Below are 137,172 nucleotides of genomic sequence, written 5' to 3'. Positions count from 1 at the left end.
TTTTCTTTCTAGTCCTCTGACCGTGTGAAAGTGGGGCGTGACTTTTCTAAAGCCCTGCTTTGACACTCTTTTTTTCTTCCTGGGGATGCAGGGTTCTCAACCAATTGTGATCATACAGCCAAGTGCCTGGACAGAAGAGAATGGCTGCCCTGGTAAAGTGTCTCTGTGTACTGTGCACTCATGTCCTCTGAGGTCCTGTTGGGTGGGTTTGATTCACTAGTTACCTGGTGCTTACTTGACTAATACAGTTAGTTCTCAGGTGCTTTTTCTTTTCTTTTTTTCTTTGTTTGTTTGTTTGTTGTTGTTGTTTGGTTTTGTTTTGAGGCATGGTCTCACTGTAGCCCTGCCTGGCCTGGAACCCACTATATCTTGGAACTCAATGAGTTCTACCTGCCTGTGCCTCCCAAGTGCTGGGATTAAAGGTGTTGGCAGCCTTCGTGGCCTGTTCTTTTTGTTTTGTTTTTTGTTTTTTCCGGTTGACCTGCTTTGTAATGCAGCCTGGTCTCGAATACTTGGCCGTCCCTCTGCCTCAGCCTCCTAAGTGCTTTTACACACATACTTCTAAGTGTGTGTGTGTGGAGGTTGTAGGATAACTTAAAGAAGTTGCTTTTCTCTGCCCACCATGTGTGTCCTGGGGTTCAAACTCAGAATGTTAGACTCTGCAACAAGTGCCTTTGCCCCCTGAGCCATCCTTTTGGTGTCCTTGTTGTTTTGTGCTGTAAAAGTAATATATGAGGCCCAAGGTGTTGGCAAACACCTTTAATCTCAGCATTTGGGTGTCAGAGGCAGTTCAGTCTCTTGAGTTCAAGTATATGGTCTGTGTGTCAAGTTCAAGGCCAGCCAGAACTGTACAGTGATACCCTGTCTTTAAAAAACAAAGTGCATGTATGTGCATGTACATGTACACACGGGTGATCATGCTTATGGTGTTGCTCTTTAGTGGCTTCTCTTTAGTATCGGGTTGAAGCTCGTGTTATTTCAGTTTCCAGCGGCCCTGAAGTGCTGCCTCAGAACACCAGTTTCTTCCCCACCTGATTAACCCTAAGGTTCATGTGATCAGATCTCAGAGTGGATTGATTAGTCTGGTCTGCAAGAATGACTTGACACCTATCTCTACTTGTGTTCTGTCAGCAGAGATTGGGCAGCTGTGTGAGGCACATCTGGTGATGTGGGACTGGGTGTTGGACAGTATATCCGTCTACCGATGTCAGGATTTGGATGCCTACCTGGTACAGAATATCACCCATGGCCATGACTGTAGCGAGCCACAAGACCCCAATGATTAGTTTAAGAAGTGACCTTTCCATGCCCAGGGAGGATCTCACTCCTGGGTGCTTCCATATCCTACGTACTAAGTATTTTATAAGCATCAGCCTGGGGGTAGGGGGAGGCATCTCCCTATGTGAGGGTCCCTTAAAGGTTTTCTGATTTAAGTCTCCCTTTGAAATCTGTCTTGAGCATAAAAAGTGTTTCACGTGAGAAGAATTTAAGTCTATTTAAACCCCACCACTTGAACAAGATGCTAATTCGTGGTATATTGTTCTTGGAGAGACAGGGTAGAGTGGCTGGTCTGCCCTTGGCATGAAGAGACAGGGGTATCATGAGTCCAAGGCCAGTGTGGGCTATACAATACCCTGACTCAAGAGTGATAGCTAGTAGTCCTAATTTGTTTCTTATAAAATCTCATGTTCAGAAAGACCGAGAGTCAAGTCTCTCAGGGAAATTGCTTGAGGTCTGTGATTTGACTTAAAATCAGTGCTCAAGGCTCCATACCCAGCACCAAACAACACCCATATTTCCCTACCCCACCCCCCCACCCCACCCCTACCCCCACCCCCACCCAGCGGCCGCCAAGAAAACCAGAACAGCCCTTGGACAAGTCTTGGGTGTCAGTGGACACTGAGGAAGTCCAGAGACAGATGATGTATTCTGTATGAATATGAAGTTTTTCAAGTGTCCAGCAGAGCCTTCTAATGCCCCATAACTGAAGAACAAAGTGTTGGCTATAACTCTGCGAAGTAACACATTCCTCCTGACACCCAAGATCTCTGATATGAATATTTCATGTCTGTAAACGATGGATCCCACCAGGAAAGGAGCTGTTGCCTGCTTTGAAGTAATTTTTCCCTTTTGCTCCCTATTGCTGAACCATATACTGCTTCATAAATAATTTTGTTTGCTGAAGGAAGAGGACGTATTTTTCATAAGCTCATTATCTTGGACTGTTTATAGCTGTTGGAGGGACTAGGTCTTCCCTGGCCCCCCAGTGTGCAAGGGCAGGGGAGACCTGATTGTACAAAGTATGTTATATAAATGTTGTGCTGTTAATACTGCAAATAAACTGAATAGCAAACACTTTCACTGAGAATGATTGTTTGGGGGGCCTGGCAAGATGATTCAGTGGGTCAGGTGCTGCTGCCACACCTGACAGCCAGTGTTCAAGCCCCAGGACCCACATAAGAGAAAGAGAGCTGACTCCTGCAAGTTGTCCTCTGACCTCCACACATACACATGCCATGGCCTGTGTATGCACATGAAAACTAACTGAATAAGTAAATGTCAAAAAATCAAAGTTAAAAAATTGTAAATTAAGTTCCTTAAATTATTTTTAAAGGTCTGAGCTGGAGCAGTGGCTCCTCAGTTAAGAGCACTTGTTGCTGGTTTTTCTCTTTGGGTCTCCATTACGTAGTCTTGACTGTCCTGGAACCCAGACTGTAGACCAAGTTGGCCATGAACTCAGATATCATGGCTATCATTCCTACTCCCTTCAAGCTCCCAGCTTCTGACTGTGTTTTCAGCTGTCAGGAATGATGGTGCAGCTGGGCTGGAGATGTAGCTCAGCTGATAGAGTGCTTGCCCAGCATGTACGAAGCTCCGAGTTCGATTCCCAGCACCACATAAAACCTGACATAGTAGCTCACACCTGTAATACCTGTATTTGGGAGGTGGAAGCTAGAGGATCAGTTCTGGTCAGCCAGGGCTGCGTGAGACCCTGTCTCAAAAAAAAAAAAAAAAAAAAAAAAAAAAAAAAAAAACAACAACAACAAAAACCAAGGGTCTGGAGAGATGGTCAATGGTCAGAAGTACCTACTGCTCTTGCATAGATAGGATCTGGTTCCCAGCACTCGGTGGTAGCTCACAATTCTAAAGTCACTTCCTGGAGACCCAGTGGTCTCTGCAGGCACTGCACACGTGGTGCACATGAACTCACAGGCAGACCACAGACAAAAGATAAATCTTTAAGAAGAAAAGCTTTCCAATTCAGCCTTCCCAACGCAAGACCTCCCGGTTCTGTCTCCTCCCTGAGTACTCATCAGGGGATTGATGTGTCTCGTCGTCAGTGAAGGCAGGTAAGAAATAAGCAGGCGTGTGCGTCTCCTAAATGGGTCTTTTCCCGGGACCAGCTGTGACCTGAGGCAGACTTCAACCTACTGTCCCACAACACTGGAGTTAATAGAAAGAACACCCCAGCCTCTCGGGGGACCCTGGGTGAGAGCAGATTTAACTGAAATACATTAAGTCACATAATTGTCTCTGTGTCTGACACGTGTACACCCTGTCTGATCGGAGCTCTGTATGACGCTTGGCCTAGATTAAGAGTTCTATCTGATGATGGAGTAAATCTTGTTCCTTTGACCTCTGCCTTCCCGCTTTCTCATCCTGCAATCTCTAGCCCTCTCTGAGCAGAGCAGCATTTGAGAACTGGTTCCTATATTGACTTTTATCTCATTCCGAAAAGAAGCCGGAAGGGGAAGAGGATTATCGGGCAGGCATGGGGAGGGAGCCTAGAGGAGCACTCCGGCTGATTATCTCCCTCCTCAAAAATGTAACCAGAATCCACAAAGTATCAGCACAAAAACATGCAAGAGAAAAAGAAAGGAATCAGTGTTGGGATGGTTGGGGCGGAAGGAGCCAAGATGCCCAGAATGTATCCTGTGAAGGCTGCTAGGAGCAGATAAGGACAGCATCCAAGTGGACGGCATAGAAAAAAGGGCAGAGTGAGGGGACTGCAGATGTGCCCAAGGAAACCGCACAGAAGGCCGGCTGCCCAAAGGACATGGGGCTCGCTCACCATGGCTTCAACTGGCTGAACGAGTAGCCTCTGCACCCCGCTTCAGAGATGCCCACTGCCCGCAAACAACCTAAAAATCTGCTAAAAACAAGGGAACATTAAAGAGATGCTCCTGGCAGGCTAAGAGTTCAAGAAAACTAGAAACAGCTAGTTTCTCCAAAGAGCATGCGTGGCTTGAGGAACCTGGAAGGTAGTCCTCACCTGGCAAGGTGATGCACACCCATTTATTTGCACTTGGGCAACTGAGGCAAAAGACTCTGCGTAAGCTGGGAGTGGTAGCCCACAACCTGTAAAAAAAAAAAAAAAAAAAACAAGAAACAGCTGGTGAAATGACTGAGCGGGTTAACATTTGCCTCCCAGACCTGTGACCTGATTTCAATCCCAGGAACCCACATGGTGGAAGGTGAGACCTGACTCAAACAAGTTGTCTTGATCACATGAGCCCTGTGGCACACTTGTGTGCACAGACAGACACAAAGCAAATAAAATGGGATGCAAATTTGAAAAACCCCAAGAAGCTGGTGCCGAATGAAAACCTAAGTGACGGTCCCTAACTGGCTGAAGGGCACGAACTTTGAACACCTGATTTCAGAGACCTAAATGACATGGTAACATGCACCTTAGTCAAGTGGTTTCAAAACATTCCCCCTTGATGGAGGCCTTGGGGTGGGGCAAGCGCATCACCTAAGAACTTAGACATGCAGATTCCCAGCCCTGCCCTAGACCCACTGAACCAGCAACTGTGGCGGGTAGGGCCTCCCCAGTGACTGGGACTGCAACAGACTCAAGTCCAAGAACCACAAGCTGAGATAAGGGGAATAAGATCCTAAATCTTGGGTTCTGTAAAGAATAAATAAGGTTGGTGGGCTTGTAAATGGTTCTTATCTCCACAGTTGCAGCAGCTGGCTTCCGTTAACTCTACAATGGCCCTTTAAGAATAAACAAAGCCAAGGACAAAGATTATATTATATTAGCCACCTAGGAGCAGAAGGGCCAGACTAGTTTTTTAAAAAAAAAAAAAAAAAAAAATACAGCTAGAGGTTTAGGAGGTTTTATTAATATTTAAATTGCAGTGAAACCACAGCTGCAGCCTTTGACTCGAACAGGGAGATATGCAAATGTGGCTTTCAAAAGCAAGGCAATTTCACACAGCCCTCAAGGTAACAAGAACAAATAAAACAAATGATTTTGTAATTTATCTTTATTGACTGATGGAGTGCAAGGCATGGACGGCCCTGAGAGAGTCAGCAACTACTTGCTCTCTGACAGGAGCAGAGAAAGCCTGCCTGGAGGGAGGAATGCAAGCAGCCCCATAGACTTGTGACGGAAAAGACCCAAGGAGACCAGGAAGCTGCTGGAAGAAGATGACTCCATTAACATGGAGCGTTTCAGAGACCCAGTCCGAGGTTCTGTGACCCATCTGATCCTGCCAACTCACGGGAGCCACAGCAATAATAACCATCAATTACTACCATTTACCATACCCCTGGGGGCCGTGCGTTATTTCCTTCGTACAAATAAAGAAAATGAGGTTTTGAGAGGTCAAGTGACTGACCATAAGTCACACTATGGAAAAAAGTGACAAAGCCCAGATTCAAAGACTTGTCAGGCTGAACAGCCCACACTTTTCCCAGTGCATTTCACTAGGTACCAGCTGGCAGTGAGCAGTAAGATTAGTGACTGAAGCCAGGTGTGGTGCACTCGGGAGGCAGGGACGGGCAGACTCCGAGTTCGAGCCCAGCCTGGTCTCTCAGTGAGCTCCAGGACAGCCAGGGCTGTTACACAGAGACCCCTGTATCGAAAAAATAAAGTAACTAGTGATTGAGGGGAGTCTGTGCCCCGTTCTTTGGTAGCTTACGTGTGTGTGTTGAGTATGTGTCTGATTGTGAACGAGGTAACAGGTCCGTTCTGGCCTTCTGGTGCTTACTATACAGTGGAGACAAGCCATAAAGAGTTCTAGTTCAGAGGTTCTTTGGGAATGAAGTGGTGGTGCCAGGACTTCTAGAAGAGAAATCCCACCTTGGGATTTAGGCACCATTTGGTCAGGTGAAAAGGAGGCCGAGAGTTTCTGGAAGGACCAAGTGAAACCCTCAGACTCTGGAATTAGAGCTGGAAGCTCTTAAGTAGAGAAGAGGTGACAGGAAAGTCTGGCCATTTCCCAGTCTCCTGAGTTCTCGAATCTTAAACCCAACCTTTTAATATGTCATCCGGTGATCCCTTGGAGGTGCTCTGGCTACCACAGATTTTGCTCAAGCTGTATTGAGTACTGCTCTGCCATCTCTGCAAGGCCCAAATCTTGCTCAACCCCTGTCCTTCACAAAGCCTCTCCCTGGCTTCCCAGACCAGAATCCCTTCCCCACTTAGAATACACATTTTGAGGCTGGAGAAATGACTCAGTGGTTAAGAGCAGCGGCTGCTCTTCTAAAGGACCCAGGTTCAATTCCCAGCACCCCACATGGCAGCTATCAACTGTCTGCAACTCTAGTTCCGAGGATCTGATGCTCTCTTTTGACCTCTGCTGCATACACATGGTGCACAGAAGACATGTGTGCAAGCAAAACACACACATGACTTTTTAAAAAGGGAGTTTAGAATATCCATTCTGCTTCACTTTTATTTGATTTTGTTATACAACCCTTGGTGGCCTGGAACTCACTATATAGATCAGATTGGCTTAGATTAAATTCAGAGATCCGCCTGCCTCTGCCTCCTGAGTGCTGGGATTGAAGGCTGAGCCACCACCGCCCAGCTATTTTGTTATTGTTGTTTTAATGTAGTTGAGGCCTCTGATCCTTTCAAGTGGGAATTACAGACAGTTGTGAGCTGCTGGACCTCAGTGCTGGGAACTGTGCTTGGCCTCTACAAGAGCAGGGCCACTCTTCCACTGAGCCAGCTCTCCAGCCCAGTTTGTGTTTTGTTTGTTTTGGCAACAGGATTTCATGTAACCCAGGTTGGTGTCAAAACTCACTGAGACCAAGGATGATGACCTTGAATTCCTGAGCCTGCTCTTCTACCTCCCAAGTACCCGAGGGCGTGCACCACCAATGTACCGGGTAGTAACATCTTCAGTCAGTCACTTGTGTCTACCTCCTGTCTTCTCTGTTTGCCTAGAAGATGCCATCCCCCCTAGGGGTAGGTTAGTACGTTTTTTCACAGTTATTGCTACCCAGTTTGCCCTGGCAGATGCCTGGCTAGGCACCTAATGAGTATCTGCTAAAGGAGTTACATGGGACCCATGAACTGAAGAGCTTATCCAGCCGATAGCCCCACCTTTAAGAACACTGGAAAGCAAGCCACAGACTGCCCCGAAACATGCTAATCCCCCATCCCCATTTTTGTGATTTACTCCACAGTCTAAGGCATCTATGTGTCTGAGCCCACTCCCAGAGACTTCCTCTTTGATTCTCTTTTGCCCATCACGAAGCCTGCCCCGTTGTGAGTAGTCAGAACAGCACCTACCCACCAGCCTGCCCTGCTCATCAGCAGCCTTTGCCAGAGAGCCTGCTGCGGCCATGACGGAGGAAATAATTACGATGTTCTGAGGAATGCCTTTGCCAGTTCAAAGCTCTAGCCCCAACATTATCTCTCCTCGCCAGGGCAACAGTTGCTTCCTAGATGATAAAACTGAAGTCCAGGCACTGGTCAAAGGTCACTTTATGAGTCGGTGGCAGAACTGGGCCTAACCAGCCCAGGAGTCCCTATTCATTAGGGCACAGATAGCAATGCCTTCATTAAGTTGTCTGGTCCATGTCTGGGGAAGGGAAGCTTTGAGTGGAATTTGGAGGCTGGGGAAGGTCCACAAGAGTTTGCAACTGTAACTAAAGGCTTTTCCCTCCTGGAAGCTAGCATCAATTAGTTCAGAAGAGCTTCTGTCGGGGAAAGGTATGTGTTTCTGTGTGTACTGGGTATGTGGAGGCCAGAAGTCTTCACATGGCCTTTCTCAGAAGCCAAACACCTTGGCTTTTTGGCTTGGTTTGGTTGGCTGGTTTGGATAGGGCTTCACTACCACCATGTAGCCTTGGCTGGCCTGACACCCATCGTATAGACCAGGCTGGCTTTGAATTGGCACAGCTCCACCTCCCTCTGCCCGCCAAGTCCTGGGACTAAAGGAGTATATCACCATACCTGACAAACACCCTGGTTTTTGGTGACAAGGTCTCTCACTTGGGACCTTTAGCCAGATTTGCCTGTAGACCCTAGGATTCCTCTTGTACCACCTCCTGTACCACCATGCCCGGCTTTTTTCATGACTACTGGGGATCAAACCCAGGGCCTCGAGTTTGCCTTCGAGTCCTTAACCAACTGAGCTGCCTCCACAGCGCCTTCCCTTTCTTTAAAGCATTCCGAGGTCCTGGGAAGGAAAGGGTGGGGGTAAATGTACCAAGGTGGCGTGCAGGTTAGCAGGTGTCTTGCCATTTCCCTTGAAAACTGCATAAATCCAAATGACACTCTCAGCAAGTGGCACTCACACCTTAAGGGCCCTCTCAGCTCATAGGCTATAGGACTCTAGGGTAAAATAGTCTGTGTGTACCCAGTTAGAAAATCTTGCCTTGTTAGGTGGTAGTGGCACACGCCTTTAATCCCAGCACTTGGGAGGCAGAGGCAGGTGGATCTCTTAGTTCACAGCCAACCTGGTCTACGGAGTGAGCCAGGACACCCAGGGCTAGACAGAGAGACCCTGTCTCGGAAAAAAAAAAAAAAAAAAGAGAAAGAAAGAAAGAAAAGAGATAGAAAGAATATCTTTCCTTAGCAAGCCTTGACCCTGGAACTTAGTGAGGGGAGGGCTTTCCAGAAACAAAGGGTTTGTGGGGACTGTCTTTGGAGTCTCCCATAGCTTCTAAGCTTGCTGATAGGATCACTCCAAACATGTAAAGGTTCAGAAAACCGTGAAACCAAGATCGGTGCTGGAGCCAACTCTGGTTCCTCACCAAATGCCAAAAAATCAAGAGGAACTGTGTGGGCCCAGGCACTCTCCCACCAGCGGCCAAGCACAGGACTAGCCCTTCGGCTCCAGACCAACACCAGCCTCCACAACTCCTCCACTGTGCCGTGTCCCCTCCCCAACGGCTGTGGTCGATGGGCGGGCAGGGCGACATAGAACCTAAGACCGGAGAGGTGTTCCTTACACCCGCTTGGGAATGCGCTAAACACCATAGAACTGTATGTACACTCTGCAACGGGAAATTGTATGTGACAGGAATTTCACGTACACCCCACTCAAACAAAACAGCCACGTTGTGGGCAGGGAGGAGCCTGCTCTGAGGCTTTGAAAGGGTCAGGGCTCCTTGCAGGGAGTGGCAAGGCCAGACAATGTGGGGGCTAGGCTGGGCCTCCCCCTCCTCCTCCACCAGATGGGAACTGGGACTCGGGAGAAAGGCCCAACTGGGGCACGGAGGACTTGAGCAGAAGAGAGGCGCTCAGTGAATGCGCGGGCCGCAGCCGTCGGCTCATTTGCATCATAAGCGATTGGCCTTCCCTGCTCGTCCCTCATTAGGACACAATGGACAGTTGTTTGCGGGCGCAGCAGATCATTTACCAAGGGGAGAGGGGACAGAGCACAAGTGACTGATAGGCCATAGTCTTGGGGGTGCGCAGCAACCCTCCACCCCTGCGTTCCACCAGCCACGGGAACTTTTGTCTTCACGCGGAGAGCGGACCTTACAGCGCCAGCCAATCCCCTCCTTTGGCAGCGGTGCCGAGAAAATGGGGGACTTGAGTCCAACAGCTAGAGCTGCGGCTTCCGGTACCAGGAGTCGACTCCGCATTGTTCCGGACCTCAGCACACTTCAGCCCTGCAAGGCCGTCAATTCTCCCTTCCTCTTCTCATCGGAGTTCTAGATCTCCGGCTGCCGTTCTGGGCTTGGTTTCCACTGTGCTGTTCCTCTTGCCTCTTCTACCTCTGATTAGCCCTTGCCAGACAAGGGTAGACCTGTGACCGAGGTAGTGATGTGGAGACCGTCTCGGTGTTTTGGAGATAGGCCAGGACAGAACAAATACATGCCCTGGGGTTGGTTTTGTTTTTCCTGTTTTCCCTAGTGTTTGGGACCCTCTAACTTCTGAGTGCTGGGATTACAGGCATGCACTACCGAGCCTGGCTGGAGGCCTATTATAAATCAGGCACGAAGACGACTATATGACACATTTTATTTCTTTCCATCTTTCAAGGTAGAGTGGAGCTCAGAGAGGTTGAGTAACGAGGGCAAGGACACCCAGCTGGCAAGTGATAGCTGTTTGATTTTTAAAAAAAAACAAAAACAAAAACAAAAACCTTCCCCGACTGGATGTGGTGGCACATGATTTTAATCCCAGCACTCTGGTGGCAGAGGCAGACAAATCTCTGAGTTCTAGGCCAGCCTAGTCTACAGACTGAGCGCCAGGACTTACACAGAGAAGTCTCGAAGAACAAAAAAATAAAAATTCTTAAATTCTTTTAAAAACCTTCCCGGGTGTGGTGGTGCACACCTTTAATTCCAGCATTTGGGAGGCAGAGGCAATTGAACCTCTGTGAGCTCAAAACTAGCCTGGTCTCCATAGCAAGTTCCAGGACAGCCAGGGCTGTCTCAACAAACAAAACAGCAAATGAAAATCTGTTTTTCCACCAGACGTCCCCTCACAGAGTCTAACAATGCACACCCTCACAGAAGGCAGCCAGCCACTGCGGTTCTCCAGCGACAGCCCCTTCAGCATGCATCTCCGACTCCCGCCTCTCTCAGGCCCCTTTTGCAGGATGGGGAAACTGCACAGATGCAGGGCGTTTACCACCCCCCTGGGGGTGATAGGAGGCAGTGATCCAGACCAAGCAACCTGGCAAACCAGACCATGGGGGTCTCTCTCCTGCTAACACCCTTGCCTGTTCCCATCTGCCCCTCCCTTTTGTGGGTCAAGGCTGCCAGCTTCTGAATCTGCTTCATTATGCTCTGGGGGAAGGGAGAGTCAGGGTGACGGGGTGTCTATGTGCATGAACATAAGGCCTCCGGGTTCATTCTGACACTGAATGAAAAACTCGCCAATTATTCGTCCAATCTCATTAATATGCAGACAGACATCTGTTATTTAGGAGTCAACAGCAGAGGCATTTTCTTGGGGGAAGGGGTACTTATGTACATCTCTCATCTCTAGCTATTGTGGGATAGCTGCTTGGGGCTCACCCCATCCCCCAGAATCTGGAGCACCCCCTCTTTCTGACCTCACAGCAGCCTTGAGGAAGGGGAGTAGGTAGGTAGAGGTGGAGGGCGACCTGGAACTCAGCTGAAAGGAGGGAAGCAGAGAGGAGCCAAAATGATAGAGGGGACTGCTAAGACAAAGAGCTGAGCCTCTTCTTGGGGAGGAGTGTGGAGCCGCGGAGAGAGCCACACTAGGATGGCCTGCCAGGATCCTGATGTCCACTGGGAAATTAAAGCCACGACTACTTGCCCTCCTCTTCAGGCCATTGGACAAATCCGAGTGGATCTGGGTGGGTTGCTCTAGCAACATGGGGTCCTTAGCAACTCCAGAAAGCTGAGCATGGTAGCATATGCCTGTAATGCCAGTACTGCTGTGGTTGTTGAGGCAGGAGGATTGCAAGTTGAAGGCCAGTCTGAGTTACAGTAAGACCCTGCCTGAAGAACAAAAACAGCTGGGCATTGTGGTGCAAGCCTCCACCCCTCAAAAGAACCCTTTTCTGAGGCTTGTAGGAGCTGGGCCACCCAGTGGTATAGACTGAGACAGGAGACGTATATAGAGATATGAGTATTCATATCTATATATACAGAAAAAATTAAAAATTACCCAAGTGCAGTGGCACATACCTGTAATCTTTGTATTTGGGAGACAGAGGTAAGGTATACATACATAAATGAGTTCCAGGTCAGGCCAGCCAGGACTACATGATGAGACCCTGTCTCAGGATTTAAAAAAACAAAACCAAACTATGTGGCTGTGAGGGCCAAATGACAGGGTGAACTGGACTAGGAACTTTGGCGTGAGCAAACAAATCCAGATTCTGTTGCTCAAGCTCCACCCGCTATGGTGGTATTCGGATCCCCATGTGTACACTTGAGTGTGTGTGTGTGTGCATGCGTTCGTGCACTCATGCGTTCGTGTGGCACACAAGCGGAAGTCTGAGAACAAACTCAGATGTTAGTCCTTGCATAAGGGCTCTTTCCATGACTGACCCTCCCTCCGGAGAGGGCTGGAGTCACTGTTGGGGTTGGGGGCCTTCATAGGTTGCAGTGTTTGAGAAATTAACCCAGGAGTCTCCTACCCTCCCCTGGCTGATTGCTGAGGTTAAAATACACTGACAGCATCCCAGCATGATTGGTTGTTTACTTCATTAAATGATTAACAAGGCAACATTGGTGTCTAATTTGTGGGGGAAACAGCCACAGAGGAGGAAGCTGAGTCTAACTCTTGCATGTGGGGTAGGGGGTGGTTGTAAGGTTCCCTCCAGCCTGCAAGGACCTTTTTGAACCTAGGGACAGCCCCATTTCCTCTTCCCACCCATTGGACTCCTAGGTCCTGAGACCCATCTTCTTCCCTAGAAATAGGTCTGGCAACACAGCCCTGCAGAGGGAACTGAATTCCCTTCCCACTGATTTTGGAAATATATTAAACTTTGGGGGTTCCTCCAACTGATTTATCTTCCTAATTATGTTGGCTTTAGGCTGATATTGAAATGCGTTTGCATTCTCTAAGCATAAATGGCCCCGGAGGAAGATTGGGGGAATCAAGAGGTGCAAACATTCTGTACTGTGGTGGCCACAGGCTTGAGCCTGCTTTGTATTGGGTAGTCCAAGAGGGGTGCCCTGCCAAAAATTTCAAGCCAATTTTTTTTTCTTTTTGGTTTTTCAAGAGAGGATTTCTCTATGTAGCCCTGGCTGTCCTGGAACCTGCTCTGTGGACCAGGCTAGCCTCCAACTCACAGAGATCTGCCTGCCTCCGCCTCCTGAGCGCTGGAATTAAAAGTGTGTGCCATCACTGCCCAGCTCAAGTCAATTTTTTTTTAGGATGGGGAGAATCTCATTTTGTAGCTTATGCTTGCCTTGAACTCTCAGCAATCCTCCTGCCTCGAACTCTCAGCAATCCTCCTGCCTCAACCTCCTTTCTGTGATTAACGGCACTAACCACCTTACAAGTTCATTTTTATAGCAAGTCCCTGGTGCGGAAAAAAAAATCAGTCTTCTGGGAGAGACAGAGCCCCAGCCCTCTCCAGCATCTCTTGGTTCAGGACTTAGGGCCCTTGAGGAAGGTCTTAAGAGTCATCCCCTAGTCAGGCGGATCTCTGTGAGTTCGAGGCCAGCCTGGGCTAGAGTGAGTTCCAGGACAGGCACCAAAACTACACAGAGAAACCCTGTCTCAAAAAACAAAAACAAAACAAAACAAAAAACAAACAAACAAACAAAAACTCATCCTCTAACCAGCTGAGGGGATGGGTTGTCTAGTATCTAGACTCCCTTAGATTGGGGGAGATGGCTTGGGATAGGAGTCTCACAGGAGGCGGTGGGAAGGCGGGCAGGCAATTCAGTAAGCCAGAAAATGGGGAAGAAGTTCCTGCCCAGAGACTGGGGTCTGGCAGATATTTTCTGTCATATCTCATGGAGCCCAATCCTTTGATCTCCAGCACCTCATCCATCCAAAAACACCAAATCTGAACACTTCTGTCTGAAAACCCTGGTGGCTCCTCACAGAGAAGTACTGACTCCCTTGTGGGCTCTTGCGTGGCCTCGAAGGACCTTTCCAGCCTTGCTGTCCCTCCCTACTGGGGAGCCCTGCTCTGCCACACTCACTCTCTCCTCTGTATGTCTGCATCTTCCGCACCTATGCCAAGGGTACCCCCACGCTAATTCCCTCATGACTTATCGACTCAGGGAGCCCCACAGCAGCCAAGGTACCTCTCTTTCCTCCTGGGCCACTCTCCAGAAGCTCAGAGACTATCTTCGTCTCTCAATCCGGTGTGTGGCACCGTTGGCACAGTGCACGCTTGGTGAGTGTGTACGGGGAGGGGTGGAGTGTGTAGGGGGGGTCCCACCAGATGGGAGGGTAGGCCTGCCTCCATTCTCTCCCGGCCCAACGTGTCTGGGAGAACTGGATGGGATGGAGTTGGGGGAAGGGAAGAGCCACGGATGGTTCCTAGGGGAGAATGTCACCAAAAAGAGGCCAGTGGGACCAGAGCCAGGGAGGGAATACAGGACAATCTGAAACCAGACTCCCAAGAAAACAGACCAGCACTGTCCTTGCTGACAAGTGCTCCGGCCATCCCCTCCACCAGCTTTCATTCGCGAGGGGCTGGGGTGCGGATGACTCTCGATTACAGATGATGCTCCCCCACCAATCATTAAGGAGCTCAAGGTAGACCTGAGGGGGAGCCCATGTTTGGGTCCTTGTAGACTTAGTCCCCTTAGTCAACTTCACCTTATTCAGGGTTCAGATTCAGTGATGTGGGAGCTTTCAATGCCCTTCCTATCTTCATAATCCCTAGGGCATCAGCAGGCTGCAAGCCAGGGGTAGAGATGGTGAACAAGGGGCTTGTACCACTTTTAACAGGCCCTCTGCCATGTTAGCAGGACACCCAGCCAGGCTGAGTAGTGCTGTACATCAGTTCACTCCAAGACATCCCCCTGCCTCAGCCCCAGCCCACATCAACTAGAATGAAAAGTCCCAAGGTATTTCACTCTCCCACCCCTGGCTTCTAAATTTCAGATTCTTCAGTACATGGCTTTTTCCCTGTGTTTTCTCTGTGGCAAGGATGCTGTGGATTGGGAGTCTATGAATAAAAGCAACAGGACTAAGGCCATAGCTGTTTTCCATGGTCATGGACTTTATTTGCGGACTCCTGGGGAAGGGGGAAGCGAGCGCTGGTTGCTGGGTTGATGGTAGGAAAGGACTTCTTGCTTTAAAATTTAGTGCGTGTTGCCTGAAGGTTAGAATGTGTGAGAACAGATGTAGAAGTGAGGGGCGGGAAGGGGAGAAGGGCGTCCAGTGGACACTTTAGGGAAGGCAGACAGGATATGGGATCTGGGGTAAGGAGGGAAGATACACTTTATAGAGAAGACTCACCCAACGCCATTGCTGGACGCTGGCTTCCCGAACACCCCCTGCCCCATCAAGTTCATGCCCCAGCCGCCGCCTACCCTGTTAGCCCTCTCAGCTACTGGCAGGAAGGGGGATGAGGGTGTGGAGAATGGAGACACCCTTCTGTCCTCTAGCTCCTCCAACCAGAATTGCTCCTCTGCCTGCCCTGCCCTTCCAGCCAGGGTCAGGAGGTCAAAAAGTCCAGGAGCAGGCAGGGGAACAATTGCGCCTCTCACCCTCTTCTTTCTCGGGCCCGCTGCAGCCCTCACATAAGGTTGCAGCTCTTGGCTCGATCCTTGTGCATCTCGCCCTCACTGCCCCGGTCTGGCCTTCCCGACAGCTGAGTGGATCTCTGCAGTCCCCGGCGAGAGTCAGTGCGGCGCAGCTGCCTGTGGCCACGGCCAAGAGAAGCCACCGTGGCCACATGGAAGACATCCCTGACGCTGCGCTCAGAAGATCGGGAGGAGCACTCGACGTAGGACACAGCCCCCACCTGCTTGGCCAGCACAGTGCCCTGGAAAAGAAAGGGATGGGGGCGGGGGTTGTGGGGCTCAGCCTATGCTTCAGAGAGGAGCGTGAAGGCTGTGGGCTAGGGGTGCAGGCCAGAGCTGGGAAAGAATCAAGGGCTAGGGTCAGAGGTTACAGCAAAAGGATGAACCATGTAGGATGTCTTTAAATCAGAGCCCAGCATGGGTGAGAGGTCCAGGCTGGGATTAAGTCGCAGGTTATAGGCCTCACCTGCTCATGTGTAACAGGGATAAGTCTCTGCTTGGATAGCTCCCTCAGTGTGGCCAGGTCAGTCCTCATGTCCAGTTTACAGCCAACCAGCACCACCTTGGCATTGGGGCAAAATTCCTGAGTCTCTCCTTGCCACTAGTTGGGGGGTGGAAAATAAGAGTTATGGAGGGGTGGAGGGAGACACAGGGTAAAGCCTGCGCCACGCATGCAGAAGTCACTTGGACTCTCCTAGGTGAGGCGAAAGCTCTCCTTGGGTTGAGACCAGGACAGTGTGGAAGACGGAGACAGTGAAAGGCTTCGATGAAGACTCCAGGGTTGTCTGTCAGCCTGGAACCTCCCCTGTCTCACTCCTCTTTACTATACTTTGTCCCGAGAACAGACCAACCACACCCTCCCAGCCCTGCCTGGGAACTACGGATGCCCGAACTCACTTCTGTACTGTCCCACACAGGCTTTTCTTAGGGAAACGATGGCCTGGACAGAGGCCACAGGGCTTTCCAAAGCCCCAGGACTGGCATTCCCAACCCTTCCATCCAGGGCTTCCACAGCCAAGGAGATAGGGAAGGCAGATAGGCAGCCCGAGTCTCATCTCCCCAGATGCCATTTCCAGCTCCCAGGACTGATTTGCAGATGGAGTAGAGGGATGCCAGCTCTAGCCATGAGCCATCCGAGGGACACGCCATGATTCCCTCCTCCTGGGTCATGTGCCCAGTCCCCTCACTAGTTTCCCTGTGTCCCCAGGCTCCCACCTTCTTGAGGACACTGTCCAGGGTTTCTGGCCGGCTAATGTCAAAGCAGATAAGCACAGCATCAGAGTCCGGGTAGGCCAGGGGCCGGACATTGTCATAGTAAGAAGAACCTGAGGGAAGAAAGAGAGTAAGCTGATAAGGTACCTGAGTGGGCGGGAGGCCTGGAAGGGAATGAGGGACCGAACTGACAGTGGGCAAGAAGAGAATGGAAGGGTGGCTTTAATACCCATCACGGAGCATGTTTTGAGACTGGCAGAGGGGAGCAGAGAGTGGGAAACAGCTCGCCGCTCCCTTATGAGTTCCTCTAACAGTAATAATCTGTAACCTTTTGGAGTTTGGAAATGCTTTAAGGATCTCAGAAAGGCCAGACTGTGGTGGCACACACCTTTAATCCCCGCAGTCGGGAGGCAGAGATAGGCAGATCTCTGTGAGTTCAAGGCCAGCCTGGTCTACAGAGGGAGATCCAGGACAGGCACCAGAACTACACGGAGAAACCCTGAAAGAATCTCAGAAAATCTACCAATATTCCAACAAATCTTGTGCGTGCTTTCTGGGCTTTGACGACACATGCTCTAAAGTCCTCCAGGGAACCTCGTCAAAATAAAAACCCTTCCCATGGGGTTGGAACAGGGACAGGGAAAGAGTGTTCCTGTCCTCTTGGGACTCTAGTTCAGTCTAGGGAAAAAAAAAAAAACGACTTTCCACCACTGCCCTCCCCCCACCCCGAAATTCTAAATAGCTCTCCTAAACCCGTTCCCATTCCCTAAGAAACATGTTCCAAAATAAGTCATTTCTTCCCAAGCTCCTTGGGTACACAGAACCCAGCTGCTAGGCTCAGATATTAGGCTTTTTACTTCAGAACATGGTTTCTGTCAGGCATTAGAAACTCTGCCTCAGTTTCCCTGGCTCAAAACAGAAATTGATGGTCTAAAATTGGATGGATGTCTGAGCTAACCTGGAATCTACGGGTCTAGCTAAGGGAGAGGCTAGGGTAAGGGACCTTGGCAGTCAGGGTGACCCCGAGGGACTCAGCTACCTGAAGTATCCCACATGTTGAGCTCAATGCGGCGCTTGTCGATCTCGAAGCTCGCGGTGTAGTTCTCAAACACGGTGGGGACATAACTCTGCAAACACGGATGGGTCAAAATGAGAGCTTCTCTCCAGTCCTCACCCTGACAACTGCCCTCCTCCCTCGACACCCGGTCCTGCTCGATCCCTAGACAGAAGTTGGTCTGAGGCTGGGTTAAGGGAAGATCCGGGGAGCTCCTGCCTCCACCTCCACGCAATCCTAAGGTAGACTCTCAGACCCCCTCGGGGTCCCTTTAGCCCTTAGTCCTTTCCCTCTCGGATGCCCAGGACCTCCGACATTCTCCCAGAGCGCCATCCCGGATCCTCTGATGCTCCCAAGCCCCATCCATCTCACCGCGTTCCTTGATTCCTTCCACTCCAGCCCTCTGCAGTCCTTTCAGAGCTCCCCAACGCCTCTTGACCCTCCTCAGAGCCTCTTTCTCTCGTCCCTGGTTACCCTGGTACCGGTTCCCAGCGGCCCCCGGAGCCCCCCGTCACCCACTCCCTGCAGCCTCGGTGCCCCTCTCTCCAGACGCCAGTTCCTCACCCCGGGGTAGGCGTCCTTGGCGAACACCTGCAGCAGCGCTGTCTTGCCGCACTCCGCGTCCCCGACCACTACGATCTTGCAGCGGCCGCTCTGCCCCTCCATCGTCCCGGCTACGCGCCGGCCCCCCACGCCGCCCCCCTCCCGGGCCCCGCCGCCGCCGCCTCTGCCGCCTCCTCCCCCGCCGCTGCAGCTGCAGCCTCTCGGGCCGCCGACACCGGCATCTCGCGGGCCCGCGCCGAGCCCCCGCCCGGGGCTGCGGGCCCCCTCTGCCCCGCCCCTAGCCCGCGGGCCGCGCCCCCGGCCCCGCCTCCTACCCGCACCGCTGAGGGGCGGGGCCCGGGATGGGGCGGAGCCTGGGAGGCGGTGGTGGAGGGGCAGAGTCTGACCCTAGCTGGCTGCTGTGACCCCAGGAGCGCCTGGGGGTGATTGAGGCCAGCGAGCCCCGCTAATGCGAGTTCCTCAGGAGTGGAGGCGGAGCCGACTTGGGGTGAAGTTCTTTCTGAAGGGTCTTGTGCGAAGCTACACACGCAAGCGCGAGGCTTGGGCCTTCTGTGTGCCCACGCGTGCACGCAGGTGTGCTAGTGCGGACACGCGCGGCGGCGGCAGCCATCTACTTCCTGAACACAGGGGGGCGTGAGGTATCAGGAAAGGGAGGGCTTTTGATTTTTGTCTCCCTCCTCCACTCTCGGGGCCAGGCAGGGTTTAGGGAAATGGAAGTACCGACCCTAAGCACTCCCACCCGACATTAGTGACATCATAGCTTTCCGTCTCCATAGCAACGGGTGGCCGGATCTGGGCCTCGCAGCAACTTAACTGTGGGCCTGGACCATCCTAGAAGCGTGGACTGAGTTCCTCTATCCAAGTACTGAGTGGAAAGTTTTAGGGGAGCGTTTGCGTCCTCTGGTGGACATTTTGGTGGAAAGAGAAAAGGAAGACTCCTAGAACCGGGTGACAGACAGCTCTGCTGGGGCCAGAACTAAGCCCCAGAAGCCAAATTCAGCCTCATCTTTTACTAACAATAATTAAACCGCCATTTGCATGGCATCTTTTGCCTTTTGAAAGCTCTTCCTCAGCTGGGCGTGGTGCTGCACGGCTTTAATCCCAGTACTTGGGAGGCAGAGGCAGACAGGTCTCTCTCAGTACCAGGCCAGCTGGGTCTATATAAATTCCAAGATAGCCAAGACTACACAGAGAGACCCTGCCTCAAAGAGAGAGAGAGAGAGAAGCAAGCTCTTCCTTAAGTAGAGGATGCTCATTTAAATTTTATCTCGTTTTGAATAACCCTGTAAAGATAACTAGAGCACACAACATCATTACTATTTCTCAGAAAGGAAGCAGACACACAGCACTGACAACCAAAACTGTTGAGTTTAAGCTAGAGATGTAGCTCATTGTCTAGCATTCATGAGGTTCTGGGTTCTATCTTCAATACCAACAAAAGGAAGAAAGTGAGAAAGAACAGGGAGAGTCATGGCGCATGCCTTTAACCACAACACTCAGGAGCAGAGACAGGTGGATCTCTGTGAGTTCAAAGCCAGCCTCCTCTACATAGCAGGTTCCAGGACAGCCAGGGCTACATAGTGAGATCCTGCCTTGGAGGCTCTCACATGTGTAAGGAAATTTATAAACTCACATGTGTAATTTGCCACTGAAAGACTACAGTGGCCGGGCAGTGGTGGTGCACGCCTTTAATCCCAGCCCGTGGGAGGCAGAGGCAGGTGGATCTTTGTGAATTCGAGGGCAGCCTGGGCTACAGAGCGAGATCCAGGAAAGGCGCAAAGCTACACATAGAAAGCCTGTCTCGAAAAAATCAAAAACAAAACAAACAAACAACAACAACAAAAAAAAAGACTACAGTGAATGAAGTCTGGTTACTACTAGTGGGCAGAGTCAGAATCTGAGGCACAATTTCATCGGGTTCTGATCCACAGGTGACTAGCTCCCCAAATCTAATTTAAACTCAGATTTTTGGATTATTCTTATCCATGACAGCTTTTAACCCGTATAAGTCTCCGTCTCTCCGTGCTCCAGAATCTCGTCACGCTTATCAGTCACACACACACACACCACCCACCCCCCTCCTCCTCCACCTCCCCTTCACGGGCATCGCTAGTCCTTCAGCGCTCTCTCCCAGCTCGGTCCGCAGAGGGCCGAGCCCTTTAAGTCGGCGCACGAAGCCCCACCCCCGGGCCAAGGCCCCGCCCCAGGGCCCCGCCCCACCCACTGGTGTCTGCAGCCTGCTCTCTTCCTGACGCGTGTCCCGCCCTCCCAAGCTGGGCACCCTTTCTGGACAGCTGGGAGCGCACGTCGGGAGTCTGTCTAGCCATGTCTGCCGAGAGGGAGGCAGCCGAGGCGGCCACTGCGGCGGCGGCGGCCGAGGCCGGGGCCGGGACCGGGGCAGGGGCCGGGGAGGATGCGTCTTCGCAGCCCCCGACCGTCGAGGTGTCGAGCGACCCGCAGCCGCCCCCGGCCCCCGAGGCGTCGGCCGCCGCCTCGGCCCCGCCGCTGCGCTGCTTGGTACTCACCGGTTTCGGTGGCTACGACAAGGTGAAGCTGCAGAGCCGACCGGCCGCGCCCCCGGCCCCGGGTCCCGGTCAGCTGACGCTGCGCGTGCGAGCCTGCGGGCTCAACTTCGCCGACCTCATGGCCCGCCAGGGGCTCTACGACCGGCTGCCTCCCCTGCCGGTCACCCCCGGCATGGAGGGCGCGGGGGTAGTGGTGGCCGTGGGCGAGGGTGTCGGCGACCGTAAGGTGAGCGGCGGCCAGGCGGGAGTGGGCGCGTGCCGGGGGTGTGGCTGGACGGGGCAGCCAGCAGGGACGCGCGGGTGGACTAACATGGGACGCCCGGGAAAAGCAATTTTATGTCTTGAGGCTTAGAGGACTTGCTGGGGGCCGGCGACAGCGTTATCGCCCCTTCCCCAACCATTTTTTAGTAGTGGCCGCCGCCCCAAGCGGAGTTATGGGGGGGGGGGGAAACAATAAGGCGGTCAGGCGCATGCGCAAGATGACCTGCTCGCCCCCTCCCCTAGTAAAACCACACCTGTGTACCCCTGCCCACTAAACACTCCCCGGGCAGTTGTGGTCCGTGGCTGGGTGGTGACTAGCTCCCGCTTTCCTTCCCGAGGGAGCTTGGAGAAGCTGTGTAGCCGGGGTTAGGCGGGGGCGCAGGAGGCTGTGCCAGAGCGCTGGTCACATGCAGCCCCGTGGTGTCTGGGGGTGTATGGCGGCCCCTCCCCGAGCTGGGCCGGAGGGGACACACCCATCATGGAGCAGAGAGAGCCTTGCTCCCCCCACCCCCACGGGACTTACACTACTACTCAGGTTTTTTGGCGTTAGGGGAGGCGGGATCGGGCTCCCATCTTTGTCTTGGGCTCGCTCTCGTGACTGCAACACCATCTCAGCTCCAGTGACTCAGCGGGCAGGCCACGACCCGGGGCTACCCTTGGGAATTTCCGGCCCTAACCATCTCTGCCTCCCTTTCGGAGGACCCCAGCCTCTGACACCCGGGGCGGGCGGAGCCCGTTTGGACCAGGGTAGAGAGGTATGGCACCTTGAGCAGGTTGGCCCAGCTTTGCCGGTCTGTTTCTCATTTATCATTAATCGCAGCCATAACCTCGGCCACATGAGACTTGACAGATGACCAGCTTTTTGAGAGATCTGGGGTGAGGCCTCTTCATAGCATGTGTTCAGGAGTTTCTTTTCAAATCCAGCACCTTCAGGAGAGGCCTCTCCACGGCAGACTTCAAATCTTGCCTTGGCTATCCTGCTGGGTTTGCTGGATTTGTTGAACACGCAAACAGCCCCTCCTTCAAGTCCTTCTCCATGAATCCAGCTGCGGTCCCACCATTGCCCTGACTTGGAAATAATCCTTTTCTTGGATGATGCTAAAAGGAATGGGAGGGGAGGGGTGAAAGGGGAAGTTAAGGGTTGGAGTTACTTCTGAAGGCCGCCCATCTATCCACTCCTCCCCACACTTTCCGCCTGGTAAATACAGGATATCCTGCCGAAGGCAAGAATCTGCTGTAATCCTGGATTCTGTGGGGAGGGCTTTCCCACCCTCCTGGTGGCTGTGTTGGGGAGGGGTCATGGCCCTGAGCTGGGAGGGCTAAAGGTTAGTTATGAGCCAGACCAAGTGACAGTTATTCGAGAGTACGTCTGGGGCTGGCCGTCAGTCTGGCTGGAAGTTATTCTGTTGCTAGCTCTCTTGGGTTGTTACTGTATCTACTCGACTTGAGTTTCCTTCCCCAGGCCTCACCCCCAGAACTCACAGAAAAAGGTGTCCCCTTCAGTGGAGTGTGGGGACTTGGCATGGGAAATGGCCTATGGAGGGGTCTTAATCTCCTACCCTGTGGACACTGAATTTCCTGGCAGGAGCTAAGATGGGCCCCAATTGTCTAGGACAGCCCCCACACTTCTTTCTCTCTGCACTCTTCAGGCTGACTGAGACCCCTCCCTCCTCCTGCCTAGTTGCTGGAAGGATTCCTCTGTCTATCCCCTTTCTTCCTGCAGAGAGACCCTCATGCAAGTGCCTGAGAATGAAAGACAACGCTTTTTCCTCGTGGCTGGGATGGGTTGCCTCTTCTTGAGCATCGACCCTTTTGTGCCATATCTGGGTGCATGTTTTTCTAGGGCTGCCACTGTTAGCTTAAATACAACTGCCCCTGGTTGGTCACACCCAACCATTTACCATTTACAACTCAGGTACATTTACCTGTATTGATGACTTCCCCTTCTTGCTGTTATTATTGTTATTATTGATAGCTAACATTGCTAATATTAACTGTATGATAGACAATGTGATAAGTGTTACTGAATGTTGGGGTTTTTTTCCTTGTTTAATTCTTACAATTCCCCTTATGCAGATAAGAAAACTGGTTAAATAATTTTTATTTGCTCCAGGCCACATTGTCATTAAAATGGTGGGACCCACTTTTGCAATCAAAGCAGTTTCATCTCTTTGACAATACTTAACTCTTGCCCTAACTGGAAGTTTCTTGCGTTCAGGGGCCTTACACAATAATGAAGTGTACGATCTGTTACGTGCAGATAAGGATGGCCCAAAGCTGATGTAAGGATGGATTGAGCGATTCCACATGAAGCACTAGACAAACACTCAGTAAATGACACTGCTACTGTTAACACTTCAGCCACTGCTGCTGCCCCCACCTACTCTGTGTCCAGTGGTCTGGGACATGATGAAGGCCAGTAAGTCACCTGGGGGTTAATGAATGAATAATCAAATGACACTCTTCCATTTTTTCAAGGCAGGGGACCGGGTGATGGTGTTGAACCGGTCGGGGATGTGGCAGGAGGAGGTCACCGTGCCATCGGCCCAGACTTTCCTGATGCCTGAGGCCATGACCTTTGAGGAAGCCGCTGCTTTGTTGGTCAATTATATCACGGCCTACATGGTTCTCTTTGACTTCGGCAACCTGAGGCCTGGCCACAGCGTCTTGGTACACATGGCTGCAGGTGACAGGTCCCTTCCTTTCTTACCCCACCCTCATTTCCCTTCCTGGGGCCCCTTCTGGACTCCGTCTGGTTTGTTGTCATGGTAACACCAGGCTGCCTGGCCTGTGGAGCCCAGAGGCCTCTGCATATAGTTGCCGTGGTAACATTTAGACACCAGGTCCAGCCTGCTGTCCTTAGCAACATGCCTACACCCCACACCTTTTCCTGTCCAACCTCCTTCTCTCCGGTTCTCAAATATGGAATTTAAACGTGGGCCCCCAAAGGAGTTAAGGCACAGTGAGCGTGACGGACTCACTGACTGGGTCTTGGTGGGGCTGGAGTGCAGAAGGGTAGCTGAGCGACTCTGTACCCACTTGGTGCTGCAGGTGGGGTGGGCATGGCAGCCCTGCAGTTGTGCCGCACCGTGGAGAATGTGACGGTGTTCGGAACAGCCTCAGCCAGCAAGCATGAGGTGCTGAAGGAGAATGGGGTCACACACGCCATCGACTACCACACAACTGACTACGTGGATGAGATCAAGAAGATCTCCCCCAAAGGTGGGGGCAGGGCCGGGGAGTGGGGAGGACGGCGCAGGACAGGGAGGGGGCGGTCTCCAGATCTGTGGATATTAATGTTTTTCACCCCTGGGTCTTACTCTGTGACAGGAGTAGACATCGTCATGGACCCCCTGGGTGGGTCAGACACTGCCAGGGCCTACCACCTCCTCAAACCTATGGGCAAAGTTGTCACTTACGGTGAGTCGTTAGTCCTCTCTCGGGGCAGGAGGGTGGGACTAATTAATAATTAAATCCCATTAATAGGGTGGGATACAGGGGCCTGAGCGTCAGGGTTTGGAAGGGTCCTGGATATTTGAATGAGGTTGCTGCCTCTGGGATTCTCTTTCACAACTTTTCCTGTGAATCATAGTAATTCTGCGTTCCCATTTGGGGATTACCTCTGATGCAGACCCAGCTGCTCCGCCTCCCTCCTGCAGCCCACCTGGGCTTCTTGGGCAAGCTGGACTTTCATTTTAAAACCTACTTTACACAAAAAGGCAGATATGAAAATGAGAGAGATTTTGGGGGAGAGCATGTGCTCTCTTTCTCTCTCTCTGCCGAGGGCTCCCCGCTCTTCTGTCTCCTGCCTGCATGTCCCCGGGGCTGGGTTATGGGAATGTGGTACCATTCCTGATGCAAACTAGTCTTTCCTCCTCCTCGCCTTTTTTCTTTTTCTTTGATACAAGATCTCATTAAGTAGCTCGGGCTAGCCTGGAACTCAGAGATCCACCTGCCTCGGCCTCCCCAGTGCTGGGATTAAAGGCCTGAGCCACCTCACCTGGCCCTTTTTTTCTTTTTTTTAAGTAAGGTTTCAGTATCCCAACTTGGCTTCAAACCCACTTTTTAGTCAAGGATGAACTTGAACTTCTCATCTTGCCTCTACTTCCTAAATGCTGAGATTAGTGCTTGTGCCACATACTTGACTTAGAGAGTACAGGGTAGGCAAACACTCTTCCAACTGAGCTGCATTCCCTTGTGTGTGGACATATGGGTGCCATGGTGCCCGTGAGGGACTCAGGACAGCTGGCAGGAGTCAGTGATCTTCCTCCACCATATGGGCCCCAAGGATGACACTCTGGTTGCCAAGCTTGGCACAGAGTCATCTTAAGGGCTCACTTTGTGTGTGTGTGTGTGTGTGTGTGTGTGTGTATGCATGGATGTGCACAACTGTGTGCGTACATGTATGTGCATGTGTAGGTGTGTATGCATGTGCATGTGTAGACAAATCTCAAGTAGCTGAGACTTGCCATGTAACTGAGAATGGCCTTGAACTCCTGCCTCCCTCCTGAGTAGTGGGATTATAGGCATGTGCCAGAGAAGAAGAGTTACTTTGTGCCTGGTCACCGGGATTGTCCTGGTGTTGAGTGTGCAAGGAGATTTAGGAGCTAGACAAGCCTGGATTCAGACACACAGGGATGTCCCTGGCAGATGGATCATACGCCATGTATGTCACTCTGTCCCTTAGGAATGGCCAACGTGCTGACTGGCCCCAAGCGGAACCTGATGGCCATGGCCCGCACTTGGTGGAACCAGTTCAGCGTGACGGCTCTGCAGCTGCTGCAGGCCAACCGAGCTGTGTGCGGTTTCCACCTGGGCTACCTGGAGGGAGAGGTGGAGCTCATCAGTAGGGTGGTCACCCACCTCCTGGCTCTGTACAACCAGGGCCACATCAAACCCCGAATTGACTCCGTCTGGCCCTTCGAGAAGGTGCGTGTGATGACTCCAGGAAGGGTCTGGGTTGGACTCAGAAAGTGCAGGGACTCGGGAGAGGGTCCTGGGAGCAGATGGGAACTGTCGTCTTGGGGCTGGCCCTCGGAGATGGGACAGATGGCATCAATAGTGATCTTTTCTTCCCGTCCAGGTGGCTGATGCCATGAAGCAGATGCAGGAGAAGAAAAATGTGGGCAAGGTCCTCCTGGTTCCCGGACCTGAGAAGGAGACCTAGGCGAGGGGCGAGGGGCCCTGGAGAGCCGGGAAGGGAGAAGATGGGAAGCCCTGTTGTGTTGCCCACCAGCCTCTCACATTTCATCCTCTGTCATGATGCTCTGCCCTCCCTCCCCAAAAGGTCACTGCTGATGGCCGCTTCCCTGCCCTGAGCTTGCCCTTTGCTCAGGGCTGCCCCTCCCCCTTCCTGCCCTCAGAAGAGGTTGGGAAGTGACCACTTGGATGTCTGGGCCCTGCCAAGGGGACAGGAAGGGTCAGCAGGAGGCTGGCTGCTTCCTGCCCCTCCACCCTCTCCCTGGGCCTGCCATGCTGCTTTTGTGCCAAGGTTAGCCAGTCCCTCCCTGTCCTGTCCCGTCCCGTGTGCTTCCACCCCTGCCTATCTCCCCTCCTGCCCCACCACCTCCCCAAAGAATCAAGTGTCAGCTCAGGATGTGGGGCTAATCTGTGTGAGTCCAGCATGTACCTGTACCTCCGTAGTGTCCACACCACCCAAGCCGAGTGCCCACTCCACCCAAGCCGAGTGCCCACCCCTAGACTTGATCAGTACCCAACCTTGTCTCCTGCCCCCAATCTCTCAAGCACAGTTGGATTTCTTCCACCTCCAATTTGCTGCCTTGAACCAAGGCTGCCTCCTCCAGCAAGGGCAGGAATCAGACCAACTCCCCAGCTCACCGCTCTGGGAGGGTACCCAGTCCCCTCCCTTCACTGAGGTCTCTGGATTTGTCTCAGTGCCTTAGCATTGGAAAACTTGTGCTTGGGGGGGAGGGGGGCAGCCCCGTCCCCGGCTCCTTTCTCGTCTCCCCAGTGCCTTCCCTAGCCTGGCGGAGCAGAGGCCTTACTCCTCCCCAGTCCTATAACACTGCCAAAAATCTGTGTACGTGCCAGGGGTGGGAGGGGCTAGCGCCAGCCTCTGGGGCTCAGTTGCTTTTACTGTGGTCTGCGCCCTGTGCCGTCGTCCTGTCTGTCGGTGGTGGAGAAGAAAGAGGCAGGAAGGTGGACCGGCCAGAGTTCTGAGAGATACTGCTGGGCCTTAGTCGGGGACCAAAGCGAGAATCCGAGCACATTACCTTTGCTGACAAGGGAGGTCGCTGCCTTCCCGGAGCCTAGAGGCAGCTGTGAGGTTCAGCCCCAAACTTTGTTTACACTGGTGGGGGAGGAGGAGCGCGGGCAGGGAGCAGCGAATGGGGTAGTTAAAAGGGCCTGGGCTACTGGAGCCAAAGCGGGGACCTTTAAGGCTGGGCAGGGGTAATCCCTCTGCTTCTGAGCTTGGGTTAGGGAGAGCTGTTACCCCAGCCGTGATCAGTGGGAGGTAGGGGGAGGGGCCCAGCCACTCTGTTGTCTAAATGAGGCCTCCATGTAGGAAGTGCGATTTCTGCTTTTGTGCCCCCCCACCCCATTACCACAGCTGCCTTTGTGTTGTGTCAATAAAAAGCCAAACCCCTAATTCTGACCAGATGTTGCCTTTAAGAGTGGTGGGGCCTGGTGGCAGCGGCACACGCCCTTAATCCCAGCACTCAGGAGGCAGAACCAGGTGGATCTCTGTGAGTTCGAGGCCAGCCTGGGCTACAGAGTGAGTTCCAGAACTGCCAGGGCAACCGTGTCCCTCAAGGTAAAAAAAGTGGTGGAGAAGCCGGGCGGTGGTGGCGCATGCCTTTAATCCCAGCTCGGGAGGCAGAGCCAGGCGGATCTCTGTGAGTTCGAGGCCAGCCTGGGCTACCAAGTGAGTTCCAGGAAAAGGCGCAAAGCTACACAGAGAAACCCTGTCTCGAAAAGCCAAAAAAAAAAAAAAAAAAAAAAAGTGGTGGAGAAAGTGAATCAGTGGAAGGCCACTGTGTCCAGGTCTGGGTTCCGCCCTCTCCCGTGGCCTCCCTTCCACTTAGAGTCCCCCATCCTGAAATGAGGAAGATCATCACATCACACTGGGTTAGTACTTTCATTGTTCTCGGTAGCATTAGGCAGTGATCCCAGTCCCTAGCAGGTGGACATGCAGACCTAGCTTGATGCGGAAGTGAAGACAGCCAAGCGCTGCTCCCCTGAGGGCACAACTGCCAGGGCCTCCACCTCCCCGCCCCCACGGGTGGGCTTCTGGAAGTGGATCTCCAGGATGTCATGCAGTTCTTGGGCATCCAGGACATCAGGAATATTCGTCACCAGCACTGAGTGAAGTGCTGGCTGGTATTTGATCTAGAAAAAGACAGGAAACAAGGACTCATTGGAATACAGGGCCGTGGGGGGCAGAGGTTGGAATGAGGAGTACCTCATGAAAACATGGGATGGGTCTGGAAGGCCAGGAAGGCTGCTGGGTAGGCCATTAAGGTTTGGGGGCCCTGAGCCCTCCCCAGGCAGGTGTTGGGCAGGTAGACGCTTCCCTGGCCTCACCCACCACTTACCTCCGCTCTCTGGATCTTCCCGCTCACATAGGGAGAGACTCTCAGAGGGACCTGCTGTCGGCCCAGTGACACTGTGAACTGGCCAATCTGGCACAGGTGCTGGGCCACTGTGAGGAACAGGGAGGGGTGGGTGGCCTTTGTCATTAAGGCCTTTCCTCTCCCAGTCTCGTGCACCCTGACCCCCAGCCTCCCCGGCAGGACCCATACCTTGTTCATCAGCAAAACCTAGCATGACGGTCCCTTGTAGCATCTCCCGGGCCTCCACATCCCCGCCTCCGTTCTTGGCCTTGCCAAAGAAGATCTCCAACTTGTCGAGCAGCTCCTCCTCACTCAGCTTCAGTCCAGCAGGAAAGCCACTGACCAGCACCCTGTGGTTATCCGGCTGGCTGGACACCTAGCAGGAGACAGCGGATGACCCACTCATCCATATAACCCAGCTGCTGAATCCCACCCACCCATAGCACGGGAAAGGACCCTGCCGTTCGGTCACCTGGATGTTGGTCACCACAGGCAGCTCCAGGGGCTGGATCTGCACCCGCATCCGGCAGTCCTCGATGTCAATTTTATGTTCCTTGTGTTGTAGCAACTGATCAGCCACTGGAGGGCGGGCGGGGGAGGGAGCGAGGGCAGGGTCAGTACTGAGATACCTTCTGACCTCCCTGCTAACCCCTCCCACCCAAGGCTAACCTTTGGGGTCATCAAAGGTGACCAGAGCAGAACCTCCAGGCAGAGGGCAGCAGATCTTCAAGTTAGAAACCAGAAACTTGGACACTTGCCTGCCCTGCTGAGTGCGGCCTTGGAATACCAGGGGGACCTCGGGCACCGGGAATGGGATCTGGAGGTTGGGAGAGGGAAGCAAGTAATAACCTTCGAGAGTAGGAGAGGTCCCCACCCTTCCCTTCTGAGCAAAACGTCTCCCCCAGTTCTGTTCGATGCTCGGTGCAGAGTGAATGCCTTCACTGAAGAGCTGGGCTGTGTGGTGACGACCGCAGGTCACACCAGACACTTGAGCTTCCTTTCTTTCTCAGGCTGTCCTGGAGCTCGCTCTGTAGACCAGGCTGGCCTCAGACTCACAGAGATCCTCCTGCCTCTGCCTCCCGAATGATGAATGACGGGATTAAAGGCTTGTGCCACCACGCCCAGCTCACACCAGCCGCTTTTCATACAAGCTTTTGGTTTGTCCTCACACAAGCCTGGAATGTAGGTAACTTGACCTCACAGATGAGAAAACTGAGATTCATAGAGCTCAAGCAACACTCGAGGTCACACAGCAAGGAATAGTAGTCACACGGGTGCACGTGTGTCTGTGTGTGTCCAGATACCCATGAAGACCAGAAGAGGGCGTTGTATCCCCCCCGCATCTGGAGTTCTAGGCAATTAGGAGCTGCTCTGATGGGTGCCAGGAACTGAACCTATATCCTCTGCAAGAGCATCCAAGTGCTCTTACCCACGGAGCCATCTCTCCAGTCCCTGGCCAGCCCTTTTCTACCAGGAAAACCTCATTTCCCACCTAACCTTGTCTCTGGGAGAGTCCACCAGCTCCCTTTTCAGCTTCTGCAGCTCCTGCAGCTTCATCCTGAGCCTTACTTGCTCCTCCTGAAGACTGATGAGGACCTGTTGGAGCAGAGGTGGGTGAGAAGGCAGCCATTTAATCCCAGCACCCAGGAGGCAGAGGCAGGCAGAACTCTAGGTTCGAGGCCAGCCTGGTCTGCAGAGTGAGATCCAGTTCTACAGAGAAACCCTGTCTTCGGGGAGAAAAGAAAAAAGGAAGAGGAGGAGGCGGCAGCCATCAGCCTTTCTTGAGAACAAGTCAGCCTTGGGGAGGGAGGTCAGGTCTGGCCTCTCCAGATGCAGAGATGATGCCCAAGTCTCTGACCCCCTTTCCCGGGACTGGCCTGGTCCTGATCCAGTCCACCTCAGGACCCCGAAGCAGCTACAGCTGATTCACGAGCCTAGGTCCAGACTCTAACAAACACTGGTCTAGCTCTGGCTACAAGGCCTTGAGCCCTGCCAGGGAAGAGTCCCGCTGGCCCTCGGTCCTGTACCAAACTCACCCAAGTTCTGTGGCTGACTGGGAAGAGCAGCAGGAGTTTAGAGGAAGGAAAATCCCAACATAAAGGTGAAAGCAACCGAGTCCTCCAGCAGGAGCCTTGGCTAGGGATGGCAAAACGTCACTCCACTGTTTGCTAACTTCTGGTTGTTCTGGGGTTTGAACCCTGGTCTGTGGGCATTCAAGGTGCACACTCTCACTGAACTACACTCCGGCCTGTTTGTTAATATTTACTGAGCTAAACCTGCTTGCTTGCTGTCTACATTTATCTGTGTGAGTGCGCATGTTGGAGGCCTGAGGGCAAGTTTGTGGAGCTAGTTCTTCCTCCCTCCCCGTGGGGTTCTGAGGATTAAACTTGAGTTGCCAGGCTCACCCAGCAAGCACCTTTACCCCTTTTTCTTCTTTCCCCACCTCCTCTCCTCCTCCTTTTTTTTTTTTTTTTTTTTTTTTTTTTTTTTTTTTTTTTTTTGGTTTTTTCGAGACAGGGTTTCTCTGTGTAGCTTTGCGCCTTTCCTGGAACTCACTTGGTAGCCCAGGCTGGCCTCGAACTCACAAAGATCCACCTGGCTCTGCCTCCCGAGTGCTGGGATTAAAGGCGTGCGCCATCACCGCCCGGCCTCCTCCTTTTTTTTTAGACAAGGTTTCTCTGTGTAGCCCTGGCTGTCCAGGAACTCACTTTGTAGACCAGACTGGCCTCAGACTCACAGAGATCCACCTGCCTCTGCCTCCCAGGTGTTGGGATTAAAGGCGTGTGCCACCACACCTGGTGTAGCCTCACACTCTTTTTTTTTTTTTTTTTTTTTTTTGGTTTTTCGAGACAGGGTTTCTCTGTGTAGCTTTGCACCTTTCCTGGATCTCGCTCTGTAGACCAGGCTGGCCTCGAACTCACAGAGATCCGCCTGGCTCTGCCTCCCGAGTGCCAGGGACTCAAGCATTCTCCTCCATCTCCAGTCCCTCCTCCAGTTGTCTTGAGGCAGAGTAGTAGTATGTAGTATGTAGTCACGACGGGACTACTACCCCCCACGCAGTTCAGGCAGGAGTAAACACTCCTCCAGAGTTCGAGGATTACAGGCATGAGCTACCCCACCCATAAGCTAAACCTTTCAAATTGACTATGTCAATCAGTTCTGTCACAACACTGTGGGGATGCCCTCTTGACCTTACTTTATAGAGGAGGAGACTGAAAAGGGTTAGAGGATTTGTTGGAAGTCGTTCGGCCAGGCAGACTGAGTCCAGAGGGCTCTGCCACCCAGTGCTTCCCAGTGAAGAAACGAAGTCCTGAGTGGAGAAGTGATTTGCACATCTCCTAGCCTGTCCTCTTTCCACATACCAAGCAGCCTTCTTTCCAGGTTGGTGTGAGTTGGAGAGAGTCCAAAGAGAACAGCGACAGAATAGACAGGGAACAGCACGAGGAGTCTGAATGAATGCACCTTTGTTTGTGGGAAAGGCCGACAGTGGCTGGCAGCGCTCAGGTGCTCGTCAGGAAACCCGATAAGACTGGCCCAGGGAAGGGTGTCCTTGCTTGCTTGCTTGGAATGAGCCAGCCCTGCCTAGATCCCATCTGTATCCCTAATGTCTAGAAAAGTCTCTGGAACGAAACAGGTTTAGTAGACGTGTGATAAATGAGTGAAGTTGAGTACCAGGAGAGAGCACGTTAGGTGAGGTGCTGAAGACATTCCGTGTGAGTGTGTTCTGTTTCAAGCAGAGGAAAGCTAGAGCTTGACCACATTACGCTGGCTTAGGAATGGTGGGAAAGGTCCCTGTTTACATTTGTGAATCAGAGGTTACAAACTCAGTGTAGCTGAGGGCCAGTGACATCAGCAAGTCAAGACCCATGTGGGGTGACAAGGAGTGGCTGAGGTTGGCTTCCCCATGGAGATGTGGTTCCAATATCCTGTGTATTCCTGTTCTTTTTTGTTTGTGGTTGTTTTTTGAGATAGGATTTCTCTGTATAGCTCTGGCTGTTCTGGAACTCACTATGTAGACCAGGCTGGCCTCAAACTCAGAGAACCGCCTGCCTCTGCTTCCCCAGTGCTGGGACTATAGGCATGTACCACCGGCTTATCTCCCTATTTTTAAAAGAAATTAGGACTCTAGATTTTTATTTGAAAAAGGAAGCTCAAGCAAAAACATACTTGAACAACTTGCCAGGTGGTGGAGATGGCGGTGCATGCCTTTATTCTCAGCAATTGTGAGGCAGAGGCAGGAGGATCTCTGAGTTTGAGGCCAGCCTGGTGTATAGAGCGAGTTCCAGGACAGCCAGGGCTACACAGAGAAACCCTGTCTTTTTTTTTTTTGGGTGTGTGGGGGGGAGAGGGTTGAGACAGATTTTCTCTGTGTAGCTTTGGAGCCTTTCCTGGAACTCACTCTGTAGCCCAGGCTGGCCTCAAACTCACAGAGATCCGCCTGGCTCTGCCTCCCAAGTGCTGGGATTAAAGGCGTGCGCCACCACCGCCTGGCTTGAGAAACCCTGTCTTGAAAAACAAAACAAAGAAAGATTACCCAAGTGCAGTGGCACATACCTGTAATCTTTGTATTTGGGAGACAGAGGTAAGGTATACATACGTAAATGAGTTCCAGGTCAGGCCTGCCAGGGCTAATTGATGAGACCCTGTCTCAGGATTTAAAAAAAAAAAAACAAAAAAAAAAACTCTGTGTGGCTGTGAGGGCCAAATGACAGGGTGAACTGGACTAGGAACTTTGGCGTGAGCAAACACATCCAGATTCTGTTGCTCAAGCTCCACCCGCTATGGTGGTATTCCGATTCCCTTGTGCATGTGTATGCACTTGAGTGTGTGTGTGTGTGTGTGTGTGTGTGTGTGTGTGTGTGTGTGTGTGTATGTGTGTGCACATGTGGCACACAAGCAGAAGTCTGAGAACAAACGCAGATGTTAGTCCTTGCCTTCTATCATGTTTGAGACAGGGTCTCTCACGTGTTGCCACTGTATGTAGCAGGCTAGCCCTGGACTTCTGGGGACTCTTTTGTCTCTGTCTACCATCTTGCCACAGAAGCACTGGGATTATGGATGCAAGACGCCAAATGCCCAGCTTTGCTGGTTCCTGGTTTCCTGGGATTCCAGCTCAGGCCCTGATGCCAGCACAGCAGGGACCTTGCCCTCTCACCCGGTCCCCTACTGTGTAATGTCCTTTGTCATATGTTTTTAAACCTAATCTATTGGGGCTGCAGAGATGGCTCATGGGCTAAGAGCACTGACTGCTCTTCCAGAGGACCCGGGTTCAATTCCCAGCACCCACATGGCAGCTCACAGCTATCTGTAACTCCAGTTCCAAAGGACCCAACACCTTCACCCAGACATACATGAAGGCAAAACACCAATGCACATAAAATAAAAACGAATTTAAAAAAAAGCTAATCTATTATGGGACACATACATTTTCATTTTTCTTTTGTTTTCATTTTGGACACAGGTCTCTCTTTAACCCAGCATACCCTAACTCAAGGCAATCCTCCTGCCTTAGCCTCCAGAGTACAGGAATTACAGGAAAGCACCATGCTCTCGCCCTTTTATTCTTGTTACAAACGATCTACAATACTAACCTTCTCCTAGATGCCCTCTGTTCACAGTGGGACAAGCCCTGTGAGATGAAAAAACTGTAAGTCAAATGCATTAACTTTTGGAGGTGACCCAAAACAGGAGCCGCAGCCACCTGCAGCTGAGGTGCTGCTCTAACCAGATGCTGCACAGCAACAAGGCCATTAAGAAGTGTGTCATGGGGCTGGAGAGATGGCTCAGAGGTTAAGAGCACTGGCTGCTCTTCCAGAGAGGTCCTGAGTTCAATTCCCAGCAACCACATGGCGGCTTATATCCATCTATAATGAGATCTTATGCCCCGTTCTGGCCTGCAAGCAGAACACTATGTATAAATAAATCTTAAAAAAAAAAAAAAAAGAAAAAAGAAAGAAAGAAAAGAAAAAAGGAGTATGTCATTTGGAACACAATGGAGACCACTGCCACCAGGGACATTTCTGAAGTGTCTTTGATGGTCACGTGCTTTCCAAATCCTATGCAAGGCTGCATGCATGGTTCCATTCATAGCAAGGTAGTCAGGAATCAAACTCCTGAAGCCCGGGAGGACTGACCCTCCCCCTCCTGATTTAGATTTGCCACCAAAGCCCATGTAAGGAGCTTGCTTCATAAGAAGGAAAGACCAAACATCTAAGGAAAAAAAGATGGAAATTATACTTTTTTTTTTTTTTTTTTGGTTTTTCGAGACAGGGTTTCTCTGCGTAGCTTTGCGCCTTTCCTGGAGCTCACTTGGTAGCCCAGGCTGGCCTCGAACTCACAGAGATCCGCCTGGCTCTGCCTCCCAAGTGCTGGGATTAAAGGCGGAAATTATACTTTTAAGAAATGCATTGAGCCAGGCCGTGGTGGTGCATACCTTTAGTCCCAACACTCCAGAGGCAGAGGCAGGCAGATCTGAGTTTGAGACCAACCTGGTGTATAGAGCAAGTTCCAGGACAGCCAGGGTTACAGAGAAACCCTGTTTCTGAAAGAGAGATAGAGAGAGAGACACACACACACAGAGAGAAACAGAGGGAGAAAAGAAATGCGTTGAATAAACCAGATGTGGTAGTGAAAGTCTATAGTCTCAGCACTAGGAAAGCTGTAACGGGAAGACAGAATTTGAGACCAGCTTGGGTTACATATCCAGACCCTGTCTCAATAAATAGGAAGTAAGAAGACAGAAACACGGAGGAGGAGAGTACTCTGTGTTCACTTGTCATGGTTTAGCATTGTAGGGTGTCAGAGGTCATCCGCATGACTCCTTGCCATAAGCAGAGATAACATCAGATCACAAATAGAAGAGATCAAAATTCAAAGAGCACTACCTGGCTAGGTGTGGTGGAGCATAACTTTAAGCCCAGTTTGGGAGAGGCAGAGAGGCAAGTGGATCTGTGAGTCTGAGGCCAGCCTGGTCTACATAGTGACTTCCAAGCCAGCCAATGCTGCTAGTGAGACCTTGCCTCAAAAGCAAAACAAAAGTAAACAAACAAAAATAAAAACAAAAGACACTTCTTACTGAATGTGGTCACTTTGACAGTATTGTAAGGCCAGACCGTTGTGAGTTGAGGACTTATCTGTATGTGAACTTCTGATCATTGTCTTTATGATAAGTATAACTGTTTTTAATTGCCTAATCCAAGTTGCCAAACTTCTGTGATCTGCCCTCCCCACCACAGTGATGGGGATAGAAACGGACTTGTAAATGTTAAACACATGCTCTATCCCAGAGCTACACTCCCAGCCTAGGAGGTGATTTTGTGATACTTGAATGATGGCATCCTCCCGCACCTGGCACTGAGCAGGTCCTCATTAGCCACTGATCTGTTTCCCCTGCCTTCTGGGTAAATGGTATTCCACTAAAATAGGGGGTGGGGGAACTGGTGAGATGGCTTAGTGATAACAACACTTGACACACAAGACTGATGACTTGAATTTGACCCCAGATCAATGGTGGGAGGAGAGAACTTCCTGAAAGTTATCCTGTGACTGCCATATGCTCACCATGGCAAGTGTGCTCACACGCACGCGCACACACACACACACACATGCACACGCACACGCACGCGCACGCGCACACACACACACACACAGTAAGAAAGATTATGTAGTGATTAAAAGATACATTACTGGCAGGGCTAGAGAGATGCCTCAGAGGTTAAGAGCTCTGGGCTGCTCTTCCAAAGGTTCTGAGTTCAATTCCCAGATTCTACATGGTGGCTCACAAACATCTGGCGCCCTCTTCTGGCCTGCAGGCATACACCCAGAACACTGTATACATAATAAATAAATCTTTAAAAAAAAAAATAAGTACTTGCTGTCTGGACTGTGGCGGCACACGCCTTTAGCACACTTGGGAGGCAGAGGCAATTAGATCTCTGTGAGTTTGAGGCCAGCCTTGTCTACAGAGCTTGTTCTAGGACAGCCAGGGCTACGGCTACACAGGGGGATCCTGTCTCAATAAACAAACAACAAGGGCTGGAGAGATGGCTCAGCAGTTAAGAGCACTGACTGCTCTTCCAGTTGGACCCAGGTTCAATTCCCAGCACCCACATGACAGCTCACAACTGTCTGTAATTCCAGTTCCAGGGGACCCGACACCCATGGCAAAACACATAAAATAAAAATAATTTAAAAATAAATAAATAAACAACAAAAAAGCACTTGCTGCTCTTGCAGAGGACTCGGGTTCAGTTCCCAGCACCCACGTGGTGGCTCCCAACTGTCCTTGATTCCCTGGAGGGGCGCCAACATCCTCTTTTGACCTCTGAGGGCACCAGTGACACACGTGGTACACACACACACACACACACACACACACACACACACACACACACGCTCGTAGAACATGCATACAAATAAACTAAGAAATAAATCTGGGGTTCGAGACATGGCTCAGCACTTCAGAGCACTGGCTCTTCTTATAGAGAACCCAGGTTCAATTTCCAGCATCCACATGGAGATTCACAACCAGCTGTAACTTCAGATCCAGGGAAACCAATCCCCTCTCCTGTCCTCCACAGGCACTAGGCATGCAAGTGGTATATAGACACACATGCAGGCAAGAAACCAATATAATGATAAAAGATAAAAATAAATCTTTCAGAAAAGATAAATTAATCTAAACCAATTTTTTAGAAAGATAATGGGACTGGAGAGGTGGCTTAGCGATTATGACCTAAACTTAGTTACCAGGATTTTTCTTTTTCATGTGTGTGGATATTTTGACTACACGTATGTCTGTGCACCATGTGCATGCCCTGTCCCAGGAGGCCAAAAGAGGTGCTGGATCCCCTAGAACTGGAGTTACAGAAGGTTGTGAGCATCCGTGTGAGTGCTAGGAAATCCTGGTCTTCTAGAAGGATAGTCAGAGCTCTTAACCACTGAGCCATCTCTCTAGTACAGTTCCCAGGATACATGCGTGTGTGTGTGTGTGTGTGTGTGTGTGTGTATGTGTGTGTGTGTGTGTGTACACGCGCGCACGTGTGCGCGCGCTCATATTTACATTTGTGGATGTTTTGCTTGCATGCATGTCAGTGTACCACATGCATGCCAGGTGCCTGGAGAGGCCAGAAGAGGGCACTGGATCCCCTGGAACTAGAGTTCCGGATGGTTGTGAACCCACATGCTGGTGGGAACTGAAGCCAGGCTCTCTCCCAGAGTAACACATACTCTTAACTGCTGAGCCATCTCTCCAGGCCTCTCCCTCACCTTTAAAGACAGGGTCTCTCACTGGTCTGGAGCTGTCCAGGAGGCCAGGGTGGCTCACCGACAGACCCCAGCGGTGTGCCTCTCTCTTCTGCTGGATCACAAGCACCTGTCACTGCACTCAGCTTTTAACCTGGGTTCTTAGGCCCGAATACCTTCTCATGCTTGAAGATAAGCAGTTTACAGACTGAGCTGTCTATCTCCCTAGCCTTCCCCATAGGTACCCTTGTGACGAAGTTTAACATCCCTATGTAGTAAGTGAGGAAATGGGGATTAGACTGTAAACTCCAGAAAGGCTAATGATTGGTCCAAGGCAACAATCTGAAGAAACCAGGATTTGAAACCAGGCAGATTTGCTCCGGGAGCCTGTGGTTCTCCTTATTATATCTGAGAAGCAAATGAAAGCTTCTCAAGCCAAAGAACTAAGGAGAGGGGGAGATTGGGAAAGCTGGGGAGGACTAGCTGCGCTGGATCCCTCCTCAGAGGTGGCTGCCCACTGCAGGACACCGTGGTTGCTCCTGTGGTCTCACTGGCTGCTGGCAGGACCACTTCACAGCTGGGCCTAGCTGGTCAGAGGCCACCGAGTCAGAGGAAAGTGAGCACCCAGAGAGGAGCAATAGGTTGATATGGAAATCTGAGGGGAGGACTCTGAGGCTGGGAGATACCCCAGGGCATCCCTATTTCCCATTAGAGCAGGTACAGAATAATTTAACTAATGCCAATTATCTACGAAACTTGAGACATGTATCCACACAGAATCAAGGTCCTGACCTGCGTGTGCTGAAAGTCCTGGTCTTTGAGGCCCTAGGTAAAATGACCAGCCACCACAGCCTGAGGTGACCCCAGTTCTCTACTTCTTTCCAGCCCTTCAGCGGGTGTGAGCTGAGCAGGTTCTCAGCCTAGAGCACTCTGTATTCCCCCTCACACACCCGAAACACTCCTGCTCCCTTACTTACATCTTGGAGAGTCACAGACATGACTCACACCTGGTTGGCAAAAGCAGAGGCTTCAGAGCAGGAGGGTCCTGGAGGACTAAAGTCTGGCTCGGGCCCTTAGAGGGGGCTTTGGCCTCCTCAGCCTCCAGCAGCGTCTGAAATAAACTCCAGCCACTTCTGCTTGCAAGTTTTGGTTCTACTTTCGTTTTCTGTGAATTCCCGCCTCCGAGTACACAGCCCCACCCTTGGGAGGAGCCTTCAACTGCAAAGACCCAGCGTGATGCCTGATTCAGGTGTATGTTCTAGGGGATTGCAAAGGGAGTGGGTACTGGCCCCGACCCATCTTCCCAGGCAGATGATTCAAGAATCCCTAGGATTTCCCTCTACCCCTTTCTTAGACAGACGATTAGCATGTAGCTTTAGCTGGCTTTGAACTCTATTGCGTTTGCTTCCAACATGCTGAAGATTAAAGACATGTGAAGGCACATCCAGCAGATTTTATTATTTTTTTTTTGGTTTTTCGAGACAGGGTTTCTCTGTGTAGCTTTGCGCCTTTCCTGGAACTCACTTGGTAGCCCAGGCTAGCCTCGAACTCACAGAGATCCGCCTGCCTCTGCCTCCCAAGTGCTGGGATAAAAGGCGTGCGCCACCACCGCCCGGCTGATTTTAAAATTACATTTATTGTGTGGGCAGGAGTGTCCACGTACTATTGTGAAGGCATGGGGGTAACGACTTTTATGGGTTAGTATCCTGTGGGTTCCAGGGAATTATTCATTAGACTTGCCAGCAGCTGCAGCCGCAGCCCTTACCCACCCTGCCATCCTGCCCCCTTTTTCAGGCTGGGTTTCATTGTGCAGTGCTGGCTGTCCTCCAACTCATGCACTTGCCTCTGCCTCACCCTCCCTTAACCTTTGTTTTTTCCGAGACAGGGTTTCTCAGTGTCGTTCTGGTACCTGTTCTGGAACTTACTATGTAGACCAGGCTAGCCTTGAACTCAGAGATCCACCTGCCTCTGCCTCCTTAGTGCTGAGATTGAAGGCGTGTACCACTGCTGCCCTCCCTTAATTCTTAAGAACTGTGTATGATGTAGGTGCTGGGAAACAGACTCTGGTCCTAAGAGAACCTTGTTCCTAACTGCTGGGCCATCCATCCAGTGTCAGGATCTCTTAAAGATCTTTCTCTAGGATGAACACTGCCAGGGCTGTACTAGCCAACACTGGATCTGCACTGAGACACCACCAGCTTTTTCTATTAGTACACAGCCACCTGGTTCCCCTCACAAACCTTTTTTTAAAATGCTGTCACTATGTAACATTGGCTGGCCTCAACCCAAGACCCACCTGCCTCTAGTGCTATATGCCTGCATTTATGTTTGGGAGGTTTTGTTTTTGAGACAGGGTTTCTCTGTGTAGGCCTGGCTGTCCTCTGCCTCCCAAGTAGTGGGATTAAAGGTGTGTGTCACTAAAGCACATTGGCTTCATTTCACAGCCCCCTTTCCAGCGTCTCTTATCCCAAGGTCTCCTTTTTCAATATACATGCAGCAGGCAGACACAAGCTTTTTTTTTTTTTTTTTTAATGATGGGAACAAAAATATATCTAAAAGCGAAGCTTCTGGAAAAACCATTTATTCTTCCCTGTCTTGTATCTAGAAAGGAAAAAAACAGAAAGATACATGAAAAATGGAACAGAAAAACAAATTGTTTCATGGGAAGTAGTAAAAGTGCATAGGATAGGACCTACTTACCTTTCCTCAAACTTGACCTTGGCCTCCCGCCTGGCCTTGCGTTTCAGGGCTGGGTCTCTAAAGACATCCTTGTTGACAACTGTTTTGTCCAAGGGGATGTCCACAGAGTACCTGGGGAAACGGAGCAGAGGCAGGATTAGCTAGGGACTTAATTTGGCCTAGTCCTCGAGGGACAGGGGGCGGTAGGATCCAATCCCTCAGTGAAATAGTGAGGAACATCTACTTAAGCTGGACACCTTCTCATTTTAGTTAATATCCACTTCCATGGTCCTAAACTCTGGGACATCTTACTTTAATTTCCAGAACTCCTTTTTACGAGTGAGATTTATCACACAAGACTTTAAGACTGCTCCCCAACGAGTCTTGAAGACAGCTACAGTTCAGGACCCTCAATTCCTGTCGTCCTTTACTATTCCTGTACTGAGATAGCGTGTGCTGGAAGACTGTGGCACTAAGGGCCCCTGCAGTTAAAGCAATGAAAACTGGCTTCTCACTATAAGCTCTGGCTGGCCCACAGCTCCCCTCGCTTCAGCTAGGATGGTAACTACACTACCACCAACTGGGCAGGAAAGAAACTCTTTCTGGGGATGCACCTGTAGACCTGGTTCAGTGGTCCAGAGCACTGACTGCGCTTCCAGAGAACCTAGGCTCAATTCTCAGCACCCACTCGATACACATACGCACAGACCAATCATCTATGATGATTCAGGACTAAGTCACCTCTCCAGTGTGGTCTAAACCAAGCACTTGTGCGGCCCTCTCCTCCTACCTCTGTACAAACTCCAGGGATTAACTTTGGTCACCAACAGCAAGCACGAAGCTGCCTCACAGCCCAAAGGAAATCATCTTGTAGAACAGTGAGAGACCTGTCTTGTCTGCCCTCGATGGGAGACAAATGCAGCCATCTTTACTTAATATAAAATCTCAATCCTACTCAGTCAAAATGGAGAACAGAAAGCAAGATGAGCTGTGATAGGGTGCTCCCATACAGAATACAGGGTCCAGGATTTGAGGGTACCCCTGCTAAAAAACAAAAAACCACCCCAGCACTTGGATGGGTGTGAATTCAAGGCCACACAAAGAAACCCTGTCTTGAAAAGCCCCCACCCCCACAATAGGAGGGATCCAGGAGACAAAAAGAGAGGCATTCTATTCTCCAAGATGGAGCAGAGTCAAATCAAGTTACTCCCCTCCCCCAATGGCACTGAGGCAGAACCCAGGGTCGTGCATCTGGTAGGCAGTGCTTAGCATTCCCAGGACTGAGGGAAGAGGATCATCCACAGGCAGGAGAGGGCAAGAAGGACATGAACGAAAGACGACCTTTTCTTGTACCACAGCACCCACAAAGCTGTCACTTCCTCAGGGGAGGAAGTGAAAATCCACACTTTCCCATTTTTTTTGGAAAGCTCACCTTGTGGGCATGAGGTGATTGTAGTTATAAACTTTCACAAAGGACTTGATCTTTGACCTCTTGGCAATTTTCTTCTTGCCCATGGCAGCTGTCACTTTTCGGGGATAGCGGTCAATTCCAGCCACCAGGGCATGGCTGTAAGGGCGGTCTGAGGTGCCGTCATCAATGTTCTAAGTGAGGAAGAAAAACACACACACTGATGTTACCGCTTGGACCCTTATCAGTAAAACTGTATGTTCATTAGACACACACCTCCACACTACTGTAGAGGATAACCACACCACTTGATGCTAAGCTCAAAGAGCCAACAGGACAGTAAGTGTGTGTTAGCCAGTGTTTATTCGCATCACAAGACTTTGCAAAAGCATTTGAGAGACAGGTTTAAAAGCTGCATCCAAATATTCACGCTGGGCTTGGTGGCGCACGATTTTAATGCCGGCAGTTCAAGTCCGGCGTGGGACAGAGCCACACTGCAAGACGCTGTCTCGGAAAAACAAACAAAAAAGTAGACACTCGGAGTGCTGGGTGCCATCTATCATCTTTCAACTTGCCCACGAGGCTAAGGTTAGAGCTGAGGCTCCAAGGCTGGCAGCGTGGCCACCGAGACCAGGCTCCAGACAAATGGCAGGAGCGGAAGCCAGTGTCCTCAACAGCGAAAGTCTAAAACACCCAGGGGATGTTGTAAGTAAAAGCAGATCTCCGATTCCACAGACCTCAGCTGCAGCTGGGATTACTTGGCCGTGACACAAGTTAACCCCTCTAGACTTTAGTCATTAAAGTAGGTTACTGCAGGAATTACACACTACACCTGTAAGAGGGTCAAGACACGACGGCCACTACTAAATGCTTAAAGCCTACTCGGTGGAGATCCCAGTGTGGGCCAGGACCCCAATTCCCCGCACGCTTGCTTCAGACCTCTCATGCATTTACCGCCCGCGGCCTGGCCGCCGGGTCCCGGGGCTACTGCTCGGAACGGGATCTTAAATTCCGATCCCGCCCGATGCCCCTGGTGCCGCCCAACTCCCCGCGTGCAGGCGACGCGCCCTGGCGGTCTGCTACCTTCACGATGACGGCTTTGCGTCCGGAGTAGCGTCCGGCCAGGACCAGCACCACTTTCCCGGGTTTCATGAACTTGCCCATGTCTGCAGAGAACAAAGACAAGGAGCCGCTCAGCAACTTGCGAGGCGCAAGGCCCCGGAACCGACTTCTCTAGATGCGAGCCCGGGTCCGCAGGCCCGCGACCCGCTGCCGACGAGGCCACGCCGCGCGCAGGTTCTGCTCGAGCGACGCGACTCGCCACGAAGCCGCCAGAGGCTCCGAGTCGGACCGCGCGCGGCCACCCGACCCCGGGGTCGCGATGGCGGCGGATGGCAAGACCCGCGCCAGGCCGCTACTCACCGACAGCAAGGAGCCGGGACCCAGCGGAAAAGAAGGAAGAGCACTTCCGCCAACCTTTCACCCTGCGGAGCGGCGGCCTCACTTCCGGTCCCGCCTTTCCGGCTCCGCTGCGCCGCTCTCGTTTGGTGGTCAAAGCTGCTGGCGGAAGTTGCTGGTTGAGGTCGCGTCGGGCGGGGCGTTTGTTTGAATCGAGCTTTATTAGCAGCGCTGGCAGCAAGACAGGAACAGAGTTCCGTCTCCGGCGTACGGAGGGCGGGGCAGAGAGGGCGCGTGAGTCTGCGCACTCGGCCCCGCCGCTTCCTTCGTTGTGGTCCCCTGCTCTGCCCCTAGGAGGGGGGCGCGGTCTGAAATTCACTGTTTCGCCGCAGAGGAAGGAGCCAGGTTTCTGCGGGGGCGCAAGCCTGTAACCCCAACATTCCGGGGGCTGAGACAGGATTTCCAGTTCCCGTGTAACCTAGGTTGCATACAGAGACCCTGTCTCCATTAAATGAATAAAAAAGTATGTCATAGGGAACCAAGTGGCCTGTGCACTGTTGGCTGAAAAACAGGGAAGATCAAATGTTCTTATCTCTAGGGTTCAGCCCAATGATGTCAACTGTTATCGACTAGACTAAGCATGTGGCACTCCTCGCTCTTTAAAAAATTATATATATATAATTGGGGGGCCGGATTTTGAGACAAGGTTTCTCTGTGTAACAGCTCTGGTTGTCTTGGAACTTTCTTTGTGACCAGGCTGGCCTCGAACGATCCGCCTTTCTCTGCATCCCAAATGTTGAGATTAAAGGTGTATGCCAGCACCGCCCGGCATTTTTTCTTTTTCTTTCTTTTTTTTTTTTAAATGTTCACTGGTGTTCTGCCTTCATGTATGTCTGTGTGAGGGTGCCAGATCCCCTGGACCAGGAGTTACAGACGCTTGTGAGCTGCCATGTGGGTGCTGGGAATTGAACCTGGGTCCTTTGGAAGAGCAGGCAGTGCTCTTAACCACTAAGCCATCAGTCCAGCCCCCTTATTTTTTTATTTATGAGTATTTTACCTGCATGTATGTATGTGCCTAGTGTCCAAGGAGGTCAGAGGAAGGTGTTGGATTCCCTGGAACTGGTGTAACAGATGACTGTATGTCACTATGTGGGTGCTGGGGATTGAACCTGGGTCCTTTCCAGGTCCTCTGCAAGAGCAGAAAGTGCTCTAAAACACTGGGCCATCTTTCCAGCCCCTATTTATGATTATTACTCCAAAATTTTCAATTTATTTTAAAGGATTTATTTTTAATTATGTGTATGTATCAACATGCGTGTGTATGTGTGAGTATGGATCTCCTGGAGTTGAAGTTACAGGCTGTTATGAACCATTTGATGTGGGTGCTAGGAATAGAACTCATGTCTTCTGTAAGAGCAGTAAGTGCTCTTCACCTCTAAGCCATCTCACCAGCCCTTCTTCTGAGACAGGGCTTACTCTGTAGCTAAGACTGGAACTCACATCATAGCTTAGGCTAGAATCCAACTTTCTCAGTCTCCTGAGTACTGGAATTACATTTGTGAACCACCACACCCAGCTTATATTTACATTTCTACATCCAATTAAATTGTGTATATATGTATACACACACACACACACACACACACACACACACACACACACACACACACACACACGCATGCCTGTGACTATAGGCATGGGCCACCATGCCTGGCTGCAATTAAAATATTTTCTGAAGCAGGAGGAAACATTTCCTAAGGTTATGAACAGACCAGGCTCCCCCACCTGCCAATTTTAAAAAACATTTTTAATCGTTTTATTTTTTATTTTACGTGTGTTGTGTTTTGTCTAAATGTATACCCGTGCACCTCATCCCTGTCTGCATGAAAGCCAGAAGAGGGCATCAGATTCCCTGGAACTTCAGTTGACTATGGTTCTTTACCACCAACCACATGGGTGCTAGGAACTGAACCCAAGTATCTCTGGAAGAGCAGCCAATGCTCTTAATCACTGAGATGTCTCTCCAGCCTCCAGTTCTGAATGGAATCTTCATTAGGGAGCAGGTGACCACTTGGCTTGATGCCTGCACATTGGCTTCCCTACACATCTTGCCTTCAGTGATGCGGTGTGAGATCTCCTGAAGGCTGCCTCCTGACTGACAAGTGTGACCAGGCTCACTGCACTGGAGAACACAGAGTATGAAGCCCTGCAGAGACCCTGTGTACCTGCCTGGCGAGAATGAATGACAAAGGAGATACTTTGGAAAACTATTATGTGGCTCAACGGAAAGACCTGTGTCCAGAGTGGTGGCCCATGATTATAACCCCAACTCACAGGAGGTAGTAAACAGGGGATCAGAAGTTCAAGGTCATCCCCGGTTACATAATGAGTTCAAGACCAGCATGGGCTATAGGAGACTCTGCCTTGGTGGCACACGCCTGTTAGAGGCAGAGGCAGGAGTATCTCTAAGTTCAAGGTCAACCTGGGCCACATATCAAGGTCTAGGACAACATATAGAAACCCTGTCTCAAAACACCAAAACAAACACAAGAACAAAAACCCAAGAGGCTGGAGTGCTACAGTTAAGAGCACTCACTCTCTTCCAAAGGACCTGAGAGCACACCTTTAATTATATAGTACTCAGGCAGAGGCAGGTAGATCTCTGAGTTCAAGGCCAGTTTGGTTTACACAGTGAGATCTTGTTTTAAAACAAAACCACTTGTTTGGAGGGGATGGTAGCACACACTTCTTTTTTCTTTTTGTTTCTTAAGAGAGGGTTTTGCTTTAAAAGTTTTTGAAAGGACTTATTTATGAGTGCTCTGCCTGCATGTACACCTTTATGCCAGAAGAGGGCATCAGATCCCACTAGAGAAGGTTGTGAGCCACCACTGACCACTGAGCAATCTCTGCAGCCGGGGTAGCACACACTTGTAATCTCAGTACTAGGGGGTGGAGGCAGGAGGATCAGTTCATGTTCATGTTTAGTTACATAGCATGTTTGAGGCCAGCCTTGGCTACATGGGAGCCTTTCTCCCCCTGCTCCCCCAAAAAACCAAAGTATAGAATACTTTAGTAATCTGTTTTATGTTTGTTTGCTTTTGTCTCTCTGTGTAGCCCTGGCTGACCTAGAACTCACTATGTAGACCAGGCTGGCCTTGAACTCTGAGATAGATCTACCTGACTCAGCCTCCCTAGTCCTGGAATTAAAGGCATGTGCTGCCAGGTCCGGCCACTTTAGAAATCTTTAAGTATGCTATGCAGTACAGATTACCTTTCTTTCATTATGTATGTGTGTATATTATATACCCATGCTTTTTTGTTGTTGTTTCAAGACAGGGTCTCTCTATGTGGTCCTGGCTGTCCTGGAACTTGCTATGTAGAGCAGGCTGGTTGTTTTGTCTTTTGCGGTTGTTTTGAGACAGGCTTCATTACATAGTCTTGGCTGGCCTAGAGGTCACTATGTAGACAAGATAGCTTAAAACTTATGGCAATTCTCCTGCCTCTGCCTCCTCAGTGCTGGGACTCCATGCCTGGCCCTCCCCCTTTTTTAAAGTTACATTTGTGAGTTTGTATTTGCATATGGGTGGGCACACACCATGGCGACTGTGTGGAGGTCAGAAGACAACTTGCATGAATTGGTCTCTTTCCACCCTGTAGGTCCAGGATAGAACTCAAAGTCATCAGGCTTGGTTGGTGCCCATACCTGCTGAGCCATCTCACTGGCCTTTATTTTTCCTTTAAGTCTCATGTGTCCCAGGCTAGCCTCAAACTTGTGGCAATGCTCCTGTCTCTGCTCCCTCAGTGCTGGGATTCTAAGCATTAAACTACCACACCCTTTGCGGTGTTATTTTTGAAAGTGTACTGGCTCCAGAGAGCAGCACCTAGTCCTAATCCATCCTTTGTTTAACCACACCTTTTGTTTCTCTGATACCTTTTGTTTCTCTTCTTGTCCTATGTGAATCTTGTCTGAGTCTCCCAAGGATCAAAGGCCCATGCAAAAACTTGGTTCAGGAAACCCAGAAAACCTGGTACCTGAGAAATCTAGGAATTTGCACTTGGCACTGTATCTTTGGGAGCTCCTTTCAGGTTTCTTTGATGATATGGAAATGAACTGACTAAACTGTAAATAGAGAGAAAGTAAAAATGCCCTAGGTGAAGGGAAAGTGCTTCAGTCCTTTGAGGCTGGACCCGCCTGCAGCCATGTTAATTCTTTTTTTTTTTTTTTTTTTTTTTTTTTTTTTTTTTTTTTTTTTTTTGGTTTTTCGAGACAGGGTTTCTCTGTGTAGCTTTGCGCCTTTCCTGGAACTCACTTGGTAGCCCAGGCTGGCCTCGAACTCACAAAGATCCGCCTGCCTCTGCCTCCCGAGTGCTGGGATTAAAGGCGTGCGCCACCACCGCCCGGCTTGCCATGTTAATTCTTAAGATGCCTCTGAGTCTTCTTTCCACGGATCTGCATGAACCCACACATCCGTACCATGACAATCCATGGCATCCTCCCGTACAGAGCACTGGGATTATAGGCTGTGCCACCGTGCCCAGGTCCACTGCTCTTTTTCACTTCATTCTTGGATATCCTCAGACTTGATGTCACTCCTCTCCTCCCTTACTGGGCTGTAGTCCAAGCCAGGGACAGATTTATATTGTTATAGGCAGCGCCTTCCCTAGAGATGACTGCTGGGATGCTGGGGGTCTTTTGTGGGAACTCGTCTTTAGGCTTCATGAAGAACTTGGCAGAGCAATGCCTGTCTGCCTCACTGCCTTCAGCCTAGTACTTAGGCGGCTAGAATTTCTGGCAAGTATTTAGAAAATACTTAGTGCTCTCCAAAGTAAAGGTAAAATTAAAGGATGGAAACGGGAGAGATAAACGACTTAAACACAGAATGGCACAATGAAATACCATGGTGGAGCATAAAGATGAGAAGCTTTGGCTCTAGGCGAGTTCAAATCTCAAGTCTTTGAGTACCCTTCAGGTTCCACAGCTGTAAAGGGAAGAGGTAATAATGTCATGCCTTGTAAGGAGGGGGAGTGAAATTAGGACGGCACAACAGAAAAATACTTTCTATTCCGCTACCACAAAGTCTTCATGCAAACAAAGATGGCAAAACAAGACAGAACTCGAACGGTGGGTGGGTGCTTGCCACACAAGCCTGCTGGTGAGTTCAGCTGCTGGAACCCACTAATGACGGAAGAACTCCACAGCAGAGCCACAGAACTCCTGTCCCCCCGCCCCACACACACACCACACACGTAAGTGAAACGACAGTATGGGGCAAATCTATATACTAATACCAGTTCCCACTCACCCTAACACTGGCGGCGGCCTGAGGCGTGGACTCAACAAACAGTACCAGTTTCCAGAAGCAGCAGCCGTGACCACATCCACTGCAGTGTTGCTGCTGTAGCCCAGGCAAGACAACCACTACTGCCACCATATCCTGCCTTGATCCAGGGCAGGGAAGCAGGCAGTTCCTAAAGAAATACTGACCTAGGTTACATGGGCCCATAGCACTAGGGAGACTCGGAAAGCAGAGGAGAGTCAGGCGCTTTGCAGAGAAGCTACACAAAATACTGTAATTTTATTATCAATCACAGATATATCATTATTTATGATATTTTACAATTATCTTTTTTTTTCCCTGGGGTGGTGCTGAGGATAAAAACACGGTCTCAGACATGCCAGGCAAGCACTCCATCACTGAGCTGCATCCCACGCCCCGGAACACTACTGTGTTTCATAGGAAACTGCATGTATTTCCATTAAATGTCAATGACGCATCTTAAGTGACACGTCACTGAGATAAGTTAAAGTGTACTTCACAGGAACAAAATGCAAGTGGCAGTTTAGTTCACCCATCCTTGGTGAGTCTGGAGCATGTGCTCACTGCATGCTGAAAGACAAGGGAATCACTCTCACAGACGTGCAGGGCCTGGTCTGTATGGAGATCGGTAGTAATTCCTGGCCCTGCTGCTGGCCACACTGCAGGATCAAACCTTCCCCGTCAGCCATTCTTCAGATAAGTGGTGCCAGTGGGCCACAAGCCAAGAGGCTGTACCGCTCAGCACTGTGGGTACTGTGTGCTCTTGAGTGCAAGGATTTTTTTGAATGCTTTCACTTCCAAAGACTGTCAGCCCTGAGAGGTTCAGAGAGGAAAGTGACTTTCTAGAGATGGTACCTAACATCAGCTGTCATTCTTCGAGACCAGGACAGCACTGTCTGTGTGTGAGGATTACCTCAGCAGGGAGATTGCTGTTCTCATCTTAGACTCACATTAAAACTCCCTCAGAAAAAAGGGGAATCAGAATTCCTACCTGGAATTACAGTTCTGGCCCTCGGGCTCTCACAGATGCTTCTGATAAAGAAGACTGCTCCCAACTTAACTAGCAGGAGCCTAAAGTTCAGTGTCTTCCAGAACTCCCTCATACAGTGACTTGCTGCCACGAAGAGAATGGTGGGCACAACCTGAATTTTCTAAAAATCAGACATGCCACAGTGAGTAGGGCATTAGCTATGTGTGGTAACTCATTTTGTTAACAAGGTTCCTACCCAGTGGGACTGGTACACTGTGGTGGGCCAGGCATGGCTCTTTCTGCTTGCTTTTAACGTCCTCAGCCCTGGCTGTGTGCACGCTTTCCGCACACCACGCCACTGAGCGACACCTCTAGTCCTGACGCTGGGTTTAGATGATATTATTAAATTGACTTGTGTTTGGGCACCTGAGGCATGCACAGGCGCCACAGTTCGTGTGTGGAGGTAAGAGGACAATTTGTGAGAGGTCTGTTCTCTCCTTGTCCCAGGTGGGTCCCCAGGATCACTCAGATTGCCAGGGGTGATAGCAAGCCTCCTTACCTGGTGAACCATCTCTCAAGGCCCCTGACACTATTTCTGCTGAGAGTCTCTGGCACATCTTTTTAATATACTAAGAGAAAAACAGACTCTGCCTCCATCAGGCTGACCACCTGAAAAGCATTTGAGAAAATGTCTCTAACCCTTCCTTCCTCTAACTCCCGGCTTGTACTCTAGAACTCTAGGACATCTATCTCTTCAGAGCAAGGTGTGTGTGTGGGGGTGCTAAGGTCAGGCATTCTCATCAAAAGGCATCTTTGATGTTCTTGAGCTGGCGCACGGCCAAGTCTACAGGAAGACTGAACTTGAGGCTGCTGAGGCGGCTGAGCAAGTTGAGGGCGCTCTCGAAACCTGTGTGGGCCATGTAGCTCCAGGGCTGGTAATGGGGCTCGATGAGGGACCCTGACTTGCAGATGAGGTTTACCCAGGACACCAGGCGCTGCTCATTCAGCGCCATGCACACCAACGCCTTCAGCTCTGAGTCAGCACTGCGCTTGAAAGGGTCGTGCTCTGTCAGCACCAGGTGGATGGCCGTCAGAAGGCTTTGTTTGGGAGTCACAGCGGTGCCACCCATTACAGGAAGGGCGAAGGACTGCGAGAGCTTCCGGGCTGGGGATTCCACATACGCACGGCCATTCTTGGCATGATAGTACTTTACAAAGAGCTCCCAGGGGTGCATGGTCTCAGGGGCTGAGGAGAAGGCTGGCAGCAAACAAGCGATGGGGGCCATGACCAGGCTCATCCCAGAGGAGGAGGCGTACAGTCCATGCGCCAGCAGGTCCCTCACCGCCACCGTCAGCTCCTTCCGCACAGCCATGGTCAGCTCATCCTTGCCTCCTAGAGAGAGTTCCTGGAGGTTGGCCGAGGTGATGACATGGTCATGTGGCTGGTGTCTCAAGGCTAGCTGCTTCACTCTGTCTACTGACACTTCCAGCCTTTTCAGTAAGGGGGAGTAGTCTCTGTCGGCCTGGCCCCGCTGCCACAAGGTTTGAGGGATCTGGCCTGTGGCACAGCCCAACTGGCTAACAGCGAAGATCTGGAGCACAGCCAGCGCTCGACGCATCAGGTGTAGCCCCGTTTCCCGGACTCTCTTCACGTCTTCTGCCTTTGCTGCTTAGAAAGAGTGACCATTAGATAGAGGTCAAAATGACATAAAACATTCAACAGGTCACAAGCTGGAAGCACGTCTTGCCTCTAAGCCACAGTGCAAGTACCACATGAAGGCAAGGATGCAGCTGGCTGATGATTCTAACTGTAATTGAGGTACCGTGCAGACACCCACTTCTAGTATACAATTCAGGCTGCTGGTTTTTCACACAGGATCTTGCTATCATGGCAATCATCCCCTCTCAAGCCTCCCTATTGCTGGGATTTCAGGGAGGCACCATGTCTAGGCTGGCCTCAAACTCCATCTTCCTGCCTCAGTTTCTCAAGTGGTAAGATTACAGGTACATGCCACCATGCTCAGCTTCTTTTTTTTTGTTTGTTTTGTTTTTGTGAGAGAGGCTTTCTTTGTGTAGTTTTGGTGCCTGTCCTGGAACTCACTCTGTAGACCTGGCTGGCTTTGAACTCAGAGATCTACCGGGCTCTGCCTCCCGAGTGCTGGGATTAAAGGTGTGCGCCACCACTGCCTGGGAGGCTCAATTCATTTTGTTTTGTTTTCTGGTACTCGGGATTAAACCCAGGGCTCTAGGACTCCTTCACACTATACTAGCCATGTCTCCCAGATCTGGTGGTTTTTTAAAATTGTACATCATCATCACAATCCATATTAGAATGGTATCATGCCCCGAAGACACCTTGCACTATTATCATTTCCTCTCCCCCATTTCTTCCTAAGGCCCAAGCAGTAATTCATGAATCGTGTGTGGTGTGTGTGGTTCAATAAGGTCACAGGCCAACCAGAGGGAGTCAGTTCTCTCCTTCTCCCATGCAGCGCTGGGGATCCAACACAGGTCCCCAGGCTTGGCAGCAAGCACATCACCGCCTGAGACAATCTCACTGTCCTTTCTTTCAGCCACAGAGAATCTCCATACGTAGTCCAGACTGGCCTTGAACTTTCAATCCTCCTGCTTCCACCTCCCACTCTGCCTTTGTGGCCCTGCACTCGAGCTGTACTTACTTTTGCTGGCTCCTGGGGGCAGTGTGCTGCTGCCCGTTCTGGTGGAGCCGGTTCCTGTCTTCCCGCTGACCTTGCACTCACAGTGTCCACTTGTCTGCAAGGGGCTTCCCACTTCATCTATCATCAAAGGGCACAAAACCAAGACATTACTTATCCCCTTCACACAGAGTTTTAAAGGGAAAGGGAATGGTTAATAGTGCCTACTGTATGACCAGAGTTTTATAAATTATTGGGTTCCGATGGGTGAAAAGTGCCTGGTGCAGCATAGTTAGCTCAGTAAATATTTGCTTAGCAAATGAAGAATGAATCATCCCCAGTGAAGAGTGTAAGAGTGAAGAGGGAGGAATCTGCTCAAGGACATGAGGCCAGCGGTGCCCTTAAAGACAGGCTCTAGATAATGTTCTTGCCCAATCTACTGTGGCATACATAAGAGGTCTCATTATGTAGGGTAGCCTGGAACTCACTCTATGTGACAGGCTGGCCTATAACTCAGAGGTCTGCCAGGCCCGGCCTCTCCGCATTTGAGGACTAAAGGCACGGAACACCACATCCATTTCAAATCTCTCTCTCTTTTTCCCTTTTTTTGGTTTTTTGAAACAGGGTTTCTCTGTGTAGCTTTGTGCCTTTCCTGGAACTCACTTGGTAGCCCAGGCTGGCCTCGAACTCATGGAGATCCGCCTGGCTCTGCCTCCTGAGTGCTGGGATTAAAGGCGTGTGCCACAACTGCCCGGCCACTTCAAATCTCTTAAATTCTCTCTATATATATCTTTTTTTTTGTTTGTCTTTAAAAACAGGGTTTTTTTTTTTTTGTTTTTTTGTTTTTGGTTTTTCAAGACAGGGTTTCTCTGTGTAGCTTTGTGCCTTTTCCTGGAACTCACTTGGTAGTCCAGGCTGGCCTCGAACTCACAGAGATCCGCCTGGCTCTGCCTCCCGAGTGCTAAGATAAAGGTGTGCGGCCACCACGCCCGGCTCTCTTAAATTCTCTTAAATACAGCGAGAACTGGTCCCTTTAGATGAGTTCTCAGACCACAAAGAACTACCACACTGAATACGTTTCCTCTTCCCAGATGCTCCTCTGACCTTGGATGAAGCTGATGAACATCTCAAGATCTCGGATCTGGGTTTTCAGTTGTTCAACCAACTGTTCCTTCACTCGAGCTGGGTTGACAATCTGAGCCACTGCTGCATCCACACGCTGACGAAGCTCCTCGGTTGACAGGGAACTGATGTCCTCATTCAGATTCATGTCCAGTTTCTTTATTAACTCATCGATGATCACCTATCAAGAACACAGCGGTGAGTATACACTTTGCAGTTCTCAAGGAGGGTTGGGGAGGAGAATCTTAGAGAGGCTTCTATGCTCGAACACAATAAAACTACAGGGTCCTCTGACTTCAGGAGAAAATGATGTTGCTGCTGATTAAGATGAATGAGGACAGGGTCTAAGAGATGGCTCAGCAGATAAAAGCACTTGTTATACCAGCCTAGTGACCGCAGTTAGATCCTCAGAACTTGCACAGAGGTGGAGGGAGAGATGTGTGCTGTGGCATGTGTGCACCCACACTCATATAATAATTTGAAAAGAAAGATGAGGCGGGGCGTTGGTGGCCTATATAGCAAGTTAGAGGCCAGCCTAGGCTATATGAGAACTGTCTCAAAAAACAAACAAGCTGGGCAGTGGTGGCACACACCTTTAATCCCAGCACTCAGGAGGCAGAGGCAGGCAGATCTCTGTGAGTTCAAGGCCAGCCTGGTCTACAGAGTGAGTTCCATGACAGTCAGTCTACAAAGAGAAACCCTGTCTTGAAAAGCCAACAAATGAAAACAAACAAATGAACAAAACAAAACAAAAGTGTCATGAAATAATCCTTTTGCTACACTACAAAAATGTGTCTTTGCCAAGTTATCTTCTGACTGGTTTAATAAAAGAGCTGACTGGCCAGTAGCTAGGCAGGAGGTATAGGCAGGACAGTGAGACAGGATGCTGGGAGGAAGAAGGGTGGAGTCTCAAGAATCAGGGGGAGTTTTGAGCCAGACTCGGAAGAAGCAACATGGTAAGTTCACAGATGAGGTAAACAAGCCTCGGGGCAGCACATAGATGAATATAAATGGGTTAATTTACATTGTAAGAGCTGGCTGGAGAAAGGCCTAAGCTATCGGTCAAACATTTATAATTAATAATAAGTCTCTGAGTGGTTATTTGGGAAGTGGCTGCTAGGACACAGAGAAACTCTGCCCACACAAAAGGATACATAGTTCCTTTTGATCAGATATGGCGCCTCTCATGAACTGTGAACTTACCAGGCCAGTCAACTTTCATCCATTAGAACAGGATGAATGATCCAAAGTGGCTAAAGATCCAGTAGTCTCATATTTGGGCTGGAGAGATGGATCAGAGTACTGGCACTCTTCCAGAGGAGCAGGGTGGGGTTCCCAGCACCCACACTACAGCTCACAACCTCTGCAACTCCACTTTAGAGGGTCTGCCACCTTCTGGCTTCCACAGGCACTTCATGCACATGGTACAAAGTTGTATATGCAGGCAAAACACTCATATACATAAAATAAAGATAAATAAAGTCCCAAAGGCCTCATATTTACTTTCTCTAAAGGCTTCCAAGTGAATATATTTCTAATCCTTTTTTTTTTCTTCTTCTTTGAGACAGGGTTTCTTTGTGTAGCTTTGCGCCTTTCCTGGAACTCACTCTGTAGCCCAGGCTGGCTTCAAACTCACAGAGATCCACCTGCCTCTGCCTCCCAAGTGCTGGGATTAAAGGCATGTGCCATCACTGCCCGGCATTTCTAATCCTTTTTACTGATAAAAACAAATGATAAAGGAACTTTGGAAAGAAGGGAACAAGAAAGAGAGACTGGCTCCAGGTCCAGGAATTATCAACTTTCCCTTTGCTCTGGACCCAGGGTTCTTGGTAAGGCCATGGGAGAAGTGCTCTGTGGGGAGCCTATGTTGGAATACCGCCAGCAGGGATATATTAACCATAAGAAACGCTGGAGTCGTCTCTGAGGTCTGCTCACCCGCTGTCTTTCCAAGACCACGGACTGCGGCAGGGAGTCATAACTGCCCTCCTGATAGGCGAAGGTTTCCAGGTCATCAAGCTGGGTCTTGAGCTGCAGAATCAGTTCTTTCTGCTTCTCCCTCTGGGTTTCCAGACGCTCTCGTTTTTCCTGTTCACTCTAGGGAGGGAAAAACACTTGGGTCTATTTCATAGAAAAGAGAAGCCAAAGGGACTTCAAGAGCTCAGGCCAATCATGACCAGGAAAATATATAACACTTCCAAATGACTCAATGAGACCATTGACAAGGAAGGTTCAGCAGGAAGAATATACTTTACCAGGGCAATGGGCAGCCCCGGCTGTCCTGGAACTCACTCTGTAGACCAGGCTCAGAGACCCATCTGCCTCTGCTTCTTGAGTGCTGGGATTAAAGGCGTGAGCCATTATAGCCCTACACGTGTGTTTTCTTTAAGAAGCGATCATTTCTTCATTGGAAACAGGGTATTAACACAGTGAAGCCTTTTGTTAATAGACTTGTTTTTCAAAGGTCTAGTCAGGAGGTAAGATGGCCTCCTGGAGTTAAAGGTGTCATCTTCATGGCCAGTCAACACAGCCTCACTACTCTGTGCAAACAAATTTTGCAACAGTCTGGTGGAATGAACCTGGTATGGTAGCTTGTGAAGACTCAAGGATCAGAAGTTCAAGTCCAGCATGAGCTAGATAGCTAGTTTGAGGCTAGGCTGTGCTACATGAGACCCCATCTCACAAAGCAAGGCCTGAGGGTCTGAGTATAGAGAAAGGCTTTATATATATAGAAATCAACCAGTTTTCTGAAGTTTCAAAGCTACTTAGAAAGGTTATAGCTATTTCTGTAAAAGAGGAAACAATGGAATATAAGTACCTAAGGCACAGAAACATATAGCAGCCAAGTCACAGGGGTGGGAAGGTAACAGTGTGGTGTGTGTGTGTGCATATTTGTGAGGTAGCTTTCTCTAAGGGCAACCCCCTTTTCATGGCAGTTACCATGTAGCTTCTGCCTTTAAGTTATTAAGAGTCCTTTACAGTGATCAAGTCTTGACAACATATTCTTAGATACTGGGTCTTCATCATTTCTGAGTACAAGTCCTGAACAAAACAAAAAGCAAGCCAGACACGACCGTGTACACCTGCACTCCTCAGCAAGTTTCAGGCCAGTCTGGACTACAGATACAGACTCTATCTTAACAACCACCACTGAAAAAACAGCCAAACAAACAAATGAAAACCAACCAAACAAGCCTTACTTACCAAGCCCTCAAGAAGCAAGGTATGAGAGAGAGGAGATGAAAACAAAGAATTAACTTTCATTCAGCTTCTTCAAAAGCAATTCCCTTTCTTTAGCTTTGTGGAACATGAAAGCAAGCCTCAGGATCCTCTTCCGACCCTTCCTGAGTCTTACTGCTCTCTCTCAGAGCATGTCCTTTTTCTCGGCTTAGTAACGAGGTCTCCACTGAAAGCTTTCTCTGATTTTCTCCAGGCAGAACAAGTCATTTCTTCCTTTGTACTGTGTACACTTACTCATTACAGGATTTGTTTAGGACCTGTTTCTACTAATCTATGACCTCCTCAAGGGCAAAGGCCTTGACTTCCAACCCCAATACACCTAGAACTGTGCCCAGTATGAGGTGAATTCTCAGGAAGTATTTCTTTTCTTCCTTAAAAAATATTTTTAAAATGTTATGTTTATGGATGTTTGGCCCACATGTATGTCTGTGTACCACGTGAGTGCCTGGTGTCCATGGAGGCCAGAAGAGTGAGTCTAATCCTTCCTTTGGAACAGGACTGAACAACTTTATAGAAAGTTGTGATCTGCCATGTTGATGGTGGGAATCAAACCTGGGTTCTCTGCAAGAGCAGCCAGTGCTTTTTTTGTTTGTTTGTTTTGTTTTGTTTTGTTTTTCGAGACAGGGTTTCTCTATGTAGCTTTGCTTCTTTCCTGGATCTCGCTCTGTAGACCAGGCTGGCCTTGAACTCACAAGATCCACTGCCTCTGCCTCAGTGCTGGGATTAAAGGCGTCCACCACCACCACCACCACCACCACCACCACCACCACCACCACCACCACCACCACCGCCACCACCGCCCGGCTGCAGCCAGTGCTTTTCACCACTGAGCTATCTCTCCAGCCCTCAGTACATATTTCTTACATGTTTTTGGACTAAATTAGGTACAAAATAACAAATTCCAAATAATGACCTCTGGCTGGAGGACGTTATCTAATCAGCTAAAAGAGAAAGAAATGGAGAAATAGTCCAGCTTTGTCATCCCTTTGTGAAGCCAAGGAAGAAAGAAACCAGCGATAAATGCTGGTCTGTTTCCATGACTACATCTGCCAAAGTCTGTCACTTGCTGTCATAGTTACAGCATATTTGCTGGAGTTGAGCAAACAAATTTAACAGAGAGAACAGTAAGTTCTGGGGCAAGGCAGGAAACAGTAGATTTAATTTCCAGTACAATTTGAGATAAAGTTTAAAGTAATTTGGTTTTGGTTTGTTTTTTTTTCCGAGACAGGGTTTCTCTGTGTAGCTTTGTGCCTTTCCTGGAACTCCCTTTGGAGACCAGGCTGGCCTCAAACTCACAGAGATCCGCCTGCCTCTGCCTCCCGAGTGCTGGGATTAAAGATGTGCATCACCACCGCCCAGCAGTTTAAAGTAATTTGGAAAGGCTTGGGATATAACTAAGTTGGTAGAGCACATGCCTAGTGCATACTAGATGCTGGGTTCAGAACCAAGCACTGGATAACTGGGTATGGTCCCCATGCCTGTGATCTCAGTATTCAGAAGGTGGAGGCAGGAGGATCAAAAATTCAAGGTTAGGGACACTGAGCCTGATGGCCTGTGTTTGATATCTAGAACTCACATTCTCAGGAGAGAACTGCCCCCAGAAAGTTGTCCTCAGACTTGCATACACAGGCTGTGATACCAGCAGTGCTCCTACACACACACACACACACACACACACACACACACACTCACCACTCACCACTTTTTAAAAATACTTAATACTTCAAGATTATTCTATAGTAAGTTCAAAGGCAGCCTTACCTAGAGAACTTGCCTTTAAAAAAAAAAAATTTCAGGCCAGTGGTGGCGCATGCTTTAATCCCAGCACTTGAGAGGTAGAGTCAGACATATCTCTCTGGGTTCAAGGCCAGCCTGGTCTATAGAGCAATTTCCAGAACATTAAGGGCTACACAGAGAAACCCTATTTCAAAAAACAACAAAATCGATAATAATAATTTCAAGAGCTGTGAACATAGCTCAATTGATGACAGAGCATTTGCCTACAACATGCAAGTCCCTGGGTTCCACCCCCAAGACCCTTTTGATCCCCCCCAATAGAAAAAGTCCATCACTCAACTCGAAGCTGTCCTCCACTCAGACACTACCTGTTCATACACCAACGTATCCACTGAGCACAACTTTGTATGGCATCACACTGAAAATTTTTCTGAAAGTGACAGTGAACAATAAAAAGTACCTACCATGGCTGCATATGGCCTTTCATGTCATTCGCCACTGAACTGGGCCTGGCTACCAATAATTCTATTTATTCTAACTTTTTAAGTCTGGCCACTTACAGTTGACTGCTCCTTGTGCAAGGGGACATGGGTATGAGGAGGGAGGAACTGGAAACAGTTCAGATTAACAAAAGTCAGTATCTGCTACCGATCGGTTCTCCTGGCTAAAGACATTTTGAGCAAGAAGAAAGCCTTGTGTGGACTGTAATCTGCAGAATATGAAGGAGAAAGGCAGCGTGTCTCAATGCTTCCAGAGATGTCCAAGTTCATAAGGAACCTTCCCTTGCTGTGGTTTACAGAATTTCATTGCTTCTTCAGTGTCCTGAGGAACGCACCTGTCAGCCAGGTCCCCGTTCAGAGAACCCCGTTAATTACGCAGGATGGCAGGGCAGGCTGAAGACACTGCTAGGACTTCCTTATCATCAGGAGGTGTGTTTCTTTCCACTACCAAGAGAAGGTGTCTGTTTACTAAACCTCTCAGTGACATAAAACAGCATAGAGATTACAGCACATGTATATGCCAAAAAAGCACGGGGAGGGGGGACCTTTCACTTCCCACTTCTCCTGTTCCTCATGCTCACCTATCAGCAAGTGCTCAGGTGTATCTCATGGTAGAGCGTGTGACACACATACACATTCGGGGTAAGTAAGCACCTTCAGGCGTGGGCACGGTAGACGGAGGCAGCACCGCTTCCATTTACCTTTTCAATGTTCACTTTATGTCTTTCTGCATCTTCCTGTCTTCAGTGTCCGTATCTGGCATTCACGTTAACTACCATACGTCCAACTTGCTCGCTCCGCGTCTGTCATCACCCAGTACACACTCCCTGCCCGCCCCGTCCTCATGCCCAGCCGGACCCAGCCCCTGACACTCACCTGGTCCTCGCCCCGCACTCGGGGCCGGCCCTCCGGAAGCCCATCGCCGCCTTCGCCGCCGCCGCCGCAGGGGTCTCCCAGCCCCTCGTAACCCAGGACGTGAGGACAGCCGCGGAAGGCGAAGTCTTCCAGCTCGCGCAGGAGCCGCTGCTGCTCCGCCGGCGCCCCGCGCACTACCTGGCGCAGGCGGAACTGCACCTGCGCGAAGTGCGAGGACAGCGCGAGCAGCGCCGAGTCCAGCTGCCGCCGCTCGGCTTGCAGTCGCCGCAGCGTGCGGACGGTGGCGTCCGGAGGGGAGCCCGGGGCCGCTCCCGGCTCCTCGGCTGCCGCCGCCGCCGCCTCCTCCGAGAACGCCGCCGCCCCAGGCCCGGCCTCGGCCACCGCCCCCACGGGGGCCCAGCGCACTGCCTCGCATGGTGGCAACGACTCCTCCTCCTCCTCCTCGTCCTCTTCTTCGTCCTTCGCCTTTGGCCCCAAGGCCGTCACCGCAGTTGCCTGCTCCGTAGCCACCTCCACGGCCGCCATCTTCCCGGAAGCGCCGCCGCACGTCAGTCGCGCCCCCTTGCTGCCATGACAACGGGCGCTGGCCGGGAAGCCTGGAGGGGCGGTGGGCGGGGCCTGCACGCCTCCAGTCTCCCGAGGCCGACTTGAGTGCTTTGTGAATTAGACTCTACGCTAATACTTAGGGTTGGAGGGACAAAAGAACGAGGCCGAGGATAAGTAGTTTCCTGCTTAGAGGGTCTAGGGTAGCCCTTTGCCTGGCCATAGAGGGTGAATGTATTCCTGATCCGTGTAATTCTGGAGACCCCGAGAGGTAAAGAGATGCAGTAAACTCTCCCAGAGTCCCCCCCGGAGTTCAGATCACTTTTGCTGTCTTGCCACCTTTTCCCTTCCTCTCAACCCTCACCCCTACCAAATAAGGAGAGGCAGCTGCTAGGCGCGCCCCTAGGATCTAAAGATAGAGGCCCTTGCCTGGGACTCCAAAAGGCACCGGGCAGCTGGAGCCACCATGGAACGGTGAGTGTCAGGCCGCCATCGCACACTGCCTACCCCCTTGCCCCTCTCCCTGCAGATCCCCTGCCCCACATCTTCTGGAAGCTGCTGATTCTGCCCAGATCCGTCGGAGCCCGGGACTCCCAGGCCCCTGTGACTGTGGGTGAGAGGAGTGGTGTGAACTGAATGCACCTCCTAACTCCTTACTTCCCCTGTCTTTCCGGGTTCGTTCTCACCACTTCCACCTGCTCCAACCACTCCCCTCCACCGGGTTCTGTGGCACCACATTGTCTCCTCCCTCCGCCTCTCCTTCTTGCCTTCAGTCTTGCCCACTCCTACCAAGCCCCACCTCCACCCCCTTCAGGCAGCACGCCCGGACCCTGTGGTACGACAGACCCAAGTATGTTTACATGGAGTTTTGTGTCGAGGACAGCACCGACGTGAGTGTACTCCTTGAAGATGACCGCATTGTGTTCAGGTAGTGGCCTCCCCCCTTGGAAGGGCCTGGTGTCCCCGGAACTGTCCCCTCACTCTTCCCGTGTCTCAGCTTTGCTGTCTCTTCAGCTGCAGGAACGGCGACGGAGTGGAGCTGTACAACGAGATTGAGTTCTATGCCAAGGTGAACTCCAAGGTGAGGGCAGGGTAAGGATCTGGACAGAAAGGCTGGCCAAGCCGGGAAACTGGAGGTTTATCCTAAAGCTCGGTCTCTAAGACAGGCTGTCTTTCTGTCAGGACTCCCAGGATAAGCGCTCTGGTCGCTCTATTACTTGCTTTGTGAGGAAATGGAAGGAGAAGGTGGCTTGGCCACGGCTCACCAAGGAGGATATCAAGGTGAGTGAGTGGGGAGGAGTCTGCTGCTTCTGTGCACTCTATCTGTGTGCTCTCTCTGAGTACCCAGGCACCAGAGTTACATCTGGATTTGGGTTTGCCTTCCTTCAAGTCAGTATTCAGTGAGTTACCTGGGTCCTGCATATTTGATCTCCCAAATATTCTGAGATTTATGTATTTCCTCCCAGTCTAGACTGCATCCATCAGGGGTCAGGGGTCATTGGGGGAAGTGGGTTTTTTTGTTTTGTTTTGTTTTGTTTTTTGGTCTCTTTGTGTTTGTTTTTGAGACAGGCTCTTTCTATGTAGCTCAGGCTGGCCTTGAACTTGCCATCCTCTGTCTCAGCATTCTGAATGTTGACTTTACAGGTATGGGCTTCTGTGCCTGACTTCGTTGGTAGTTTGCTGCATATTTTCTGTCCCATCTCTTATCCCCCCCTTCTCTTGTTCCCAGTGTGGTCTGTTAAACAGAAGTTGACTTTGTCACTCTCACACTTGAGACTCCCAAAAGAACTTCTGTTCTAAAAGCTGAAAGTTGGCCACCTGCTGGCTGAATCTGGCTTTTACATTTATTTCAGTAGTTTCTTCACAGTTAAAAAAATTATTTTGAGCCTGTCAGTGATAATGCGCACCTTTAATCCCCAGCACTTGGGAGGCAGAGGCAGGTGGATCTCTGTGAGTTCAAGGCCAGCCTGGGCTACAGAGTGAGTTCCAGGACAGGCTCCAAAACTACACAGAGAAACCCGGTCTCAAAAAGCAACAACAAAAATATTTGAGGGTCTGGATAGGTAGCTTAGTGGTTAAAAGCATTGGTTGCTCTTGCAGAGAACCTGAGTTCAATGTGTAGCTCCAACACGGTGGCTCACAACCATCTGTTACTCCATTTCCAGGGGAGCCAACACCTCCTTCTGACTTCCATGGGCATGTAATATACATACACACATGCAGACAAAACATTCATACACATAAAATAAAACAAATAAATCTTAAAAAATATTTTGATTGGCTATTGACATTCACAATTTTTTATCTTTTTGCTGATATTAAAAAAGATGTAGATCATGGGGGCCAGTGAGATGGTTCAGCAGATATAGGTGCTTGCTACCAAGCCTGATGACTTGATGATCTGAATTTGAAGCCCAGTTCCCACATGGCAGAAGGAGAGAACCAACCCCTAAAAGTGTGACATTCATTCATGTGTAGTGACATGCCCCCTTCCCATAAATAAATACATAAATGTGATTTTTTTTAAGAATTTGTTTATTTTGTGTGTATGGGTGTTCTGCCTGCATGTACTGTAGCCTGTTTGGATCTCCTGAAACTAGATGTGACCCACCACATGGGGGCTGGGAATTGAACCCTGGTCCTCTGAAAGAGTAGACAATGCTCTTAACCACAGAACCATCTCTCCAGTCCCCGTAAATGTGATTTTAACACTTTGTTTTTTTTTTTTTTTCGAGACAGAGTTTCTCTGTGTTGCTTTGCGCCTTTCCTGGAACTCAGTCTGTAGCCCAGGCTGACCTGGAACTCACAAGAGTGCCTGCCCCTGCCTCCCAGTGCTGGGATTAAAGGCGTGCGCCACCACCGCCCGGCGTGATTTTAATATTTTTTATTATAAATTATGGGACTGGAGAGATGGCTCAGTTTTTAAGTTACTCCTCCAGAGGACCCAGGGTTCAATTTCCAGCTCATGGTAGCTCAAAATAGAATTGCTTGTACCTCCAGTTCCAGAAGTTTCAATGCCCTCTTCTGGCCTCCATGGGCACCAGGCAGGAACTCAGCGCACAGACATAGGGGCAGACAAAATATAGCCAGGTGTGGTGGCACAAACCTTTAATCCCTACATGAGGAAGAGGTGGAGGCAGGTGGATCTCTGTGAGTTCAAGGTCATCCTGGTTTACAAAGCAGTTCTAGGCCTAGAACACAAACCAACATATACAAAAACAAAAAAAAAATCCTGTTGTAGAATATTAAAGATGTGTTACATTTGTTTATACTGTGGAATATTTGTTTAATGATGCAAAGATGTGTTGCCTTCTTTTATGTTATATTTGTTTAACTCTGTGAAGCTGTGTTACTTTGCCTGCCTAAAACTGTGGTCTAATAAAGAGCTGAACAGCCAATAGCAAGGCAGGAAAAAGAATAGGTGGGACTGGCACACAGAATAAATAGAAGGAGAAGAACATGAAGAGGAGGATGCCAAGGGCGAGCCACACAGCCAGACGTGGAATAAGAAGGAATGAAAAGATATACAGAAATAGAGAAAGGTAAAAGCCCAGAGGCAAAAGGTAGATGGGATAATTTTTTTTAAAGATTTATTTATTTATTTTGTATACAGCATGTATGACTACAGGTCAGAAGAGGGCACCAGATCTCATTACAGATGGTTGTGAGCCACCATGTGGTTGCTGGGAATTGAACTCAGGACCTCTGGAAGAGCAGTCGGTGCTCTTAACCTCTGAGCCATCTCTCCAGCCCTAGATGGGATAATTTTTTTTTAAAGATTTACTTATTTATTATGTATACAGAGGAGGGCGCCAGATCTCATTACAGATAGATGGTTGTGAGCCACCACGTGGTTGCTGGGAATTGAACTCAGGACCTCTGGAAGAGCAGTCGGTGCTCTTAACCTTTGAGCCATCTCTCCAGCCCATAGATGGGATAATTTAAGTTAAGAAAAGCTGGCTAAAAGCCAGGCAGTGGTGGCGCATGCCTTTAATTCCAGCACTTGGGAGGTAGAGGCAGGTGGATCTCTGTGAGTTCAAGGCCAGCCTGGTCTACAAGGTGAGTTCCCGGAAAGGCGCAAAGCTATGCTCAAGTCAGGCATTCAAAAGTAAGAATAAGTCTCTGTGTATTTATTTAGGAGCTGGGTGGTGGGCCCCCAAAGGTCAAAGAGGAAAAAAAACCCCTACACCTCCCCAAGAAAAAAAATCTTTAAATGAGTATGTATGAATATTAAATTTTCTTTTGAGACAGGGTCCCACGTAGCTTAGACTAAACTTTATCTTGCTATATACCCAAGGATGACCTTGAACCCCTGGTTCTCTAGGCGTCACCTGAAAAATGCTGGCATGATAGGTTGTAGCATTACACCTGGCTTTAAATGTGGGCACTTTGGCATATGGTTCTCACCATTTATAGTCAGATTTTTTCTTTGGGCCGTCAGCTCACAAATAATGACACAGAGACTTTTTATTAATTATGAAAGCTCGGCCTTAGCTTGGGCTTGTCCCACTAGCTCTTATAACTTATATTACCCATTTATTTTAATCTGTCTTCTGGCTCGTTACCTCATCTGTCTGTACTGCCCATGCTGCTTCCTCTGCAGCTGGTTGGCGACTCAGCTTTCTTCTTCCCAGAGTTCTCTCTCTGCCTGGAAGGAAGTCCCACCCATACCTCCTGCCTAGCTATTGGCCATTCAGCTTTTTAGTACACCAGTCACAGCAATACATTTTCACACAGTGTACAAATGTCCCACAACAAAGGGGTGCCTCTGACTCTGGGGAATGCAGCTTGTCTGTCTTTCGTGGTTGCATCCTAGGATGCTTTGAGTTCCCTGTCCATCAGCCCTTGAAGGATAGAACTCTGTGCTTTTTCAGACCTTGCTGTTCTTGGCATTATGTTTGGCACTGAGTAGATTCAGGTGAACATTTGTCGATGCAGCTTGGAGGGTGGGTTGGCCAATGGGGTGCATGTGGGACCACTAGCACGCTGACCTTTCCCTCTGAGGCCTCCGACTGTGCACACGCCCCCACTCTTCCCATGTTCCCTTGCTTCTGTCCTTCCCGCCTGTAACATCCATGCTTCCTCCTGCAGCCGGTGTGGCTCTCTGTGGACTTTGACAACTGGAGAGACTGGGAAGGAGATGACGAGGTGGAACTGGCTCAGGTGGAGCATTATGCGGAGGTATGAGACACAGCACCCTGCTGCCCATCCCCGTCGTTCACATTCGGCCAGGCACGGGTATTGAACTCCCCAAGCAGGCCGCTCACTGGTACTGATATGCAGTATATTTTATTCATTGTTTATTTAGCAGAAATGAGAGAAATTAGTATTAGTGAAATTTAAAAGAGAAGAATTTATCATTTTATTTGTTTATATTTGAGACAAGGTCTTAACTTTGTAGCTCTGGGTGGTTTGGAATTTGCTATATAGACCAGGCTGGCTTGAAATTCACAGATATCCACTTGCCTCTGCCTCCCTAGTACTGGGATTAAAGGTGTGTTCCACTATGCCCAATGTTATTTTTATTTTTGTGTTTGCATGTGTGTTGGATCCCTTGGAGCTGGAGTTACAGGAGGTTGTGAATTGTCTGACATGGGTGTTGGGAACAAAATTTGAATCCTCTGAAAGAGAAGCAGGTACTCTTAGCTGCTGAGCCATCTTTAAAAAAAAAAAAAGACTTAATACATTTTACTTATTTATTTGTGAGGGCCAGATGCACACATGTCACAGAAGCCATGCGGAGATCAGAATACAACTTGTGGGGGGAGTCTGTATTCTATTTCTTTTTTTTTTTTTTTTTTTTTTTTTTGTATTCTATTTCTAACATGTAGGTCCCAGGGATTGAACTCATGAAGGAAGCTTGGCATCAGGTGCCTATTCAAACTGAGCCATCTTGCCAGCCCATATTAGAAGACTTTCACACAGCTTAAGTTACTGTTTGCAGAGTAGTGCCTATGTTCTGTAAAAAAACGTTTTCGGTTGTGAGCCTCGCCTTTCAGAGCTGAGCCATCTCTCCAGCCCCAATTCTGTTAAAATGTAACAAAAGCTCTTCCCACCACTCTATCTTTTGTTTTTGTTTTTTTTTTTTTTTTTTGAGACAGGGTTTCTGTATGTAACAGTCTTGGCTGTCCTGAAACTCGCTCTGTAGACCAGGCTGGCCTTGAACTCACAGAGATGCGCCTGTGTCTGCCTCCCTAGTGCTGGCATTAAAGGTATTAGATACCACCACCCAGCAGGGTCTCCTAATGTAGCTGAAGCTGATCATGAACTTTTGATCCTCCTGCCTCAGCCTGTGAGTGCTAGGATTATAGGCCTGTGATTCTACACCCACTTTAAACTAGATTTATTTATTTGTTTGTTTGTTTATTTATTTATTTATGTTGTTTTGTTTTTTCAAGACAGGGTTTCTCTGTGTTGTTTTGGTGCCTGTCCTGGATCTTGCTCTGTAGACCAGGCTGGTCTCGAACTCACAGAGATATGCTTGGCTCTGCCTCCCCAGGGCTAGGATCAAGGTTGTGCGCCACCACTGCCCTTGGCCCAACTAGATTTTTTTAAAGTTATTTTTATCTTGGTTTGTTTGGTGTTTTGATTTTTAATTTATCATGTGTATGTATGTGTGTTTGAGTGAGTTTATGTGTCCCATGGGAATACAGGTGCCCCAAGATATCAGAGAACAGTAACTGTCTGCTGTGGGTGCTGGGAACTGAACTTGGTTTCACTGCAAGAGCAGTAAGTGCTCTTGACCTCTGAGCCATCTCTCCAGTCTCTCTAAATTAACTTTTAAGAAAGGGAATCATCTAAAAAAAAAAAAAGAAAAGAAAAAGAAAAAAGAAGAAGAGGAGAATATCAATTGACTTCTCTCCAATCAATGGCTGGGTCAGGGACCATTCTCCTGTCTCTCCTCACATTCAGACTTCTCTTCCCTCACCCCTCATCTCTTGTGACTGTTTCTATCTTCCCATTAGCTTTTGAACAAGGTCAGCACTAAGAGACCTCCCCCTGCCATGGATGATCTGGATGTAAGTAACACCTTCCCTAGATCTTTCAGTTTCCTTTTAGCCTTTAAAAATAACACATTGGAGCTGGAGCTGGGTACAGCTCAGTGGAAGAGTGTTTTTCCCACCATGCATGAGGCCCACCCTCCTTAAAGGCATAGAAGACAAAACATAAACATGTAAGAATGTGTATTCCAGTCTCCAGCACACAGTAGTTAACCGAGTGGGGGTGGGGGGCTGGAGGGTTGGAGGATAGGGGGGTTGTGGGGTTTGAGCAGCATCATTGATGGTCACCATAGAAACAACAGGTGTTTTCTCCTCTCTTTTCAGGATGATTCTGACAGTGCAGACGTAACAACTGATTAGCCTTCTGTGACAGCAGAGCTGGGGAAGAGGCTGTCCGTGCTGAAAGCATCATGGGCCATCACCAACTATTTTGTTATGCATCAAAATCCACTGAGACCTCTGAACTTTTCCAGAAGCCCTTTTCTTTTTCTTTTTTCTTTTCTTTTCTTTCTTTTTTTTTTTAAGATTTATTTATTTATTATGTATACAGTGTTCTGTCTGCATATACACCTGCATGTCAGAAGAGGGCACCAGATCTCATTACAGATGGTTGTGAGCCACCATGTGGTTGCTGGGAATTGAACTCATGACCTCTGGAAGAACAGCCAGTGCTCTTAACCTCTGAGCCATCTCTCCAGCCCCTCTTTTTTCTTTTTGTTTTTCAAGACAGGATCTCACTATGTAGCCCCCGGATGTCCTGGAACTCACTCTGTAGACCAGCCTGGCCTCAAACTCACAGAGATCCTCCTTGCTTCTGTCTCCCAAGTGCTGGGATTAAAGACCTGTGCCACCATGGCCTGGCTCAGAAGCTCTTTCTTAAGGGTCCCTCTTCAGCCTAGATCTTCCTCTTAGTCTCACCAGTGTGGTCCTTCATCAGCTAGGAGGGATGGAGGGGCTGGCTGCTGGGGCTTCTGACTTCCCTCTGATTTGACTTAGAATCTGTGTTTGGGATGCTGTTTTTTTTTTTTTTTACATGTTTATATGTGGTAAAGCAAAGGCCAAAGAAGAAAGAGATTACAATAAATCCTAGGAGGGATGCTGTCTCCTTCCTTCTTATGCGTTCCCTCCCTGTGGAAAGCTTCTTTCTCCAGAGATTCTGGCCCCCTTTGCAGTGGGAAGCTATTGCTGGACAGGCTTGTATTCAAGCCAGGGGATTTCATCTCACTCAGATAGACCCTTAACTTCCTGTATATCTCCGTGGTTAAGAGTGTGTAGTGTATTTTTCAGAGGACAGGAGTTTGATTCTCAGCACCCATATCAGGTGGGGCACAGCGACCTGTAATTTGGTACACATACACATAAATAAAAATAAAATAACTTTAAAATCCAAATTATCATAAATCATAGGTTCCTGAGGTTTGTGGGTTAAACTTCTTCCCTATAGTTAAAAAGTTACATGATGAAATACTATGGATGTTTGTTTGTTTATTTATTTATTTGATGTGCATTGGTGTTTTGCCATGGGTGTCGGGTCTCCTGGAACTGGAATTACAGACAGTTGTGAGCTGTCATGTGGGTGCTGGGAATTGAACCGGGTCGTCTGAAAGAGCAGTCAATGCTCTTAACCACTGAGCCATCCCTCCAGCCCCTGGATGTTGGTTTTAAATAAAATATTAACATATAATGCCTTGTCTATTTCTGTCCAGCCCCTCTTTATTTCCAACTCCATGCACCGGGCCTCCGCAGTCCAAATTACACGTCCCTAGCTGAGGAACGTCTCAGGTCGAGTTGTGAATTTTGTTTCGTAGTCTTTCAGTCTTAAAACGGTAACAAAACAACACAGAACACCTGCAGTTAGCAGTTTCAGAAAATTTGTTCAAATCACACCTCTTCCTTTACGCGTTTACGTTCGCGCAGGAACGCTTAAGAAAGTTTGTCCCAGTTCGGTTTCCGTCCCCCGCCCGGCTTTCCTGCGCGCGCCGGTCTCCGGGGCCTAGGAGACCGCGATGGCGTTCCTGTGTCAGCGCGACAGCTATGCGCGGGAGGTGCGGCCTGGCGGGAGAGGGTCCTGGGACCGAGGGTGCCGCCCGGAGGGAGGGCGAGGGCAGGCTCCACTCTCGGCGGGAGAGGGCTCACACTCGCCTCCCCCTCTGCCCAGTTCACCACCACCGTGGTCTCCTGCAGCCCCGCCGAGTTGCAGACGGACGCGAGCGGCGGCAAGAAAGAAGTGCTGAGCGGTTTCCAAGTGGTCCTGGAAGACACGCTGCTTTTCCCCGAGGGCGGGGGCCAGGTACCCGGAGCAGCCTCAGCCCGACCCCCTCCCGGGGACCCCCACGTCCCCATTCGCTCCTGCAGCAAACGCGCCCGCCCTTTCGTAGCCTCAATAAACCAGGCTGTTAGTTCATTGCATTATTCATTCAGCAAATGCTAATGTAGTTATGACACGTGCGATGTGTCCTAGTCCGGACGCTGGAGATAAAGGGTGAGCAAGAGTGTGCCTCCAAGTACTGTACTAAGTACTATTGCAGACAGCCCTGTATGTCAGGAATAATTAATAATAATGTCACTAGAGAGAAAGCTGGGTGAAGGGAAAGAGAGTGGTGGGGTGCTCTCCTCCGTGGAGATCATTCTAGACTGCTCGGTACAGATGTCTGTGGACAGAAGGGGTGAGCCACTGCAGCTGTGTAGTGGTTCTGGGGCAAGAGAAAGATTTTAGGCAGACAGAGATGTGCCAAGGCCCTGAGATGGGAATTAACACCAAGTGTCTTACAGGGACTGAGAAAGCTGCCTCCTCGGGGGAGCGCTCAGAAAAGGGGGATGGCCTGGAGAGCCTGACTCCAGTGTACAAAAAGAAGAGAGTGACACCATAAGTGGGCATTGTGAGAGAGGTTTCACCAGCCGGGTGGATAGCTTAAACAGGGGAAGTGAAGTCTGACAGAATCATCTGAATCTGACTGTAAATAAAACATAATGCACTGGTGCTTGAGCTTGTGGTACATGTTGAGCACAAGCTTTGAACAGGTGATTGAGGCTAGTTCAGAGGGCCTTGGAGGGTGTATCAAGGTACACGGACTCCATTCAGAAAGCCAGTGAGCCGTGGAGGATCTGAGGCCAAGAAGTGGTTCAAGAGGATTCAGTAGAGGGGTGAGGGGAAAGCGTTCGTTAATCAGTTCCTTATTTTCCCACATGGAGGCGTCCAAGAGAAACCCTTGACCCTCAAGTGTCTGTAGAGCGTCTCTTCTTTTATTTTTAAAACTACATTTATTCATTTTATTTTTATTTGTGTGTGTATGTGTGAGAGAGAGAGAGAGAGAGAGAGAGAGAGAGAGTGTGTGTGTGTGTGTGTGTGTGTGTGTGTGAGAGAGAGAGAGAGAGAGAGAGAGAGAGAGAGAGAGAGAGAGAGAGAGAGAGAGAATTTGTGGGAGTTGCTTTTCTCCTCCTACCCTGGTGCCAGGGTGTTCAGGCTTGGTAGCATCTTATCAGCCCTGAAACCTTCATGTTACACACTCCTTCAGTTTTCCCAGGTTCCCCAAAACAATTGGGTCCCTTTAGATTTAGTTTCTGGGGGCCTGATTCCCACTGCGTTATTTGCTTGGCACAGTGCCTTGTAAGCTGCTGGCACTTGCTACTTTTCTAAATGATGAATTCTGGCGTCAGTGCTGAGGAACGAGGGGTTAAAGGCAGGAATACTCAGGCACTTTAGAGACTATTTAAGATAATCTAAGGTGATAACAAGTAGGATTAAGGCTCTTTGGGTTTTACTAAAATCTTCACTACTGTGCTTGCTTTTTTTTTTTTTGTTTTAATCCTCCTATTCTGCCCTAAAGAACAACATATACAGGTGTTTAAAAAGAGGACAGGAAATCCTGTCATAGAACAAAGTGGGTCCACCTCACTTGACACTGTCTCCTCTTCCTCTAGGAAACTCAGGATCTGGGTCCGTCTCTCTGAGAGCTTCCCCTTAGAGTGTCGGTGAATCTTGGTAGGGTGAGACCTGCCCTGGTGTTGATTACTTTTTTCCCCCAGCCTGATGACCGTGGTACCATCAACGACATCTCTGTGCTGAGAGTTACCCGTCGTGGGGCCCAGGCCGATCATTTCACACAGACACCTCTGTCCCCTGGGAGCCAGGTCCAGGTCCGGGTGGACTGGGAGCGGAGGTTTGACCACATGCAGCAGCATTCAGGTAAGGGCCACAGGATGGGGAGATGAATTGTGAATAGTAGTGTCATAATGACGGACGTGGAGTTTCGATCCTCCAGGAGTTAGCCTTTTAAGGGATGGATATTCTTAGAGTCAGCTTGGACTCAGGTAGTATATGACAGGTGTTGTGAAAATAACATGAATATTAAAGTTCTAGAAGAACTATTGGCCTTTTTGTCTCTTTTTTTTTGGGGGGGGGGAGGGTTTCAAGACAGGATTTTTCTGTGTAACAGTTCTGGCTGTCCTGGAACTTGTTTGTAGACCAGGCTGGCCTCGAATTCACAGAGATCTATCTGCCTCTGCCTCCTGAGTGCTGGGATTATAGGTGTGCCATCACTGTCCAGCTTTTTCTCTGTTTTAAAAATCCGTTTTCTTTATTTATCAAGGGAAGGGGGTATGCACACGTCACATTGTGCCCGTGGAGGTCAGAGGACAGCTTGTGGGAGTCAGTCCTTTGACCTCAGGTTATTAGGCAATACCTTACTTATTGAGCCATCTTGCCAGCCCTTTCTCGTTTTTTTTTTTTTTTTTTTCCTGGGGACAAGGTTTTCCTCCATAGCCTTGGTTAGCAGCCTGAAACTCAATATGTATGTAGATCAGGCTGACCTCCTGCCTCCTACAGGCCTGAGCCACCGTGCCCACTCAGTTACTGCTGGTTAGGAATGTTCCCACGTGTCTCCATCTGGATGTCTTGTAGGTTTTCAAATTCATGATGTCCCAAAATGAAAGGGGAAGGCCATCATCTTCTACTTGGGCTTACATTAATATACTGTTGGTCATCAACATATCCTCAGTCATTCACATCATGCCAGATGCCTCTTTGCAGATAATGGGTCAGTCACTAAGTGTTTTGATTTCTCCTCAATTATCTTTCTACTTCCATTCACCGCAGTCTTCCTAGTCCCAGCCCTCGCCATCTTCCCTGGGACCCTCTGGCTGATTTCCTCACATCCGGTCTTGCCCCTTGCCCCTCTGTGCCTGTAGAACAGCCCAGACAGCCTTCCTTCCCTCACAGTAAGGATTAAATCCGTGGCCTCATGCCATAGAGCAATCTTTTATTTTCTTGCAGTGCTGAAGATTGAACCCAGGACCCTGCGTGTGCTCGTCACACCCTCTGTCACAGAGCTCTCTCCCGAGCCTCAGAGAAATCTTTTAAAAATAGAAACTCAGGGGCTGGAGAGATAGCTCAGAGGTTAAGAGCACTGACTGCTCTTCCAGAGGTCCTGAGTTCAATTCCCAGCAACCACATGGTGGCTCACAACCATCTGTAATAAGATTGGCACCCTCCTCTGTATACATAATAAATAAATAAATCTTTAAAAAAAAAGAAAAAGAAAAGAAAACTTTTAAAAAAAAAAAAAAGGAACTCAGATCGTCTCACTTCCTTGCTCTTAAAAATCTTCCTGTATGCCGGCCAGTGGTGGCGCACGCCTTTAATCCCAGCACTTGGGAGGCAGAGGCAGGCGGATCTCTGTGAGTTCGGGGCCAGCCTGGGCTACCAAGTGAGTCCTAGGAAAGGCGCAAAGCTACACAGAGAAACCCTGTCTCAAAAAACCAAAAAAAAAAAAAAAAAATCTTCCTGTATGGGAAGCCATTCTCCTCACCACGGCCTCCAGCCCTGGTGGGACTGTTCCTGCATGGGCTCCAGCCTCGCTGGGGCCTCTCCACAGCTTGCTGCCCATTGCACCCCCTTTTTGAACACGTTGCTGGCACAGATCATTCTTTCCTCCTCAAGGCTTTGACTCTTGGTTCCTTAGGTCTTCCTGGTTAATTCTTCCTCTTCCTTTTCCTATTGTCTTCTACCCTCTCATCGGTCAGGAGTGCAGCTGCATCTCTGACCTGGAGCCCTGTGCCCTGCCTGTGGTAGGTGTTCAGTAGACATTGTCAAGTGAGTGGACCACACACACACCAGAACTCTAGCTCACATCCCGCCTCCGCGGAGCTGCTTTGCCTTGGCCAGTCATTGTGGAATAGCATTATGAAGCTGCTGGGAGAATTCTCATGGTGGTCTCTCTCTCTCTCCCTCCCTTCCTCTCTCTCCCCTCCTCTCCTTTTCAGAGAGAGAAGGGGAGAGAAGAGGGAGGGAGAAATTCAGAGACATCGACTTAGGGCCTTACACTTGCTAGGCAAGCACTCTGCCACTGAGCTAGACGCCCCCAGCCCCTGTGGTGATTTTCAGTAAAGTATCTAAAATGCCTGGCAGCCCTTCAGTGAGAATTTCTGAGATTATGCTGTCGTGGGGACGTGTGACTGGGCTTCTCAATTTGCTCCTGTCTCTTGCTCTTGCTCAGGGCAACATCTCATCACAGCAGTAGCTGACCACCTCTTTGGGCTGAAGACGACGTCATGGTGAGTAGCGGGCACACAGGATGTGATAGGTCCTGGTGGGTCCCTGACTCCCACCTCTGTTCCCAGTGATGGATTAGGATAGGAAAATAAAAGGGCAGTGTTCAGAGTTGCTTATCTTTTCTTCTTGAAGACTGGGTCATGGGAAGACCTTGTGTTTCTTAGGAACAACTTAAGAGCAGGGACATCTGCCTTGGCCTGGTAAAGAACATATACTTGAGAGGCTAGAGCTAAATGTATGGTCCTGCCACTGTATGACTTTGGTCATGCTTCTTACTGTGCTTCATTTGTAAACTGGGAATGGCAGTCCCTACCTATGAGATATTTTGGTGTGGATTCAATAAAAAAAAAAAAAAAAAAAAAAATTTAAAGATTTGTTATGTATACAGCATGTATGACTGCAGGCCAGAAGAGGGCACCAGATCTCATTACAGATGGTTGTGATTGGAAGAGCAGCCAGTACTCTTAACCTCTGAGCCATCTCTCCAGCCCTCAATAAAATTATATATAATATATATATATATATATTTTAAGATAGAGTCTTTCTATATAGCCCCGGCTGGCTCTGTAGTTTGAGGCTGGCCTGGAATTCACAGCAGTCAGCTTCCTGAGTATGGGACTAGAGGCTTGGCCTCACCCCTGCTGTTAGGAACATGAACTTGTGTGCAGCGGAAGGCGATCTTAAGGTCCAGATTCCTGCTCCATCTCCCAGGCACTAGGATTACAGACAAGCACCTCCAGACTCAGTGTGAACATTCCTCACGCACTTTGAGCATCCGTGCCCTGCTGCTCTTTCTGGCAGGGAGCTGGGGAGACTCCGGAGTGTGATTGAGTTGGACAGCCCTTCTGTGACTGCTGAGCAGGTGGCTGCCATTGAACAAAGCGTCAATCAGAAAATCAGAGATCGGCTGCCTGTGAGTGTGCGAGAGTTGAGCCTAGATGACCCTGAGGTGGAGCAGGTGAGAAGAGATCGAGGCACCCGCTTCCACAGAGTGGCTCTCCAAGGGCTCCTCATCAAATTTCAGGCAGCCCCGTTCTCTCCCCTCTGTTCCAGGTGAGGGGCCGGGGTCTGCCAGATGATCATGCTGGGCCCATTCGAGTCGTTACCATCGAGGGTGTCGATTCCAACATGTGCTGTGGGACCCACGTGAGCAATCTCAGTGACCTGCAGGTAAGTGTGGAAGGCTGTGGTGTGTGTGAGCACAGGTTATTGGGGAGCAGGGGTGGGAGTGGTAGGGGGTCTGATCTCTCTCGCCTTCATGTCCTCAGACCCACTGTGGTGTGTGCGTGTGTGTGTTACCCCGTTTGTGCAGGTCATTAAGATTCTGGGCACGGAGAAAGGGAAGAAGAACAAAAGCAACCTGGTATTTCTGGCTGGGAACCGGGTACTGAAGTGGATGGAGCGAAGTCATGGGAGTGAAAAAGCCCTGACCGCACTCCTCAAGTACGTCCCCACTCCTGCCCCTGCCCCCACTCCTGCCCCTGCTCCCAAGGCCTGCACCCCGGGGCTTAGCATCCCACCGCTAGGTGGACAGAATGGTTACTGCTCTGGAGGGTAAGGTGCCTTGAACAGGAGCTCAGACCTACACAGAATGCTTTATTCCTCGGTATCCTCTCTCCCAGTTGCTTACGGGACCCTTTGAATGTTCCCATCTTGAGGAAGGCACCCCAGCAAGGAGGGTTCATTGATTTACACACACACACACACACACACACACACACACACACACACACACACACACACACACACCAATTCTGGAAGCATCTGGGCAGTTGGCCAGTCTCCATTAACCATCGTCTTGTAGGTGTGGCGCGGAGGATCACGTGGAAGCAGTGAAAAAGCTCCAGAATGCCACCAAGCTCCTGCAGAAGGTGATTCTGGGAGGGGGGGGGTGGACAGGGCTGCACAGGAGGAGAGATAATGGTTCCCTCTGTTCTCTTTTCCACCTGTCTGAGTTCTCACACCCGTTTCAGAACAACCTGAATCTCCTCAGAGACCTGGCTGTGCACACTGCTCACAGCCTCAGGAGCAGCCCGGACTGGGGAGGTGTGGTCACCCTACACAGGTGAGAAGCTGGGGGCTCAGCCTCTCCCAGGGGTGCAGTGCACAATGGGATGTGGGTTGCTAAGTGATGCTCCAGGCGGAGTAGAGCACAGGAGATGAGTTACTGGACTTGCTGGATTGGATATTAGCATCTTCACTGTAACTACATAGGCTCACTAGCTCCTCTACTGGCCGCTCTCACTGTCTAAAGGATCTCCAGCATCTTGGAGATCCTTTGTGTATACACTGCTGAGGCTGAGGGCATCTTGTCTATGCTGAGGGGTCTGGGACTTTGTGTGATCAAATGGGAAGCAACGAGATCATCATGTGGAGGAGCCAGGCCTCCTTCGGTTCACAGCACCGTTTCATCCTGGGTCTTACATCTGTGTCCTTTGTCGTAGGAAAGAGGGCGATTCTGAGTTCATGAATATCATCGCCAACGAGATTGGGTCAGAGGTAAGAGGAACAAGAGAGTCCTCCACTCTGCAGAGGCCCTGGGAGGTATGAATTGAGGGAGTTAGCTTAGCCAGAGTCCCTTCAGGTTAACGCACGAAGAGCTGAAAAAAATTTCATCCAGATTATTTTTCCTAGCATTAGCCACCGTCTAAGCTCTGTTGTTACAGAAGCTCAAAAGCCACCAAGATCTGTGTGCTGAGAGAATGTCGGGGTCCGAGAGACCCCTCAGAGGCCTCTGCTTCAGGCCTCACTTGCCTTTCTTCATCCTTATTTTAAACCCTTTATGGAATGAATACCTCCCTGGGGCTCAAGCCTCAGGTCTCTGTAATTCCGCTCTCTACACAGCACTGATTCTCAGTGAGCCATGTTCTACCCTGAGAGACATGTGTCTGTCAGCATTTATAATTCGGAGTGATAAATGCTGGAGGCAGAACCCATTACCTAAAGGGGACAAGAGGCTTCAGGGCCAGGCCACAAAGCCGCTCAGAGGTGTTCAGGTAGCCAAGGGGCAGAGTGGCTGCAGCAGCCTGGCAGGTAGGGTGTCTGGTTCAGCACGGTAGGAAAGGATGGTGGCAGTGAGACCATGGAAGGTATCTTCCACTCAGCACAGTCGGCAGCCTCCTGCCTGCTCTTAGTGTTCAGCCTCCTGGCCGTTCTCATAAAGCTTTTGGCCAGCATGCCAGAGTGCAAGGCTGTATCATCAGTCATCAGCAACGTCTCTGCTTTGAGGGAGCGGCCTGTTCTTGACTCAACTCAGGAAAGTATGGGACTTAGGGGAGCTGACCCCTGTGTGCTCATCTCCTGTCTCCCCTCCTAGGAGACCCTCCTGTTCTTAACTGTGGGGGATGAGAAAGGTGCTGGGCTCTTCTTACTCGCCGGACCAGCAGAGGCTGTGGAGAGCCTGGGGCCCAGGTAATGTGATCCGGGCTCCTGTGCGGTGGGGAAGGGGTTGTGAACTTCTAACGGACTGGTGCAGCCCTGTTCCAGTTAGCAGGGCATCAGGTCTGCGGTCACCTTGGTTCACAGAGGCGTGTGAGGCAGGCTGTGCAGGTGCGGTCTGACACAGCATTCCTGGCTTGACGGATTAGGGATCCGTACTTCGTGCACTGGAGGTCTCACAGTTAAAGTGGGAGGATAAGACTCAGACACGGGGAGTTTGTTTGTTTGTTTATTTTAGAGAAAATCTGGTCCCTAGAGCTAGATGTTATGTGACATCATTCCTGGGGACCTAGAAACCTCACCCCGGATTGGGATCCCACAACAGAAAGGACACCACCGAAGTCTCACTGTGTGGAACAATGAGTTTTACTGGGGCCACTTAGAGGAATATGGGTGAGGGGTCACTTTAGGAGCAGAAATGACCCTAAGACAGCTGTGTCACAGAAGCCCACCCCAGCATGGGTGACAGCTCACAAAGCTCCTGCCTCTGCCTCCTGAGTCCTGGGATTAAAGATGTGCGCCCCCCTGCCAGGCTGCTTTTCTTCTTTGAAATCACCTCCAGAGGTGTATGACTCCTGTTCTTTGGGGCATTGGGAGTTTTCAGTCATTGTGGGTTCTCTGGAATATGTATGTGTTCCTTGGAAGCATCAGAGGAAAGCATAGCTATTTATAATGGGGGTTCCTAACAGGCGGCCACGTGTGGTCTGGAGTCTGGTTTGGCTTGTGCACTGTCCGTCCGTCCCTCCCTCCCTCCCTCCCTCCTTCCCTTTCTACTTCTCCCCCACCCCCTTTTCTTCTTTCTTTCTTTTTGGATGAGGTTTTACCCTGCAGCTTTGGCTAGTTTCAAACTCTTGATCCTTCTGTCTCCACCGCCCAAGCACATATCAATACATCCAGATTTTTTATTTTTTTGATAGTCTCTGGAGCTGGCCTCAAACTTGCGTCAGTCTCCTGCATCAGCCCTGATTCCTAGAAATCACCTGGTCTCCTTTCTTTGGGCCCTGGGGACTGACTGCCCTTGACTTTTGACTTTTCACAAACCATCTCCGTAACTATTTCTCCATTCTCTAGGGTGGCTGAAGTCTTGGAAGGCAAAGGCGCAGGGAAGAAAGGCCGCTTCCAGGGCAAGGCCACCAAGCTGAGCCGACGGGCCGAGGTGCAGGCACTTCTGCAGGACTATGCCAGCACACAGAGTGCCGAGGAGTGAGGCCAGGACACCAGGCCCCGTGACCACAGCAGTCCTTCAGACAGGAAAATAGCGGGACTCAAAATGATGGAGTCCTGTCGTTTATGCTCATGTGCATAACTTGCACGGTGCATTCCGGTGTGCTTTTGTGATTAACACCTGTGTAAACAGTTTCTATCTTGACTCCTTTTAGGTATATCCCATGAGTGGACATTAAATTAATGAACCGGACTGATCTAGGCTCTGCTGAAATCTTCTTGCTGGGATAGTTGCTATGGCTGCTACAAGACTTGCCCCAGGGGCTGGAGAGATGGCTTAGAGGTTAAGAGCACTGGCTGTTCTTCCAGAGGTCCTAAATTCAATTTCCAGCAACCACATGGTGGCTCACAACCATCTGTAATGAGATCTGGTGCCCTCTTCTGGCATGCAGGAATACACACTGTATACCTAATAAATAAATAAATCTTAAAAAAAAAAAAAAAAAAAAAAAAGACTTGCCCCAGGCTTAGCCTCACCCAAATCTCCTTGCTTTATTTTGTCTTTGTTTTTTTTTTTTTTTTTTTTTTTTCCCCGAGATAGGGTTTCTCTGTGTAGCTTTGCACCTTTCCTGGAACTCGCTTTGTAGACCAGGCTGTCCTGGAACTCACAGAGATCCGCCTGCCTCTGCCTCCCAAGTGCTGGGATTAAAGGCGTGTGCCACCACCGCCCGGCTCTTGTCTTTGTTTTTTGATAAAGTCTTTCAGTGTCACTCACCCAGGTTGGCCTCCTCACAATCCTAAGTGCTGAGATTATGGGCATAGGCTACCAGGTTTCAGGCCTGGTGTGTGTGTGTGTGTGTGTGTGTGTGTGTGTGTGTGTGTGTGTGTGTGTGTGTGTGTGTGCATGCGCGTGCGTGCGCACACGCGCGCGCAGATGTGTGTGTAGACAATAGCAATTGTGCATAGGCTACCAGGTTTCAGGCCTGGGTTGTGTGTGTGTGTGCGCACACATGTGTGTGGTCACAGTAATTGTCTTCAAAGTACCATCTACCTCTTAAATTTTTTTTTAATTAATTAATTTATTATTGCAAGAGCATCTCTACTGGCCTGGAACTCAACATGTAGGCTATGTTGGTCAGTGAGTCCTGAGGATCCCTCTGTCTACCTCTCCAGCACTGGGATTACTAGCATACACCACCATGCCTGCCTGACTTTTTTTTTTGAGACAGGGTTTCTGTGTAGCCTTGACTGCCCTGGAACTCACTGTGTAGACCAGGCTGGCCTCAAACTCACAGAGAGGCCTACCATGCTCAGTCTAACTTGTTTAACTGGAGGGATCTGGGGATCAAGTCAAGTCCTCAAGCCTGTAGGGCAGCTGCTGTGTCAGCTGAACTATCTCCGGCCCTGCAGACCTTTGTATTTGTGTGAGTGCAGGTGTGTGTGGGGTGTGTGTGTGTGTGTGTGTGTGTGTGTGTGTGTGTGTGTGTGTGTACATCAGAAAACTTGGAGGAAGCCATCTGGCCCCATAGCTTCCTGGCAAGTCTCCTTTCTGCCTCCCATCCCACCTAGGATTGTTGAGACTACAGATGCTGCTGCTGTGTCCTGCCTCTATACAATTTTTAAAGCGTGTTTACTTTGGGTGTGCATGCCAAGTGTGTGGAGGGCAGAGAACAACTTGTGTGAATCAATTCTTTCCACCATGTTTGTTCTGGGGATTGAACTCAGGTTGACAGTCTTAGAGCCCAGTACCTTTCCCTGCTGGGCCATCTTGCCAACCCCACATCCAGCTTTTTATGTGGGTTTCAGGATCTGAAATCAGATTATCAGGCTTACACAGCAGGCGCTTTCACCATCTCTTCAGCTGCATGGACCTCTTACAAGGGTCCCATGAGTGCTCTGCCCCCATCACATAATCATATCATCATCATCATCATGTAATCATCAGGCCTGCAGCCCTGTACCATCACCGCGGAGCTAGGATGTGAATTTTCAGGGGACACAGCACTGAGGCCATAAAGGGTCTAATAAGACAGCGGTAGACTGGACAGCCATCCTTGCTCAGTCCCGCGTGGCCGGGCTCCCCTCACTTGGAGCATGAGTGGCCAGACACTTGATTCAAACTCGGGCTCGCTTCTGAACAAGTCATAAACCCTCCTTGCTGGGCAGCTTTGGCCATCTGGCTTACTGCTGAGGTCCTGCCTGGCCTCCAGTTTCTTGACCTGAACTTGGGGACATCAGCACAGTGTCCTGAGAGAGAAGGAGCTTTTTTAAATAACTCAGGAAGAGGCATAAAGACTGGGGCAAATTACGTGTAAACAGTAATTAGTTGTGTAGAGCAGGATGAATAAGCAGTTTGAACTAGCGACATCACTCAAGCCTTTCAGTTCTTAATGCAATGTCTGAGGTCAAGAACCATGTGTGCTCAGAGAAGGGATGGACAGTCTGATAAGGTTCACCGGAAAGCACAACAGAATAGGTTTATTTGTTGGAGGAGAATTTTAGAGGGGCCTGAGGAGATGATGCTCAGCTGTTCAGAGTGCTTGCTGCTTTTCTGGAGGTCTCTAGTTTGGTTCCTAGCGTCTATATCGGGCAGTTCACAACCACCTGTAACTCAGCTCCAGGGGATCTGATGCCCTTTCTGGCCTCCTCAGACACTGCACACATGTGCCATACACACAAAAACAAACTTAAAAGAATTTATTAGGGGCTGGAGAGACGGATCAGCAGTTAAGAGCACTGGTTGCTCTTCCAGAGGACCCAAGTTTGATTCCCAGCACCCACATGGCAGCTCATGTAGTTACCTGTAACCATAGTTCAAGGGGCTCTAACTCCCTTTTCTGGCCTTTTTGGTTACCAGACAGCATGTTATGCAAGACACACATCCAGACAAAACACCCATACAAATAACATTTTAATAATTTAAAAGGGGGTGCAAATCTGTGGCTGTTATGTAGAACTGAATGGTATTGTAAAATAAAATAAAAGGAAAAAAAATAAAAGGGGGAGCTGAAGAGATGGCTCAGTGGTTCAGAGCACTGGCTGCTCATCCAGAGGGTTCAATTCCCAGTACCCACACTGTGACTCTAGTTCCAGGGAATCTGACACCCTCATACAGATATACGTGCAGGCAAAACATTAATGCACATAAAATAAAATGGAAAAGGTATTATAAATGTCTACACATAGAGGTCATGCTTTCTGGAGCATAGCTATGGTGCCATGGTGCACCCTTACAGCAGGATTTGTCTTCTTGGAGCGTAGGTCAGTGTGAAAAATGAAAGACAGTTCCCAGAACAGGAGAAATGAAAGACAGTCAGTCCCCAGAACAGGAAGCAGACAGTCGTGTCAAAAATGTCCCTCAGCCCTACCTCACCCTTGGCTCTGGGTAGAACCCCATAAATCAGCCATGTTTTTTTTTTTTTTTTTTTTTCTTTCCTGAATGAGAACTTAAATAAACTCTGGGGCCCTGTCTGGCACTTACGGGAAAACAGACGGTTCAATATACTCTGATGAAAAACTCTTGGAGAAAGTGCCTGTTTTCTATTCCTGAATCTGAGTCAACTATGACTAAAGTGTCCTCAGCAGAGGGCAACCTCAGCAGTCGGAGAGTGATGGAGGAGTTTCCTTTCTTCTAGGAAAAGGTTGCACTTTCTGTGGAGCTGGCTGGACGCCTGGCTCCACATTCTGAGAAGAGCAGGCCTTCCCTGACTGTCTGGGGCTGTGCTCGGAGCCAAAGAGGCTCTCATGGGGACATCCTCTTGTCTGCTGTAGCCTTTCCTAAGGTCCTGTATGCCCCTGAGGCCTATTGGTAAAATTCCCTGTGTTTCTTACAATGTCAGCCTCAGGCTGGGGGTGTACCTCCGTGGTAGGGCATCCCAAGCATGGGTGGGGTCCTGGGTCTCAAACGGAAAAAGAAACACATGGAGACCCCACCAACCTCAAATCTAAGTGGGGTAGATGGAGGGAGGGCACTGGGTGGATGTTGGTCAAAGCACAGTCAAAGGATAGAAATATCTAAAGCTGGTGTCTTGACACACGCCTGTAACTCCTACATTCTTCAGGGGGAAGCAGGAGGATTGCCTTGAGGTAGAGGCCGCCCTGGGCTATGTAAATAAGGAAAGGCGGGGTGGCCTGAGAAGAGGGCTCAGTCAGTACAGTATTTGCTACACACCTATATTAAAATCAGGAGGCAGAGACAGGAGGATCCCTAGAGTTCACTGGCCTACCTAAATCAGCAAGCTCCAGGTTCAGTGAGACACCCTGTCTCAAAAAGGAAGTTGATGGGGGCTGGAGAGATGGCTCAGAGGTTAAGAGCACTGGCTGCTTTTCTAGAGGTCCTGAGTTCAATCTCCAGCAACCACATGGTGGCTCCCAACCATCTATAATAGCATCTGATACCATCTTCTGGAATAGAGGCATACATACAGAGCACTCATACATAAAAATATAAATGAATTAAATTTAAAAAAGTTGGTGGAGAGCAATAGAGGAAGATGCCTGACATTAACCTTTTTCATTTTCCAATGTACATACACACACAGGGCACTAAAACACACACATGCATGGGTATACCCACCCACCCCTCCCCCCCCCCCCTTTTTTTTTTGAGACAGGGTCTCTCTATGTAGTCTAGCTATCCCGGAATTTTTTTTTTTTTTTAAGATTTATTTATTTATTATGTATACAACATTCTGCCTCCATGTATCCTTGCATGCCAGAAGAGGGCACCAGATCTCATTATAGATGACTGTGAGCCACCATGTGGGTGCTGGGAATTGAACTCAGGACCTCTGGAAGAGCAGTCAGTGCTCTTAACCTCTGAGCCATCTCTCCAGCCCCTATCCCGGAATTTATTTAGACCAAGCTGGCCTCAAATTCACAGTGTCTGCCTCCCAAGCCCTGGGATTAAAGATGTGAACCACCATGTTCAGCAGTTATTCATTTATTTATTTATTTTTAGGGAGGCAGAATAATTTAAGAGCTCTACAGTTGCTGGGTGTTGGTGGCACACACCTTTAATCCCAGCACTTGGGAGGCAGAGGCAGGTGGATCTCTGTGAGTTCGAGGCCAACTACAGAGCTAGTTTCAGGACAGCCTACACAAAGAAACCCTGTCTTGAAAAAGCAACAACAAAACCAAAAAGATCTGGATTAAAAGTGGCTCTTCCAAGCACCCACATGGCAGCTGAGAACTGTCTGTAACTCTAGTTCCAGGTGATCCAACATCCTCACACAGACATACATGCAGGTCAAACACATTGGGCACATAAAAATAAATGAATCTGAAAAAAAGTTATATATAAAAAAAGGCTCTATAGTTACCAGCCAGTGGTGGCATGTGCCTTTAATCTCAACACTTGGGAGCATTTGAGGCCAGCCTGGTCTACAGAATGAGTTCTAGGGTAGTCATTGCAGTTACACAGAGAAAAACCCTGTCTCGAGAGAAAAAAAAAGAGTTCCACAGTCCATCATGGTAACTATACTTAAAAACAATTACCATTCTTTTTCCTTTATTTTTCTCAGGGTGGGGTGGGGAGGTGCGTTGGGGATCAATCCCAGATCTTCACACTTGCTGGGCACAGAGCCACACTCTCAACACCGGATTCTTGAGACTTGTAAAGAGAACAGATTGTAAATGTTGTGACCTCAAAAATATGATGCAAGTCAGCTCACTGAGCCCTTCTACCGTGTTCACACACTTCCGAGTATCAAGTATGTGGTAAATACCTGTAAATAAAATAAATAAAGCCAACCGGTGGTGGTGGTGCACACGTTTAATCCCAGCACTTGAGAGGCAGAGGTGGGTGATCTCTGTGAGTTCCAGGTCAGCCTGGGCTACAGAGCAAGTACTAGGACAGCCAGGGCTACACAGAGAAACCCTGTCTCCAAAGACCAAATAAATATAATAAAAATAAACAAGTAAAGTCACGGAGTTTCAGAAAGAAAGAACACTTCTGTGGTCAGAAAGGCTTCTTGTCCTTCCACAGCAAGGCAAATTACATTTTTGCGTTGCTGTTGACTTGTGTCCAGAATTCATTCGCTTATTTACTCAAGATGTTTCTTGAGAGCTGAGCATGTGCTAAGCTCCTGAGCTCTCTGGGGACACAGCTGTAGACCCGTTCTTAATGTGACTATAGCTGGGGAGAAGAAAGACCTATAGAAGAAGAAAGAGCCAGGTGGGTCTCTGAGTCTGAGGCCAGCCTGATCTACAGAGTGAGTTCCACGACAGCCAGGGCTGTTACACAGAGAAACCTTTCTGTTCCAGGGGATCCAATATCCTCTTCTTACCTCCATGGACCAGGTCACACACTCGGTGCCCATACATATAGTCACGCAAAACACTCATACACATAAAATAAAATTAATCTAATTTTTTTTTAGGAAAATAATTGATTCTCAGCCTTTTGGCTAAGACCAAGAATAGTATCTGTTCTTATCAGTTTAATATCAGATACGGCCAGGCGGTGGTGGCGCACGCCTTTAATCCCAGCACTCTGGAGGCAGAACCAGGAGGATCTCTGTAGGTTTGAGGCCAGCCTGGGCTACCAAGTGAGTTCCAGGAAAGGCGCAAAGCTACACAGAGAAACTCTGTCTCAAAATATATATATATTTCAATCAGATATGTCCTTTATCTGAACACATTTTTATTGTTTTGTTTTTGTTTTTTTGAGACAGAGTTTCTCTGTGTAACAGCTCTGGCTGACCAGGCTGGCCTCAAACTCATAGAGATCCACCTGCCTCTGTCTCTGGAGTGTTGAGATTAAAGGCGTGCATCACCACCATCCAGCTCTGAGGACAATATATTAAGTGGATTTTTGGAAGTAGGAGTTGGCACACGAGCTTGCTCCGTCCACTCTATGTGTACACTGGGAACACCTGGTATTGCAGTACCTCTGGGAATAGTGAACCCCTCAGGGAACTTTGGAAAAATTAAAAAAATAAAAAAGAAGAAGAAGAAAATGAAAAGAACGTGGGAGTAGAAAATAATATGACAGAGAAGAGGGCGGGGTGGAGCTGTGGGTGCATCCTGAGGCCTGGGGAGGGTTTTGGTCCCTGATTTCCAGCATCCTGACCATTAGTGCTGAACAGACCAAACCCTGTAAATAGACCAGCTGGCTCCCCTTCCAGCAGGATGGCCACCTCGAGTCCCTCCCGTAAATTCCAGAGCTGCAAACTGTTTGCCTCAAAGTTGCTTGGAGTCTAGAAGAGTCTGTGGGTCACCCGTGACTCTTCAAATGTGGCCGATTTGGCCAATGTGAAGGTAAAGAGGAAGATTAGCATGGAGCCGCTGTCTCTCCCCTCCTCCCGCCTCTCCCCTCTTCTCTACCTTTGCCACCCTCCCCTCCCCTCCCCTCCTCTCCCCTCTCCTCTCAATGCTTTAGACAAGGTCCCACTCTGTAGCCCAGGCAGCCCTCCGGGTTGAGGTCCTCCTCAGCAGAGGACTTCAGATGAACACCACCAGGCCTTCCTGGACCTGAACTGTTGCTTCTGACTCTGTGACACTGATCTCTTTCCTTCTTTGGGAATGGGTAAACCCTTGTCATCCAGGGATGAGGGCTAACACCTGTAATCCCAGAGTTCAAGAGAATGAGGCAGGAGAATTACCTAAACCCAGGAATTTGAGACCATCTTGTCTCATGTAGTGAGGCCTGTCTCAAAGAAAACAAATCTTGACTCAATTGAGGGTGTGATATTTGCTTAGTGTTAGAGTGTGTGATGGGCATGCACAAGATCCTGGGTTCGCTCTCTCCACTGAAACAATCAATCAATCAAACAAACAAAAATACAGTTTCTTCATCTTCATAAGACCCTGTAAGATAGGTCCTATGGCCATCCTCATTTCACAGGTGAGGATACTGAGAGAGAGGTGAGCTTGCCTGAGCATATGTCTGCCCTCCCCCCTCCATCCTCCTCTTTTCTTTCTTTCTGAAACAGGATATCCTATATCCAGCCTAGACTGGTCTGGAACTTGCAGGGATCCTCCTGCCTCAGCCTCCCCAGTGCTGAGACTGCAGGTGTGGTGCCCCATGCCTGGCTCTGAGGCACAGCTTTGAGCAGCAGCCTGGTTCCTAAGCCTATCTCTGCGCTACCGGGCCCTCTGACTGCTCAGTGGCATGTGTGACAAGGTACTTAAAAGAAGCACATAAACTACCATGGCTCACATCGTTCCTGACCTGGAAAGTAGCATCGATTTCTCAGGGTCAAGTGAGGAATTTTGGGACTTTGAGGTTGTCGGGTGATTCTGACAATAAAATAACCAAGTCTTCCAGCTTTTGATGTGAAACCTTGCCCTGCAATGTCGCCGTGAGTCTCTAGTTCAGGGCAGGCACACACATTATACCATGACTGAGAAGCTGGGGTTTATTCTTTTCCATGTATGCACCACGTCAGGGGTCTTCCTCCTTCTCTCTCCACTACACTCCCTTGAGACACTCTCTCTCTCTCTCTCTCTCTCTCTCTCTCTCTCTCTCTCTCTCTCTCTCTCTCTCTCTCTCTGAACTGGAAGCTCACTCTTCACTCAAACCAGCTGCCCAGTGAACTCTAGATTCCACCTGTCTCCAGCTCCCAGTGCTGGGGTTACAGGCATGCACAGCCACACACAGTTTTTTTCCCTGGGTGTAAGGGATTCGAACTCTGGTCCTCACGTTTGGGGCAGCAAATGTTTTCACCCTCTGGGGTATCTTCCTAGACCCCCAGCAATTAATCTTTGTGGGGTTCTAAAGGTAAGCCCCTAGTTCCCTACACTTCATCCTCAGCTTGTTTTTCTTCCTTGTGTCTGTAACCCTGGTTAACAGACAGGACTAAATGTGCATAACTTTCCATTTTTGATGCCTTTGCTGTGGAGGTCTGGGGTTTCTACTCAGCTCAGAAAGTCTGAAAAACCATCACCGTGGCAGCGCTCAGGCCCTTGGTTCCCTTGCTTCATCATTGCCCCATGTTGTGATCTAAGTGAGTGAGCTCATCCTGTGGTCTTTACAGCCCTAGATCCGGATCCTTCGGTAATGTCAGTCCCAACAGCCCATCCCTTGTGATAGGACAGCAGAGGGTGCTGTGAGCCTGTGCATGCCAAAGCCTGTGCATGCCAAAGCCTGTGCATGCCAAAGCCTGTGCATGCCAAAGCCTGTGCATGCCAAAGCCTCTGGCTGAAGCGCAAAAGGGCCGGGACGTAGCTCGGTTGGTAGAAGGCTTGGCTGCTGAGCCAGTCTAGACCCTGTCTCCAAGTTAATTAATGAATTAACTAATTAAATAAAAGAAGTAACAAGGATTGAAGAACCCTTGTCCAGTGAGGTAGGCATGGTTTCCTGGTTCCTAGAATGGGGAACGTGGAGTTCCAAAACACAAGCAGGGAAATAAGGAATAAATTGTAGGTTTCTGGAAATGATTTTCCCTCCACCCCTCCCTCCCCTCTTTCCCTCCTCTCTTTCTGTGAGTGTGTGTGTGTACGTATGTGAACATATGACTGTGTGTGCTGGTGCACATGTGTGCACTGGGCCTCATGTTTGTATGGCGAAAGCTTTGTGGACTGGACCATCTCCCCAGGCTCTCTGCCTCTTTCTTCCAGCGGGAGTCTTGCCGTACTGCCCAGCCTGGCCTTGAATTCCTGGACTCCGCTGTCCTCCTGCCCAGATGACCCAAAGAGCCAGGGCTCCAGATGTGTGTTGCTTAGCTTGGCATCATCATTTTTATCTGTCTGTCTGCCTGTCTATCTATCTATCTTCTATCTATCTATCTATCTATCTATCTATCTATCTATCTATCTATCTATCTGTTGAGACAGAGTTTCTCTGTGTAATAGCCCTGGCTGTTCTGGAACTCACTCTGTAGACCAGGCTAGCCTCGAACTCACTGAGATCCACCTGCCTCTGCCTCCCAGGTGCTGGGATTAAAGGCGTGCGCCACCACCGCCCAGCTCACCATTTCTGTTTTTAAGGAGTTTCAGACTTTCTCCAACCTTTATTTTGGTGCCCTGGCTTCAATAACACTGAGCTTAGGTGGTGCCATGGAGCCACTGATTCATGGGTGTTTATGCCTCTTACTCCATCACATAGCAAGCTCAGAGCCTCCAAATAGTACTGGGTCCTGAAGTCACTCAGGGAGCATCACACATCTTCTCAGCTTCCAAGGCACCTTCTTTGGCTTCTTTTGTGTTCATTTAATAAATGAACTGCAGGTGCTTGTGTGTGTGTGTGTGTGTGTGTGTGTGTGTGTGTGTGTGTGTGTGTGTGTGTTTCGAGATAGGGTTTCTCTGTCTAGCCCTGGCTATCCTGGAACTCGCTCTGTAGCCCAGGCTGTGGAACTCACAGAGATCCCCCTGCCTCTGCCTCCCAAGCGCTGGGATTAAAGGCATGTGCTGAGATGGCTGCTTCTTCTTTTCCTTCTCCTTTGGGTTTGCTTTTATTTTATCTGTATGGTGTCTTAGTTAGGGTTCTATTGCTAAGAGACACCATGACCACGGTGAGTCTTATAAAGAAAACAATTAATGAGGGTGGCTCGTTTACAGTTTCAGAGGTTCAGTCCATTATGATCAGGAAGGGGAGCATGGCAGCGTGCAGGCTGACGTGGTGCAGGAGCAGAGAGCGCTACATCTTGCAGGCAACAGGAAGTCAACTGACTCACTGGGCGGTGTCCAGAGCATAAGAAATCTCAAAGCTAATATAGAATATACAAACTCATAGAGACAGAAAGATTAGACGTTATCTCAATATGGAGAAGAAAGGAATATAGAGCAATGATTTCTTAAGTACAGAATCTCTGTTTTGTGAGGTGGAAAAACCCCACAAGCGAACAGTAGTATCAGGACATAATATCATGAATATAATAAATCAATACAATTAATGTAATTAATGAATATCATAAATATAATTATTGAATGAATACTGCGAATGTAATCAATGAATACCACAAATGTAATTAATATCATGAGTGTAATTAATGAAAAAAAAAAGGAACCTTAAAGCCTGCCCCCACAGTGACACACTTCCTCTAATAAGGCCATACCCACTCCAACAAAGCCACAGCTCCTAATAGTGCCGCTCCCTATGAGATTATGGGGGGGGCAAATACATTCAAACTACCACATATGGGTACTGTCTTAGAGTTTCTATAGCTGTGAAGAGACACCATGATCACAGTAACTCTTGTAAAGGAAGACATTTAACTGGGGGCTTGTTTACAGTTTCAAAGACTCAGCCTATTACAATAGCAAGGAGCATGGCGGCAGGTATGGCTCTAGAGCAGTAACTGAGAGCTGCATCCTGATCTGCAGACAGAGAGAAAGAGAGAGAGAGACTGTGCCTGGCATGGAATTTTGAAACCTCAAAACCCACACACCTTCTGTCTTAGGGTTTCTATTGCTGTGAAGAGACACTATGACCAGGGCAACTCTTATACAGAAAAGCATTTAGAAGCCGGGTGGTGGTGGCTCACGCCTTTAATCCCAGCACTCGGGAGGCAGAGCCAGGCAAATCTCTGTGAGTTTGAGGCCAGCCTGGGCCACCAAGTGAGTTCCAGGAAAGGCACAAAGCTACACAGAGAAACCCTGTCTTGAAAAACCAAAAAAAAAAAAAAAAAGAAAAAAAAGAAAAAAAAAGAAAGAAAGAAAAAGAAAAAAGAAAAAAAAAGAAAAGCATTTAGTTGGGACTGGCTTACAGTTCAGAAGTTTAGTCCATTATCATCATGGTGGGAAGCATGGTGGCATACAGGGAGCCGTGGTGCTGGAGAAGGAGCTGAGAGTGCTACTTCTTGATCTGCAGGTAGAAGCAAGAAACAGCTACAAGGCCATGTTTGAGCTGCGACCTCAAAGCCCATCCCCAAGTGACACCCCTCCTCCAATAAAGCCACACCTACCTCAACAAGGAGACACCTCCTAATGCTGCCACTCCCTCTGGACCTAGCGGGGCCATTCCCCCACCCCCAGAATTTCACTGTGTAGCCCTGGCTGTCCTGGAACTCACTTTATAGACTAGGCTGGCCTTGAACTCACAGAGATCCACCTGGCTCTGGCTCCTGAGTGCTGGGATTAAAGGCGTGCACCACCAATGCCTGGTGGGAATTGTTATTCAAGCCACCACAGGTGCTTTGCCTGCATGCGTGCCGGTGTGCCACATATATGCAGCATCTGTGGTGGCCAAAGGGGGACAGATCCTCTGGAGTTAAGGATGTTTGTGAGCGTCCATGTCAGCGCCGGGAGCCAAACCTGGGTCTCTGCAAGAGCAGCGAGTGTCCTTAACTGCTGAGGCGTCTCTCTGGCTCCCTTGTTTTCTTTTTTGCCTTTAGTTCCACAGCTCCCTTAGCTGGGAAGGCAAAGCCTCCAAGTTTATGTGCCTTTGGTTCCAGGGAGCTTTTTTGTTTGTTTGTGTTTTGGCTTTTTCGAGACAGGGTTTCTTTGTGTAGCTCTGCCTGTCCTGGGACCTCTGTAGACCAGGCTAGCCTCGAACTCACAATGCTCCCGTGTGTTGGGATTAAAGGAGCATGCCACCACTGTCTGGCTGATTCCAGGTAGCCTTTAACTGGCAGAATTAATTACTTTATGAAATCTAAAGACTGTGAAGAGGCAACATTTGTAGAATGTGCATGAAAAACTGAGTCAGCTTTTGGAAATCGTTGCCACTTTGACAATGAAGTCCACGGGCAGGTTGCAGGGTCAGGAACTTAGGGGACTCTGTGTCTGATGTTTGTGGCCCCTGCTTCTTTTCCGTGAAGTTTCCATGATAGTGAGGACTGGGCCGGTGAGACGGCTCAGAGGGTAAAGACACTTGCTGCCAAGCCTGGTGACCCAAATTCCGGCCCTGGAACCCACACAGTAGAGGGGGAGAACCAGCTTTAACAAGCTGTCCCCTGACCTCCTCGTGTGCTCCCTGGCACACACACCTGAGTGCAAACATGCACACACACGTAAAATAGGCTAAAAAAGAAAACTTCCAAAAATTCTTCATTGATATTAAAACAAAGAAAGAAAAAGTCCAAACCACACAATCAAAATAAACAGCAACCCCATCCCTCCAAAACCCAGCCAAAATAAGTAAATAAATAAGGCTGGAGATGTGGGGATGTGGCAGAGTCCTTGCTTAGCCTGCTGAAGGACCCAGTTGTCCAGTTAGATACCAAAGGGATTTTCTGATTTGTTACATTTATTCACTTACTTCATCATGTGTGTATGTGTGTGTGTGGTGTGGTGTGTGTGTGTGTGGTGTGGTGTGTGTGTGGTATGGTGTGTGTGTGTTTGGTGTGGTGTGGTGTGTGTGTGGTGTGGTGTGGTGTGTGGTGTGTGTATGTGTGGTATGGTGTGTGTGTATGTGTGTGTGTGTGGTGTGGTGTGTGTGTGTATTTGGTGTGGTGGTGGGGTGTATGTGTGTATGTGTGTGTCTATTTGGTGTGGTGTGGTGTGTGTGTGTATTTGGTGTGTTGTGTGTGTGTGTTGTGTGTGTTGTGTTGTGTGTGTATGTGTGTGTGTGTGTGGTATGGTGTGTGTGGTGTGGTATGGTGTGTGTGGTGTGTGTGTATGTGTGGTGTGGTGTGTGTGTAGTGTGGTGTGTGTGTGGTGTGGTGTGGTGTGTATGTGGTGTGGTGTGTGTGTGTATTTGGTGTGGTGTGTGTGTGTGTTGTGTGTGTTGTGTGTGTTGTGTTGTATGTGTATGTGTGTGTGTGGTATGGTGTGTGTGGTGTGGTGTGTGTGTGGTATGGTGTGCGTGGTGTGTGTGTGTGGTGTGGTGTGTTGTTGTGGTGTGGTGTGGTGTGTGTGTGTATGTGGTGTGGTATGGTGTGTGTGGTGTGGTGTGGTGGTGTGTGTGGTGCTGTGGTATGGTATATGTGGTGTGGTGTGGTGTGTGTGTGTGTGTGTGTATGGTATGGTGTATGTGGTGTGTGTGGTATGGTGTATGTGCTGTGGTGTGGTGTGTGTGTATGTGTATGTGTGTGGTATGGTGTGTGTGTGTGTGTGTGTATGGTATGGTGTATGTGGTGTGTGTGGTGTGTGTGTATGTGTGTGTATTTGGTGTGGTGTGTGTGTGTGTGTGTGTGTGTTGGGGGGTAAGTAGCTGATATCTCCAGCTAAGCTGGCTATAGAGTGAGTTCCTGCGCAGCCACAGAAAGAATGCTCTGACGTCACTGTGTTGATGTTGTTTTGACATTTCCCAACTTCTTTTTTTTTTTTTTTTTTGGTTTTTTTTTTTTTTTTTTTTTTTGGTTTTTCGAGACAGGGTTTCTCTGTGTAGCTTTGCGCCTTTCCTGGAACTCACTTGGTAGCCCAGGCTGGCCTCGAACTCACAGAGATCCGCCTGCCTCTGCCTCCCGAGTGCTGGGATTAAAGGCGTGCGCCACCACCGCCCGGCAACATTTCCCAACTTCTTTTCCCCACTGAAAGAAGAGGAAGAGAGGAAGAAGAGAAGAAGTTAAATCTTACTTTGTGTTGTTGGAGAAAAACCTGGTCAAACATTCAGAATGCCTGAATGTTTTCTGTGGAAATTTAGGGAAAGCTGCCAAAAGTCCTGCCCTGTCAGGAGCCTTAAGGAAAACAGAAATCATAAGATTCTCAAAGATGGATACAGTAGCTGGGAACATCTTTAATCCCAGTGCTCAGGAGGCAGAGGCAGGAGGTTTTCTGAGTTCAAGGTGAGCCTGGTCTACAGAGTGAGTTCCAGAATAGCCAGGGCTACAAAGAGAAACTCTGTTTCAAAAAACCACTCATACACACAAAATGAACACAGTATTAAAAATAAAAAATCAAAACACTCAAACATGCCACCATCTGACTGGAGAATATCCTGTCAACTGGGTGCTACTAAGAGCTATGCAATTTCAAACCTTTGACCCACTCATTTTTGGGACTATGCCCCAAGGCAATAATAACCCCAAAAAAGGGGAAAATATAATTTTCACAAAGATATTCATGTACTATTTATAAGAGCAAAACACTGGAACTGATCCAAATGCCAAATAAGGGAACGGCTTAGTCCTTATGGCACAGGGGCCTGGGCGGCCCCAGGACTGTGCTCTCAAGTCAGAGGTATAGTCTTGGTGGCTCTGATAGATTGGACTATCAGGAGAGACAAGGACATTGTGAAGTGTGTGTTAGTGCAGAGGCGCTCAGGACGGGGCTGGGTGAAGGCCTCCTGCAGTAATTTGCAGTACCCACCGGAGGCCTCGCTGTCTGACCAGTCACCTCGTGAGTTCTGGGAATCAAACGTGGGTCTGCCAGTGCTCTTAACCTCTGATCCATCTCTCCTCGCTCTATTTTACATTTTTATTACGTTTTATTGATTCATGTATAGGTGTGCATGCCACAGTGGGATTGGGGATCAAAGGGCAATGTATGGAAATCGTTCTTTCCTTCCACTGTGTGTGGGTCCTGGGGCTCAAACTCAGGCGTGAGGCCTGAGGACAAAAGCCTTTACACAATGAGGCATCCCACCAGCACCTATTTATTTATTTATTTATTTATTTATTTATTTATTTATTTATTTATTTATTTATTTATTTATAGACAGGCTTTCACATAGCCTAGGCTGACCTCAAACTTGCTAGATAGTCGGACGTCACCTTGAACTTCCAATCTCCTGCCTCCACCTCCCCAATGTGGAGTTCCAGGTACTTGTGATCACTTGGAGTTTTATATGGCACTGAGGATCAAAGCCAGGGCTTCCTGTATGCTCGTCAAGAACTCCACCAACTTGAGCTACATCCCCAGCCTTTAAAGTAATGCATCTTGAATATGAGTTAATGTTTAGCAACCAGAAAGCACGCACATGTTCACTGGAAGGGATGTTGCCACTTCATGTTTATTCATCCAGCTAGAGCTCATTTGTCTAGGGAATTCTTTTTTTGTTTTGTTTTGTTTTTGTTTTTTGTTTTTCGAGACAGGGTTTCTCTGTGTAGCTTTGCGCGTTTCCTGGAACTCACTTTGTAGACCAGGCTGGCCTCAAACTCAGAGATCCACCTGCCTCTGCCTCCGAAGTGTTGGGATTAAAGATGTGCACCATCACCACCTGGCTTTTTTTTTTTTTTTTTTTGAGACAGGGTTTCCCTGGCTGTTCTGAAACTCACTCTGTAGACCAGGCTGGCCTTGAACTCACAGAGATCTGCCTGCCTCTGCCTCCCAAGTGCTGGGAGTAAAGGCTTTTGCCACTAGCACCTGGCTCTAGGGAATTCTGAATGTCAGATAGCTATTCAGCACGGGAGAGTTTCTTTCTTCAACCTTAAGTTAGACAGTAAAGCACAGTTAAATTGGGATCTCCTCCTTAGTAACTAATGGAGATTAAAATACATTTATTAAAGCAGCATGCACACTGAATTTTGTGGTAGTATGGCAGTAAAGAAGAGCTCAGTGGTAGAGTACTTGTCTAGCATTTGCAAGGCCCTGGACCCAGTTCCCAGCACTGTAAACAAAAGGGAAGGGGTAGAGGGGATGAGGGAGAAGAGGAGGGGAGAGGGAGGAGGAAGGGGGGAGAAGAAAAGAAAAAACACAGTAGGTATGGTATCTTATCCCTGTAATTCCAGCATTTAGGAGGGTGAGGCAGGAGGATTGCAAGTTCTAGACCAGCTTGGGCTATACAGTGAGCATCAGGCTAGGCTGGGCTATAGATGAAGAAGGGAGGGAGGGAGGGGGGAGGGAGGGGGGGGAGGGGGAGAGGGAGGGAGAGAGGGAAGGAAGGAGGGAGGGAGGGAGGGAGGGAGGAAGGGAGGGAGGGAGGGAGGGAGGGAGGGAGGGAGGGAGGGAGGGAGGGAGGAAGGAAGGAAGGAAGGAAGGAAGGAAGGAAGGAAGGAAGGAAGGAAGGAAGGAAGGAAGGACAGAAAGTGAACCTAGTACGCAGTTGATCTCCTCCATCTCTTTGAGAAGTAAAATCTGAGCTGAGTTATGCCAGTTTGTCTTAAATGTGGAGTTTGTCTTAACTACATCGTGTTTTGTTTTGCTTACTCTCCTTGGTGACTTCACAACAGTGTTAAGTACATCCACAGCCTCTGGGGAGGCAGCTGATCTCTCCCACTAACTCCTGCAAAAACTGGCTGTGTCAGACTTGGCTCATCTCCCCCAAACTTTGGCCGAGATGCTCAGTCCATCCGGAGTCCAGAGCTGTCTGCATCTGTGGGTGACAGCCTTCAGCCAGAGTCCGGGGCTCTGACCCTGCAGCTCACAGTGGTTTTATGTGTATGAACGCAGATGTAGTGACTCTGGTGCTTTAACAGCTAGACCTGATTGGATGAAATATTTTCGAATTTAGAGCAATGAATCTCCCACCTAAGAGAACTGGAAGAGGGTTGTTTTGTGAACTAGTTGTAAGGACAGCCCCACCCCCACCCCCTCCACCCCTTTCTTCCACTCAGAAGTTCAAGGTCTTTTTGAGCTACAAAGTAAGTTTGATTCCCCACATCCCAGTTGGGCTACCTGAAACTCTGCCTTTAAAGAAAGAAAGAGGGCTGGCAAGATTGCTCATCGGATAAAGGTGCTTGCTTCAACCCTGACAGCCTGAATTTGATCCTGGGACCCACATGTTGGAAGGAGAGGACCAGCTCCCACGAATTGCCCTCTGACTTCCAGATGGGTCATGTGTTATGTGCATGCTTCCCACACACACAATAAACAAAATGTAATAAAATCTTAGAAAGAAGAGAGAAAGAAAGAGAGAGAGAGAGCTGATTCGGGTAATTTAAGATGGGCTCTCTTCTCATTGATTTATTCTAGTGTTTCAGCCCTGGCATTATGTGGGGCGTTTACCCACCACCCCCACAGCTTCCCAGAGTTTTCTTGAGTGCGAGCAGCAGGAAATATTAGATAGAAGGATTTATAGTGGAGAATCTTGTGGAGATAAACAGATAGAAAATAAAGGATAGCCTCGAGAGGGCCTGGAACCTATTCCAACGGGCCCGGACTGTCTCTGGTCCAGGGTTTTTATAGAGACGCCAAGGGGTGGAGCAAAAGACCTCCTCCCCCAGCACAGCCAAGTGCAGTCCATCTCAGACACCTGCACTCAGGCCCGTGGTCCTAATCATCCTCCATGCGGACCTGCTGGGTAAAGCCACAAGGAACCCAAGAACGGGCTCCCACAGCATTATAGCTGTTTCAGGTTCCATCATTAGGGGATGCACATTCCTAGCCTCTGTCGCAATGTCCCCTCATACAAAAGTGTCCTTACATAGGAAAGCAACTGTTATTTGACAATCGCTCTTCCTTTATTTGTGTTTTTGTTTTGTTTTAAGACATCTTGTGTAGGCATGATGGTATTCAGACATGGCATGAGGCTTTCCTTACCTACAAAGACAACGGAATGTTTTGGCTTTGTCTCTTCTAACCCAGGTTTCCCAGGGGGCTTCATCCCAAATAAAACTTGAGAGCACAATGAGCGGTGTGGCTCAGCAGTGGAGTGCTGGCCTAGTGTGCAGGAGGCAGGGGTTTTGACCCCCAGCACCCCAGCAAACAACTTGAGTGGCAATGTGTTTCCATTGAAGACTTCCTAACTCTGACCGGCTCTCCTCCGACACTCCTGTACTCCATTTCAAATCCATTCTCCTTCCCGATCTCTCCCTTAGGACTAAGGGAGCTACCCCCAAAGAGAACTATAACTGAAAGGGAACCCTGAATTCCAACAGATAAAAAGAGCTCCCAAAGAGCAGGAAGTCCCCTGAGTTTTCTTATTTTCTTTTTTGTTTTTTGAGTCAAGGTTTCTTTGTGTAACAGCCCTGGCTATCTTGGAACTCGCTCTGTAGACCAGGCTGGCCTTGAACTCACAGAGATCCACCTGCCTCTGCCTCCCAAGTGCTGGGATTAAAGGCGTACACCACCTCCACCCAGTCCCCTGAGTTTTCTGTTTCTTAAAATGGGTTGACTTCAGCCCACCCTTCAGGTGGAAGAGGAAGTACTTATGAGTTAGATGGAGTCATTATGCTGGGAATCATTTGCTCTTTGCAAGGTTCTAGACACATGCATTTCTCATGCCTAGTCTAGAGATGGGTTGGTACCAACTGTGACGAGTAGACTGCTGATCAAGTGTAGAGAGCCTGGCAAAGACTGGCATTGTATTCACTTCTTAGAGTCCACTCTGATACCTGTCAGGCTCCTCCCCGAGGCTTCAGAACTAAGGAGCCCTCTACAGTGGTGTCATGGGGTTTACAACAGTTGGCGGGGACAGGCATGCATGACATCCTGCAGCAGCTGTCGGGAAGGGGGAAAGGGACTGATAAGGGAGACCTTGGTGGTTTAATGACAAGGTCTATACTAGCTACTTCTCCCATCGCTGCGGCAGAAAACCAGACAAAAAGCAGCTTAAGGGAGGGAGGGCTTCTTCTGAATTATGGTTTGAGGGTGTGGTCCATCATGCAGGGAAGGTGGAGAGTAGGAATGGTGAGGTGATGGGACATATCATGTCCGAAATCAGGAAGCAGAGAGAGACGAATGCTGCTGTTTAACACACTTTCTCTCATTTTTCTTTTCTTAAAAAAAAAAAAAAAAAAAAACAGCCCGGGCGGTGGTGGCACACGCCTTTAATCCCAGCACTCAGGAGGCAGAGCCAGGCGGATCTCTCTCTTGAGTTCGAGGCCAGCCTGGTCTACAGAGTGAGTTCCAGGACAGGCTCCAAAGCTACACAGAGAAACCCTGTCTTGAAAAAACAAAACAAAACAAAAAACCCCACAAAAAAAACCAAAACAAAACCCCACAAAAAACCAAAATGCCTGGGGAAGCAGGGAGCACACGCCTTTAATCCCAGCACTTGGGAAGCACAGGCAAGTGGATCTCTGTGATTCAAGGTCAGGCTGGTCTACAGAGTAAGTTCCAGGACAGCCAGGAATACACAGAGAAACCCTGTCTCGAAACAAAGTCCTGTTTGTATATATATGTTTGTATGTATATGTGTGTATGTATATGTGTGTGTATGTACATGTTGTTGCCAGTGATTTCGGGCACCTGAGTGGCCTGGTGTGCATATGGAAGTCAGAGGACAATCTCAGGGGTCAGTACCTTCTACCTTATTTGAGGCAGGGTCTCTTTGCTTCTGCACAGACTAAGCTTGCTGGCCCCGGAGCTTCTAGGGAATTTACTGACTCTGCCTCCCATCTCTATCTAGGAACACCAGGGTTACAAAGATGTGCCACCAAGACTGACCTTGCACAGGTTCTGCGGATTCAAACTCAGATTCTTGCAGGCACTTTTACCCAGGCCCCTGGTTTCCCCTTATTAGACCCTAGCCCAGGGGATAGTGCCATTTAAAGGCAGGGTGGGTCTTTCCTCTCAGTTAAACCTCTCCGGAAACATCGTGAGGTGTATCTCCTAGGTGACTCCAAACCCAGTCAAATTGATAGTGAAGACAGCTATCACCCCACCCAACAAAGAAAGCTAATTTATGCTGCTTGGGTTATTAAATCAATTAAGCCAACTTATATTTCTTTTCCTTTTTTGTGGGGGTTTCGAGACAGGGTTTCTCTGTGTAACTTTGGAGCCTGTCCTGGAACTTGCTCTGTAGCCCAGGCTGGCCTCGAACTCGCAGAGATCTGCCTGGCTCTGCCTCCCGAGTGCTGGGATTAAAGGCGTGCGCCACCACCGCCCAGCTGCCAACTTATATTTCTTGAAAGGGTCATTTGCCTTCCAGATAAAGGTGGATTCAGTGGGTTGAAGGCAGATTTTAAGGGAAGGAGAAAGATGAAAAGATGAAACTCATACCACTAGAAGATGACACACCTCAGTCAAGGAATCTGGAATTGGTTCATAGAGAGATGAAGGAATTTTGTTTGTCCCACTTTTGGAGAGACAGGAGTTGTAGAATGCTGTCCTCCAGGCAGAACATCATTGCCGCCTTCATCAGAGCAGTTGTGACTCCTTGCAAGAGATCCTCAAGATTGGGCCTGTTGACATTCTGCCAGAGAGGAGGGATGGGGAGACTCTTAAACACTCACTTAACATTCCAGCTACTCCTTCCCACACAGCTCTCTTCCATCCATGGGCTATTCTGCCCGAGCACAATTGGTCTCGAGGTTGTGGGAGGTGATAGGGTGTACAGACTGTGGATGGTTAACTGGAGGAGTGGGAGGTGATAGGGTGTACAGACTGTGGATGGTTAACTGGAGGAGTGGGAGGTGATAGGGTGTACAGACTGTGGATGGTTAACTGAAGGAGGGGGAGGTGATAGGGTGTACAGACTGTGGATGTTTAACTGAAGGAGGGGGAGGTGATAGGGTGTACAGACTGTGGATGTTTAACTGAAGGAGGGGGAGGTGATAGGGTGTACAGACTGTGGATGGTTAACTGGAGGAGGGGGAGGTGATAGGGTGTACAGACTGTGGATGGTTAACTGAAGGAGGGCTCCATCTGTGTATCTATGTGGTTGTTGTTGTTGTTGTTCATTCTGGGGTGAGACTTTCTAGCACTGTGGGTGTTCGGCAATCACCTACACTCCTGTGACTCCTCACACATGCTTTGTGAGCAAGCCTAACAAGCGCCCCAGCTCTCCCACATTGGATTTCAGTGGAATCATACTTTGGTCAGTCATTGGTGGGGAGCAGACACCTCTTCACTTCTCTCCGGGAAAAGTTCATGCAACAATAGTGTCGATGATAAAGGACTGGACCCAACTGGAGAGGTGACTCAGCAGTTGAGAGCACTGGCGCTTAACTTCTGGAGGACCTGGGTTTGATTCCCAGCACCCACACAGCAGCTCCCAGCTGTTTATAACTCCAGTTCTGGGGGATCCAGCACTCTCTTCAGGCCTCTGAAGGCACTGCACACACATGGTACACAGACATACATGCAGGCAAAGCACTCATAGCATAACACTATATATATATATATATATATATATGTGTGTGTGTGTACACACACACACATACACACACACACACACACACACACACACAAACATACTGTACCAGACTTCAACTGTTTGCGTGCGCCACCACCGCCCGGCTAACTGTTCATTCTGTGGTGGGGAGGGCAGAGTGAAATAAGCCTGACCAGTTTCCTAATATTAGAATTTTGAAGTTTGGGGGAGCTGATTTGAAGGCCATGACTGTGGGACAAGAAGAGCAAAGAACACAAGAAGATAGCATATAGGAAACATTGAAAGGCTGCTCTGCTGGACTGTTGTAGTACACGGTTTTAATCCCAGCACTCGGGAGGCAGAGGCAGAGGTTCTCTGAGTTCAAGGCTAGCTCGATCTACAGAGTGTAGCTAGAGTTTTTCTCCAGTTCTGCCTGGCCCACGATCAGGACAAATCTCTCTCATCCACCAGTCCCACAGCCGCTTAGATCCAACCAAGTAAACACACAGAGACTTGCGTTGCTTACAAACTGTATGGCTGTGGCAGGCTTCTTGTTATCTAGTTCTTATATCTTAAATTAACCCATTTCTATTAATCTATAAGTTGCCATGTGGCTCCTGACTTACTGATACTTACATCTTGCTTTTCATGGCGGCAACTGGCAGTGTCTCTCTGCCTCAGCCTTCCGCTTCCCAGAATTCTCCTCTCTCCTTGTCCCGCCTATACTTCTTGCCTGGCTACTGGCCAATCAGTGTTTTATTTATTAACTAATCAGAGCAACACATTTAACAGAACACCCCACAGCAACAGAGTGAGTTCCAGGACAGCCAGAGCTACATAGAGAAACCCTGGCGGAGGGCAGACTGCTCAGGGCTAAGAACCAGGTGACTCGGGGACAAGTTAGAGTTGTGACTTAGGTCTGCCACTGTACCACTTTGGCCTCAACTTCTCTTCCTTCCTTCCTTCCTTCCTTCCTTCCTTCCTTCCTTCCTTCCTTCCTTCCTTCCTTCCTTTCTTCCTTCTTTCTTTCTCTCTATTTCTCTCTCTCTCTCCTTTTCTTCCTTCCTCCCCCTCTCTCTTTTCCTGCACCTCTTCCTCCTCCTTTGGGAATAGGGTCTCACTGTGTAGCTCATGTTTGGCTTGACCTAGCTGTGTAGTCCAAGCTCGTTTCAAACTCAAAGTCATCCTGGTTCAGCCTCCCCAGCGCTGGGAATACAGACATGCACCAGTATACTTAGTTTCTTGGTCTCAATTTCTGTATCTATGGAATGGTGAAAAATAAAGAAAAAGAAAACATCAATAGAATTAACAGTGACCACATTTGGAATAAAAAAAAAAAAAGAAGCCAGGTGGTGGTGACACACACCTTTAATCCCAGCACTTGGGAGGCAGAAGCAAGAGGATCTCTATGAGTTCGAGGCCAGCCTGGTCTACAGAGTGAGTTCCAGGACAGCCAGGGCTGTTAAACAGAGAAACCCTGTCTTGGAAAAACAAACAAACAAACAAACAAACAAACAAACAAACAAACAAAAACCACCCCCACACAGCTTTTTTGTTAATTAACCTTTTTTTTTTCCATTTATTTTACATACCGACCACAGTTTCCGCTCCTTCCTCTCCTCCCATTCCCTCGTATTTGTAAGGATCCTAGGAGTGAGGTCAGGACCTATCCCTGGTGCTTAGCTGGCTTTTAAGAACCTGTTCCCCATGCTGAATGACCTTGCCCAGCCTTGATACAGGTCCTACTTCCAACAGCTTTTGAACCTTTCATGCTGAAATTTGCTCTGGGCCTTTCAGCTGTCCATCACTCATGGCTTCAGCAGTTGCTAGCTAGCGTCTGGTCTAAATGAATTACATCCTTAGTTTCCTGATAGGAGTGACTTCTGGTTGATGCTCCTTCATCCCATTTCTAGTCAGTTCTTTCTTTTAAAAAAAAAAAAGCACCAGAAGATTCTCTCCCATCTCAAGAGGCCTCTGACGAACTCTTAGTCACTAACACTACCCTCCTATTTTATCTACACGCACAGGCCTCCAATGTGTCTGTCTGCTTCAGCAACTACTACAGAATAAAATCATATACATATGATAAATACTAATCATTCAGCTGCTAAAGCGATAGGTTTCAACCAACCGTGTTCATCTTCTGACAGGTTACAGACAGCTGCTCGATTGATTAGGGCTGGAACTTCCAATGTCCAGATGGGTCCTCACATGAAACGGCCTTGGCCCTGAGAGCAGAACAGCAAATCCATTGCCAGTGAAAGGAGGAGGAGGAGTTCACACGGGATTCCATGACCCATCTTTCCCAAGCAAAGAAGTGGAAAGAGTACTGATCTAGGTGTGATCCAGGAAAATTAAGAGAGGAGGCAAAACCACAGACAGACTGGCACTTCCTTACAAGGTTAAATATAGGACCAGGCATTTCCACTCCTAAGGGTACTCCCAAGAGACATGACATCACACAGCTGTGCAAATATTCATAGCAGTGTTATTCTCAATAAGCTCAAAGTGGGAGAAACCCACACATCCACGAACTGAGTCATAAGCCAACCAAGCGTAGCATATCCCTACAGTGAAATATTACTTTATGTGTAACAAAATGGATACCCACCCAACATGGCACACATAGGCCTTTAATCCTAGCATTCAGGAGGTAGAGGCAGACGGATCTCTGTGAATTTGATGTCAGCCTGGTCAACATAGCAATCTCAGTTCAGCCAAGGTTACACAGTGAGATCCTGTCTCAAAACAAACAAACAAACAAACAAAAAACCCAAAAGAACAAATTAACAACAGCAAAACTCACCTGTCTGGATAACTTTATGTCAACTTGGTACAAGCTAAGGTCATTTCAGAGGAAAAAAAACCTCAATTTTTAAAAAAAAAAAAGAAAGATGTCTCTATAAGAACAAACTGTAAGCAGGCCTGTAGGGCGTTTTCTTAATTAGTGATTGATGATGGAGGGCCCAGCCCACTGCGGGTGGTGCTATCCCTGGGCTGGTGGTCCTGGGTTCTGTAAGAGAGCAGGTTGAGCAAGCCATGATGGGCAAGCCAGTAAGCAGTACCCCTCCATGGCCTCTGCATCAGCTCCCGCCTGCAGGGTCCTGCCCTGCTGAGTTCCTGTCCTAGCTGCTCTCTTTTGTTTGTTTGTTTTTTGAGACAGGGTTTCTTTGTGTAGCTTTGCACCTTTCCTGGAACTCACTCTGTGGCCCAGGCTGGCCTCGAACTCACAGAGATCTATATGCCTCTGCCTCCCGAGTGCTGGGATTAAAGGTGTGCGCCACCACTGCCTGGCCTCTCTCTCTCTTTCTTATAATAAACTCTCCACATGGATGGCTCTATACAACTCAGCTATTTTGGCTATGCCAGTCTCTTGGCCCAGGATGCCCCTCTTCATCAGAGACTCCTTCCCCTCCCCCTTCTCCTCACGTGGCACAGCTCAGTCTGGTCATGTCCACTCTGGACTTTCCCAGATGTCTCTGTCTTTGACACTCTCTCCCTTTTAATCTACAATAAACCTTCTCCTCCACCATACCTAGGAGCAGTCATGTCCTTCCTTTTTATTTCTTTTTCTTTTTTTCATTCAGGTATCAAACTGGTCAGTTCTGGTAAGGGCTTTTTCTTGGTTTGCACCTGGTACAGAAGGAGAGCAAGCTCTCTGGTGTGTCCACCAATAAGCTTATAACAAGGTCCATCTACATCATGCCTTACTAATCTCATTTCCAAATACCATCACACTGAGGGGCTAGGGCTTCAACATATGAGTTTTGGGGTGGTGTTGGCATTCTGGTCCACCCCTTGGGGACCTGTCCTGCATTCTGACATAAAGCCTCCTTTAAGGACCCTCCCTTCTTCCTCTTCCTCCCTTTCTTGCCATGAGGTGTGCACACCTCTACTTTCCATTTTTCCCTCCCTTTCTCCCTCTTTCTTTCTCTCTCTCTCTCCTTTTGGTTTTTCGGGACAGGGTTTCTCTGTGTAGTTTTGGCACCTTTCCTGGAACTCACCCTGTAGCCCAGGCTGGCCTCAAACTCACAGAGATCTACCTGGCTCTGCCTCCCGAGTGCTGGGATTAAAGGCGTGGGCCACCACTGCCCAGCTCTCTCTCTCTCTCTCTCTCTCTCTCTCTCTCTCTCTCTCTCTCTCTCTCTTTCTTATAATAAACTCTCCACATGGATGCTGTTCTGCACGGCATGAGTAACTTTCCAGTCTTCCACGCTGCCTGCTGCTGCATCTGCATGGTGTGTCTCCATCACCCACCGGGGCACCTTGGCCCAAGCTGCCAAGGCCTCCCGTGTGCTGTATCATTACAGGTGGCACAAATATTCAGTCCATAACAACACATAGTTACTTTTTGTGTACCAACCAGTATTGTGACATGACACTATTTACTTACAAATATAGACAATTTACATGCAGTCATTTATTCTTAGCACTTTGACTAGTTATATAGAAGTCTCTGTTAAGTGGTGCCCCCCGCAAAAGAAATTTCCCTGGCCAAGGCTGACAGCAGCACAGATCTATGGTTATAAACATAAATACTTCAAAGGCAGTCTGATGACATGATCACTTAGCAAAACAATAATAGGGTCACTCCTCGTGGCCTATAACCTCCCCAGCCATGTGCTGTTGTGGTTGGTTTTTTTTTTTAACAGTTTACAGGTTACAGTACTAATAGGTTTTCCTGTAATGTGATATGTTTCTCTGCTGACGCAGTAAGCTAGATCAAGCCGAGCTGAAAAAGTAAAAGAACAGGTTTATTTGAGCAAAGCAACTCCCGGGTGAGGCCCCTAGCCCCAGAGACCAGGGCTGGAGAAGTCACGTGGCCAAACTAAAGCAGGGAGCTCATACACCCTGTAGGCGAGGGGGTGATGATGTGTCCTCCACAAGCTGGGTTTGTGCCTCAATGTGGTCAAAAGCTGACCGCTTTAGGTGGGGGCTTGGGCTGCTGGCAACGTCAGGGGAGGAGCTGCCATAGCCACCGAGAATGCAGAACTGGGCTTTTTGGTGCCTTTTCTTTGTTGAAGATTCTCTGAGAGGGTGGGGTTTGGAGAGAGAGAGGAATGGGGTTCCCCAGAGCAATCAGGAGTGAGCTGGAGGTTCCAGCCGACCACGTACCACCCATGAATCCCCGCCTGTGGAGCATGTTCAGATGCCCAGGAAGGCCACAAGAGGCTTCCTTACAACTGGAGTTACAGGAAGTTGTGAGTCACCAATGTGGGTGCTGGGGACTGAATCTGAGTCCTCTGGAAGGGCAGCCAGTGAGTGCTCTTAACCACGGGACCATCTCTTTAGTGTCAAGACTGCCTGATTGTTACACTGGCCCCACCATTGCATCTAGCTCCTCAGCCCCTCTGTGTCTAAGCACGTGTAACGGGAGGTTAAATGATAGGAACTTCCCCGGTGATGTGAAGAGGACGCAGCTAACCGGAAAGGTAACTCACATAGCATGCTAATGATTGTTGTCTGGTGCTGCTGTGCTCTCAGCGGCACAGCTGGAAATCCGGGGGCTTCACATTCTGCTAGAATCCTCCAGCAAGGAACCAGAGTTTGGAGCATCACGTGTGGGCCCCTAGCTTGAGTTGTGGGGTTCGATCAGACCGATGAGAACCAACACCCTTTTTCCTGGGACCATTAGAGGCTCTGACAGGCTTAGGCCCCAGCTGAAGAACCCCAGACTAGTAGGAAGAAAAAAAAAAAAAGTCCTGAAATAAACACATTCCAGGAGTCTGGGGCAATCAGTCTTGCCTCAGGCGATGCAGGGTTGTGGTGGTGAGGGGGCAGGGGGAGGCTTTGGAGGTGCCACTGTGCATCAAGAAGAAAGAAATTAACAGAAACTTGCTTCCTTGAGCATTCCTGGGTACCTGGAGCTGCCTTAGGCTTTCTTTACCTATAACCCCAACCCTGGTGACGGCAGGTCACTAGTCTTGTCCTGCCCCACCCACTCACACACTCACTTGGCAGCGGCACAGCCCCACCCTCCTTGAAGTCGCAATCTGATCCCAGAAGAGCTCTTGCTGACCTGTGGTCTGGTAACCAGGACGCAGTCTTGGCCAGCGCTATCTTTGTAGTTCTGAAACTCAGCACCGAGGCCAGCATGCGGTCGGCCTGCCCATTTCACCTCACCCGACCCTTGTCTGACACAGTAATTGTCATCAGGTGATTTAGTGATCAGCGAGCGAGCCTGCGGGGAGATACCCTGGCCCACCTGAGCCCGTCCGTCGTCTAGCATGTCAGGAGCCATCTCTCCAGCCCTGTTACTTCTTCCACTTTGATACAGGGCCTCACTAAGTCGTTCAGCCTGGCCTTGAACTTGCTCTGCAGCTCAGGCTGGTCTTGAACTTGCTCTGCAGCTCAGGCTGGTCTTGAACCAACAATCCTTCTGCCTCAGCCTCCTGAGTGGTGAGGATTAAAGGCTTGTGCTACTAGGCTCAACTGTCTTTGTTCTTGAGGTCTGCAGAACTGAAAAGCATCTTACTTGGTGATTAGATGGGTGTCGTTTGAATACAAATCTCCAGCTGTGTGCCCATCAATCTGCAGTCACTGTTTCCTATATGAACTGCCCTGAAATCGCCTCCCAGGAAGATGGTCCTAAAGCTCCTCTTAGCTCGTAATAAAACTCTTTTCCTACCATGTCCTCCCCTTCTCCCTCTCCTTCTCCCTCTCTCTCTCTCTCTCTCTCTCTCTCTCTGTGTGTGTGTGTGTGTGTGTGTGTGTGTGTGTGTGTGTGTGTGTGTGTGAGAGACCTCATATGTTGTTTCTTAAGCACCTTCCACCTTTTGAGGTAGGATCTCTTATTGGCCTGGAACCCCACCTTATAAGCCAAGCTAAGGTTCAACCTGTCTCCACCTCCCATCACACCATTGCTGGTATTACAAATGTATACTGCCATGCTCGACAATTTTACATGTGTTATGAGGACTGGGTTCAATTCCCAGCACCCACACGGCAGTTCACAACTGTAACCCTGGTCCTAGAAGATCTGATGCCCTCTTCTGTGATCTGTAAGCACCAGGCACACACACGGTGCACAGACATACTTGCAGACAAAATACCCATCCACATAAAAGAAAAAAGAAAAATAATAAAAACAAAATAAAATAGAGTAATAAGCAAGATTCCATTCTTAAATAAAATGTTGCTTTAATAAAATACTGCACACATGTAGTTTTCTTATCAATGATGTTAGGAACAGGGCGCTTGGTGTAGGTGAGAATTCATAGCAAAAAAAGGAATTTTGAATAAATAGCTACAGCATTTTTTCTTTTTGAAATTATACTCTGCAGATCAGAGAAGGCTGGAGCTGGCTGTTCCTCTAAGAATGAGTTCTTGGCTGGCGTGGGCTAGAGAAAGGAGTCCTGTTTCTGCTCCAGGAATCAAAAGTAACATCGGAGTGACCTTCTGGAGAGAGGCATCCTGGCTCTCCCTCGCCCTGTTGCTCAAGATTTCAGAGTTTAACTTAACCCTACAAAAAAGCACCACCACATAGTCGCCTGCTGGACATCTGAGGGTCCAGCCTCAGGCGCAGGGAACCGGTGGAGGATTCAAGGGACTGCAGATGCAGACTGAGGAGACAGACGTGATGAGACAGAGAAATTGGTGACGCCTGAACGTTCTGACTCGTGCAGTGACCACGGCCATCCAGGAACTCAAGCACCAGAAAAGCCGGAAGCAGAGCTGCTGCCTTTAGCTGGCTGCTCATCACACTTGAAGTTGGTCTACCATTATCAAGCGTGTCCTGTTGTCTAAAGACTCAGACGGAACTGAAGCCTTTTAGACCCGGGCTGGCCTGTGGTTTGCTCATGCACACAACACTTCCCCGCCTCCTCCTTCTTTCTCTTCCTAGCAAATGCACTGCGCCCTTCTCCCAGCTGGGAGGATTCTGCACAGGGAGAGAATTCTCAGTCAGGATCTCCGGCCCGGGCTTGCTCTTCTATATCTGATGGGAGAATGGCAAATGGGTTTTCAGGGAAAATCCCAGAATAACCCAACTTCTAGCTCTCAAGGGTTTCTCAAACAGCCCTGGAGCATTTGGTTAAGATAGCAAAGAAAGACAGGGTTACCAGGGCTGTGTGAACACCTCTGGCCTTGGTAGCCCCCAATCCTTTGCATGGTCATTGACTTTAAATACCAAAGACTCCCCACGCCTTACAAAGACTTCTTGTGAGTCTGGCCCAGAACCCGGGCTAGACAGTAGGGGATAAGGCTCACAGATGCAAAGGGAACTGCCGCACTCTTGCAGAAAGACAGAGCATAGAAGATCAGCTCATTCTGGGACGGGGGTTTCAGAGTGTCGAAGAGGTGCAGGAGGACCAAGGAAGACGCGATGCAGGCAAGGCGGAACGGGAGCGACCTGCTGAGCTCTCCCTTGCAGCTCTCCCGGTACATGCTGGAGTTGAGGGCCAGCCCCAACCCAAAGAGGGTCCCCAGGTTCTTGAAGAGGCTGGCAAACGGTGTGGTGTCGAGGTGGACCCATTCAGGCCGCTGACACCATCTCTTGGCTTTCTCCAAAGTCCACAGGAGGTCCACCCCCAGCCCTTTTAGCAGCACGTAAAATCCGAGCGCGAAACCGAAGAGGAAGAAGGTGATCAAACAGTACTTCTTGAGGCTGGCATTGTAGATGCTCCGGATGTGGCTGAAAGTTTTAGCCACAGCAATGCCTGTGCAGGAAAAAGCACCGTGAGAAACAGAGGTGGCAGCGGGTGACAGGCCATCATCCCACCGGGTGAAATTAAATGACACACCAAAGCGGAGAGTGTAAAGATACAACATAGTGTCTTTCAGAGGAAAGAATAGCGTCACATACATCTTCCCGCTGAATTTGAGTTCCCTGTTGTGTGTGGTGGGTCCTGTTTCTTCTTGCATATACCCAGGGACGGAGTGCATTCCTGCCAGACAAGCCCATTCATTCAGTTTTGATAGACTTGTCCTCTTTTATTTCTTTTAAATTTCACTACATCTATTTAGTTATGGGGTATGTGTATGTCTGTTCATGTGTGGGCAGGCATACATGTGACATCGCACCTGTGTGGAGGTCAAAGGGCATGGTACAGGAGTTGGTTCTTTCTACCATGTGGGTCCCAGGTTCAGACTCAGGTCGTCAGGCTTGGTAGCAAATGTCTTACCCCACTGAGCCACCTCATCAAACCATCTATTGGTCTCAGTTCCTTCCACGGAATTATTAAGCTGTTAATTTAAACCCTCGGTCACACAGTTGATGACATTATTCTCTCTAGTCAAAACAACCCCAAATTTGTTGTGTGGCATAACTTCTACAAGCATATTTTCATTTGCCAGACTCTATCTATCTATCTATCTATCTATCTATCTATCTATCTATCTATCTAGTTTTGAGACAGGATTTCTCTGTGTAACAGTCCTGGCTGACCTTGAACTCACAGAGATCTGCCTGCCTCTACCTCCCGAGTGCTGGGATTAAAGGTGTGCGCCACCACTGCCCAGCCACCTTACTGGTTTTGTTTGTTTGTTTTATATGGTCTGCCCCTGAGACCTGGGGCTCACCAAGTGAACTCCGGGGATCCTCCTGTCTCTGCCTCTCCGGCTCTGGGAATACAGGCACGCAACTGCTTTTTAAGTGGGTGATGGGAATCAAATTCAGGCCCTCAGGCTGGTTTAGGGACCAAGCCACTTCCTTAGCTTCTAACCCCGCCCCCTTGACTTTGAAACCACTGCAAGGCTGACAGCACGGACAGAGGAGGCCATGCTGAGCAAGGAAGAGCCAGAAGAAATAGGAAGTGGGTAGGGGAGGAGTCCACGATACCTGACAAGACTCCAGCCACAACCTGGTGGGGAAAGTGAGCCGCAAGGTAGATCCGGGACAGACAGACATTCAGCTGCACAGCCCAGTATCCCAACCACAAGACGACCTTCAGACACCTGCAAGAGAATAGGCAACCACTTGAGAACCCGGATGCCGATCCCTCACCAAAGACAGCAGCCCGTGTGGGGACAGAGGAGCCTGGCAAACTGAGGCGCCATCAGAGGGACTTTTAGAAATCGGGAGTCCTGCTCAAAGGCTCAAAAATGCGTGATGCTTGTGGTGGTTTGAGCAAGATCTCCCCTGTGTTCTTAGACATTTGAATACTAGGTCTCCAGCTGCGGGCCCCGTTTGGGTAGGGTTAGGAGGTGTGGCCTTGCTGGAGGAAGTACGTCAGTAGGGGCGGGGTTTAAAGACTGGAGCCATGTGAGACTGAGGTCTCAGCTGTTCCCTCTGCCATGCTTCTCTGCTACCGTGGATGGACTCCTCGTCTGGAACCAAGCCCCAAACCCTTCCTTCTCTAAGTTTCCTTGGTCATGGTGTTTCATCAAAGCAATAGAAAAGTAACTAAGACTATGCTTATGTGATTTTTTTCTTTAAAAAACACTTTGATTTAATTTATTATTAATAATATTTTATTATTATATTAATTATAATATATTATGTAATTATAATATAATACAATAATTTATTATTATTATTATTATCTGTTTGATAACTAAGGATTTACACTCTAACTGTATACCTAGGGGCCCCACGTTAGGAACATCTTATGTCTGTTTATTTTAATCCATGAGATGACTCCAGGTTAATACAAAAAAGGGACATTGTTCGTTTTGTTTTTCAAGACAGGGTTTTTCTGTGTAGCTTGGGCCATGCTGGATTCACCTGTCCACCATTAAAGCCCTGCACCATCACCACCTGACTTTTTTTTCCCTAAATGCTGGGGCTATAGCTCAGTGATAGTAGTTAGACAACGTTCACAAAGTCCCTCTTGAATACCGGATCCAAACCCATAGATGAATGGATAAAATAATTTAGTCTAAGCTCTGCCACTCTCTCTAGATCAGTGGTTCTCAACCTTCCTAATGCTGCAACCCTTTAATACAGTTCATGTTGTGGTCCTCTAACCATAAAATTATTTTGTTGCTACTTCATAACTGTAGTTTTGCTACTGTTATACATCTTAAGGTAAATATCTGATCCTTGGTCTCACAGGGTCACAACCCACAGGTTGGGAGTCAATGCTCTAGATGATCTTTCGGATTCCTGTCCATGGTGGTAAGCTTTAGTTGTCTAAATCAAGGGCTACTCTAGTGGATTCCTCTGGCCCTAACATTCCGTGAGCCCCATGTTAACTCACAGAAGTGCTATGACTCTTACTAGTGCCGACTGTTAGTGTGAGAATGGGCTGGGGGAGGAAGAACAACAAACACTGTATCAGCTACAGAGTGTGCAACATCCTGCTCACCCATGTGCCCAGTGGTGTGTTCTTACCGGAATCCAAATGTTGGCTTTTTCTTTCCACGAAGTATGGCCAAGGCAGAAGTGACCATCACGTAATAGACACCTGCTGCGCCCATGGCATGGCCAGAAGGACTCCCTAAATAGCAGAAAAAAGATGAATGGACTAAAGATGGAAAGGTGTCCATTTGAGAGAGTGCCAAGGTACCATCCACACATCTATCCATCCATTAGCCATCCATTAATTATACCTTTCATCTAACTATCCATCCTTCTTACTATCCACTCGTTTATCTATAATTCAGTATTTAACAAACTGAATTCATACTATGTGCCAAGCATTGTGAAGGGATCTGGCGGTACAGTGGCCAGCAAAGCCAGAGAGGTCATCCACCGCTCTTGTAGTTTTGGATGGTCTGGAGACTGCACGGGAGTCAGGACACTGGGTGTACATATTACACATCTGCCCACCATCAGTTCCCTCCTAGTTTTCTTCTCACTCTGCTCTGGCCACGGTGTGTATCAGGCATTCTCTTCTCCCATAATTTCTTTGGTCAGCTCCCTTGTCTTTTGAAGTCTTGACTCAGATTTCAGCTTTTCTTTTCTCTTTCTTTTCTTTTTTCCTTCTCTCTCTCTCTCTCTCTCTCTCTCTCTCTCTCTCTCTCTCTCTCTCTCTCTCCCTCTCTCTCTCTCAAGACAGGGTTTCTCTGTGTAGCTTTGGTGCCTATCCTGGCTCTCACTCTGTAGACCAGGCTGGCTCTGCCTGCCTTTGCCTCCCCCAGTGTTGGGATTAAAGGCATGCGCCACCACCGCCTAGCTCTTTTTTTCTTTCTGTTTTTGTTTTTGTCCAGACAGAGATTCTCTGTGTAGCCCTCAGCGCTGTGGAACTTGCTTTGTTGACCAGGCTGGCCTTGAACTCGCAGAGATCGACTACCTCTGCCTACTGGGTGCTGGGACTAAAGGCATACACCACCACTGCCTGACTGATTTCACCTTTTCTTTCTTTTAAGATTTATTTATTTTATGTATGTGAGTGTTCTATCTGCATGTACACCTGCACACCAGAAGAGGACATCAGACCCTGCTATAGATGATGGCTGTGAGTCACCATGTGGTTGCTGGGAATTGAACTCAGGACCTCTGGAAGAGCAGCCAGTGCTCTCAATTGCTGAGCCATCTCTCCAGTCCCTAGATTTCACCTTTTCAATGAGACCTACTCTGACCAACTTACAGTTGTTTCTCATTCCTGAGATCTGCCACCCAAACCCCCTCCTAGACAGAACAATGGTTTTTCAGCTACTAAGAGCAGAGTTGTAGGTTGTCCTTAACTCTCAGCCTTTTGTGGGCATGGCTTTGGGCTGAAGACAGCCATCTTGGTCGAAGTTGTTCTCTATACCTAGGTATAGCCTGTATCCCATAACTGGTCTGTATTAAGAGACATCTCTAGTTTGAGAGTTCCTTGTGGAGTCATGTATGATTTAGTCACAACTGGACATCTCCATCTGCCCATCAGCACATCCCTTCCCCTGCGCAATTGTGACTCTGGAGAGTTTCCAACTGCTCTCTCATCTCTACTCCAGTCAGCATTCCAGGAAATCTCACGGGCAAACTCTCTCTCCTGTCCTATTTAAAACAAAAATTATGTGTATGTGTGTTTTGCCTGCATGCATGTCTGTTCACCATATGCATCAAGTATTTATAGAAGCTTGGATCCCCTGAGACTGGAGTTGCAGACATCTGTGAGATGCCATGTGGATGCTGGGAATTGAACCTGGGTGTTTTTTTAGAGGAGCAGCCAGTGCTCTTAACTGCTTAACCTCCCCTTCTCTCTTCCCTTTCTTCTCTTTGCCCTCAAAACATCATCTAATATTCTGCTTTACTGATTTATTATGATTTTTGTGTACTGACACACCACACCCCCTTCAAATCGCAGCTCTGTGTCCAGGATCCTTGCTTTGTTTGCCAGCAAAGGTATCTCAGGCATCTAGAACAGGGCTTGGCACATGCTAGGTCCTCAGTGAAAACCAATGGTCTCTGAGCCTAAACATCCAAGATGTTTCCTAGCAGAAGGCCAGGGAGAGGATCCCGAGGAGGGGACAATAGCACTGAGACTTTCTAGGAAAGACTTATTGGATATTCCTAATTTAAAAAAACAAAAACGAAACTGTCATTTGACCTAACAATTCCTATCTGGCTGTAACTAACCAAATGCAGGTTGGTCCGGGGATGTGGCTTAGTTGGTAGAGTGCTTGTCTAGCACGCACAGAAGCCTAGCATGCCTGCTGTCTCAGGAGGGTCGGGGAGGCAGGAGGATCAGAAGTTCAAGGTCATCTTCAATTACACAGTGAGTTTAGGACCAGTCTGGCCTATGTGAGAACCTACCTCAAAACAAAGAAACAACCCTGTTATGGAATAATCTTTTTGTATACTGTGAAGATGTGTCTTTGCCGAGGTGCCTTCTGATTGGTTTAATAGAAGGCTGACTGGCCAGTAGCTAGGCAGGAAGAGGTTAGGCGGGAGAGCCAACTAAGAGGACACTGGGAAGAAGGGCAGAGTCACGACGAGTCTCAGGAAGACAGGGAAGAAGCAAGATGAACATGCTGTGCTGTAAAAAGGTACCAGTGGGGCTAGGGGGATGGCTCAGCAGTTAAGAGCACTGGCTGCTCTTCCAGAGGCTCTGGGTTCAATTCCCAGCAACCTCATGGTAGTTGACAATTGTAACTCCAGTTCCAGGAGATCCAACACACTCACACAGAATATATACAGGCAAAACACCAGTGTATAGTAAATAAATAAATAAATCTTAAAAGAAAAAAAGAAACAGGCCTAAGCTATCAGCCAAGCATTTGTAATTTTTTTTTTTTTTTGAGACAGGGTTTCTCTGTGTAGCTTTGCCCCTTTCCTGGAACTCCCTTTGGAGACTAGGCTGACCTCGAACTCACAGAGATCTGCCTAGCTCTGCCTCCCAAGTGCTGGGATTAAAGGCGTGTGCCACCACTGCCCGGCACACTTGTAATTAGTAATAAGTCTCTGTGTGGTTATTTGGGAGCCAGCTGGCAGGACAGAGCTGACTGGTACACGACTCCCCCCAAATAAGACAAAAACTTCGAGTAACTTAAGGGATGGGACAGTCGGCTTAGAGGGCCATGTTCACTAGGCCAGGCTGCTGGGAGGGACAATAAGGCCTCAGGCTCGTATCAGTCTCTTTTGCCTCTCTGGATACAGGGCTATGTCTCAGTTACTCTGACTAGTCCTTTGCCTGTGGGTGTGGCCCTGCCTGTCTTGGACTAGTATCTTTAATCCTGGAAATGTCTCTTAGATTTCCCAACTAGTGATGGAAGGCCCTGCTGCCGTGAATTAAGGTGGAATTGTACTAAATGGAAGACAAATTGAATTGTGACAAAAGAATGAGGCAATGGCTCTCCTCAGGCCCCCTCAAGGTCAGCATCATCCACAAAGGATGTGGTGCATCCTATGAAGAATGAGGTCCACCCCACCTCAGTGAGGGCGGGGCTCTCACCTGGTCCAGTCTCACAGGTGACAGGGAACTGCTTTATCAGGGGCACCGAGGTGTTGCTGTAGTAGTCCGTGTCCAGGACCCACCAGTATGGGCGCTGTCCAAAAAGAATCCTGTGGAAAGCAGAGAAAGTGTCTGAGTGACTCAGTGCATGATTTTGCTGGAAGCCCAAAGAGAGAAAGAAGCTTGAGTATGTGTCACCTTTGGAGGTATTTTATCTCCCTTTACCTGGGGAGAGGCCTGGGGGTGACTTTGTATGACACAGTAGATAACTTCTGATTTTTTTGTTTGGTTGGTTTTTTGAGACAGGGTTTCTCTGTGTAACAGCCTTGGCTGTCATGGAATTCGCTCTGTAGACCAGGCTGGCTTCAACTCACAGAGATCCACCTGCCTCTGCCTCATGAATGCTGGGATTAAAGGTTTGTGCCACCACCGCCTGGCAACTTCTGAAATTTTAACAGGTAAATGTATTATCTATTCAAACATAAACAAGTAGCTTCCAAAATCAAATGCAGTGGTGGTCTTAGCTATTTGGAAGGCTGATGCAGGAGGATCTCTTCAGACCAAGACTTTGGGGCTAGCCTGGGCAACATAGCAAGATCCTGCCCCCTCTCTTCTCTCTCCTTTACCTGCCCCCAATCTCTCTAATGTGTGTGTGTGGGGGTGCACAAATGTTATGGAGGTCAGAACACAACCTCCAAAAGGCTGTCTGCCTCCTTGACATGGGACTCTCACTGACCTGAAGCTCACCAATCAGGTTAGATTAGCTCCAGTGTTCCACCTGTGTGGTGGTTTGAGTAGCTATGGCCCCCATAGACTCATGCTTCTAAATGCTTGGCACACAGGGAGTGGCACTATTAAAAGGTGTGGCCTTGTTGGAGTAGGTGTGGCCTTGTTGGAGGAAGTGTGTCACTATGGGGACAGGCTTTGAAGTCTCATGTGCTCAAGCCACACCCAGTGTGGTACAGAGTCTTCTGCTGCCTGTGGGTCCAGATGTAGAACTCTCAGCTCCTTCTCCAGCACCATGTCTGCCTGCACGCCGCCATGCGTCTCACCGTGACGATAATGGACTAAACCTCTGAAACTGTAAGTCAGTCCCAATGAAATGTTTTCCTTTAGGAGAGTTGCTACGGTCGTGGTGTCTCTTTACAGCAACAGAAACCCTATGACAGGCTGTCTTCACCTCACCAGTACTGGAATTACAAATGCAGGCCACCATGCCCAGCATTTTCACCGGGGTTCGGGGGATTGAACTCAGGTCCTTGGGCTGATAAGACAAACATTTCCCGACTGAGCCACCACCCCCTCAACTTGATCAGCATGTTTGAGGCCCTGGGTTCAATCTGGACCCCAGTTTGTTCTACTCTTAAGGACTTTCACTGCTTATGGCCAAGGATATGAAACTGGAGGCAAATCTTAAGAATCACCAGGAGAGGGCCAGCAAGACGGCTGCACAGGTAGAGGCACTTTGCCTCCGAAGCCTGATGACCTGAGTTGTGTCCTTGGTACCCACATGGTGGAAGGAGAGAATGGATTCCTGTAAGCTGTCCTCTGACCTTCATGCGCGCGCGCGCACACACACACACACACACACACACACACACACACACACACACACACACCAGGCAGGGAGGCACACACCTGTAATCCTAGCTCTTGTCCGATGGAAAAGGAGAATTAAAAATTCACAGTGATTTTCAGCTACTTACTGAGTTTCAGGCCAACCGATGTCACATGAGTCCTTGACTCCAAAATAAAGCAAAGAACGCCCTGGAACTGGGTATAGTTGTACACTCCTCTGCTCCTAGCCCCCCCCCCCCCAGCCTGAGGCTTGAGGATTACAAGTAAATTGGAGGCCAGCCTAGGCTACACAGTAAGAGATCTTGTCCTGTAAGAACAAATCCCATGGGGCTGAGGATGTAGCTCAGTGATAAAGAGCAAGCACAAGGCTCTCCATTCAGGCTCTTGAACTCCAACAGACAAGCTAGGCATGGTGGGTCACTCTTGCACTCCCAGCACTCGAGAGGAGGCGTGAGTCAAGGCCAGACTGGACTATTTAATCAGTTCTAGGCTAACCTGGGCTACAAAAAGAAATGGCCTCCCCCCCCCCCCCGCCCCCCCCCTGCTCCCCTTCTACCCACCCCCATTCCCACGCCCCATCTTAAAAAACAATAAAAAGCCAGGTGTGTTGGCACACGCCTTTAATTCCAACACTTGGGAGGCAGAGGCAGGCAGATCTCTGTGAATTTGAGGCTAACCTGATCTACATGGTAAGTTCCAGGATAGCAAAAGCTACATAGTGAGGTTCTGTCTCAAAAAAAACAAACAAAAATCTGCAAGCAATGCAGGGAAACGGGCTGGGAGATGTCCCAGTAGGTAAGGTGCCTGCTATGAAAACAGGAGGTCCTGAATTCCATCACCAGGACCTATCAAAACAAACAAACTGCCCCCCTCCAAAGAAAAGCCAAGCTGGGCATGGTGGCATACAGCAATGGGCACACAGGTGATAGACGCCCAGGGTCCAATCTTCTCAGAGCTCCAGTCCAGTGACCGACCCTGTCTCAAAAAGTTTCTGAGGAATGGCTGCTCTGGCCTCCACAAACACAGGCGCATACATGTACACACATGAACATGTACACACATGAACATGTACACACATGAACATGTACACACATATCACCTGATAGCAGATACAGACAATGGATGATAAAGCTGTTTCTCTTCATTTTCTAGCAGAGGAAACAGGCCATCCATTGATTCCTTTCAGGCAAGAACCATCAATGGCTTAGATATTGCCATGATGGGAAAATGTACACAATGGGACCTGGCCAGTGTTAAAAGTCAGGTCTGGCTGGGCAGTGGTGGCACACGCCTTTAATCCCAGCACTCGGGAGACAGAGCCAGGTGGATGTCTGTGAGTTCGAGGCCAGCCTGATCTACAGAGCGAGATCCAGGACAGGCACTAAAACTACACAGAGAAACCCTGTCTTGAAAAGACCAGGAAAAAAAAAAAAGTCAGGGCCGCTGTCTCACCCCCACCCACTAGGTTAAGTCTGTTCCTCAGGGCATTGGCAGCCTCCACCGTAGAGGAGCTGTGTTCATCTCACTGGTGAACTCAGCCTTGCTCTTTGGCATGTAGCATGAGTAACTTCTCCACAGAAAAGCGCATGGCCTACAGCTGAGGGTGCTCCTCAGTGATAGAGCACATTCATGTATGCAGGCACGCACGCGCGCACACACACACACACACACACACACACACACACACACATACACATACACACAGACAGACCCTGGCACATAGTAACTGTTCAATAAATGTCCACTGTTTTTAATACTAAGATTCTGGAGAGAATCAAAGATTTATAGCCTCTAAAACAGAAGCTCAGAGGGCTCATGTAACTTTCCAGGGACACATGGTTGGAAGGTGGCAGAGCAAGGTTCTGGATTACTTCTCCCTGCCCAGCCAAAAGGTGAAGAATCATTGGCTTCCTCCTCCCAGCCTCCCTGCTTCTCTCCTACATCTATTTCTACGGTACCCATTCTCCTGCAAAGCAATAAAACGGTTTCTTTAAAACCTGCCCTCGGGGCTGGCGCTGCAGCTCAGTTGGAATAGTTCTTACTATTATGCACAGAGCCCCAGCTTCAATCCCCAGAGCGTGCTGACCTGCATGTGGGAGCACGTAATCCCAGTACTCGGGAGGCAGAGAGAGACAAGAGGAGTTCAAGGTCATTTGTTGTCTGTTACATAGTAAGTTTGGGGCTAGCCTGGGCTACACAAGACTCTATCTCAAAATAATAAAGTAGAACAAAGCCTGTACTCCGACTTTTCATAAAATTCAGCTGTCCTTCCACTCCTGCAGGCCTGAGGAAACAGACTGTTCCCCGTTTCCAGGCACTGGTGGGATTCTCACCATCCTTATTCTTTCTCTTGATGTTCTCAAGCCAAGGGAGGTCTAACCTGGGCTTGGTGAACAGCATGGAGTGCCCCTGCTGAAGGACAGTCCTCTCTAGAGAGAATGCAGCCTCTTTCCCTGCCACGCACCCCTCTGCATGGTTCTTACCACTTAAAGACGAGGTTGATCCAGTCTCCAACCACTGCCACCCAGAGGAGGTTGATGCCCACAGTCTCTCGAATATGAAACCAGACGGGGAAGAGGACATAGAAGGCATTCCTGAGATCAGCGAGCACTGACACTAAGATGAACCAGTCCTGGGAGTCTGCATAATTCTCTTGAAGGTAGCGGGTTGACTGGATCCCCAAGTCGTGGAGAACGTTCATTCCTTCCTCCATCCTCGCTCCCTTGGTACCTCAGGGAGCTGGCAGCAGAGCCTGTGCTCACGGTGAGTCCACGCTTGATGCTGATTGCTCTGCTATCAGTGTGCCTTACCCCTGTTTTATATGCCCTGGATTCAGTCTGTAGGGCAACCCAGCCCTGATCTTTGGACTCAAAGACCGCTTTTGTCTAAAAGCTATTGATCAAAGGTGCATCATCAGTAGGTTGATGCAAACATGTCCAGGGTGATTTACGTAAAAATAGCAAAACAGGCACACAAAAACAGCCTGATCTGCCATTGGCAGAGCCAATCATTAACTCGGGCACACTGCTTGACAGCGCTAGGGCTGTCCTCCCTGGCCCTTGAAGCCAGGCCAGAGGCTCGGGGCAGAGTCTGTCTCCACCACGGCTCCGGCAAGTGCCTCTGCCTTTTGAAGTCTGCAACTGCATTTATTTGGAGACAAAGGGGGGTTCGCTGCTGTGGGAAATGACGTTTTAAGTTATTAATTTAAAATACACAAAACTTCACAACAGTGGGTTCTGCTGTCCTGGGAACGGTCACTCTGTTGGTCTTTCATCTACTTCCTGTGGGTCCCGGGTCTACCTTTGGTTTGGGAGGCCAACAGTCTTTCCAATACTGATTTTTATATTTCTTAGGGCAAGCAAACAATTGTCTAAAATGCTTTTCTTCTATGTGCATGTGAGAGAGTGTGCGTGTACATGTGCACACGTGTATACATGTGACAGAGTGCATGTGTCTAGATCAGAGGATGACTTTCAGGAGCCGTGTCTCTTCTCCCACCATGTGAGTACTGGGGATTGAACTCAGGTCCTCAGGGTTGGCGGCAAGCACCTTTACCTGATAAGTCATCTTTTCCAGCCCTAGAGCAATCATTTTTTAAATGCAGTGATTAATTCATTAGATAACCTTGAAACTAAGATCTTTTGAATTTTAAGATGTAAGCTTTTTTTCGTGTGTGTGTGTGTGTGTGTGTGTGTGTGTGTGTGTGTGTGTGTGTGTGTGTGTTGCTGGGAATCTAATATAGGGCCTCAAGCATGCTAGACAAGCATGCCATCTCTGAGCTACAACTCCAGCCCTTTAATTGACAGGATGAAGGTACATTCATATAATAACAATAAAATGAATGTGTGACTCTAAATAAAAATCTAGTAAATTGGCAACTGGAGACTCGAGAGAAAAAGTTAGGAACTTTTAGTTTTCGAAATTTTGAAAAGTTTTTGTTCTTTGCTATTGGGTCTCCTGCAACTCAGGCTTCAAATTCACTAGATACAAAAGGATAACCTTGGTCTCCTGACCCTTCTGTGTCCTGGGTGCTGGACCACAGGCATGCTGTACCACGCCCTGTTTATGTGGTGCTGTGTATCCAACCCAGGGCTTCACGCGTCCCAGCTGCTTACTGCGGCAAACGTGCCAAGTCTTTGCCTCATCTTAGTCATTTTTGGAAAAAGGCTTTTGAGCCAGATGTGGTGGCGCTCATACTTAATCCCAGCACTCAGGAGGCAGAGGCAAGAGGATCTCTGAGTTCAAGGGACAGCCTGGTCTGTATATCGAGTTCCAGGACAGTCAGGACTACATAGAGAGACACGTCTTGAAAGAAAGAAAGAAAGAAAGAAAGAAAGAAAGAAAGAGAGAAAGAAAGAAAGAAAGAAAGGAAGGAAGGAAGGAAGGAAGGAAGGAAGGAAGGAAGGAAGGAAGGAAAAGAAAGAAAGAGAAAAGAGAAAAACAAGAAAAGAGGCATTCGTGTCTTGCTTATTCTTTCATATATATTTTTACAGTCAACCTGAAAGGAAGCGACAGAGTAAAGGCCATATTCTCGGGTCACAGGGGACTCAGAGGGGAGCAGGGATGTGAACCATGTGACAGATCCCTGCATGTTTCAAGGGTAGAGCCAGTAGGAATAGAAGACTTGAGAACCCACCTGATATTCCCAGCAGTAATCCGTATTAACTTTCACATAGGGGTTAGATTTGGGGCAATGAGAAGAAATCCGGAGTCCCTAAATCTGGAGAGAAAGCTGATGGCATCCCATCCTGCAAGTGATTGGCACATCCTCCAGGGTGTGTGCTTTGCACTTGGATGTGAGATCTGGTGTTGTCTCATCTCTATCATCAAGGACAGCCGCTATCTCTAGCGGACTCTGACTGCCCTATCCATATTGTCTCTAACCTGGAGAGAGGGTGGGGGGGTGTTGGCTCTGCATGACCACAGGGGAAGCAGGTGCTCGGTGTGTTGGGAGGGTGGGGCATTTGTATCTTCTACTGTCAGGGCTTTGGGGGCCACAGGGAGTGTGTCCCACCAGAGGGGAGCCCCTTCCTTCCCTCCACCAGGTAAGTCTGCCTAGAGAGTATTGAGCATCCGCTGTGGTGATCCGAGGACTCCGGTTTCTATGGATTGAGGTGAGTTGAGGACAAACAGTGGATTCTCTGACAAAACATCCAAAGGCCACTGTCTGGGTCTCTGCTGGGTGAAGAGCTGGGATCTCTGTGTCAGGCAGGGTTCTATCATGTGCTCAGCATATGGAGAGCAGACTGGGAGCACTATCTTCTAAGGAACTCTGGGAGAATGCTTGCCTGTGCTGATCAAGGTTCCGAATGGGGTTGACGTCCTATTCTGAGCATGTGGAGACTGTGGGCGGCTCTGTTGCATTCTGCCTGCTATGCCTGGGACGGGTGGGGGTGGGGCTCTAGGCCAGCTCTGGATTACATGACGGGACTGTTTGCTAGACCTCATCTTTGACCTCCCAGCTCGTTCTTGCTGCTTCCAGCACATTTTTATCATATGCAGAAAGAGGTGAAGCCGAGGGGACCCCAGCAGGTTACAAAGCTCACCGCAGAGAGAAACTTGGATCCTCCAAGGTCTTGGGCATCACAAAAGGCAAATCCTATGGGCAGAATGTTTGGTTTTCTGGAGGCCTTGCCAAGTATCTAGTTGTTTAAGGAATTATCTCACCTGCTCTGATAGTACATGCTTGTAATCCTGGCAGGAGATGAACCCAGGAGGCCGTCAGTTCAAGACCTGCTTGGGCTACACAGTGAGACTCTGTCTCAAACAAATTATCTAAGGGGTGAGAGGATAACTCAGCAGTATAACAGTTGTGTGGCAATATTAGGTTCTGTGTTTGATCACCCACACTACACACAAACAACAAACATACAAATAAAGAAAGCCAACACAAACAAAATCACAAAAATCTATCTCCAAAGAAAGAACCTCATTTTCTCCCTCTCATTAGTTTTTAAATAAACTTTTTAATTGATTCTTTTTCAAGATTTATTTTTTTTTAAATAATTATTTGTTTATTTATTATCTATACAGAAGAGGGTGCCAGATCTCATTACAGATGGTTGTGAGCCACCATGTGGGTGCTGGGAATTGAACTCAGGACCTCTGGAAGAGCAGCCGGTGCTCTTAACCTCTGAGCATTCTCTCCAGCCAAAGATTTATTTTTAATTATGTTTATGTGTATGTGTCTGTATGTGGTTGCGTGCGTGAGTGTGGAGTTGGGGTTTCCGGCAGCTACCGTGTGGGCCCTGGGAACTGGACTTGCATCCTCCGCAGGAGTAGGGCATGCTCTCAACCCTGTTCAATTTAACCAACATTTCCCGAGCTTCATGCCCCACCGATCCACAGGCATTCCACGATAAATCCTGGCTAATCCTTGGGGCACTGGCAGTCTAGGGGGTGGGGGTGAGGGCAGGGAGCCAGACATAGCGACCAAGACCGAGGGCTCTTTGTATTGAAATTGTCTCCTATTTGTACAAATGCCAGTGAGCCCCTTACGGGTCCTCAGTGGTGAGAACTCTGAACACATAAACACCCGCTGGAAGGTTCCAGTGAAAGCTGAGAAATACCAAGGATTGAAAATGGCTTGGACCTCTCTTTGTTAGGTACACTAACCAGCAGGGAGGGACGCTGGGCATTTTTTCTACAGGCAACCAGAAGTTTGGGAAGAAGGGTCTGGCCCACCCTTAAAGAGCACAATGTCCTGGCTGTCACCTTCTCCAGAGTGAGGTTGACTCATCCCTTCAGGTTTACTTACCAGCAGGAGAGCCAAGAGAGGAAGCAGTGTGGTTCACCACACACACCAGCCGAAATTGTGTTTACTACTAAAAAGAAATTCTGGTTTTATTTGAAGCTGAATCCTGTATTCCGGCTGGGACTCGGCTCTGTTGAGAGAGGGCTTCTTTTACTTTAGAAATAGTTCTAAAATAAGTCTTATTTACAGATTGTAGCCAGGATATAGCTCACAGTTGTTTCTGACCTGTAGGTAGGTAACGCTGAAGGGTGTGGGTCAGGTCAAAACGGCAAGATAAACAGGGGTGTGTGTGTGTATGTGTGTGTGTGTTATGTGTGGTGTGTGTGTGTGTGTGGTGTGTTTTGTGGTTTGTTTTAAAACAGTCCGCAGCCAAGGCTGACTTTAAATTCTGTTGCCAAGAATGACCTTGAACGACCTCCACCTCCTGAGTTGGGGTTGGTTTGGCACCACCACCACCCTTGGCTTGTGGAAAGCTAGGCAAGCACACCTCCAAACAAGCTACAACCCCGGCCATATAGTTTAATTTTTTTTTCTTTACAACAATTTTTTTTTCTTTAGGTGGGTTTCTTTTTCCTCTCTCCCACCAAGTGATCGATGGGGGAGGCGTTTCGTAGTGGACTGTGGAAACGGGCTGATTCAGCTGCTGTCACCTTCAGAGTGAATGACCCAGTTCATTCGCCAGAAAAACAAGTCGGGGCTCCAGGTGGAGGTGGGTTAATGATTGTTAGCCAGTGAAAATGGCTGACTTATCTCGGCTTCGGTGAGAAAGTTCAGGTTGAGGACCTTGAACTGTGCACCCGTTGACCAGGCACCAGGAGTCTGGCTCTCAGGAAGGGCTGGACATTCTGTCCACTGAAAAATACCCAAAGGTGTTTTGCTCCACTGCAAACGACTAAGAGAACCCACTGTTCACCCCCTTCCTCCTGCCAGCCCAGGATCTGCCTTCTCTCCAAATCAAAACACTCCTGAGTCCCCTTCCCCCAAAGGAGTGGGTGTTTCTGCCAGGACAATCAACCAGTTCCCTCAGGGACAGATGGCACACTCTTTCCTCATTCCCAGCACAACCTTCAGTGATGCCAAACTTAGGGAACATTCCTCCTGTCAAATTTGGTCCTTCCTGGTAGCCATTGAATTTGGCTGGTGGTGAATTCCCGGTTTTTTCTCTTCCCACCCTGAGTATGTAGCCCCCTCTGGAAGTGTCTCCCACGAGGACAAGCCTGATCTATTTCTTTTAAAACCCAGGACCCTTATATTTTTGGTTGTGAGCCTAGCCTTTAACGGCTGAGCCATCTCTCCAGCCCTTTGAGAAATTGGAGTTCTTCTCTTGTGTTTGGAGGCAGCCAGAGGTTGAAGTCCCATTCACTGCATTGCACTGGGCATGCTGCACACTTAGGCACTCGTGTGCTGCAATAACTAGATTTTTAAATGTGGGAAACCAGAGGGCTAAAAGTTCTCTCTTTTTTTTTTTTTTCAAACTGAAAAGCCTGCATAATTCTGCAGATGTCCTGGAGTTTGATTCAGTAACTTGTGGATGGAAGATTCACTGGGAGCTCACTATGTGGTTGCAGTACTAATTTCACATTGCTGTTCAGCTGTGGAAGCATCTGAGCTATACAGGTCTCCCTGTAGGAAATGGGAAAGGAAAGCACAATAGAACTAGGTAGGGCTTGGGGTTTTTGTTCTTGTTTTTGTTTTGGTTGATTTTACTATCAGATGGATTTTTATTTGTTTCAAAGCAACATAAACATGTAGTCAATAAGCATATTTGCTTTTTTTTTTTTTTTTTTTTTTTTTGGGTTTTTTTCGAGACAGGGTTTCTCTGTGTAGCTTTGCGCCTTTCCTGGAACTCACTTGTTAGACCAGGCTGGCCTCGAACTCACAGAGATTCGCCTGCCTCTGCCTCCCGAGTGCTGGGATTAAAGGCGTGCGCCACCACCGCCGGGCAATAAGCATATTTGAAAAGGACCATTAAATCAGAGAAATTTGGATGGAAACTTGCTGTACACAGGAGTTAAGCAAATTCAGGAACCAAGGGGAAATGTCCTGAGATAACACTTGCATTGTCAACCTCTATTGATTGTCTTTACAATAAAAATATTTTGCAGCTTTAAAAACAAACAAACAAACCCAGGACCTTGTACATACGCATACATACGCAGCACGCCCTCTGCCACAGAGCTAAAGAAAATACAAACAGGGTTCTATTTGGAAAACTGAAATTTTGTCAGTTGGGTGCAATGGCTGCACCCCTAGTCCCAGCTGCTCAGGAGGCTGAGGCAGGTGGATTGCCTGAGCTTGAGCAGTTCAGGGCCAGCCTGAGTAACAAGCCCTGGTCTCTTAAGGAGAGAAAAAACAAAATCAAAAAACCAGAAAAGCCCTTCCCCCACCACACACACACACAAAAAAAAAAACCTTAACGATTCAGGCTGAGATGAACAGCAGGGAAAGGTGGTGCTAACAAGCCTGAGGACCTGGGTTCAATCCCCAGGACTCTGCAACCTGAATATGTAGGGTGGTCTCTAACCTTCACATGTGGCGCGCGCGTGCGCGCGCGCGCGCGCGCACACACGCACACACACACACACACACACACACACAATAAATGCATTTTCAAAAATGAATTCACACCAGCCAGTGGTGGCACACACCTTCAATCCCAGCACTCAGGAGGCAGAACCAGGCAGATCTCTGTGAGTTCGAGGCCAGCCTGGTCTACATACAGCGTGAGTTCCAGGACAGCCAAGGCTACACAGAGAAACTCTGTCTCGAAAAAACAAAACAAGCAAGCAAACAAACAAATAAAAGAATTCACACAGTTAAGTGAAAAACTACCAAGGGTTACATGAATGCCCTGTGAATGCCCTATGAAGCCAATCCTCCTTCCATGATCCCAGGACATCTGGACGCTGAGGCCCCTGGAACCAGGTCAGATCTAAAGAGCCCATGAAGCCCCCACCTGGCGCCTGCCCTGCCCAGTGAGCTTTCTGTGCCCCCAACGCTGTCCTTGTCGCCTTTCATCAATTCCTCCAACAGCTGGGAGGGTTTCATCTCAAGCAGACACCCCTGTCCATCAGAAGACTTCCTCCTGCTCTTTTCCTGGAGGCCCGCCGGGAACATCATTAGGAAATTAGTAATTGAGGACCATTTAACACCATTTAAAGAGGTGAGGTCCTAGGCTGTCAGGAAAACAAACAGTGAGTTTAGGGAGGTCCTGTGAGATAAGTGGCCTGTGTGTGGCTATTTTTAGATGGGAAAACACAGCAGGGCACAGCTAGGAAGTGAACAGCCAGCAGGTGGTTCTCCAAGTGTCCACAGTGTACCATGGAGTGCAGGAAGGGGAAGCCGGGCCAGGAGAGCCTGACCTGCCCCCCATCTAGAAGGGCAGACAGGGAAAGGGTGTTCCTTTTTGTTTTTCAGGTTTTAAGCCTCTTGGGGTTGGGATGCACTTAGCTACCCTTTAGCTCAGTGACAGATAGGGCCTTGACAGCCGCGGGGTGAGCGACACTTGAGGCATCTTCTCTTTGGAAGGTTTGCAGCACAAAGAGGTCACAAGACTCCAAGGGAACTCTCCAACCGGAAACCCCCATAGCAAGATGCCTGTTGCTCTCCTCTCACGGTGAATCCCAAGCGCCCTTGACCTTCTCTGACCTCTTTGTTGTCAAAGCTCACTGGCCCTCCCGCATCCTGCTTCCTCTCTTAATCACCTAACCACATGTGGGTGTTTGACGCTTTGTTCAAGGTGGCCGGAGGCACCCACCCGAGCTCTGCTCAGCCTCAGCAGTCAGTGTGTGTGTGTTAGCCTCTAGGGAGACACTCTCCAGATGTCCCCCTCATCCCCCCCCCCCACAAGTTCCTTCCAGATCTGTTTTTCCTCCAGGCCTCCCTGCTTTGGAAGGGATCCTTTTCTTCTTTGCCATCCTGTGGGCACTGAACCTGGCATCCCTGGCATCATCTTTGTCGGCTTCTCATGCTGTGTGGCTGCCACTCATCAGGATGTGCCCTTGCATGTCCTGCACTTCATTTTATCGTGTCTGGGGGTGTGTGGTGTATGCATTGTGTGTGCGCATGTGTGTGTGAGGGTGCACTGGCCCACGCATATACATGTGGAGGTCAGAGGCAAACCTCAGGTGTCCTCTTCTACCACCTTCTGCCTTGGTTTTTTTTTTTTTATCTTTACTTAAAACATTTTTAGTTATTTTATTTGATGTGCATGTGTGTTTTGCCTGCATGTATGTATGTGTACTATGTGTGTGCCTGGTGCCCACAGAGGTCGGAGGAGGACATTGAATCTCCTGGGCCTGGAGTTATGGATGGCTGAGATCTGCCATGTGGGTGCCGGGGTATCACCTGGTTCCTCTGCAAGAACAGCCAGTGCTCTTAACTGCTGACACATCTTTCTAGTCCCTCCGCCTGATTTTTTGAGACTGGGTCACTATGGGACCCAGTGCTTGCCAGTTTGGCTGGACTAGCTCACCAGTGAGTTCCTGGGATCCATCTGTATCTGTCCTGGGACCTCAGCGCTAGGATTACAGATGAGATCTCAGCTTGTGTGGATGCTGGGGACCAGGTGTCAGGTTACCATGCTGTCATAACCCTAGCCCTGCTTTCTCTCTGGCCTCTGGTTCCTTCACCACCTGAGGGCTGTCCACTCCCCTCACTCCCCACCCTAAGCCAGAGAGGCTTTCGATAATGTCGATCTTTTCACCTTTTCACGCACCATCCAAAAAAGCATTCAGTGGCTCCCATTGCCTACAGAATCAGAAAGAAATTCAGGGCCAAGTTCACTCATGGTCTGATCCCAGGTTATCTTTTCAGTCTTGTTCCCTAAAGTCCTTGCTTCATGGCCCCGCACTCCGCAGACACCCATTTGTCCCTAACTTTGCTTTTCTCTCCACCTAGAATATCATTTCCTTCATTTCCACGTGTCCAGATTCTAACCGTATTTAAGGTCAAGCTAATTAACCCTTCCCAACACAGTGACCGTCACCCCTGCCTAAAGGAGCTCTCTGATCCAAACTTCCCTAGCACTTACCGGTCCTGCCTTGGGGCACCGGTCACATTCAAGCCTGCATTGGAATTGTTTGTTTATGTTTCAATCCTTCTCCTTCTACTTTGAGCATCTCTTTCCGTTTCTAAAACTGAGTTCTGCTCACCCACCAGGTGCCCAGTGTGGTGTGGTGTTCAGCTGTGGAGAACACGCTCATCTTAGCCCTGGGCCAGGCCCCTTTGCCTCTGATGGCATCACTCTTCTTGTCGGAGCAGGAACTTTATGTCTTTCTCCTTTGAATATGGGTCTGGCCTTGTGACTTGCCTTGGCTAACGGGACATTGGCAAAAGGGAGGCGGGAGGCTAGGGAGATGACTCAGTTGTAGAGTGCTTGTCAGGCAAGTGTGGGGACCCGAGTTCTGATCCCCAGCACTCACGTAAAGAGTCAGCAGCATGGTACGCTCCTGTAACTCCAGAGCTTCAGCAGAGGCAGAGGCAGGTAGACCTCTAGAGCTCACTGGCCAGCTCGCCTAGCCAATTAGTGGAGGTCCAGTTCCAGTGGGAGACTGTCTCCAGAAAATAAAGTGGAGGGCCGGCTAGGTGGTTCACTGCGTAAAAGTGCTTGCAGCCAAGCCGAGAGACTCGAGTTTGACCTCCAGAACCCACATGGTGGAAGGAGATAAACAGTCGCTACAAGTTGTCCTTTGCCTCCACACTCACGTTGTGGGTGTGCCCACCCCTTCCCCATGCAAAACAAATACATGTAAAAAAAATAAGCCAGGCGGTAGTGGCGCATGCTTTTAATCCCAGCACTCGGGAGGTAGAGCCAGGCGGATCTCTGTGAGTTCGAGGCCAGCCTGGTCTACAGAGCGAGATCCAGGAAAGGCGCAAAGCTACACAGAGAAACCCTGTCTCGAAAAACCAATAATAATAATAATAGAAAGCAGTTGAGGAAGACACTGGACATCTGGCCTCCACAAATAAACATATGTATAACACACACACACACACACACACACACACTCGAACTGATGCAGGAAAAGACCTGAAAAGCATTTGCTCATGAGGGCTTGCTCTCTTTGGGCTGTGGTTGGCATCTCAGACCACAGTGGAAAGCCTACAGGAGACAAGTTGCTATAACTGCAGCCACGAGACACATAAATAAAGCCACTTTGGATAACCCAGACCCTGTCCACTACCAGATAGCTGCAGCCTTGCCAGGGAACCCAGGAGAATCCAGCAGCAGAACTGCCCAGCTGAGCTCAGCCTAGATTGCCTACCCTGAGAGTTGTGAGCAAGGTAAATGGGTTTGTTACTCTAGGCCACTGTTTTCAGAGTGATTGTTTGCACAGTTACTGGAATAGCCGATAGCCAGGCAGTGGTGATGCACATCTTTGTTTGAGACAGGATTTCTCTGTATAGTCCTGGCTAACCTGGAACTCGCTCTGTAGGCCAGGCTGACCTTGAGCTCATAGAGATCCTCCTGCCTCTGCCTCCTGAGTGCTGGGATTAAAGGGCTGCACACCACCACCTGACTAGGTGATTCACATATTTAATTCCAGCACTCAGGAGGCTGAGGTAGACAGATCTCTATAAATTCAAGGCCAGCCTGGGGCCTACAGAGTGAGTTCCAGGACAGCCAGGGTTACACAGAGAAACCTGTCTTGAAAAACCAAAAAAAAAAAAAAAAGAAAAGAAAAAGAAAAAAGAAAAAAGAAAGAAAGAAAGAAAGAGAGAAAGGAAGAAAGAAAGAAATAGCCTATAGATGCTGGTTAATAAAAAGTTAATTAATAGCTACATGAACTGAACATTTACTGTGTTCAGGACTATTTTGGGGAAATGCATGAATAAATTCACATAAAAATCCTGAAGTAGGTTTTATTACTGTTCCCATTCCACAGGTGATAAAATTGAGGCACAAGGGTATTGAGTAACTCGTCCTAGGTCATATTGACTGGATCCAAAGCCTAGCAGTGTAACTCCAGAGGCACCCTGTAACTCACTGTACCCCATTGCTCCCGCTTGTTCAGAGTGAGAAAACAGCAGCATATCGAATGCTGTCTCTAAAGCCCCCCCCCCTCCCCGCCCTACAGATTTGATGAGTGTTTGGAGAACAGAAAACTTGGTCTAACTCCTCCATCCCCGCTCTACTCTCCATGGTCTCTTGGATCTGCCTCCAAGTTCGGGGTTCCTTCTGAGCGGGGCGAACGACTTTTCTGCTCATACCCGACATCCCAGGATCCTCTAGCATCACCTCCTTCCTGCACCCTTTGCTGGGCACAAGTTCAGATAATCCCACACTCCTCTGGGAAGGAAGTGCTTGGGCTTGGCAAGTCCGTGCCGCCCTTTGGCCCGGGGTACCAGGTTGACAGTGCAACCGTGGAGGTTGTCCACCGGGCTCTTTGGACTTCCACTCTCCTTGAGGGAGTCAAAACAGGAAACAGATGGGAAATGGCTTTTTAAAGTTTAAGACAAAAGTTATGTGAACGTAACAATGACTAGTGTCTGTTCCAAATTCAGTAGAGATGCATTTGAGCTCCCTTAAATGGGTGCGATACCATGCTGGGCACTGTCACCAAGGCTGATTGGATACGGCTTGCTTCGAAAACCTCCAATCCGTGTGTGTGTGTGTGTGTGTGTGTGTGTGTGTGTGTGTGTGTGTGTGTGTAGATCCAAGGTCACCCTTATGTACCATGTATCCTGTTTTAACTTTTAAATTACATTTATTGATTGATTTGCTGGCATGGGTATGTGTGCGCATGTGCCGTGGCACACGTGTGGAACTCAGAGGACAGCTTGCAGGGGTCAGTTCTCTTTTCCACCCCGGGGGACCCAGGAATCAAACTTAGGTTGTCAGGCTTGGTGGCAAGTACCTTTACCTGCCTAGTCATCCTGCCGGCCCTGACCTTGTTTTCTGACACATTTTTTTTTTAAACTGGCCTAGTCTTGCCAAGTAGGGTATGGTTGTTTTTCATCAAATTCAGTCGCTGCCCCTTAAGCAACCACTGCCTAATCAGCGATTGCAACCCTGAGGCTACCAGTATGTAGCCATAGCCAGGAGGGAATTCTCTTCCCTCCGGCACTGGCTAGTCATGGCTTTTAAAGGGAACTTTATGCAGATCTCTATCCCTCTAAAGAACTCAGGATTCAATGGTTGAGGTGAAATTCTGCTTGCTCAGGAGGCTGAATAGCAATTAGCTAACCTTCTCTCCTTTCTTGTGGCTCCCCCAAAACAGGACGTCCTTCTGCTCAGCCCCCACTTAAGAACCCTAGCTACCCATGGTTCCTCCCTACCACTTCCTGTCAGCTAGTCGCTGACTCTGCCTCCTACCCCCAGGTTAATTGTGTTTAATCAAACAAATGTAACACATCTTTGCATCATTAAACAAATGTTCCACAGCATAAACGAATGTAACACATCTTAAATTAATATTCCACAACAGGGTATGCTTGCTAGCCACCAATCTGCCTGTCTCCACCTCCCTAGTGCTAGTATTTTTAAAAGTATAAACTACCACAGTGGCTGGAGAGATGCTTCAGCAGTTAAGAGCACTGGCTGCTCTTGCAGAGGACAGTACAATTCCCAGCACCCACATGCTTTAGTGGAAGAAGAAGGTGGCATCATGTGGAGAAGGAAGGAAAAGAGAAAGGCCATGAGGGAAAGAACGCGAGGGGAGCGCTCGGGCAGAGGGGAGTGGATAGAGAGAAGAACCTGCCCGGTGGAGGCAGGAGGCCTGGAACCCGCAGCATCAGGATGTGTACCAGGCTTTTTCTTCTGGGCCACCCACCAGCTCCCAAATCACGACACCGAGACTTATTATTAGTTTGGAATGCTTGGCCTAGCTTAGGCTCCTTTCTGGCTAGCTCTTTTAACTTAGATTAACCTGTTTCTCTTTATCTACCTTCTGCCTTGGGCTTATTACCTTTCTTCCTTCTGTCTTCCTTTCACTGCTTCTCTATGTCTGTCTGTCTGTCATCTGCCTGGCTTCTTGCCCTGAGTGTGCCCCTCATTCTCTCTTTCTGGTTCTTTTCTTTCTTTCTTTCTTTCTTTCTTTCTTTCTTTCTTTCTTTCTTTCTTTCTTTCTTTCTTTCTTTCTTTCTTTCTTTCTTTCTTTTTTTCGAGACAGGGTTTCTCTGTGTAGTTTTGGTGCCTCTCCTGGCTCTTGCTCTGTAGACCAGGCTGGCCTCGAACTCACAGAGATCCACCTGGCTCTGCCTCCCGAGTGCTGGGATTAAAGGTGTGCACCACCACTGCCTGGCCTCTTCTTTTCTTTTTGAGCCTAGATTTCTCCTCCTAGTTATTCTCTCTGCCTAGCATCCCTGCCTATCCCTCTCCTGCCTAGCTATTGGCAATTAAGCTCTTTACTAAACCAGAGGCAAGGTGAAACAAATGCAACACATCTTTACGTAATGAAACAAACACAGCATAAACAAAAGTAACAGTCTTTACACAGTTAAAGTGATATTCTGCAGCATAAACAAATATAACATGTCTTTGCCCAGTTAAAATAATATTCCATAAGGATGGGGGTGGCTAGAGAGTAAGGTGCTGAACCCCCACACATGGGAAGCTCTGAAGACTTAAAGGAACAGTTGCCCAAGGAAATATTGTAGGAGGGAAGGTTGGAACTCACATACCTGCCTCTGGGGATATAGCTCAGTTGGTAGAGAGCTTGCCTACCATGCATGAAGCCATGGGTTCAATCCCTAGGGCTGCATAAACCTGGTGTGGTGGTTTATGTGTGTAACCCCACTACTGAGGAGGTGGAGACAAAAGGTAGAAGAGGTAGATGTTCAAGGCCACTTGAAGCTACCTAGTGAATTAGAGGCCATGCTGGGCTACCTGAGATTTATTTCAAAAAATGATAACCTTTGCTCTGGGTATGAGATGTTAGAACTGCATCTGGTTAGTGTGTCAGCACAAGTCAGTGGATGTCTGCAGGATAGTTCAACCATTTCTGGATGAAATCCCTTCAGTTCAAAGGAGGCCCTGAGTCAGAATCTAAATTCATCTCTGCATCTAGGATTGTCTTAGGGAGTATCTGGATTCACCCAAGCAACCCCCCAAAGCCCAATTTGTTTATTCACAGAAACTGTCAGATTAAGTGCACTGATTTCAACAAACCACTTATTTCCAAGAGAGAAGGAAACAGGCATGGAAGACAGATCAGTGTGAAAAAAAGTGCTTCCTGCTCGAGCCTGGTTCAATCCCTGGAACCAGCTTAAAAGCAGAAGGAGAGAATCTGTAGCAAGCTTTCTTTTTGGACTTTCTTGGACCACCACCCCACAAATAATGACACAGAGACTTACTATTAATTAATTGGCCTTTAGCTTAGGCTTTTTCCCAAATAGCTCTTACAACTCAAATCAACCTGCTTCCATTAATCTACATTCTGCCATGTGGCTTTTACCTCTCTTCCATTCTGTATTTCTGACTTGCTCTGCATCTCGCTGGTGTCTCCGCCCCTCTTCCTCCCAGGGTCATCTTTCTCTCCCAGGGAGTCCCACCTATTCTCTCCTGCCTTGCTATTGGCCATTTAGCTCTTTATTAGACCATCAGGGGTTTTAGACAGGCATAGTATCACAGCTTCACAGAATTAAACAAACATAAACAACATAAACTAAAGTAACACACCTTTAAAAAAAAAATTCTACAACAGTTATCTACTGAGTTATCTCTCCAGCCTCTGATATAACCTATTGATGTGGTTCAGCAAGGCCTGGAACTCATTATAAAATTCAGGTGAGCCTCAAACTTATGATCTTCCTGCCTCAGCTTTCCAAATACAGAGATTCCATGTGTGAGCCACCACACCCAGCTACATCATCTAATTTTACCATTCATTTATTATAAGTGTGTGTGTGTGTGTGTGTGTGTGTGTGTGTGTGTGTGTGCACAAAAGCAGGCATATGAATGTCATAGGATAACTCTATGGACTTGATTCTCTCCTTCCATCTTGTGGTGATATATTGTGTACCCTAACAAAATTTGCAGGAAAATCAGAAAACAGAACAAGCCACTAGATTAAACATAGAGGCCAGGCAATGATGACACACACCTTTAATCTTAGCACTCAGGAGGTAGAGATCAGTATGATCTCTGTGAGTTCAAAGCCACCCTGGACTATATGAGATTGACTCACTCTAGGAGAGAAACAGAGCCAGGCAGTGGTGGCACACACCTTCAATCCCAGTACTTGGGAGTCACACATCTTTAATCCCAGCACTTGAGATTTCATGCCTTTGCTTGGGAAGCACACACACTTTTAATCCCAGGAAGTGATGGCTGGGCAGAGAAAGGTATATAAGGTGTAAGGAGACAGGAACTATAGGCCTTTTCAGGCTGAGGAGTTCTAGAGGTAAGGGGTGGCTGTGGCTTGTTCCTTTGTCTCTCTGATCTTTCAGCATTTACTCCAACATCTGGCTGTGGGTTTTTATTATAAGACCTATTAGATTTTGTGTTACTGTTGGTTTTATGCAGTGGTGCAGTGTTATTCATTAAGCGGCACTGTTACCATGTGAGAAAAGCCACGAGGTATGACAAAATCCACTATCAGAGTTTTATTAGGAGAAGGGAGGGACAGAAGAGAATGTGATCAAGCCTATGGAAGATATGCAGGGAGTCGGGGGAGGAGAAAAAGGAGGAATCTGTGATCCACTTTTTATGGATTCCCCTGCACATGCACATATGGGTTTACAGAGTTATGCCTCGTATGCACATAGATTGCGTGACCACGCTGCACGCAAATTATGCGACCACACAGCGCACAGATTACCTAGGATGTAGAGCCCTGGAATGACCAGCATCTGTACAGTGCATGTGTGGTCATGTAGCTGGGGAAGTGGCCGGGAATTCCAACAGTTACACCACCTCTGTGTGAATTCCTGGGACTAATCTCCTTTCTAGGGCAGCTCTCTATGGAAGACCATATAGTCAATATCCAGATGCTCTGAGCAGGCGCAGGACCCTGATAATAGGGTTCTAGGGCCACCATGGTGCTCCACGGTCACTTCTTGCATATAGGAGGGGTGAGGCAGGGGATCCAACACTAGCTCCTTCACATCCGGCTAGTGTTGTACATCAAAGAATAGGATGCCAGTGCCTCCTGGGCAGATGGGGGAGAGAGGTCCTGTCGGGGCCTCTGGTCAGGCTTCAGCCTTAGCAGCTGCAACTCCACTAAGAAGATACAGTTATCCTGGGCTGCATCCCCTAGCCCTGGGCCCAGGTGCTTGGTCAGAAAGGTCATCACAGCTGTCAGGTCCTCAGGGCTCAGGTCTGCAAACAGCTGGCCTTGGCTAGGGTGTGTCTAGGGCTGGGTCATAGGAAGTGTGAAGGAGCCAGGTCCACCTAACTGCCTCTCAATTTTTTCCTCCTAGGCCTGTCATCAGGGCCCAAAATAGACAGAAAGAATGAAGAGATCCATAGCTAGACTCCCACCACCTCAGGCTCTGGTTCTGAGTGTAAATGGGAAATGGAAAGGCCAAGTGACAGAAAGGACCTTGGCAAGGGATGCCTCTCTGCATTGTTAGGGTCCTGGTCTCTGGATGGCACCATCAGAAAACAGGAGCCTGGGTAGAATGACAGGGACAGAGCAGGCAGGTACTGGGGTCAGACCAGGTGCAGGGGGCTTCAAGTGACTCATGGAGGTGCCTCTGTCCTGCTCCAAAACAACACACGTCAAGCCGGGGTGGGAAGTCATGTGGGCTCCCGGGTAAGCAACGGAGAACGGCTGGTAGGCAGCCAGCTGCAGTGCGTAAGGTCTAGGGCTCTTCCCTGCCCTCTCTTGGTTACAAGCAAAAGATGTATCTTGCCCTGCACAGCTGGATTGCCTCATTCCCACCTTCATCCTCTAGTTTGAAGCACTTCAGGCCAGCCCTCCTCCCCACTCAAGCTGTCAGCCCCCACTCCCACCCCACCCCCACCCCCACCAGAGCTTTGCTGCCGAGGAAAAGTAATGACCAGAAGTCCTGGGAGGAGCTGGGCTGCAGGGCTGAGCCTCGTCCTTTCACGGAAGCCTGAAGTTCTAGGCATCGGATAGGAGTGTGTGGTGTGCAGAGCAAGTTGGAAGCTGGGTACTTCCTCCATGGGAGCAGGGAGGACACACCAGGTAACTGGAACACCCTCCTGTCCCCTTGAGCATGATTGATTGGCAGACCAGGTCAGAGGTCAGGTGCGCCTGGGGCACTGACCTCCAGGTTACCCTTTATAGCCAGTGCTTGCAAACAGAAAATCCTCAGTGAGGGTGAACGTTCATTGTCAAGTTGATGGACCTGGAATTACTTAGAAACTAAGCCTCCCAGCACACCTGTGAGAAATTACTCAGCTTCAGAGCAGCAGGTGTGCTGACTATGTTAATTGAGGTTGAAGACCCACTTGAAAGTGGGTGGCCCCATTTCCTGGCTTTGGGCTGGGACGTAGGAAACAGGAAGCAGGAGCGTTCATTCTTTCCTCCCTGCTTTCTGACTATGGATGTCACGTGAGCAGCCGCTTCTAGTTCCTGAGGGGCTAACTTCCCTGCCAGGATGGATGGACTGATGGACGGACCGATGGACAGACCTTACCCTGAAGACAAACCCTTCCCTTATTGAGTCACTGTGATGGCTAAGGTTATGTTTTAAATTTAAATGACTGTGCTTAAGAGATCTATAAACAAAAGGGTCTCTGACCTGTCAGCCCCGTTTGCCCAAGGACAGATAACTTCCTGGAATGCTGGGTGGCAGCTGTTCTTCTAAAGCAGCAAGCCACATGTTGTCACTTCTGTAAACAAGCTTGCTTGCCCCAGCTGCACAGGATGTGCTTGAACACCAGTAGGCGGGACGTATGCTTGCCCCCAATTGGATGAAAGTGGGAAGTACATAGCCTTGTGGGTTTTACCTTTATAAGCGCCTGTCTAATGAAGTTCAGCACCATACCCTGGGAATCCTGAGTGTAGAT

At 49.0% G+C, this 137,172-nt stretch overlaps 9 protein-coding genes and 1 pseudogene across 25 annotated transcripts in view; 5 read left to right on the top strand and 5 right to left on the bottom strand.

The window, feature by feature from the left end:
• Brca1 (BRCA1 DNA repair associated) overlaps positions 1-2,359 on the top strand; it is a 76,553-nt gene extending 74,194 nt beyond the window's left edge. For 5 of the 10 annotated variants that reach the window (XR_013053079.1, XM_042282853.2, XM_042282855.2 and 2 more), the window contains 2 exons: positions 92-152; positions 1,132-2,356. Coding sequence is in view for 8 of the 10 variants with exons in the window: in XM_042282853.2 (XP_042138787.1) it covers positions 92-152; positions 1,132-1,286 (216 nt within the window). In the remaining 2 variants the exon portion in view is untranslated. Of the gene's footprint in view, positions 1-91; positions 153-1,131 lie in introns of all 10 variants that reach the window. The other 5 variants (XR_013053080.1, XM_042282854.2, XM_076577669.1 and 2 more) reach the window with 2 other exon arrangements.
• A 12,488-nt stretch (positions 2,360-14,847) lies between these two features.
• Rnd2 (Rho family GTPase 2) lies at positions 14,848-18,380 on the bottom strand. Its single transcript, XM_006992945.4, has 5 exons — positions 18,224-18,380; positions 17,645-17,732; positions 16,609-16,718; positions 15,860-15,994; positions 14,848-15,635 (listed from the first exon to the last, which is right to left on the bottom strand). Exons 1-5 carry the CDS (start codon positions 18,323-18,325, stop codon positions 15,387-15,389), a joined length of 684 nt encoding a protein of 227 aa, XP_006993007.1. The 5' UTR covers positions 18,326-18,380; the 3' UTR covers positions 14,848-15,386.
• Positions 18,381-20,467: 2,087 nt separating this feature from the next.
• On the top strand, positions 20,468-27,619 carry Vat1 (vesicle amine transport 1). 2 transcript variants are annotated; one of them, XM_006992944.4, is made up of 6 exons: positions 20,468-20,974; positions 23,488-23,695; positions 24,061-24,231; positions 24,340-24,429; positions 25,697-25,938; positions 26,093-27,619. In XM_006992944.4, the coding sequence occupies exons 1-6, from the start codon at positions 20,549-20,551 to the stop codon at positions 26,174-26,176; spliced, it is 1,221 nt and encodes a 406-aa protein (XP_006993006.1). In that variant the 5' UTR covers positions 20,468-20,548; the 3' UTR covers positions 26,177-27,619. The 2 variants fall into 2 exon arrangements, with proteins under 2 accessions (XP_006993006.1, XP_076433807.1); XM_076577692.1 differs by lacking the exon at positions 20,468-20,974 and adding an exon at positions 21,002-21,764.
• Positions 27,620-28,094: 475 nt separating this feature from the next.
• Positions 28,095-38,970, bottom strand: Ifi35 (interferon induced protein 35). 2 transcript variants are annotated; one of them, XM_042282852.2, is made up of 8 exons: positions 38,804-38,944; positions 34,175-34,212; positions 30,081-30,179; positions 29,253-29,400; positions 29,056-29,162; positions 28,773-28,959; positions 28,566-28,672; positions 28,095-28,359 (listed from the first exon to the last, which is right to left on the bottom strand). In XM_042282852.2, exons 3-8 carry the CDS (start codon positions 30,138-30,140, stop codon positions 28,168-28,170), a joined length of 801 nt encoding a protein of 266 aa, XP_042138786.1. In that variant the 5' UTR covers positions 30,141-30,179; positions 34,175-34,212; positions 38,804-38,944; the 3' UTR covers positions 28,095-28,167. The 2 variants fall into 2 exon arrangements, with proteins under 2 accessions (XP_042138786.1, XP_006993005.1); XM_006992943.4 differs by lacking the exon at positions 34,175-34,212 and having other exon boundaries at positions 38,804-38,970.
• Positions 38,971-40,276: 1,306 nt separating this feature from the next.
• On the bottom strand, positions 40,277-43,488 carry Rpl27 (ribosomal protein L27). The gene is made up of 5 exons (XM_015986471.3): positions 43,336-43,488; positions 42,997-43,079; positions 41,938-42,107; positions 40,527-40,637; positions 40,277-40,427 (listed from the first exon to the last, which is right to left on the bottom strand). The coding sequence occupies exons 2-5, from the start codon at positions 43,075-43,077 to the stop codon at positions 40,379-40,381; spliced, it is 411 nt and encodes a 136-aa protein (XP_015841957.1). The 5' UTR covers positions 43,078-43,079; positions 43,336-43,488; the 3' UTR covers positions 40,277-40,378.
• Positions 43,489-48,868: 5,380 nt separating this feature from the next.
• On the bottom strand, positions 48,869-60,306 carry LOC121826743 (RUN domain-containing protein 1). Of its 2 annotated transcripts, none has more exons than XM_076577683.1 (5): positions 59,726-60,306; positions 55,311-55,469; positions 53,358-53,556; positions 52,278-52,394; positions 48,869-51,268 (listed from the first exon to the last, which is right to left on the bottom strand). In XM_076577683.1, the coding sequence occupies exons 1-5, from the start codon at positions 60,248-60,250 to the stop codon at positions 50,400-50,402; spliced, it is 1,869 nt and encodes a 622-aa protein (XP_076433798.1). In that variant the 5' UTR covers positions 60,251-60,306; the 3' UTR covers positions 48,869-50,399. The 2 variants fall into 2 exon arrangements, with proteins under 2 accessions (XP_076433798.1, XP_076433797.1); XM_076577682.1 differs by having other exon boundaries at positions 48,869-51,265; positions 59,726-60,303.
• A 17-nt stretch (positions 60,307-60,323) lies between these two features.
• Positions 60,324-68,962, top strand: Ptges3l (prostaglandin E synthase 3 like). Of its 5 annotated transcripts, none has more exons than XM_015986461.3 (8): positions 60,324-60,539; positions 60,798-60,881; positions 61,083-61,196; positions 61,283-61,349; positions 61,451-61,549; positions 65,360-65,449; positions 67,234-67,287; positions 67,594-68,962. In XM_015986461.3, exons 3-8 carry the CDS (start codon positions 61,129-61,131, stop codon positions 67,627-67,629), a joined length of 414 nt encoding a protein of 137 aa, XP_015841947.1. In that variant the 5' UTR covers positions 60,324-60,539; positions 60,798-60,881; positions 61,083-61,128; the 3' UTR covers positions 67,630-68,962. The 5 variants fall into 5 exon arrangements, with proteins under 5 accessions (XP_015841947.1, XP_042138783.1, XP_076433816.1 ...); XM_042282849.2 differs by having other exon boundaries at positions 60,405-60,539; positions 60,798-60,877; XM_076577701.1 differs by having other exon boundaries at positions 60,405-60,539; positions 60,798-60,942.
• Positions 68,963-69,176: 214 nt separating this feature from the next.
• On the top strand, positions 69,177-78,678 carry Aarsd1 (alanyl-tRNA synthetase domain containing 1). The gene is made up of 12 exons (XM_006992941.4): positions 69,177-69,314; positions 69,428-69,559; positions 71,296-71,455; positions 73,764-73,821; positions 74,621-74,777; positions 74,873-74,989; positions 75,132-75,262; positions 75,624-75,690; positions 75,793-75,884; positions 76,264-76,318; positions 77,136-77,230; positions 78,329-78,678. Exons 1-12 carry the CDS (start codon positions 69,276-69,278, stop codon positions 78,462-78,464), a joined length of 1,239 nt encoding a protein of 412 aa, XP_006993003.1. The 5' UTR covers positions 69,177-69,275; the 3' UTR covers positions 78,465-78,678.
• Positions 78,679-84,808: 6,130 nt separating this feature from the next.
• On the top strand, positions 84,809-84,915 carry LOC121831963 (U2 spliceosomal RNA; annotated as a pseudogene).
• A 22,360-nt stretch (positions 84,916-107,275) lies between these two features.
• On the bottom strand, positions 107,276-119,354 carry G6pc1 (glucose-6-phosphatase catalytic subunit 1). The gene is made up of 5 exons (XM_006992939.4): positions 118,981-119,354; positions 114,920-115,029; positions 111,433-111,538; positions 109,939-110,054; positions 107,276-108,817 (listed from the first exon to the last, which is right to left on the bottom strand). Exons 1-5 carry the CDS (start codon positions 119,208-119,210, stop codon positions 108,306-108,308), a joined length of 1,074 nt encoding a protein of 357 aa, XP_006993001.1. The 5' UTR covers positions 119,211-119,354; the 3' UTR covers positions 107,276-108,305.
• Between the last annotated feature and the right edge of the window lie 17,818 nt (positions 119,355-137,172).

Source organism: Peromyscus maniculatus, chromosome 8, assembly GCF_049852395.1.
Source record: "Peromyscus maniculatus bairdii isolate BWxNUB_F1_BW_parent chromosome 8, HU_Pman_BW_mat_3.1, whole genome shotgun sequence".
In the NCBI taxonomy this organism is placed as follows: Eukaryota; Metazoa; Chordata; class Mammalia; order Rodentia; family Cricetidae; genus Peromyscus; species Peromyscus maniculatus.
Note: the sequence above shows the minus strand (reverse complement) of the source record. Positions and strands in the feature narration are given on the sequence as shown.

Excerpts from the sequence above, each read along its gene's own strand:
- Rnd2 (XM_006992945.4), bottom strand. The coding sequence starts at position 18,325 with ATGGAGGGGCAGAGCGGCCGCTGCAAGATCGTAGTGGTCGGGGACGCG. Across the intron at positions 16,719-17,644 it reads CAACATGTGGGATACTTCAG|GTTCTTCTTACTATGACAAT; the intron begins GTAGCTGAGTCC and ends TTCTTCCCTCAG. Across the intron at positions 15,636-15,859 it reads TCCCTGTTACACATGAGCAG|GGCACTGTGCTGGCCAAGCA; the intron begins GTGAGGCCTATA and ends TTTCTTTTCCAG.
- Vat1 (XM_006992944.4), top strand. The coding sequence starts at position 20,549 with ATGTCTGCCGAGAGGGAGGCAGCCGAGGCGGCCACTGCGGCGGCGGCG. Across the intron at positions 20,975-23,487 it reads AGGGTGTCGGCGACCGTAAG|GCAGGGGACCGGGTGATGGT; the intron begins GTGAGCGGCGGC and ends CATTTTTTCAAG. Across the intron at positions 24,430-25,696 it reads GGGCAAAGTTGTCACTTACG|GAATGGCCAACGTGCTGACT; the intron begins GTGAGTCGTTAG and ends TCTGTCCCTTAG.
- Ifi35 (XM_006992943.4), bottom strand. The coding sequence starts at position 38,824 with ATGTCTGTGACTCTCCAAGAT. Across the intron at positions 28,673-28,772 it reads AGGTTTTGCTGATGAACAAG|TGGCCCAGCACCTGTGCCAG; the intron begins GTATGGGTCCTG and ends TGTTCCTCACAG. Across the intron at positions 28,360-28,565 it reads GGAAGATCCAGAGAGCGGAG|ATCAAATACCAGCCAGCACT; the intron begins GTAAGTGGTGGG and ends GTCTTTTTCTAG.
- Rpl27 (XM_015986471.3), bottom strand. The coding sequence starts at position 43,077 with ATGGGCAAGTTCATGAAACCCGGGAAAGTGGTGCTGGTCCTGGCCGGA. Across the intron at positions 42,108-42,996 it reads GCAAAGCCGTCATCGTGAAG|AACATTGATGACGGCACCTC; the intron begins GTAGCAGACCGC and ends TTCCTCACTTAG. Across the intron at positions 40,428-40,526 it reads AAGGTCAAGTTTGAGGAAAG|ATACAAGACAGGGAAGAATA; the intron begins GTAAGTAGGTCC and ends TTTCCTTTCTAG.
- LOC121826743 (XM_076577683.1), bottom strand. The coding sequence starts at position 60,250 with ATGGCGGCCGTGGAGGTGGCTACGGAGCAGGCAACTGCGGTGACGGCC. Across the intron at positions 55,470-59,725 it reads GAGTGCGGGGCGAGGACCAG|AGTGAACAGGAAAAACGAGA; the intron begins GTGAGTGTCAGG and ends TTCCCTCCCTAG. Across the intron at positions 52,395-53,357 it reads GTTCATCAGCTTCATCCAAG|ATGAAGTGGGAAGCCCCTTG; the intron begins GTCAGAGGAGCA and ends CTTTGATGATAG.
- Ptges3l (XM_076577701.1), top strand. The coding sequence starts at position 60,905 with ATGCACCTCCTAACTCCTTACTTCCCCTGTCTTTCCGG. Across the intron at positions 65,450-67,233 it reads AGGTGGAGCATTATGCGGAG|CTTTTGAACAAGGTCAGCAC; the intron begins GTATGAGACACA and ends TCTTCCCATTAG. Across the intron at positions 67,288-67,593 it reads CTGCCATGGATGATCTGGAT|GATGATTCTGACAGTGCAGA; the intron begins GTAAGTAACACC and ends CTCTCTTTTCAG.
- Aarsd1 (XM_006992941.4), top strand. The coding sequence starts at position 69,276 with ATGGCGTTCCTGTGTCAGCGCGACAGCTATGCGCGGGAG. Across the intron at positions 74,778-74,872 it reads ATGACCCTGAGGTGGAGCAG|GTGAGGGGCCGGGGTCTGCC; the intron begins GTGAGAAGAGAT and ends CCTCTGTTCCAG. Across the intron at positions 74,990-75,131 it reads GCAATCTCAGTGACCTGCAG|GTCATTAAGATTCTGGGCAC; the intron begins GTAAGTGTGGAA and ends CCGTTTGTGCAG.
- G6pc1 (XM_006992939.4), bottom strand. The coding sequence starts at position 119,210 with ATGGAGGAAGGAATGAACGTTCTCCACGACTTGGGGATCCAGTCAACC. Across the intron at positions 111,539-114,919 it reads CACCTGTGAGACTGGACCAG|GGAGTCCTTCTGGCCATGCC; the intron begins GTGAGAGCCCCG and ends TCTGCTATTTAG. Across the intron at positions 108,818-109,938 it reads TGTGGCTGGAGTCTTGTCAG|GCATTGCTGTGGCTAAAACT; the intron begins GTATCGTGGACT and ends TTTCCTGCACAG.